We start from the raw sequence: 128,843 nt of genomic DNA on the forward strand, positions 1-128,843 counted from the left end.
TTTAAGGTTAGCTTAGCACCAATCAAAGCTAGATAGCACCCCTCATGAAATAGTGCTAGTGCTAATCAAATAAAATTGACTACTCTAGATGGGAACATGGTGAAGTGAAATGACTTTGAAAGAATGTAAAGTGGAGGAAATGAACAAGAGAAGATGGTGATTTTTTATAAAACTGATGATTGGGTCTGAATGCGATACCCTTCCAATTATACAAGTACCCCCACAATACCTGATTATGGGTAGGGCTTAACTAGAAACTTGTGTATTTTAGTATGGGTTCCCTCTAAACAAGCATCATAGGGGTTACGCCGAGGCTGCCTCCGTTAAGTGTGGAACGATGTTAATATGAGGTGAATGTACGGCCCAAGCCCTGTGCAGTTCCCGGGTTTACTGTGGTTTCCACCGGGAGGCCAAGCTCATGGGGAGAGGTGCTCATACTAGCATATATAAGTGAAAGGTTATGGTTGATGATCCGCGTACTGTGTTACGATGATTCGGGGTTATCCTTGACGGATGTAATCAAAAGTTGTGGCACAAGAGTACGACCTCTGCAGAGTGTTAAACCTATTCGAATAGCCGTGTCCACGGTTACAGACGATTGGAAAGGCCATACTATCTCCGTTATCATAAATTTGATCTTAAAAAGGAAAGATGAATTGAAAGGTGATATTGAGGTGAATCAATGTGAGTTGTGGGAATGACACTAATGTTCCCACTTGAGTTAGTCTAGTACATGATAAGGCTTTACTAAATGTTTATCAAACTAAAACTTGGCTTTATGCAAATAAACCTAGAGCTTAGCACCCCCTTACTACACTTCATAAGTAATTACTTTAGTGTTAGTTTGCGAGTACTTTAAAGTACTCATGGCTTTGCCCTGGCTATTCAAATGCCAGACTTTGAAGGAGAGCACCAGTATCAGGATGACGGACAACAGGACGTCTACGATAACTAGGATCGTCTTCTAACGTCAAGCATTGCCTGTGGAATAGATAGTCCACTACTACTTCGCTTCCGCTACTATTTGTGTTGTTGAACAATATATTCGTGTAATATTGGATCATGTGATCTACGGTTGTAAGACAATGTGTGTTGTAATAAATGATGACTCTATGCTACTTACTATTATGTCTCGCAAAAACATTATTCCTGGGATTGCGATGTACGGCATAATAGGCATCTGGACTTAAAAATCCAGGTGTTCACAGTTCTCATCGCTCTAACTCAGGCAAACGGGCGGTACCTCGTGACTTTGAAGCTGAAATCCCACCTTTGAAGAAGTCGTCTCGTTGGGAGAAGGATATGGCTCCGGCTGAACCTCGAGCTAACCTCATCCGGAGGCTGAGAGGCATGCCCATTGGGAAGTGGCCATATAATGAGTATGCTCGGCTGCGTCAGACTAACATCTACACCTCTCCCAAGGCCACCAATTGCTCTGAGCTGTTCTGGTCTAAGTATCAAGAGAAGATTTTCTATGATCTCTATGCCAATGCCACCTATAAAGTCGCTCCTATGCATCACATCAGCTTTACTCACATGGATAGACACGCCCAATACTTTGCAGAAGCTCGGGAGATTTGTCACCAGTTTGGTCTCTTTCCCCTGATGAAGTTTCATCATCCTTACTGTGTGGATGTGATTGGGCAATTCTTTGCCACAGTTTATGTTGACAATGATGATGCCAAGACTATGACTTGGATGACAGAGGGTCGCATGTTACATGGCACTTGGGACCAATTTGCAGCTTGTCTTGGTTATCCGGTGCTCCCTGATAATGCAGACGGATATTTTAGAGCTCACAACACTCCCAAGCCCACTGAGAAGGCTCTCCTTGTTGATCTTTATCTTGAAGGAGAAGTAGTATATGGATCTCAGAAATTCCTTCGCCCGGTGTATGACATCCTTCTCCGCATTTATCGAGAGGTCCTTAATCCCAAGGTTGGGTGCGTTGATCAGATCTATGGATATCTTGGGAACTTGTTATATCTCTCTCACCAGCACCGTGACACTGGACTTCAGCTTGATGTGATGGACTTTCTGTGGAATGAGTTTTGGGCATGCATTATAGCTCGCAAGGCTCCTGTATTTGCTCCCTACTTCATGTTCTTCATATGCACTCGTTGGGACAATGCTGGATATGGCAATCTCTCTAATGAGGTTACTCTTCTACCTCACAAGGCCAAGGATCTCAAGGTCAAGACTCATGCTAATCCTCCTCGTCTTCCCAATGATGAGGACTCTGCTGAAGAAGACTCTGACTTGGAGTTTGCTCCCCTGCTAACAATGGCTGGGTTGCTCGCATAGAGGCCAAGTTGGCCAAGATGTTATGTCTTAAGTCTGACATCAACAAGCGTCACTATCAGGCTCATAGGGAGCGGAAAATGGACAGGAGGAACCAAAGCTCATCATGCGCAAGCTGGATATTCCTGTTGAGAGTGGATCTGAGGAGGTCATCACTCCTGAAGAAGAATGGCTCTCTAAGCATGGCAATGTGACTGAGTTTGAACAGCCTGGGCTTCCCGGTCCTTCTCGCCGTCGGCGCCCTCCTAGTGATGATGTTGAGCCCACCGAGTCTGAAGATGATGAAGAGACGGAGGATGAGTGAGCTCTCATGGGACGTTGTAGCATCGCTTCTTTTCTCCTTTTTGGTGTCTTGATGCCAAAGGGGGAGACGAAGGTCTAGTAGGACTTGCACGGGATTTGCTAGGGTGGTTTGAGGGCACAAGCATTTGCTTTTTATCATTCCGTTAAAGCTTGTGTCCTCCGTTTATCTTCTATGTTATGTTGAACCTTATCTTGTGTTTTATGTGTCCTATGTGTGGTGGACAAGACTTTTTAGTGAGTGAACTATTGCTATGGTTTTCGGTATTCTATATGGTTGAGAGTATTGTCATGGATTGGTATGATCATCTTATATCTCATATTGTCTATGGATTTATCTCAAATTGATACTTGATGTGATTGTGGGATTCTTGTTCATGATATTGAGACTATTGTCTTGATTTGTTAAGGATGTCATTATGAAAGGGTATGATCTTAACTTGTCATCTTTTATCTTTTCCCTTACATTATATGTCTTATGTCTTATGAGCTTTGTGCTTACTATCTTGTAAGTTGAAGTTGCTCTATACCTAATGTGTGCATATATATATTCTTGCACTAAATTTCTCGCATGCACACATCTAGGGGGAGTTTCTCTCTTCTGTCAAACATATAGATGTTCTTGCTCTATTCTTTGCAAAATCCCGGTATTGTCATCAAACACCAAAAAGGGGGAGATTGAAAGAACATTTCATGATCTCTGAGTTTTGTGTGTTCGTTAACAACACCGGTGACAATTTAACCGTCTGCTAAGTGGTTTACAGTTTAGGAAAAGATATCACAGGAAAATCTCGACCCACTCAAAAAGGAAGAAAAGAAGAAGGAGGAACCTGGAGATCGCCCCCGCAAGACCGGCCGGCACTGCCGGCACTGCCGGTGTGTGTACCCCGGCACTGCCGGTGATTCCTGGCCGGCACTGCCGGTGAGTGCACCCCGGCACTGCCGGCCTGCCTGTCGGGCTGCTGTTTCAAAAATATGGCCGGCACTGCCGGCGTCTCAGGGCCGGCACTGCCGACGATTCGTCTCCAACGGGCAGAAAAGCTGGGGGGGTATAAATACCCCCCTTCACCTACCTTGGAAGGTTGCTCAAACCCTAAGACATTCATCCTCCATTGCTGAGCCACCAAGAACACCAAAATAGCCAGATCTCCTCCCTCAACCACCCAAATCACTTGTGCTTTGAAGAATCGAAGGAGAAGACCCCGATCTACATCCTCACCGAAGCGTTTCTCATTTCCCCCTCTTATGCTTGAGGGCCCCCTTGCTAGTGTTCCTCTTTGGATCCCTAGTTGATTTGTGTTGATGTGTTGTTGTTGATTGTTGTATTGTTACAGATTTGGGAGCCTCCAATTCAGTTGTGGATGTGTGCCCCAAGAACCTTGTAAAGGCCCGGTTTCCGCCTCGAGGAAATCCCTTAGTGGAAGTGGGCTAGGCCTTCGTGGCGTTGCTCACCGGAGATCTGAGTGAAGCCTTCGTGCCTGTTGGTTTGGCTTTCGTAGCAACCACACTCCTCCAAACGTAGACGTACCTTCTTGCAAAGGAAGGGAACTACGGGAATCATCTCCGTGTCATCGCGTGCTCCACTCTCGGTTACCTCTATCCTATTCTATCCCTTATATTGTGTAGCTATATCTTGCTTAGTTGCTTATCTTGTCATATAGGTAAATTCACGTAGTTGCATATCTAGAGAATTTACCTTTGTGTCAAGCCTAAATTGAAAAGGAACTAAAAATTGGTTAGCACCTATTCACTCCCCTCTAGGTGCGGCATACGATCCGTTCAGCAGGGCGGCGGTGTTGTAAGCTGTTGGCGGCGATGCAACGAGCAGCGGCCAGCGTGGCTACCAGTGGCGGGTGGTGGGTGGTGGCGCTGCAGTCGGTGGAACCGATGCTACGAGCGGTAGCCGACGCTGCTACCTACGGTGGGCGGCGGTGCTGCCTTCTCTTAGAAGAGGGAGGTGCTTCCCGGGGAGGGAGGTGGCGCTGCGCCGCCGGAGCTTCAAAGCTTTGCAGCCGGAGCTGCAAATGTGAGCCATGGGAGCTGCAAAAGTACCCCGTTGGTGCTGCAAGACTGCCGTCGAGCGCGGCCATGGTGCTGCAAGCCGCCGATGTCGGCGCCTCCGGAGCTGCAAATGTGCACCATGGGAGCTGCAAAAGTGCCCCGCCGGTGCTGCAAGCCCACTGTCGAGCGCCGCCGCGGTGCTGCAAGCCGCCAACGTCCGTGCCGCCGGAGCTGCAAACGCGCGCCATGGGAGCTGCAAAAGTGCCCCGCCGGTGCTGCAAGACCGCCGTCGAGCGCCACCGCAGTGCTGCAAGCCGCCGACGTCGGTGCCGCCGACGTGCTACAAGCCCCCCAGCCGAGCGCGGTGGCGGCGTTGCAAGCCCATCGATGTTGGCGCTGCCTCAGTGCTGCAAGTCGGCCGTTGGGACACCACCGGCGGTGCTAGAAGGTGTCAATGTTTCAAGACGGGTGGCGGTGCTACCAACCGGAGTCGACGCGTTCCGGCGAGGTCCCTCGTCAGCTTTTCTTCGTGTGCGGGCGAACGAAGGTGCTGTTGTAGTACGCGCGTCGACCATGTCTGTAGATTCATTTGTTTTCCATTTTCCCTATACGGGGGAGTTGAGTGCCGCACATGGGTATGGTCCCGGAGGACACATGTCGGGCAGGGGAGTCGGAGTCCGGGGGAAATATCCTCCGGAAGATCCTCAGCACTATCCATATTGTAAGAGCATCTCCAATCGTTTGGCCTCCCACGCCGAAATCCGGAGATAATTTCGTTCGGATTGGACGAAAAAAAGGCGTGGGGAGGGCCAGTTTCCCAGCCGCGATCCCAGTCGTAGCTGTTGATTTAAGTTTGAAAAACGTAAACTTGACGAAATACGGCAAAATGACTGAATTTAGACTAACTTTAATGATATTTACTATATAGAGGGCGAAGTTCATACATAGAGGCCAAATTCGACTATATTTCGAATTCGGCTAGGGGAATACAACTCAAAATTTCAAAACACGGCGCTCTACATGCCCAAATGGCGGTAGAACACCGTGTAGTCGCCGTCGTCGCCGCCATCATCATCGGAGCCGTCGTCGTCAAACTGCGGCGGCGCGGCCTGGCTGCTGCCCTGACCGGCGTCTCCCCACCGACCACTGGTGCGAGGCGGGGACGGTGATGGCTTGTACCAGTCGTCGTCGGAGGCGTCGTCGGAGGCTTCGAGGTTGATGACGGGGACGGCGACGCCGGATGGAGGAGTCGTAGGCCGGCGGTAGCGTGCGATGTCCTCGAGGAGCCTCGCCTGCCGCTCCGCCTCCTCCTTCTCCCACTGCTCCCTCGACCAGGCGCAGACCTGGTCGAGTGGCATGGAGTTCTCGGCGGGGATGAGGTCCTGGAGGGACCTCGCCATGATGGCCTCGAGGATGGCGGCATCCTGGGCGCTTTCGGCCTCCTCCACCTTCACCTTCGCTGGCTTGCGCTTCCGCTCACCGGAGGTGTCGGGTTCGCGCTTGTGGCGGCGCCGTCCTTGTGCCGTCGATGGCTCGCGGATGACGATCCCGCCGCCGCGCGCGCGGTTGCTCGGCGGGGAAGACGGCTCCTTTTTCACCGGCGCCAAGGATGGCGCCGACCTGGAGATCGACCTCGCCGCCGAACCGGACGACGAGGAACTGGCAGCCATGCGCCGTGGCTGCCAGCTTCCCCTGCGGCGGCTGGCCGATGCCCTCGACAGTGGGGGCATCGTCAGAATGGGGAAGTTGTCGCCCTCGATGTGCTCGAGGACGGCCTCGAGCGTCCGGCTCGGCACGCTCCACCATCGCTTGCGTCCGGCGGCGTTGTTGCGCGGAGGCGGAGGCGACGGGCCGTCGTAGGAGGCGAGCTCCTGCTCCAACCGGCAAAGGAAGAAGGAGTTCCACGCCGTCAGGTTGTCGGGGTGGTAGCGCGGCTCGGCGCGGTCTTGGTCCGACAACGTTAGTCGGACCTCCTCGATGGTGGCTTCGAGGTAGCGTCCCTGGGGTGGCGGCGGAATTGGCACGCCGCCCGCACTTAGCCGCCACCCGCCGCCGGGAGGCCTCGTGTCCGGCGGGCAGGGGTACCCCGCCTGGTGGAGGAGGTGCCCCTCCCACGCGTGGAGCGACCGGCGAGGGAAGCCGTTGTTGGCGGCGCCGTCTTCGTCGTTGTAGGCCATGGATCTCGTCGAGGTCGAGGGAAGGAAGAGGAAGAGGAAGAGTGGTGCGACGCGTCGTGGCGAGCGGGGTATTTAGGCGAGCCAGGAGCCGGCGATTTATTGCCGCGTGGATGCTACGCGTCCGCGGCGAGCTGACCGGCGGCAGCCTTTACTCAGCGCGGAAGACGATGGGTCTGTCGCTGACCGACCGGGTCCTTCTCTCGCGCGGAAGCCGAAGCGAAAGCGCGGAGAGAAATCTCGGCGTTTCGCGCGCTTTCGCTTCGTCCGGAGTCCCCGAGCGCGCCTCGGGGGACTGGGGATGGCGTGGGCTCGCCGGATGTATTTAGGCCCAAATCCGGAGAAAAACGAGGAATCGGGAGCGCGACTGGACCGAAATTCGCCGTCCGGATGAGAAAAACGGCGCTCGGGGCTAAGTCGGGGAGACGAGTGGGGATGCTCTAAGAGCATCTCCAACAGGCGCGCTATATAGGCCGTGCGGCATAAAAACGTCCGATATAGCGCGCGCGGAAGGGAACGTGGCGCTCCAGCAGGCGCGGTAAACGGCGCGGCGCGCTAAAAAATTTAGAGCGCGCGGCATTTTGCACAAACCGGAGCGGCATATCTGGCGCGTCGGCTACAGCGCGCGGCAACGCTCGTCCAAGCGCGAAAAATCCCCCGCGCTTCCTCTTCCGCGTCGCCGTCCCGAGCGCCCAATCCGTCGTCTCCGCGCGCCGCCGGTGATCCCGACGATGGACGACCCCTCCGGCAACCCGCCGACCCCTCCCTACTTTGTTCAACCCTCCGCCGCCGCCACCTCCGCCGCGCCACCGCCAAACCCTACCGGCGGCGCCGACGGCGGCAACCCAATGGCTGCTGCGCGCGCGCTCTTCGTCCCGCCGCGCGGGCTGCTGCACGCAGGCGCGCGGCCGCGGCGTAGATGGCGCAGGGCACCGCGCCGAGGGGGGGAGGGTGCCGTCGAACAAACGGCCGCACCTCGGTCCCGCCGCTGTCGCGCCGCCGAAGAAACCGAAGAAACCCATCCCTCGCCGGCAGCCTCCTCCTCCGGCGCCGAACCAGGCGCCTCCTCCTCCTCCTCCTCCGCCGACCCAGCCGACGCCTCCGTCCGGCAACCGCGCGGGCGCACATATGGTGGATGATGAAATGCCCGAGAGGTAAAAATCACTAGTTTTTGTCGAATTTTAGTTTACTAGATGCATACCTAGCCGTATAGTAATGAATTTCATTGCAATGTAGAGTGGATGATGCGGCATTCATGTACACAATGAATGTTGGATCCTCGTTCTTGCATGATGAAGCCGCCGATGGGGAGGAGGAATATGAGGATGTAGATGAGGAAGGAGAAGGATTGATTGAACCTCGCCCTCCCGGCCGGTCCGCCAACTACACCATAGCGGAGGACAAGTTGCTTTGCAAGACGTGGTTGACAATTGGAATGGATCCAACAACCGGTACCGATCAAACAAGAGAAACATATTGGATGAGGATGACGGATTACTTCAACACACACAACACAAGTGGGATCGAGCGAACCATGCGCTCACTTCGGTCCCGTTGGTCCGGGATCAACACCGATTGCCAAAAATGGGCGGGCGTGCAAGCCAACATCGATGTTCTCAATCCAAGTGGCACTAATGAGAATGATAGGGTAAGTCATTCTACTATGTTCACCGTATGGCTCTACTTCATATGGCTCTACTTCATATGGCTCATCTATTTTCTTTTCCGCATATGTGTAGAACTCCATGGCTCAAGGATTGTTTAGGGATGTGGGAAAGAAGAACAAGAAAGGCAACAAGATTCTTGGCAAGCCATTCACCTTGCATCATTGCTATGAAGTGCTAGGGAATGAAGAGAAGTGGAAGACGCGCAGCAAGATGGACGCGGCAACTATGGCGGCCAATGCTACCGGTGATGCAACAATCATTGATGATGATGATTCAAGTGATGAAGGGCAGATGAAGAGAAGCTCCACTCCTCACTCCGTCAACAATGGGCGGAGGAATGTGCATGGTAGGAAGACCGCCAAGGAAATGAAGGGAAAGAAGGCCGGAGATGATGACATTGCCATGGCTATGGAAAGGATTGCAAATGCAAGGTTGCAAGCAAATGAAGATAGAAAGATGCAACGAAACTTGGAAAAAGAGGCTATGGATGCTATTGAAGCTAGGAGAGCCGCTTTGGAGGAGAGGATTGCCGCCAACGAGGAGAGGAAGTTGGCTTTGGAGGAGAAGAGGCAAGCCACCGAGGAGCATGCACGCCTAGCGGAGGAGGAGAGGAAGCTTTTCTTGATGGATACTTCCCATATGGATGAGAGGCAAAAGGAGTACATCAACCTTCTTCGCGATGAAGTGTTGGCCAAAAAGAGATTGTTGGTAGCCAACATGAACACTTCCACTACCGGCATGTTTGGAGGAGGCATGTTTGGAGGAGGCATGCCGACGTTTGGAGGAGGCATGGGAGGCATGGCGGGCATGGGAAGCATGCCCATGCCCACCATGGGAGGCATCGCCGGCATGGGAAGCATACCCATGGCCGGCATGGGAGGCATGGCCGACATGGGAGGCTATTCCTCCTTCAACCCAAGAAGATGAGGAAGAAGAAGAAGCTGTTGACTTGGAGAATGCGGAAGTGTGATATGCTACTATTCCTCCTTCAACCCAAGAAGATGAGGAAGAAGAAGAAGCTATTGACTTGGAGAATGCGGAAGTGTGATATGCATTTGTGATATGCAAATTGTGTGTTCCACTTTGTCTATTTGAACCATATGTCGTGTGTCATTGTTGAACTACGTCATTTTGTGTGTCGTTCTTGAACTATGTGATGTATGTTGCACTTTGTATCCATTTAAATTATGGTACATCATTTGTTTCATGAATTATGTGTGATTATTTGATCTTTGTGAATGCAAAATAGTCTAGAAAATTGTTTTCCGCGCCCGCACGCGCTGTATTTTGCCGCGCCCGGCGGAGGACCATTTATTCCGCCCGCGCACGCGCTGCATTTTGCCGCGTCCGGCGGAGGAAAAACCGGCCCAGCGCGTGCTAGCTGTTTACCGCGCGCAGAATCTGAGGTATAGCGCGCCGCGATATAGCGCGCCTGTTGGAGATGCTCTAAGGGCATCTCCAACCGGCCGACCCATCCCGCGCCCGCGCGTCCGGATGGGTCGAGCCGGACAAAAACGCGGCCCAGCGCGGGGACGCACCGCAAAAGCGGACGGCCGCAGCGTCCGGAACGACGCAAACCCGGCCCAAATCTGGGCCTGGTTTGCGTGGCCGCGGACGCGGAAGGCTGGTCGCTCGCGTCCGCCCCTTGTCCGGCCCTGGCCCGCGTGTCATAGACATAAACATTTGTTTTCATTTAGAAGAACCTATTACATTTTTTTAACTACTACTTCTATCCTACTACGTACGGGGCGAGGGCATCTGGACGAGGTGACGGGCTGCTCGCATAGCGAGCAGCTGGTTCTTCTGCCCGAGGAGGTTGCCTAATCGGAGGCGGCCGGCCCGGCAGGTGGCCTCGTGCTCCTTCGTCACGCGCGTGAGGTCGGCGAGACGTTCCTCGATGGCGGCGTTGATGTTCGCCAGCGCGAGGTCCTCCTCGTCGACGGTCTCCTCCGTGGCGGCCGCCCCCTCCTCCGCGGCCTCGTACCAGCCGTCCGCGTTCTCGTGCCATCCGTCCATGGCCACCTCCACCATCTCCGCATCCCCTTCATTCGCCGCCGCCGCGACGCGGAGCGCCTCGTCGTCGGCGACCCACCGCGAGTCCGCGCGCTCCTCCTCCTCCGTCCGCGGGAACCTGGCCCGGGCGGCGAGGGAGAGCTTGGCCCACGTGGTCTGGAGGGTGCGCGGCATGGCGCCGAGAAGGTGGAGGAGAGAACGGTGATGCGATGCGTGTGAGAGACCGCTGCCGTCTTTATAGCCGGCGGTCTGGCGGGAAACTTGGGCGCGAGCGCGCGCCAATGGCGTTTCGCGCGCGCGGGAACCTTGGTGCGCGCGGGATCTTTCCGCGCGTTCCATCGCCACCATGGCCGTCCCGTCGAGGCACTGCCATGGCGCGGCGCGCGCGAAGACGAACCACGTGGCGTCTCTTTGGGTCGCCGCGTTGGGCGCCGCGTGCGACCCAAACGGACACGCGGACGCGGGGCGCTGTCCGCGTGTCCGGGCTGCCACGCAAACGGCCCAAAACGGACCGCCCAGCGCGTCCGTTTGGGTGGGCCGGTTGGAGATGCCCTAAGCACCCAACCACGTGTTCTCACCACGAGCTCAGTTGTTATTCACTGACTGACTGGGTCCACCTCTGTGCAACCTCGCCGTTTCGCGGAGATAAATACAACCGGCTGGATGGGCTGCTTCGACGGTAACAGGCCCAAAACATAGCCACCAGCGGGCTCATCCCAGCCCAGCCCGGCCCGCTCGGTCCCGCAGCCCCACCCGCGCCGCCTCGCATCGCGGCCCTCACTTGCCCCCGTCCCCTTCCCTCTCCCGACCCCTGCCGATCTCGCCCTCCCTCCTCGCCGACCTTCCTCACCGCCCCTACCCGCCGCCGCACTCCTCCCCAGACACCGGCCATCGCCCCGGCCGCCGCCGCGGAAGTCCCTCTCCCCGCGCCGCCGCCCTCGATCCTCGATTCTCGCGCCGTTGCCCGTGACCTAGCCGGTGGTGGGGGCCTAGGGTTCGCGCCCGCGCGCGGCAGCCATGAGCGACGGCGAGCGCCGCGACGACGAGGCCGCGACCACCAGCGCCGCAGGTGAGGAGCTCTGCTCGTCGCCCCCCTCCCAGTTGTCTAGGGCTTGATTGATCGAAGCTGGCTCAACTCGCCCTGCCACGCTCACTCCGCCTCACTTCCAGATGACGACGACGAAGAGGAGTACGAGGAGCCCGGCGGAGGGAACCACTTCCTCGGCTTCATGTTCGGCAACGTCGACGATGCTGGCGACTTGGACGCCGACTATCTCGACGAGGTAGGTTACTGCGTTCACTGTCCCCGTTTTCTTAGCAATCTCCTGTTTTCTTGTGTTGTATTTTTTCTACATAGAGCATCCGGCTGCATCTAGCAGATGACACGCAGCTAGGCCTTTCCTTAGCACTTCGGTGTGCAGTACTGTCATATGCCTCCTAAATGGTGCAAACAGATTGATGGAGAACTTTGCCCAGTGGGGTATGGCTGGCTTGTCGTAATCCGAGCGCACAAGTTTCATCTTGTCACCACCGTACAGCTTATTTATTCAACACTGTGACTCTTGTGAATAGTTTCCTCTCCCTAAGGCCTTGTTCGGCTAATACGCTTCTCAAGTGTGTTGGGAGGTGTCAGAGGAGAGTTTTGACTTAGGTGGGGTTTAATACCCCTGAAACCATGCCAATCCCCTCCGGAATTCTTGAAACCGAACAATCCCCTCCGGAGTTTTGACTTCAATTTTATTTGGTAGAAGTGCTTCATCATCATTTGGCATGTTTACCTGTATGATTTTTATGGCTTATAGTGATCTATTTATCTGTAGTAGCTAACAGTAACTCTTGAGCAATCTTACCTTTTCCGAAAAAAAAACGATACTTGAGCAATCACCAAACGAATAAAGTGGCAGTATCAATGTTCTTATCGTTGACAGAGTGGGTAGACTCTACAAGGTCAAACATGCAAGATATTTTTTTTTTTACTTTTCTTTAGTAGGTCTTCAGAATTTGACCAGAAACAAGTCAGTTGTGCAGCGTAGGGTCACTGTTGTTCAATTTTGGCTGGAACTTTTGAGAACAAAATATATTTATTTTTCTTGGTAATGAAATGCAGGTGCTTAGGCTCAGTTCTTTTTAGCTTCAGCTTGTGCATAAGCTGCTACAGCTCGTGCTGCCCAAATAAACGGCCGTGAAAATAAGCTGCACAGTAAACTACGTCCAGTTCTTTTCAGCTGTTGCTGTCTCAGCTTATTTTGGTAGTTGCAAGATGACAAATCTAAAATACCCCTTGATGGAAAATGAATCTCGTAGCTAGTATCTGAATCCACCAAGAAACTGAATGAACAAAGTCGTGACTGCAATCAGTTCGGCAGCGTCCTGCTAGCCATCAGATTGATGGACGCGTGCGCGGTAACAACTAGCTAGCCCAAGCATCTGCTGTTAGCGATTCCAGCCGTGCTGATTCTCGTCACGCGGAGGTCGGAGATGCGTACGCGCGACAGATCCCGGCCATCAGATCACGCGGAGGTCGGAGATGCGTACGTTGCAACCTGCTGTGCGCAGCGCCGGTCGATTGCCGCAGTAGAGGGAGGAGGTGCTCCGCCGAAGGGCCGGTCGCTCCGCTCGATCTGGCCGACGAGGTGCACAGAATCGCCGCGGCCTATCCTTCCTCCATGGAATAGAACGTGGTGGATGCTGGGAAAGATTTGGTGGGCGTAGGTGCCGGGCGGCGGCCGGAGTTGCCGGCGGCGGGGACGGCGGTGGCGGAAGTGTGGGAAGGAACCCTAGCGCCTGTGTGTGCCTGTCGATGGGGAAAACGTTTTGGTCTGGGGTTGGTCTGCTCGGTGGCATTTGCACGTAATTAGGCAAAGGAATAGGGGCATATCTTTGTACCGTTTCGGTGGGAGCTCGGGAAGCTGTGGAAAGCTGGGGTCTGGTGGCTTCCACAAATCGTGAAGGAATCGTCGAAGCTGGCTGTCCACAGAAACGGCTTAAAAACGAGATCTTTTGGGCTTAGCTTATTTTGACCACGAAGCTACCCAGAAGCTCCAAAAGAACTGACCCTTAATTTCTTATCATATCTTTTTTATTTTATTGACAGGCTGCGAAGGAACATCTTTTTTTTTTGCTTCATTTCTTATTACATCCTTTTTCTTGAATTGACAGGATGCGAAGGAACATCTTTTTGCTCTGGCAGACAAGCTTGGTACATCCTTGAAAGACATTGATGTATGGCATCCTACGATGAATGCTACTTCGATTAATATTTTTGTTTTCTTTTCAAACGCATTAATACAGTGTTGTTTGCTTATAGCTAACTAAGTCTTCTCCAGCACCTGCTGATCCTTCTGAGCAAGGTAGGTGGCATCTCTATAATTCTGTATAATCTGCATGAACTGGCTTTAATGTGTTCTTCGTTGACTCCAATTTGTATTCTGTTTTCCATCTAATCATACATATATGTATACAGTATACACACAGTAAGTTGATGCCTGATATTTTTTTCTGTTCTGTAGATTATGATGAGAAAGCGGAGGATGCTGTTGACTATGAAGATATTGATGAACAATATGATGGACCTGAAGTTGAAGCAGCTACAGAGGAAGACCATTTGCTATCCAAGAAAGATTACTTCTCCTCAAACACAATGCTTGCTTCGGTCAATAGTAAAGTTTCAGTGTTTGAGGACGAGAACTATGACGAGGATGAAGAACCACCCACTGATGTTGAGCTACCTGATGATAACGTTATACCAGGTTTGGCATATCTGTACTCATAGATGTGTATGTGTGCTTATTGAAAAATTTACAAAAAATCTGGACGAGTGTTGCTCATGGCGGTAAAGTTAATCTGAGAAAATGAATAGTGTTGTGTTTTTATGGATGGCAGTAAACCAGCAATATTATTGTTTTCATGAATGGTTTTCATTTGTAACTTCTCAAAATATTGTGCTGATGCATCTCGCTCCCAGTGATTCATTTATGAACAACAGGTTTGAAAGCAAAATAAGCCAATCTCATCCGCTGAAGTCAACAACTTATAAAGTTTATGTTTTAATGCTATTCATATGCTTTTCTTCTTTTTATTGTTTATTATGTTTGAACATTATTTACATGTATTTCATCTTGTTAGTTGACACAAGTCTCCTTTCTCTTTATCTATTTGGATGTCATTTCAGCTGAGCAGCTGGATGCGTTACCCTCTAACGAAACCCCTGCCATTGAAACGGTATCTAACTCGTTACCACAATCAGGGGAAAGTATGGACATTGAATATGAAGTTTGTCAGGTACGCATTATTTATATTGGACTATTTCCCACATGAATTCTGAATCACATGGCATCATTAGTTGAGTTTTTGTTCATTCAGAATTTGGTTTATTTTTAATTAAATAAAAAAATATGTCGGCTTGTCACATAATAATATGGTTGAGTTAGGGTTGAGGAATTTTGGATGACAGTGAAATTTACTTCTTAGGTTGGATGACGCTTATTTTGGTGAAATTAGCTAGGAGACCATAAAACACTTTTAATGGCTAAAAGACACTGGATCCTTGATGCCACGTGCGACCTGGTTCCAGGTTTAAATGATACAGCAGTTCCATGTAGAGAAGTACATATTTCTCATGCTCTGTAGTTAATTGCATCAACATATTTCTACTCATAAATATGCAGTTGCTTTCTAATGATATCCACCTGTCTCACTGAACTGCTTCTCTGTAATGTAGCAGGAAGAAGTTGACACCGAAGGAGGTCATCTCCAGTCTAAATCTGGGACTTCCCTCCCTGTTTTATGCATAGAGGATGGGAGTGTGATCTTGAAGTTCTCTGAAATTTTTGGCGCACAGGAGCCTCTAAGAAAAGCCAAGACAGATTGCCATCAACGGCCAGTGAATAAAGGTATACAACTGGCTGATTATAAGAAACAAATCTGAGAAGATCATCATTAATCCCTTGGCAGCATTGCATATATAGCTGGTTTGTTATTGGAGGGATATGAGCCTGAAAGTAATGGTTACATAGAATCTTATTTGGGTATTTAATCTGAATATAAATCAATGTAATTAGTACTACCTACTACCAACTATGTCGAGAGTATATGTTTATTACTGATTGTATGATCATTTTGTCCGAGACCAAGTCCTAATTTAGTAGGGAGAAAATATGTTCTGGTTTGGGTTGGCAGACAGGATTTTGGAAAGTCACATTTGTGCATCTGAATTTTTTCGGGAAAATCATAGATGTGTGGAATATGAACAATTTAATTTAATAGTGAACTAGTTTTAGAAAGTTTGTCACTTCTGACCGGCCATATGCCTTTGTCTGGTATTAATTGCTTCCAGAGCTCCGCATCACAAATGTCTGTGACATTGTTGAAGATGACGAGGAAGTATTTCTGCGGAGTACTATTCAAGATCTCCCATCTTTGAAGCATATCAAGATGAGTGAAGATTTTGTCGAGAGTGACAGTGATGAGTTAACTTCTAATGATACTTGTGGGTTTAAAGACTTGTGTCTTTCTGAACAACCGATGAAGGATGCACACAAGGATTTCCCTACTGCTCAACAAGCTCCAGTTTGTCCTGATTTTTATCCACTTGAGCATGATGACTGGGAAAATGGTATCATTTGGGGCAATTCACCGACAAATGAAAGCCAGGCTTCTTTAAAAAGCTGTGTAATATCTGAAGAGAGTGCTGATACTCAAAGTAAAGACACGGCTAAAGATTATGGTTATGTATCCAGGTGTTCTGATGTACAGAGTAAAAATAATGGTTCTCCAATGATAACAGAGCCAGTAACAACACAGCCTTTTGGCTGTACGGAAATACCTGCTTCAGCTAGTTACCATTACCCTGAGAACAGTTACCCTCTATTGAGAAAAGAGACTCCTCAGGAGAAGAATGACTTGGACAACACAGTACCAAATAACATAAATGGAACATTTAAAATTGATACCATGAAATGTTTAAACAATCTCTCAAGACTGAACAAGGAGCTGTTAGAAGGATCTTGGTTGGACAACATAATTTGGGATCCCAGTCAGGATATTCCAAAGCCTAAGCTAATCCTTGATCTTAAAGATGAGCAGATGCTTTTTGAGATTCTAGATGAAAAGAATGGGGATCATCTCCGCTCTCATTCTCGTGCGATGATTGTCACTCGGTCAATGAAGACTTCAACAGTGGGAAATTTTGACCATAACAACCAAGCAGTTACATTGGATAGCCAGTTTGACATTTCCAATGACAAATTTTATTCTAACAGGAAGATGTCACAGCAAGCTAAATCTCATACTAAAAAGCGTTCTTCAATGGGCATAAAGGTGGTACATTCTGTTCCTGCTCAGAAGCTGCAGTTCATGAAGCCGTTGAGCGAGTACGAGCCTGCCTACCCATTGCCATATTTATTTAAATTCTACATATGGATTTCTCATCTTGTGTTGGATTAGTAAACTTTTATTTTTTGAGTCTTGCAGTCTATGTACAGTTATTTCATCAAGGTGACAAGTATTGCACCTAGAATGTCATGAAACATAATTAAATCAGTAATCAGAATAATCATTAAAAATACTTTTCAACAGAAAGTGTGACCTATTATCTTGCCTTCATTGGTAATATATCCTCAAGTGAACAACCAGCAGTTCTGTTGTCCTGAGGAAATATTCCTGTAATGATGGATATGTGCACCTTTTGTACTTGTACCTATGCATATATTGTCACCCCTGCTCTGCTGGACTTTTCCTTTCTGTAACTTGGTTGCGTATGCTGCTGTTTTACAGCAGATTTTCAGATAATATAAGATGCATTATTTTGGAGATCAGTAATTGGGTGTAGTATGAACTTGTGACATCTCTCGGTGCGCTGTAGGGGCAAAACACTTATTTGGAACGCGAAACTTTAGATATTAATTTGTATTTCTGGTCAGATGCATTTCCTCTTCTAGTGGAGAATAACGGATTCTATATTTTGATTCTTTACTGCTTCTACTGCTTGCTCTGGATAATGATCATCAGTTTATGTTTCACATGTTTACGCTCTTGGTTCTTAGCTATGTTCAGCAAGTATGCTTCTGGGACTTTGTTGTCATGTGTACCTCACCTAATACCTACTGAACTCTGTTATTGTTGTTCTTTGCTGGCTTCGGTCCTAAAAGTTTGATTTCCTTTCATGCAGAAAGGAAATTGTGAACTTCCATAGACCAAAAGCTAAGTGGTTCCCCCGTGAAAATAAAATTGCTGCTGACTTGCAAGGACCTGCTTGTGGTCATGGACCAATGACTGTTATAGTGATGACATTGGCTGGAAAAGGAGTGAAGCTTGCCGTCAACACAGAGGAAACTCCACTCTCTGTCAAATCAAAAGCTTCCAAGAAATTAGGTTAGTACTCATCCGTTAATGTTTTGTCTTTTTCATTAGTCTGGAATATCCCTGCTCTATCTTAAGATTATTTATTAGTTAGGAGGTCATCAATAGTTGACGCCTTAACCTCCATGCAGAATTCAGACCATCTGAAAAGATCAAATTATTTTGTTCTGGAAAAGAACTTGAGGATGAGATCTCCTTGGCTATGCAAAATGTGCGGCCAAACTCTATTCTACATGTTGTTCGCACTGAAGTGCATCTATGGCCAAAAGCACAGAAGTTACCTGGTGAGGACAAGGCTCTACGTCCTCCTGGGGCATTCAGGAAAAAGGTCGACTTGTCCGTTAAGGATGGGCATGTATTTTTGATGGAGTAAGTCCAGTTTACTTACATTTCCCTTCATATCACAAGAGTAATAATCATATGAATAGAACTTTTCAGAAACGTGTACACATACAGATTCTTATGTGTGTATCCAAATTTACTGCTACTTTAGCTAAGTAGTGAACATGGTGTTACATTGTGTAAAAGTGCCATCGGTCATTTGAATGGGTTATATGCTGTACTATTTGTTGTTTTTGTCATGTATGTTCTTGTTCACTAATGTACCATGTGTTATTTTCGCTTTCAATGCAGATACTGTGAGGAGAGACCTTTACTACTTGCAAATGCAGGAATGGGTGCTCGACTCTGCACGTACTACCAGAAAACTTCACCCACTGATCAGACAGCTACATCCCTGCGAAGCAACAATGATGGACTGGGTACAGTGCTTGCTATTGAGCCTGCTGATAAATCTCCTTTTCTGGGAGATGTACGTTCTGGGTCTCATCAATCATGTCTTGAAACAAACATGTATAGAGCACCTACATTTCCTCATAAGGTAGCATCGACTGATTATCTTTTAGTTCGTTCGCCTAAAGGGATGCTTTCTCTTCGTCGCATTGACAAGCTATACGCTGTTGGCCAACAAGTAAGCCCTTGTGCTGGAATACTGTATTCTATATCTGCAGAATGTTCTATACTGTCAAACTTTCCTTTTGATTTGCTGGAAGGCATAGTTTTGAACATGTTTACTGGGGTAATTTGTTTATTTACTAGGCTGCAAATATGTAATGCCGGAAAACCTTCCTCATGTATTTTCCCTTTCTTTACTCGTAAAGATCTCCATATTACTTTCTAATGTTTCCTAGCTTCAATAAATCGGCAGAGCACCTGCCTTTCCCGTAAAAAAACGTGAAATGCTGGAAAATCTTCAGCAAAGAGTAGATATATATGTTTCTGCTCTGCATATAGTTAATTAAAAACACATGCTGTGATATCCACAAATAAACATTTTGCTGTTTCTTGCATGGCATCATTCTAGGAGATGATATATTTGCAACAAACTGTTGAATCCATAGAATGATAGATTTGTGCTTTCCTGGCAGGAACCACATATGGAAGTATTTTCACCAGGAACGAAAAATATGCTGAACTATCTTATGAATCGAGTTCTCGTATATGTATATCGTCAATTCCGTCTTAGGGAGAGGCCTGGTGCTCTATCTCAGATCCGAGCTGATGAATTACCTATTCAGTACCCTCTGACAGAAGCTATTGTGAGAAAACGAATGAAGCATTGTGCGGACTTGAAGGTAGATCTACCACCCATGTTAGCATCACTTCTGTAATTGTGTTTGTGCATGTCCTTTTTTGTCTTCCAGTTACAGCTTTGTGTTTTTTTTACCATAAATAACAGTCTCCTGCATCATTAAACAGAAAATACCCAATGGACATTTGTTCTGGACACAGAGACCTGACTTCCGGATTCCATCAGAAGAGGAAGTGAGAAGATTAGTGCCACCAGAGAGTGTGAGTTTCTCTAGAAATTACTTGTGCCAACCAATTTTTTTCCCGACGACAGTGGACAATTATCTAACATAACCATTAACTTCTATATGAGGATTGCCAGCTTGATCTACTACTCACTCCCTCTGTTTCAATGCCCCAAAGTTTTGTGCTTGCAGAAGTATAAAATCAAGAAAATCTAGATTCGTACTGTATTATTCCCATCTATAGGTATAGCAGTTAAATCTCTCCCTGTTGTCACCAATGCAAAGGGGTTAGAATTGCATACTGCATTAGCAACAATTCTTGCTTTTGTGAAAAGACAAAATGAAAAGTAAACGTTATATTTCATTGTATACTATATAAGATGACTGTCAGTTTCAGCACTCCTATAAGAATGGTTGGACATGTTTTCTTTTAGATTAACGGCTAGATTAGCAACCAACCTTTCTGGACTGTACTCTTTAGTAAGCAAAGATCTCCACAATTTGTTTCATCAGATCCAGGGGCTGGAATATGTGATGATGTGGTTGAGAAGCAAGCACATTTTGCTCTTAGAGTATCTCAGGTGCAAAAGCTTGTGCTCACAAAGGTGCTTAGAAGCATATCACTGGGCACCCATTTAACTACTTAAGCATCTAACCTTCCAATACAAACTGACAAGGACTAATACAAGAATCAGCTTTTAACCGAGCACCAGCACTTAGCTTTGAGGTAGTATGTCTAACGTGGTAAGAAATCTACCTCTGTGCACCTACCATCTTGGAGCACTGGAGATGCCCTTAGGCAAAATTGGATAGCCATGATATGTCCCTGATTACTTCTAAAGTTAGAACTGTTATCCTGACTCTGTCAATAGGGAATCAAGGTCTGTGATCAACTGAACTATCTAAGATGTCACTTTACATCCTTAAAATTGAATCTAATCTGTTGATTCCTTGAACTTCTTATTTTCTCACGACAGCTATCGTCGTTTGTCAGTTAAATGACTGACAAATAATAATGCAAGGGCCTATTGGCAGAATTAAGTTTGTGGACCAACTATGGCTGCCACAGTATCTTTCATTATAGAAATCGACTGATACACCTAATTGGCGCACTTATGCAAGTTCAGGGACCTGCTACACTAAAAACTCATGTTTGTGGAGAGTACAACTGAACCAGTTCAAGGAACTTTGGTTTATCATTATTCGCTACTTGCCGGTGATTACCACAGTACAAGCAAACATGCCTTTAGCAAACACTTTGCAAGACAAAATAATGGAGTTTTTTTGTACCTTAATTCTTCGATACACCAAAAGGTTGAGCTCATATCGGATGGTTGAAAGAACTTGCATGATTAGAAAGTTCACAACAAGTTGATACACTCCTGACAAATAGATGTTGAAGCTCTCGGTGTGCTGCTATTTTTTTATCTTGTGAATGTCAAATTGCCAACCTTTTTTTCTGTATTTTAAACGTTTAATAATGGTAATATTCATTCTGGAAGAAGTGCCATGTCTTGTATTGAGTTCATGGCAGCTGAAATTTTCCCTCCTTCAGGTGTGCTGTCATGAGAGTATGCAAGCTGGTCAGCATCGTCTCCATCGCTTGGGAATTAAAAAGCTTACTCAGCCTGTGGGACTTGCTTCCGCAATGAATCAGCTTCCTGATGAAGCAATTGAGCTCGCTGCGGCAGCACATATTGAGAGGGAATTGCAAATCACTAGCTGGAACCTTACCAGCAATTTTGTTGCTTGTACTAATCAGGTACTTCACTCAAAATATATTATCCATGTATTCAGTGTGCTAGAACAACTTCTTTCGCCATTTTAGTAATAGGTTTTGGAAGTAAAACCACTAGGCGCTAATGACATAATTGATAGTAATGTGTTCTAGAGAGACGATGTATAAACTTCGTCTATTGTTATTTGCTGAATTAACATTGAGTCATTGGGAGAGAATGAACACTACAACCATGTAAGAACATGAAAAGACTCGCAAGGTGGAAATTGTATGTGAAGAAGTGGCTGATTCTTGAATGGTACTCCGTTGTATATACTCCGGGGTGCTCTTTTTGGTCCTGTTTGGACTGATGCAACAGTTATGATCAAACCAAACACTGCAGATCTGCAGAGAGAGATGGTTGTGGGATGTATTATGTGTGCGTTGAGACAAACTAAATGTGTCTGCTTCAAGTGTCACATATGGTGATGGAGGGTAGAGAGAACAAGTGAAGCAAGGAGGGGTAGAGAATTGGGGTGCACATAAAGTAGAGAAATTAGTAGAGAGTGATGGAGGATTAGTCCTCTCCCAATGAGCTTGAGCACCACCCTCCACAGAAGTGCCTTCTCAAGCTTTTATCCTGCAAGTACATTTTTTTGGGGGGAGGGGGGTGGGGTGGGGTGGGGTGGGTGGGGCGTCGCAGCTTCATGCCGTGTTATGTTTTAAATGCCCTTTTAAATAATAAAGTAAAGTATGTTGGTAATGCTCCTTGTCTACTGCCCTAATCTGATTTTCTTGGGTGTATGCAGGACAGAGAGAATATAGAAAGACTAGAAATTACTGGTGTTGGTGATCCATCTGGCCGTGGTTTAGGATTTAGCTACGTGCGAGTAACTCCAAAAGCACCTGTCGCTAATTCAAGTCATAAGAAAAAGTCTGCTGCAGCCAAAGGTACCACCGTTACGGGAACAGATGCTGATCTCCGCAGGTTGAGCATGGATGCAGCCCGAGAGGTACCATCAAGCCTGATGATTTAGCAGTAGTATACTTTTATGTGGGTCAGTAACTGACAACCGACATGCTAGGCCCTGGCCAGCTCAACTTAAGGGATATAATCCCCCCGATACTGTGTTTTTACCTAGGAAATTATCTTTATAAGAAAGTTATCACTTAGCTTGGGCCTTAAGACAACTAGAGATGAGATTTTCCTTAGTTACAAGATTTCTTAGATTCGATCATTAAGGCCAGCTCTTTATAAAGAGGCTTCACACGTACATTTTCATGAAGAAAGAAGTATTGCAATCTTGACTGGTTTATGCCCTGGGGTTCCAAGCTTGACATGACATAGGATCATAGAACAGGCTTCACTGACAACACTTATGATATATATGTGCATTGATAGTCTTTCAAATGCTCATTTTATTGACTGGTTTATTAAGAAAGTTATATGCCATACCTGTAAAAATGGAATAATTTCCTTAATACATTTATATTTGCCAAAATGCCATTGGCTATAACAAATAAAGAGTGCGACCTACCCACGCGTGATTTAACTGGAAGGAAATTTGCCGCATTCATATCTTTTTAGACTTTGTATTTACTAATACTTGCCGTTGATATTGCTGTAAACAGTTGCTTCTCAAATTTGGCGTTCCAGACGAGCAAATTGATAAATTAACAAGGTGGCATCGGATTGCTATGGTGAGGAAGCTTTCAAGTGAGCAAGCAGCGTCAGGAATTACTATTGATGAAATTCCAGTTAGTAAGTTTGCACGTGGACAAAGGATGTCTTTTCTGCAGCTTCAACATCAAACTAAAGAGAAATGTCAGGAAATTTGGGACAGACAAGTTCAGTCACTCTCAGCTATGGACGGTGATGACAATGCCAGTGATACAGAAGCCAACAGTGATCTGGACTCATTTGCTGGGGATCTTGAAAACTTGCTAGATGCTGAAGAATTTGACGATGAGGATGTTGGTACTGCAGACCTGAGGAGTGATAAAGCAGATGGAACAAGAGGGCTTAAAATGAGAAGGTGCCCTACTCAAGCACTATCTAACGAAGAAATTCAAGATGATGAAGCAGAAGCTGCTTTAGTAAAAAAATTGCTTGAAGGTGGTTAATTCATAGTTGTTGCTTTCCAAAGACCAACTTTAGTAGTTATGATTAATGTACTTTTGTTTTGCAGAGAGTGGTAATGATACAAAGAGGAAGAAGCAACCTGCGGGAATGGCAAATTATGGCACCTCTATGTATAATCAGGGTGCAAATAAAACGAAGCAGGGTAAATCGTCTGGCTATGGTAGTGCATCAACTCCAAAGGAGAGCACGCCAAGAGGAGTGAAAGAGGTATCAGAAATTCATATCTAAGTTTATGAGCCTAATCTTGGTTGTTGCTGGTACATTATCTGTCACCATACAAGCAGAAACAAGCTCTAATAGAACTTATATTGCTGCATGCAGGTCGAATATTCTTTTACTGAAGGTGCTTTACCCTCAAAACTTAAAACTAAGCCGATGGGCGATGCAAATGATATCATTCTAGTTAAAAAGAAAAATGTTCCAGGAAAGGATGGGTTTAAGGTAAGTCCAGAGCATGATTGTGATGTATGTATTATTTCTTTGTATTCCGCTGGAGACCATTGATTATTTCATGTGTATTTTCTACTTGGGTTGCAGAAACTATATTTGAATGCATAAACTTTCATGTGTCTTTCTGAATTACCCACTCCAGGTCCATAATACTTGTCATTTTGGACATCGACAGTCTCCAAATTCTAATTATTTTTCACTAATTCACATTGGAATATTTTATGAAATCTAATAAATTCTGTATTGTAGTAATACTTCATGAGACAAATTTAACTCTAGCCCCATTGGATAATAAATTCTAATAAATTATGTATTGTAGAAGTACTTCACATTGGATAATTTCCGGAGAGAAAATCAGGTAATAATGATAAACAATGGGGCAGTCAGTTTCCCCATCCAACTCTAGCCCAACTCTAAGAAATGCCCTTAAATCCAAAAACTTCCACTTTACATCCCTCAACTCTCAAAGTTGAACCACCCTCATTCCCTACACTATCTGGTTTCTCAACTCTCAAAGGTGAATCACCCTCATTACCTACACTATCTGGTTTCGGCCGACGTGACACATACGTTGAACATAATACTGATGTTCTGTCCACTATGACAATAACTAGCTGAATTAGAGAGGTGCCAAAATTCATGTTTGTGCTCTTGTGGCAATTCACACTAATGCTGCTCTGAAGTGTTTCTTTGCTTTGCCAGATACCTGCAAGTTAGGTTTGAATGTTGCTGTGTAGACTAATTGACTTGTCTTGACAAATCTATGGTTCATGGGTTGAACTTGTCAACTTGTTTTAATAGGAGTAGCATTTAGTATAATGCTGATCTTATCTTCCGTTCTTGGTTCTTATGTGGCATGCCTTTTTTATTTTAAGGAGAAGAGGCAGGGAGCGAGGGGTGACAGTCTTGTATGTGGAGCTTGTGGTCAGGTAGGCATAGTAGATTGAATTACTTGTGCTCTGGAAATATTGTTTCCTAACTTTGTATGTCACATTGTTATTGCTTAGCTTGGACACATGCGGACCAACAAACTGTGCCCCAAGTATGGGGAGGATCCAGAAACCTCAGAAATGGATGCCATTTCCTTCAGACATAATCCTCTTGATGTCGTGAGTCATGTTCAAACAAAGGCACCAAGCAAGAGGTTGGTAGCCAAGGTTTCACCCGAAGTTCCTGAAACTGAGGGACCAGAAAGCATTGAAAAGATCAAACCAGTAAAATTCAGATGTGGGCCACCTGACAAGTTCTTGGAGAGGAGCATGTCAGTCGCAGGTTCTTCGGTTTCTGATAAACGTACAATGGATGCTACAGATTTGAAATCTACTGGAAAAGTGGGCAAGATTAAAATATTCAATAAGATTAAATCTGAAGATTATCCTCCTGATACTCCTAAGCCATCAGTTGTAATACGTCCTCCTGCTGAAGCAGAGAAGGATGCACCTCGTAAGAAGGTCATTATCAAGCAGCCTAAGGGGCATGTAGACCAGCAAAGAGCTATTGACATTAGGAGTGGCCAGGAGCCCAGAAAGATAAGGAAAATTGCTGAGTTATCAACCTTAGAGAAGGCTAACCGAGAGGAAGATCATTGGTTTGCTGGAGAGCCCAGCCAGATGAATTCCTCTGGTAGGTTGGGTTCGGAGGGTAATAGAAAAAACAAAGTAATGGGAAATGATGAATCCTGGAGAGCTTTTCAAGAGCAGCGAGAGAGACAGGAACAGAGGTTAATTGAAGCTAGGATGTATGAAGCAAGCAGGGAGGAAGAGCTCCAGAAGGCAAAGAAGAAAAACAAGAAAAAGAAAAAACATGAATTTCGAGATGACGACGTTCTGGATCACCGGCCATATAGAAATGACAGAAAGGTACCTGAAAGGAATCGAGCAGCAAAGAGACGTACTCCAGCTGATATGGCAGAATATGCTCCATCGGCCAAGCGGCGCCGAGGAGGAGAGGTACTTCTTTTCGCTCATGTTTGGTGGAAGTATGCGTTGTTTTATTAATGTTTACCTAAACCGTTTATGCTGATTCCCTTCCGATGAGAATTACTTGTAACAAAAAATTTGATTAATGCCAGGTATCCAGCTTTGTCTCTGTTTTTTTGTTCTGCCTCCTAGAATTATCCCTAATTTTTTTCTCAACTAAAGAGTCTCAGTCATTTATGCCATCTCAACAGAATAGTATTGCTTCTGTGAAGAGATGAAGGAACAGGACCGTAGAAAAAATCACTTTTATCATGTATTCCATCTGTTTTATTCTGTTCTTAGTTTTTCAGTTCCATCATTTTTCTTGAATATTTTTTATCATTTAGTTTTTCAACTAGTTTTTTTATGATACCTATTTGTGCTACTGTCTGAAAGAACAGACATAACCAATCGATGTTTGTTTATTTGCAAGACTAGGAATCTGAACTGAGTTGGTTGTTTGCATCCTAATGCAGGTTGAGCTCTCCAACATATTGGAAAAGATAGTTGATCACCTGAGGGACCAAACTTCTATATCCTTATTGTTCCTCAAACCAGTGACAAAGAAAATCGCTCCTGATTACTACGATGTAATCCTGCGCCCGATGGACCTTGGCACGATAAGGGACAAGGCGAGGAAGATGGAGTACAAAAACAGGGACGAGTTCAGGCATGACGTGGCGCAGATCAGATTGAACGCGCATTTGTACAATGACTCGCGGCACCCCCACATCCCTCCGCTAGCTGAGCAGCTCCTGGAGATATGCGACAGCCTTCTCTTGGAGAGCGCGGACTTGCTCGATGATGCGGAAAGCGCGATCGAGGGGTAGGACAATAACAAGATACAGCACCTTTGCGCCGTATCATCATCCTGACGTAGATTGCTGTACCTGCTGATCTTTAGCGAGCAAGGGGGGAAAGCACACCTGTAAATTCTTTTTTAGGTTGGTCCTCGACTGTTTCTTCTGCCTGGTGGCTGCTTCCGGGTGTTTGGAGTCGGAGTGTACACAAGCAAGCTTTAGGCTAGTCGTCTAGGCAGGGCCTGCTGTACCTATGGGGCCTCTTGCTGTAAAAAAGTGTAGCAATATTACAATGTCAATATTCAGATGTTGTAGCTGTACATCCTGTGCGCGGATGATCTTTTTTGAATCATATGGATATAGATGCAGAAAGGTCAAACAACTATTCTTATGGGCTCCTCTGTTGCTAATGTTATTTGTATCAATTCGATTCAAAGGGTAGTCACTGATGTTTGATCTGTTTGAACTGGCATTGTTTGGTGAATGTTTCTGTGTAATGAGAGGCAACTGTACAAAATGTCCATAGTCAAAGCGTGTGGAATTGTGGATTGAGTTATTATCATGTACAAGTTGCTTACCTGCTTGTGTATATAACATTATTTTGAGGTGCCAGATGATGTGTACAATGGAGACTTGTGGCTATGCCTTGGTGATGTAACACGGTATTAACCAAACCATCTTCTATACAATGTTTTTCCTCACCTGATGCTGTTTCTCGTAGTACTTGGTCGCAAAGGATGATGTGATCCATTTTTGATCAGGATCTTGACGTATTAACAGTGCACAATAGCTAGAGATTATCGTTACTACTTATTTGCCTTACCCGGGAGAAAATATAGGTTTACTAATCCATAAGTACAGACTTCCCCGGAGGGAGTACAAAATGTCTTTGGTTTTTTCTGCAGTGTCGGACTGACGACGCATACATTCAGACCGGACGAACAGCACAATCAGACTGAAAGCGTGTTCCGTTTGGCAGTGACGAAACCCGGGAAGCGGGCGACGTTTTTGTAATCCCAAAATTCAGTGTGGTGCTTCCGTCGGCCAGAGAAGAAGACCCGACTCATTCTTTGCTATGCCATGCCATGCATGCGTTCAAATCATGGGTGTCTTGCATTGCGATTTGGGATAGCTACAAGCTGCTAACCGCACCACCTAACCTACCATGAGTCCATGACCAGTTCCGAGTTGCAGTCACTTTCGCAAGCTTATCTTTCTCATTGCTGTGCACAAGTAATCTCCCAAGTGAAAGAGTAGTACTCTTGACCGTCGAGTAGTTTCAGACGTAGGCAGGCAGCTAGCCATGGCCGGGTCCTCTCACCACCGGCGTTGCCTGGTCGTGATCCTCCTCATCGTCGTTTTGCAGACGTCCTTGTACGTCAGCTCGGCTGCGGCGTCGACGCCTCTGGCGGCGGAGCGGACGCGGCGGAAGGACCCGCTGGACGGGCTCCGCTACTACGGCGGCGGATGGAACATCAGCGACAGGCACTACATCGCGGCAAGTTCCTCTCACTTAGCTTCTACCATGCTTGGTTTCACCCCGTACGTTGTGCTCACGCTCTCGCCGCTACGTGCAGTCGGTGGCTTTCAGCGCGGCGCCGGCGTTCGCGGCCGCAGCGGTTTGGTTCGTCGCCTTCGCCTTGGCGGGGCTCGTGGCCTGCTGCTGCCGGTGCTGCCGCGGCGGCACCATCAGCGACTACTCCTACTCACGCAAGAAATTCGCCGTCTCCCTCATCCTCGTCCTCGCCTTCACGGCGGCCGCCGTCATCGGGTGCGCGGTGCTGTACGACGGACAAGGGAAGCTGGACTGGACAGCACCACCTCCTCGGGCCCTTCCTAGCACGATAGATGAGCGTTCGCGGGTACGGTCTGGGTGCGGGTCGACGTTCCGGCCGGGCACGTTTTCTTCGGCGCGCCTTGTTTCGATGGGGACCACCAAACCATGGCAAATACGGAGTACTATGCACCACGATCGATCGAAGGTAGCGAGACGAGAATCGCACACGCACACGCACACGCACGCCCCCGCCCCCCTTCCCTCACGTGCGCGCGTGCCTACGCCAGCCTGGCTCCAGCAGGTTCGTTTCTTTTCCGCCCCCCTCCTTTCCTTTTCTTTTCTTGCTTAATTGCATGCGGGGTGGGTCAATTCAATTAATCCAGACTTGTCCTCTTATTTTCTTTTCTTTTGTTTTATCACAACAACCTAAGCTAAGCTAGCTAGCTACGACTAGGCTAATCTCGATCAGCTCCGCACTCCACAAGCTACGTGGATTCAGTCCTTTTCCTATTATCTTAATTTGCTCAATACCAAAAGGAATTCATCACGTTTAATTCTTTCTCTCTGCGCGCGCGCGGCCGGTACGCACGCAAGTAATCTCCCAATTTTTTTCTCAAAAAAAAGTAATCTCCCAATTCCACTTGCTCCTCTTGCCGGTGGAATTAATAATTTTTTTCGATAAAGGGAATATATTAATATCAAGAAGATACCAATTACACCCAAATTTCTCTGCAACAACGCACCACCCTAAAGACTACGGATGACACAGCCAAAAAACAAGAAAAGAAAACTAAGAAATAAAAGTCCCGCTAAAGATATCTCTACCAACAACAAAGAATACATCCACCGCCAAGACCGGTGCAATTAATAATACATGGAGCCACAGAGCTTAATTCATTTTGGGGCGCTCTATCTCCATGCATGTACCTATATGCTGTTTCATTTATCTCTCAGACGCGAACGCGCGTGGCCATGCACTATACCTCGTTTTTTTTCTCCCCTTGACATTTCTCTCGCGCACGCGCACCCAAGATTAATTTACTTTGCCTTTTTTCCATCCACCGGTTCAAATCACCAACATTCACGTCACAGTCTACGATTCAAATCACCTGTTTTATTACCCGCAAAGAAGAAATAGTACTCGGGTTGTCCGAGTCATCGCGGTTCCCGGATCAGGCCGTGGTCCTAATTTGCTTCAAATGTCGAACTACGTCGTCGTGGGTTGCCGGGAGAGTTTCTCTCGGTGGCGGCGGCAAAGATCCACGGCATCCCTAGCTGCCAACTCTTCATATCAGGTCATCTTAATCTAGTACGTGCCAAATAGTACATGCAAAGTCGTTTCCATGCCGCCCATCGAAACCATGCAAAATTAAGCACATAAACCAATCGTGTACCTGCCGCACAATTCCATGCAACACCACAAGGTATTAGCTAGTATAGCTGGATTCAGTTTTCTTCTTCTCGATCTTTATTTGCTCAACTCAAGGCCAAGGCTACATACACAACTCACGTGTTCCCAATCTTTTCGTTCTCTCTGCTAGCTGTACGCACGCAATTAATTGATGGAGCACTGGTTTAGGCGCTCAACTTTTCCGCGACATGCTCTTTCATTTTTCGAACGATCCAGTCCACTCAATATCCGTACTAGTACGTCTTTCTTTTTTCTTTGGCCTTTCTCTCGCGCGCGCAAGAGGGTGATTTATTTAATTAAGTTTGCATCCGTCTCCGATCGATCGATACCTGATCATCGATTTGGAGCACAAACAGTCACGTCACAGTCTCCCATCCATCGGTACCTCCCAATTGTGCGCTATTCAATTAGCTAGCTGTTTAAACTTGAATAACCTGCTGCCTGGCAGCACAGATCGAAAAGGTTCGCCTCCGCCTCGCGGGGCCATTCGCGCCTAGAAACGCCCCTAAATACCCACCACCTCCTCTTTCCTTCCTTCCTTTCTTTCTTTCTTTCTTTCTTTCTTTCTTTTTCTTTTTAGTAATATATTTCATATTGGCCTTATACTTATCCCAACATTTGGGCGCCCAAATCACTTTTCAAAATCTCACTCGACTTTTTTCTTCCTGGTCTTGAGTTTTCGGCTACTATTACATAACATAGTACTATAATACATCCACCCAATTTAAAGCTTCCACATTGAATCTCCAAAACCATTTTCTGCATATACACAAGGTCTAGAAAATTTTACTAATCTACTTGCAACGGCAGGGCTCGAAAACGCCAAACTACGTACCGGCTGCCGTATTCACCGTCATTGTCATCGTCGATGGTCATGATGTCCATTTCTCAACCGCCTCCATGGTGGGACGCTTCTCACCAACCTTTGGATGGCGGCGACGAGGCCTTGCCATTCACCGTCATCGGGATAGAGAACCTCACCCCCCCCAAAGCTCCGGCTTGCGCTCCACCTTGATCGGAGAGGGCTGTCGCGGCGGCATCAGCTCCGGCTTGGGCTCCTTCTTCGGCCGGTGAAAGGACATACTAACACACGTGGTGCCGCGCCTTGTCCACCTTGGGCGTCCAAAAAGAAATCCCAGGCGCGGGGGGTCGACAGCGCGCGACTGGGCGAAGACACCAAAGCCGTCACAGTGGGGTGGCCCGACGGGGATGATGAGGCGTCGAATCTGTGTGGCGCGTGATAGAGTGGACGGAAGACCCACACAACAATACGCCATGACCACCAGGGGTGGCGCCCAGCCTTGTAGTACTGGGCGGGGTGCACCAGCCCGTCAAACGCGCTGACATATTCCTTGCATTCTTCGTCAAGAACCAGCGGCCACATTTCGGATCTGGCTGCAAAGCTTGGGTTGCGTCGTTCCTTGATCAGCAACGCCAGTTTGCGGCCGGTAGGGCGGGGGAGGGGGGGGGGGGGGGGTTGATGGGATGGCGTACCCATCAGTGCTGATACTCCACTGCCTGGGGAGCTATCAGTCTGGCGAGGATCCCGTACTTGGCGAGCTCAAACGCCAGAGGGTGTGCATCCATGGCTAGTGCCACAGGGAGTCGCATCTGCCGCCCGCCTCGTCATTGTTCAGCATCGGATGCCGATGATGTTATTTTGAGGGAAAGGAGGTTCAGGCGGTGAGGGGGAGCGTGGCATTAACGCCAGCACGGGAAGACACACCTTCGCTGCGTTGGGAATCCTCATCGCCGCGTCTCGTCGCGGTTGGGGGAGTGACAGCGGAGCTAGTCCTCGAATAGTTGGGAAGTTTCCACTCCATTCACGATTAAATAATTAATGCTGGTCGGCGAGGGGCACTGACAAGGTGGGCCGCAAACTGTGCAATGGAGACATTAATGCGCGGTCGGCCACGCTCGTGGGGCCCAATTAACCTTGGTGATGAGGATGTCGCGGCATGCTGCCAACGTGCATGAAAAGGTGGCGTGGCAATTTGCGAAACGCCGACATCCTTTACAATGGCGTTGCACCAGTGCACTGCGCCACTAAATATACGACCCTGCTAAGCATATCCTACTAGTGATAGATCACGTTATTTTATGTGTCATCTTATTGATACATTTTGATGTGGTATTATAACTATCCATGTGATATCAGGACTATTTTTGAAAGCGTGCTATTATTTGTTTATTAGCATCAATTAATACTAATTAAGACTAGGTGGTCAAGTAAAGTAGTGGTTATCGTTAGCAAGTAGTAGAGGATCTATGCGCCCAAAGGACACAATGGTTAGAGCATCTCCACCGGCGCGCCCCAAATAGTCGCCGGCAGAGCCGCCGGCACATCCGTATGGGGGGGGGGCACTACATTCTCTATTTGGGATGATGTTCCCACACTGGCACCCCTAAACCGGAGGCCCCGATAGATGATTTGAATTAAAATGTCAAATAAAATCATAGAAATTCGAATAAAGAGGAGGAACTTTCCAAAAACTAATACATAATTCGGAACATGATTTACACAAAGTAAGACATAGTTTGGAACATGATTTCTACAAACTAATACATAGTTTGAACCATGGTTGACACAAATTAGTGTTGGCATCACAGGTTTCGTGTGTTCGGTACCAAGAAAGAACACTCCTAGGGACTCACAGTCACCCAAACTGGAAAATCCAGCTGGTGATGATAGCCCTGTTAGTCCTTTCGAGGGAGAACATCCAGAAACCTCCGTGCTATTTTTGTTGCGAAGAAACAACACTCAATCGTCCTTCTCATCGGTGTCGCCGTTGTAGTGTCGGCGGCAGCGCGTCTCATCGAACAACTTGGCGCTCATATCAGCGTCGCCGAGGTAGGAGAATGTGAGCACGCAGCCGGCTTCGAGGTCGTGGTAGCGCGCGAACTTTTCCCAACCGGTGTGGAGGTACATCTTGCCGCGCCCGTCGAAGAGCACGTCCACCGGCCACCGGCAGTAGTCGCAGCCAGTCTCCCGCAGATGCAGCGCGGTCGGCTCATTGCCGGCGACGAAGTCGGCGAACTTGTCCGCAGCCTTTGGATGCCGAGTGGGTCGCCCTTGAGGATGACGAAGAACTCGAACAACACTTCCTGATCTTCATGCAGGTCCGACGATGAAGACGACAGCGTCGCAGGCGACGACGAGCGTGCAGCTCTGCCGCGGTCACGGCCACGACCACGGCCGCGACCTCGGCCTCGGCCTCTGCCTCTACCAGCCATGGCGTCGTCTCTTGATATGGTGGCGACTAGGGTTGGGGAGAGAGGTGCTAGGGTTTGTGTGGGAGGGTCGATGCGAGAGCGCCCTTTTTATAGACTGGAGGGAGGCGGGGGAGCGGTGGCGCTCATTAACATCGGCACGGAGAGCTAGGCGCGATGAGACGGTTCGTTGCGCCTCTGCAGAAACTGCACCGCCGCTGCGCGCCAATAACTTCTGTCGCGAGGTAGGCGACGGTTAGGTTAAAACTGAATGTGCCGATGACGCGTCGGCCCCGCCACTCCCCATTGGCGTCGACTTTTGGGATGTGTGGCTGACAGGCGGCTCCTAGGCCGGCCGCCGTTGCGGTATACCTGCATGCCGCGCCAAAGCCCAACCAGGGTGGAGATACATGCATGTGATATCTAGCTAGCTTTAAACTTGGTTCAAGTTTGATATGCTAAGTGCATGTGATGTCTAGCTGACTAGCTGATAGGATTTTCTATAAGTCATGCGCGAGTTAGCGAGTTTCATGAAAATGGAACATCTCGATGGATTCAGTCATGCCGTTTTAGTTAGTCGCTTGCGGCTGCGGCCGGCATGACCATCCTGGTGATCGGTTACGATGGCCACTGCGTACTGTGCATCCTCTACCGCCAGATTACTAACAATCCCGTGCATGTTGGTGCCCCATGCGCGGCCACGGTTCCCGCCAAGTCCCATGCATGTGGAGCCCCGTGTTCCGGTGACAGTTCAACATCCATGCCATGGCCATGTTCCGCGACATGTCTGAGGACTGCTCGTCAAGGAACCCGAAGGTGCCAATGGCATGTTAATCGGATATCATGTAGGATTTTCTCCGAGAAAATTTATGACACATGTGTTTTTTTCCCACTCGCTTAAACATATGTTAATGTTTTTTGTGGGCCTTTTCTAAAGACAAAATCATGTTGCAATCGGAGATGTCTAAAAATCAGCCCAAGCCTACCGGCGACGGGCCTCGCTCCGCTCGTCAGAAGTCAGCCTCCCTTTAATATATGAATTTGGATCACAATATAACATAGCTAAATCGTGTTTCTCATGGGCCATTGAAAAAGGTTTAAAGATTCCAAAGCTATGTCACAATTTTAGTCCCACATTTATAAGGCAAGAAGCTTGGAACCAACTTATAAGGAGAGCTCTTGTAGTCATCTAAAACTGCTATAGACACACAATGCCTTGCACTGTACCCGCATAGCGCGTGAATATTCGCAACTTATGACTTTCATATATAAAGCTACATGACCAGGTTGATCGCTTTTGAAGCTGCCATATATCGGTGGTTAGGATATGAAATTAGTGGGCACGTCCACGGCGTGCCCGCCTTGGCCTACATAAGCTGCAGCGCCGTCACACACGATAACCAGGTGTCCACTTCTGCGAGACATGCTGGTCAACAATGTTTAGCAGGTTACTGGACTACGTATCATTTTGCAAAACATGGCACTTGACAGCATGCATTGTAGGATTCGTTGACACTACTAGAGTTTAGAACAGAACGCTGGCACTCGCAATACTGCCCCAGAAGCGGCGTGATGACGTCGTCTTGGTCGCATGCTTCGCGGACAGGAGCTTTGTGTGGGCCAGCGCAGAGGAACTCCTTCCGCTCCATGATGGCTTCCCGCACCTTGCCGACGTCGCGTCGGCGCCCAGAGGACATCGGATAGACGACGGCCTGCGGCGTGACCATGATAATGAAGCAGGTCTTCGTGAACGATTGGCTCTAGAGAGACGCGCACAACGCGGACGCGATGGACATGACTTTCGACATGGACGCGTCCCGTGTCATGGAATTCTTCTGGTACGTCCGCACACTGGCGTTGGCTCTAGAGCACATGGCTGATAGGCTCGACCTCTCCGCCGTCGCGGGAGCAGGCCCTAGGCGTGCAACACCTCTGAGGAGGGAAAGAGCAAGGTGACATATTTTTCGCGGCAACTCCACGATGGCCGTGATGACGCCGGCTGGAGCGGCGCACTTCGCCATCGCCAACATGCCGCACTGGAGCGGTGATTTGGCGATGGCAACGTTGCGTTCTTTAGATAAGTTGGATATCATGCAGAAATTTCTCCCGCGACAATTTATGATACATGTGCTTGTTTTTGGCCTTTTTAAGATAAAACTTGCTTCAATGGGAGATGTCTAAATCATGTGCATGCATGGAAAACACCACAGTACTTTAACCAACTTTATGGTCATCATTCTGCAACATGTAGTACATCATGCTACATGGCGCGGCTCTAGCTTTTTTTTTTTTTTTTTTTTTTTTTTTTTTTTTTTTGACCCCACGATCTGTGTTACAGCTGTAGTATCTGAACTTATGCACTAACTCAACACCACACTCACACCACACACACGCACACCACTAGTGCACAAGTTAGACTCTAGAACTATACACACAGCACACATAATTTAGGTGTCCCTAGGAGCTAGTAGTTGTGGCACATATGTGTGGAGGGGATTTTTATTTGGGACCAGAGCCCCGGTGGGACATCCCAAGAAATTCGGCCACAACGGGACTCGAACCTGGGATGGGTTGGATGGCCACTGCCAACACCAACCATCGAGCTAAACCACTGCCACAATTAATTGGTACGCGGCCGGACACATGACGGGGATAACAAGGCCTATAGCTACGGCCCAATGCATATGCATTGAAGGCCTTTGACATAACTAGCCAGAAATAGCACAACCCTGGGCAGGAAACAAACATAGAGAGGAGTTTAGTCCCACATCGCTTAGGGGTGAAAGTTTTGAGCAACTTATAAGGTGAGCTGTGGTAGTCATATAAATTGCTAGAAACACACAACTGGTTGCACTATACCCACATAGCGTGTGCTCTCGCGTGAATATTCGCGACTTAAGACTTTGGACACTTGGCGACGGCGCGGCTAGCAAATAAAATTTATCTTTTTTTTATTTTGGCAAGATTAAAATATTCAATAAGATTAAATCTGAAGATTATCCTCCTGATACTCCTAAGCCATCAGATGTAATACGTCCTCCTGCTGAAGCAGAGAAGGATGCACCTCGTAAGAAGGTCATTATCAAGCAGCCAAAGGGGCATGTAGACCAGCAAAGAGCTATTGAAATTAGGAGTGGCCAGGAGCCCAGAAAGATAAGGAAAATTGCTGAGTTATCAACCTTAGAGAAGGCTAACAGAGAGGAAGATCATTGGTATGCTGGAGAGCCCAGCCAGATGAATTCCTCTGGTAGGTTGGGTTCGGAGGGTAATAGAAAAAACAAAGTAATGGGAAATGATGAATCCTGGAGAGCTTTTCAAGAGCAGCGAGAGAGACAGGAACAGAGGTTAATTGAAGCTAGGATGTATGAAGCAAGCAGGGAGGAAGAGCTCCAGAAGGCAAAGAAGAAAAACAAGAAAAAGAAAAAACATGAATTTCGAGATGACGACGTTCTGGATCACCGGCCGTATAGAAATGACAGAAAGGTACCTGAAAGGAATCGAGCAGCAAAGAGACGTACTCCAGCTGATATGACAGAATATGCTCCATCGGCCAAGCGGCGCCGAGGAGGAGAGGTACTTCTTTTCGCTCATGTTTGGTGGAAGTATGCGTTGTTTTATTAATGTTTACCTAAACCGTTTATGCTGATTCCCTTCTCCGATGAGAATTACTTGTAACCAAAACTTTGATAATGCCAGGTATCCAGCTTTGTCTCCGTTTTTATGTTCTGTCTCCTAGAATTATCCCTAGCTTTTTTTTCTCAACTAAAGAGTCTCAGTCATTTATGTGGTCTCAACAGAATAGTATTGCTTCTGTGAAGAGATGAAGGAATAGTAAGGTTCATACTAGATTTGGATTACTGCGCAGAAACAGATTTCTTTGCTGTCACGAATCTGGGCAAAATTCTCTGTAGGTAACTAAGAAAATTATGCCAATTTACGTGAGTGATTCAATATTGTTTCCTTACAACTACGAGTGAGAGTCTTAATGATCTTTTATGCACATTCAATTTTTTTTACTCGATGTTAAGTGTAATTCCTGACGTATATGCATAACATGTGCAGCTTCCACTGGATTCTACTAGACATTCAACCTGATAAGGGAATAGTTGAAGTAAGAGACCCACTGAGTAGAGGCGTGGACGGGTTCCATGACTTGCAGAAGTTGCTCCAAGTGTAATTTCCTTCATCGCCGCGCTTTATCTTTCGTGAGATATCAATTAATTATCCACTCATTCAATCATTCTTTTGCCTGGCAGGACTTGGAAAGCTTTGAAGAATCATCATAAGGAGATTACCTGGGCAGAGAAGCTAACATTTACTCCTGTACCGTGCCCCAGCAGCCACAAGGGACGAATCTATGTGGATACTACGTTTGCGAGTCCATTCGCATGTTAACCACTTAGAAGCAGAACAAAAATAAATTTAAAGTAAGCAATAACATTCAGAACTTCATTTATTATCATCAATATTTCGTTATCAAGATTGATATAGTCATACTCATCTCATTTTCGTATATAGGTCGACTACATGCGAGACATACTCCAACCAAAGGAACACCTACTAGGAATCGCCGGGGAACTGGCGGGACTTTTGGTTAGAGAAGTATTAAACAACAAAGGCTTGTTTAGTCCAAGAAGATGCTCTACCTCCAAATAGACGGTCGTTAGTACCGCTTGTCTGTCGATCGTGAGCTCCATGTATATATATATATATATATATATATATATATATATATATATATATATATATATATATATATATATATATATATATATATATATATATATATATATATATATATATATATATATATATATATATATACCTAATAATAAAGAAAATAAGGTTTCTTGTTCGTCCGTTTTTTATTGCCACTGATTTTTATTAAAATTACACGGCGTGCCACCGGTAAGTAGAAAAACGATTCGAAACACCGCCTGCTATGACCGCATAAACGGAGCCCTCCGAGGTCCGAGCGCTGAGTCCTACGCGGCTACGCGCCACCTACCGTGTTACGGTCGAATTCATCCGTCGACCCTACCACGGCCCCCTCGACTCCCTCTTCCCACACGGAAATAAAACATCTTCCCCAGGTTCGGATTCTGCCACAGATCGACAGCTCCGTGAGATCCCCGACGTCCTTGGAGAAAACAAAGAATCCGTCCAACTTGACGCCGGTTAGGGCCTGGCGCCGCAGGGCTCAGCCGCCTAGCACCTCTGTCTTTGTGGAATCGGTGATCTTCACGCCGACACGGCCAACCTGGAGGTCGATCTGGCTGCCGCGGTGCTCGATTTGGATGCGTGACGGCGAAGACCTGGCGACAAGGGGTAGCCAGGTGGAGCTGAATGAGATGGATTTGGTTCACAAAATCGGGGGTCCATCCCTGGAAAAGTGGGCAAGATTAAAATATTCAATAAGATTAAATCTGAAGATTATCCTCCTGATACTCCTAAGCCATCTAAAGGTATAATAGCTGCCCCCCCATGGGGGCTTCACAGCGATCCTTGCACGTGAGTCGTTGGATCTTCCTTGCAACGAATCTCAGCCGTTGATTCCTGGCTCAGAATCTACTAGCTAACCCCATGCAACGGCCAACTGTTACCCGCCTCCGGCTGCCATGTGGGCCCCACCTTTGCCGGCCCCGCACGTCAGCGACCGTGGCTGGGATCTCCATCGGTGCGCACTGGCGGCGGGCAGAGATCTCCACCCCGCAGGGGTATTTTCGGAATTTCATCCTGACATGGTATAAAAGCGAGCCCCCAGGCAAAAAAAACCCTAGCCTCCTCCCGCACCTGCCCCGCGCCCGCCCATCGCCGCCGCCGCCTCCGGCCCGCTGCCTCGCGGCCCCGCCCGCCTCGACCCTGCCCCTGCCCCGTTGTCGTCGCCGGCCGCCGCCTCGAGGCGCCTCCGACGGTGCGGCTAAGGGGCGGCGCGACCGGTTCCCGTAGGGATGGCGGCGCGGGCGACCTCCACAGGCCATTGAGTGCCGGGGAGCAGGGCCGCCGGCGAGGCACGTCGCGAGCGCGCGGGAAGCCGCGCCGCCGGTAGAGGTCTACAGGCTCCGCTCCCCAATCCACGCGCAGCCAGCCGCTCTCCAATCCCCGCAGCCGCCGCCCCCGTCCCTTCTCCTCCCCTTCCCTCGGCCTCACCTTCTCCACCTGCAACCCCCGTCGCCGGGGCGCCGCTGCCGTGCACACACGCGTAGAGGATGCCGCCAGGCCCTCCACAAGTGCCGTGCGGCGGATCTAAGCGAGGAGGAGCGCCCACCTCCGATTTGTGGTCATAGGAGGCGTCCTCCATGGTGGTCGTGCGGGTGAGGCCGGAGCGTGGTCGTGGACGTCGTCCTCCTCTGCAGCAGCGATCCAGGCACAGGGACTTCCACCGAGGAGGCCGGGCCTCCGTGCTGACTCGTCGTCGTTCTCATCGTATGGTCATCCCGCCCTCCCCACTGCCCCATCCTCCTCCAGCTCTCTACCTTATTTTTTTCCTTGCATTTCTCTCTCTAATTGTTTCCTATTGTTTGTAGGAGGTAGATTTTTCACACGCTAATGTTTGGTTTAACCAAATGGATCTATATTGGTGCTCCACCGTTCATTTGGCTCCATTGATTGTTGGCTTGCTGCTCACTGGAATATAATCAATCCATCATTCAACGAAAAATATGCAGAGTTCACTTTATGGATGATTCACCAACATTAGTATTTTTCCTCTGAATGCGGAGTGTTTTTAAAGCTGCTTCATAGATCCACGGTGATGATTGGTTTCCTTGCCAAGTGTTCTTAACCTCCATGTTCTGATTGAGTTGTTCATACAAATTTTGTTAACAATATTGCCTTTGGATGTGTAATTATCTTTGTTTGATTGGTCACTCTCTATTTTTAGTTTTACTGCTCGCTTTCCCATAAGAAAACTATGCAAGTTCCTTTTAAGTATAATGCCAGCATCGAGTCATGGTCATACTGATAATAATTATCAGTGATACATTTGCATCGGGTTACCTCTGTGAAAGAGGATTGTCTGTTGTATCACACTACTAAGCTTTTGCTCCATGCTTTTGGCTCATCGTGATAATTAGTAGATTTAATTAACTAAAAGACTGTATCTGCAACATTACCAATAATTGTTTTTATTGCAGATTTGGGGAAGCAGATTGCATGTTTGTTATCTCCTGCAAGCATAATGGAATAACTGAGGTGAAGCCTAAATTAAGTATGCTTAGGTCAGTGCATGCTTTTCATTCCATTCTGTAGCCGCAACTAGCGAAAGAGAATTTCTTTTAGCACCTGCAATTTTAATCTTGATAGGTTTCATCAACGATAGATTTGTTTATGATTACAGAGAGACAAGGTTTAAATGTCACTTGCACTAAGTTATATGGTTTATTGACTTGCAGATCTCCTTCTACATTGATTTGCGGAGGGGTTTTCACAAATAAACAAATGAGGGATAAAGGTGCCATGCTTCGTGTTTGGTGACAGCTCTCTCAACACAAAGTATTCCTTTATTAGAGTTGGGTTTCCTTGCCGGCGACCTCGTCGTCTCTAACCTGTCTAAGGTATACCATATCATCCCTGTCTCTTCTTTGATTTCTGTTGTACAATTCATAATTTATGCTTGGCTGCTGCAATTCAGCTATGATCCAGAGGTAAAGAAAGTGACTGAACTGACTGCAGAAGTGTGTGCTGGACCTCAACTTGCTTGATTTACTTCGATTAATTTGATATTTTTTTATTCAGCTCTAATTGTGTGAAGTGGGATGAGGACAATCTGTATGAGTTTGAATCAAGCAAGCCAGTGAGACGAGAAGATACCTGAGCCCAAGACATAGTATCACCCTATTATGATAGATGGTGATGGCATATACCCTGTTACTTTTATCTCATCATATCTGACCACTGTTAGTGCAAAAACTGAATATTTTTATCAATTGCTTGTTGTCTAGGGTCAGTATCACCAAAGCACCCGTTTGACAAGTGCCTAGATGAGACTGTTAATGTTGAAGCTATTCTAACTGTTTTAAATGGCGTGGCTTCTTCAAGTAAAAATGATTCTAAGGATGATGATTGGGCAACCTCAGATGATGATGCGGATTCCATGGAACATGATGATGGTTGGTAGCTTCTTGCTCAATAGCTATTATAATGTGGTTATTCTGTTTGCAGTAATTTTCAATCATATATTGCTATATTGTGTTTGAATCTATTTAAATGAGGGAAATTAATGTGACTTGCTTTTTAGTGGAAAAACTAAGTTGGTTTTATAGTGACTGCATGGATGATTAGTCTTAAAAGGTTATGCTACATGTTGATTCAAGATTATGATGAAAAATCAAGATTATATATAGTTGTTAGCCTGTGAGGTGTTATCTGCTTGATGGTTAGTTTCTGGAGTAAACCACCAATTACCAGTGTGCACTGTTCTACAAGTTGAGCTATGCAAATCAATGTTATGCTATCAACTAATGACAACTCATATAGCTTTTCTTAATTTCCTACCTTACAAAAAGCTTTCACAGCTCTTTTCTAAGAAAATAAATTTTATCTTATAACATGATTTGTGTGTTTATATAACTGCTAAAAAAGGACATGAACTGAACCATAAGCTAGCAGGCTGAGCATTTTACATGACCTCCAAGCTATAGAGATCACAATGGTTTGGATCCTTGAGTTTCTACCTTTTCCTTGAATCTATATCTTTATTCCCTAGGTTGGACTCGATGTAGAGTATCATGGTCACCAACTATTGGATATGCTTGTTATGTGCGATTGCTGGCAGAGATGGACAAGAAATAAGGTGATGCTACACACTGAATTCTATCTTGGTTTTGCTGGAAATTCTATCCGGGTTTCGCTCTCTACCACGAAACAATTTCTTTTCCATTTAGGTACATTGTTTATTGTTCATTTCCATCTGATTTTATTCTTGGACAACTTTTCCAGGTGTATTTTGGAGGAAGAAGATGGAACTTCTTATTGTTTGGTCTCCAATGTATTTTGGTTCAGGTGCCCCGGTCTAATGATTTTTCTTGCTGGTTATAGTATTTCTGGATCATATGGTTCGACATCCATCCATACATAACCATTGAAAACGTACATATTTCATGCAACTTCATTGTACTTTGGGTACTTTTATCCAATCTGGTCTTATTGCTCATATCCAATATCCATGTGCTTGAATGCCTTTTTTATGTTTGGATGTGCCGCCGCGAGGAGGAGCGGCCGGTGGGGATCCACATGAGCTGGAATTTTGTCCTCCTCTGCCTGTGGAAGTAGCAGATGCCCGTTCAAGCTCAGGGCACTATGCTTAAAATATTAGTTCAGGCTATTACCCTTAAAAAGATTAGCGGATCCCACTCCATGCCGTTTCCTTTAAAAATTATTAGATGGCCTAATTCCACTTTCCATAATATATGCTCCTTTGTTTATGATTAGGCAATAACACTTGAATTATTAGGCATTCTTGATGTATCTTTTCTTTTGGCATGTACTGTGTCCTGTTGTTATGACTATTACTTATGCTATTTTACGAGTGGATATTAGCGCAGTGGGTAGCGGGATGCTGAACTTGCTAGCCAGAGGAATGAAGTAGACACTTACTTTTTATTGCACCATTATATTTACAGCATAGGTCCTTATTAGCTATTGTGTTTAAGACAGCAGCTTTCAGTAGTTTGTAGCTGACGGACAATGGAGCAAGGATGAAACAAAAGCTTTTGTGGTATTCCAAGTGCGTCTTTGCATTCCTCAAGTAGTTGTCGATGCTGCCCATGCTGACATATGAAGCCAGTTATTTGCAGAGGTGGTACATTTTATGGTGCTTTTCATTTAACATACTCTGCATAATTTAAGTTGTATTCCAGATATGCATTAGTTTAGCAAAGTTGATGGCCTATTCCGTGTAAGTGGTGTTCTTACCCTGTTTAGTACATCGCAGATTGTAAATGAAGAAATTGTATCCGTTGATGGATACGAGAGACAGTTAGGAAAGCAGCGCAAAGTCTAAATTTGAAAAAGAAAGCTGCTATGACCATCTTCAGTAAAGCAGTATACCTCTTCCTTAAAAAACTATGCAAGCTCAAATATTTGATTTTTCCTGCTGTTGCATTTGTTCTACTACCTACAAAAAAATCAAATAATCCAGAGAAATAAAGTAATCATTTTGTTTACAAACCGTACATCTATACTGACTTCTTTTATTTCAAAATGAGGCTTTTGTTTTCTACTCTATTTTCTGAATGGTACTGTAGTTTTTTACGAGTTTCCTGGATTTTCTTCGTAGTAGCACCATTTAAGGTGTTATGATGCATTCATACCCTTACATCATGCTTGCCGTTTCTTCATAACTCACATGGCAACAACAGGTTGATATCCGGAATTCTTATTTTCTTATATACAATGTATTTAACTTGGCTTGTCATTTGGTGGTGCTTACACAATGGTGGCATGCCTATTGATTCAAGAATTCATGTGATTAGAAAAAAAAAATTATGTAGATTGGAGACAAATTTCTATATCTCAATTGAATAATCCATGGTGAACAGATTTATAGTATATTAGATTAGCGATAAAATCTTCAGAATGATACCTTCTTCCTGCTGATGTTAACTTTCTGCATTACCAATTCAAGTGATAGGTACGGATTCTCAGAGAACAAAAGCAACTGGGGGAATCACATTGAGCATGCAAAAAAACTGAAAAGGTAAATTTCCTTCACCACAAATGTCTACCTCTTTCGTATTGCGGCACACACTTGTTTTCTAAGAATTTGTACTCCTTTTTCGTATAACCATTTACTTGCTATCACAAGTTGCTTTCTATTTTTCTTATGAACTATATCTTTCATATAATAATAAGGACGGATGAACACTCACGTGCATTACTTCTGTATAATCTAAAGGTTATGTTAGGCAGTGGTGATGAGATATTTGATTTAGGTGCAAGTTTTCATCTTTTATTAGGTAAATGCTCTCTCTGTCATATCACTGAGCTTCATAGAAGGGCAAGTGCGTCATAATTGGTTATTTTGTGCATATAAATCAAATGTTTCCTGTTTGCACACTGACCTACTGGGTTGTTTGTGTAAAGGGGGTCAACTACCTCGTGCTTGCCCCAATTCTTTGTTGCAAGAAACTAATCTGAGAAGTCATTTAGTTTGTAGTGTAGTTCATCTGTTTAGCTGGTGGCCTAAGGTACTACTTGGTCAGAAAAGCTAATTTCCAATCTTATTGGATGATTGCCCAGTTATATGAATCCAATTTGGAAACATGTATACTGTTCTGTAGTGTTTACGTAGTTGCTTAGCTCATGGTTCTTCTTTAGTATTGCTTCCTGCGTTTCTTTTCTATTATATGGCTGCGGGAAATAACATGCAAAGATCAGTGGTTTGAAGTTTGATCATGTATCCACCTAAAAACAGATTAAAACAAAGTCATGCAATAGTTACAATATATTTCTTTCTTTCTTATAATTATAGCTGAAATAATGTTCAGTGGCCATTGCCTATCTTTTTAGGTAGCTGAGGGAATCAATATCAGGTCTTCTTTATCGAACGAGCCGTGGACAAAGAACAACAATAGGCTGAACTGGAGGTTGGTTTCAGTGGGGTTTGATCGCCGATTTTTCTTCAGTGCAAGTACCTGCATATTGTGGTCAACAATAGGTCTATCTATACATTCGGCAATTCTGAGTGGTACAAGTTGAAGAAGTTCAATCTATATATACTGGACTTTAATACTTGTGTTTCATTCATCAGTATTCGCATCACCAATGAAGGCATCCTTTAATAATAGGTCAGGAGCGATGAGATTTCACAAATTCTTGTGTTTCTTTCATCAGTATTCGCATCACCAATGAAGGCATAAATTAATAATAAGTGTATACTTTGAATCTAGATGTATGATGTCCGTTTCTAATTGTTTGTTGTCTTTCTGTATATCTTATGTTCAGGTTTTTGGTGGCTGTATTGTCTTTAATCTACCTCTCTTGTTGTCTTCAGTGAGTATTGTCTAATTTGGCTCGGAATGTCTAATGTGTGATATGTATTGTCTTGCTTGTTTAGGATGGACAGACGTATAAAAAGATAGCTTTTTTGCTTCCTGTTTTTATGCTACTTTCCGTTGCTACTGAAACTATATGTGATGACATGCCTACGGTACAGCTCAGCTGAATGAAATAGTTTCTGACGGTTGTGGTCCGGGTTTTCAAACTACCAATTTGACCTGTTATGATAGCAATGAACAATTTGACCTGAATGAGCAAACTGACTGCAAGTTTCGAAGTGTTATAGCTGGTTGTGTCAAAGGGAGAACCCTCTGACTTTATCACTTTGATTTTTTCAGCACAACAATTTTCACCAAATCTTTGCAAGCGATCCAACAAATAGAATCATTGCTCTTGCTCAACCTCAAGGGGACGTAGTTCCGTGCTTCCCTATCTTCCTGCTGAAGAGCTGCTTCGCCCCAGCTCGGATACCGGCCTCGCCTGCAAAATGCATCGCGAGGTAGCTGCAGAGAATCTGATTTTGGCACCGTCGCAGTGGCGGCACCGGCGTCCATGAACGATCGAGTAGAGATGATGTTGCCTGGTGACCCGTAGCTGACCGCCACGAACAACTCGCACTATTTTTCTTTCCTCGATTACTCAAAAAAATTTGCTCGTCTTTACCTCGAATCATCTAGACAAGTTGTTGCTATAATTAGCTACCTACATGTGGCCATGTGGGCTGCACCTCGTGCCGTGGAACCTCTGAAAAGCCTCGACAAAGACCGAAGCATATGTATGTCAGAGTATTTTGTTTACTAATTCATCAGTGTGTATTGCAAGACATATCTATAATGTAGGCTACATATCATTGATTTAGATGGATACCTAACATAGTGTTTTATTATCCGTTTACCAATACAAAAGACAGCAGACAAGATGCGACCCAAAATCTTTTTGACATAAGAACACATATATTATAAGATGCAACAGGCCGCCTCATTAAAAACCTTCCAGTCCCCTCAGGTACCCTGGTAAGGAAAAGAGTGCGAAAGAAACCTGCTGCCCAAAGATTACAGAGTGTTCTTACAATCTAGAAAAACCAGGTCCCGAACGCAGTCGGGAACAGAGTCACATAAAATAGCACTAACACCTGATTTTCCTACTTGCGCCAAGACATGAGCAACGCCATTGCACACACGGTCCACCTTTGAGACGACGATGTCTCGAAAGATCTTCAGAAGTTCCCGTGCCTCTAGAATTAGTGCCCAGCTTGGAGATTGTTCCACGGACTCAGACGATATCGACATCACAAGACGGAGACAATCAGACTCCAAGATCGCTGGCCACCTCTGTAGATTGATCAAATGCCGAATTCCTTCAAGACAAGCCAGCACTTCCGCTTCCTCAGCGCTATTGCAAAAAGGAATAAATTTCCATTCCGTTAATATCACTTGCCCCAGCTGATCACGAATGATGATCCCAAGTCCAGCATGCTTCGACACCGAGTCCCAACCAGCATCAACATTGGCCTTTATTTTGCCGTCGCCCGGAGGAGTCCAAGAGGAGCATACATCCAAGGTGGTATTGTTCCCATTAGTCACTGCCGCATAGGATTGTTGATAGTTCACCAAGAATTGAACCGAGGACGAAATCGAAGCCTTCCCGTCACCATGGACTACATTGTTGCGGTGATGCCAGGATCTCCATAACAAATAAATAATCTTCGCTTGTACCTCGAAAGTGGTCGAGCCTAGAAGCTGAAAAAACCAGTCCTTGCAATTGTTCATGAAAATAGATTCTGTAGGAGGGACCGGTGTGCACGCAGCTCATCTCGCAAAGCACGCGCCAGGGTACAGCGGACAAGGGCATGGTGTGCATCCTCCTCCTCTTGCCCACATATAGAGCAGATTGGGCTAACCGAACTTATTCTACGGTGAAGTCCCGTGAGTACACCTAGAGAGTCTGTCGCAGTCCGCCAAGCAAAGACACGCATCTTCTGTGGGACCTTTGCCTTCCACACGAGACCCCAAATCCTCCGATCGCCGTCTGGTTCTGAACTAGATTGGCCCTGATTCAGTCGCTGCCACGACTCTTGCATGCCGATTCTATACGCTGAACGGACGCTAAAAGCTCCGTTACTTTCGCCACTCCAGGCAATAAAATCCTCCGTTGCACGAGATGGCAATTTAATATTTAAGATGGTATTTGCATCATGGGGCCACACACAATCACGAACAATAGCTTCATTCCACGTTCTGGATTCATGATCAATAAGATCAGCTACCCACTTCTTCCGCGAATGTCCTCTCCTTCCATCAACTTTCAGAGCACCGGGTCTAGGAAGCCAATTGTCACGAAAGATCTTCACATTATAGCCTGTACCAATCCTCCATATAATTCCTCTTTTCAGTAAATCCAGACCATGAACTATACCCTGCCACGTCTGAGACTGATTCTGGATAAAAGCTGTGTCAATAAGATGGCCCGAAGGATAGTAGCGAGCTTTCAGGAGTCGAGCACACAAACTATCAGGAAATTGTAAAAGTCGCCAGGCTTGACGTGCCAGAAGGGCCTGGTTAAAGACACGTAGATCTCGGAATCCTGTGCCTCCCTTCGCTTTAGGACGTGTGATTTTATCCCAAGCTAGCCAATGTAGCTTCTTTTTATTCTGTTCATCTCCCCACCAGAAGTTGCGTATGATTTGCTCAAGATCATCGACGAGTCCCAATGGGAATTTGAATACACCCATAGCATATGTCGAGATAGACTGAAGTATAGCCTTGATTAAAATTTCTTTTGCCCCCGAGGACATATATTTCTCAGACCAATCGCTCGCGTGTTTGGCAAATTTTCCTTTTGTTGAGACAAACTTTCCCTTCTTCAGTCTTCCTTCAGGTACCGGTAGGCCCAAGTACTTTTCCTCAAAACAATTAGTATCATATTGCAAGATATTCTTTAGTTCAGCTTGTACTGCCGCTGTACATTGATCGCCAAACATAATCGAACACTTCCCCAAGCTTACAAGTTGGCCAGTACCTTGCTCATAACGGTCCAATATGGATTTGATCACTGTAGCTTGTTCTACAGAACCCTCAAAGAAGAGGAGACTGTCATCCGCAAATAACAGGTGGGATATTCCGGGTGCCCTCCGACAAATATGCAACTCCCGAAGAGAATTGCTCTCAATCTCCTTCCGAATGAGACAGGATAAACCATCAGCAACAAATAGGAAAAGGTACGGTGAAAGAGGATCACCTTGACGTATACCACGAGTTGGGGTGAAGGAGTCCAACATATGTCCGTTAAAGCGAATAGTGTATCGCACGGTGGTAACACACTCCATTACCCACCGTATCCATTGACTATGAAAGCCCAATTTCGCTAAAACCCCTTCCAAAAACCTCCAGTCCACGCGATCATACGCTTTGGCCATATCCAATTTGTACGCACAGAAATTCCTACGGGCTGCCGAACCCGTCTGTATAGAGTGGATGCACTCAAACGCCATTAATGCATTGTCCGTAATAAGGCGCCCAGGGATAAAAGCACTCTGAGTTGGCGAGATAATATCTTGGAGTAGTGGCCTAAGCCGGTTAACAAGACACTTCGAAACTACCTTGAAAATGACGTTGCACAGACTAATAGGTCTAAAATCTCTTAGGGCCTCCGGGTCATTTTTCTTCGGAATTAGAACAATAACAGTATCATTTACTCCTTCGGGCATAGTTCCAGTTGCAAAGAAGCATTGAACCGCTAGTACAACCTCATCCTTGAGAAGGTCCCAATTCCTCTGCAAAAAGCGGGCCGGAAAACCGTCAGGTCCTGGGGCTTTTAGAGGCCCTATTTGGAAAAGGGCATCGCTGATTTCCTTTTCAGTAAACGGAGCACAGAGCTTGATGTTCATATCATCGTCCACGCACGTCTGCATACAGTCAGTGATGATACTTGGGTTGATGTTTTCCTCCTGCGAGTATAAAGACTGGAAAAACCCCGTGGCAAGGTTACCCATCTCGACCTCATCCGAGGTCCATGTGCCATCTTCCCGCTTCAGGCGTCTAACTCTATTCTTCCTTCTGCGCCATGAGGCCCGCCTGTGAAAGTACTTTGTGTTTCGGTCTCCCTCACGTAACCATGCAACTCTGGAACGCTGCATCCACATAATTTCCTCCCTATAAAGGAGTTCATCCATCTCTTTCTCTAATCCAATACGTGCAGCAACACTAGCATCATCTGTTAGTTGGCGAACACGCTCCAACTCCTCACGCTTCTTCTGAATTTCCTTAGGTACAGACTTAAAATGAGTTCGTTTCCACCTATGTAGATTGTCCATGACAGAGCGAAGAGCGGCAGCCACATCACCCAGATCCTGTCCCGGTATTCTCCGAGACCACGCTTCCTCGACCGCAGCGGAAAGAGATGGCTCCCGTTCCCAGACTACTTCATATCTCCGACATGGAATACTCGGCAGACAATTGGTGGAAGCATCAACGGCGAGAAGGATCGGGCAATGGTCTGACCGGGAGGACGTTAGGTGTCGAAGCCGGTGTTCCGGGAATAGGGAGGACCACGCCGGTGAGGCCACAGCTCGGTCTAGCCGGACTTTTACATTACGTTCCCCACGCTGCTTATTGTCGAAAGTCCAAGGCGTACCAATGAAGCCAATGTCATGAAGATCACAGTGTGATAAAACCTCCCTAAAGTCCATCATAAGCCTCTCCGATCGTGTTGTTTGGGAGAAATGCTCCTCCTGCCACATTGCTTCATTAAAATCACCCAACATAAGCCAAGGTTTGTCGGAGCGATCCTTTATTTGCCGCAGCTTTGTCCACATATGATGGCGATCACTAGCCTTCGGCTCTCCATAAATAAAAGTCCCTCTCCACATATGATCATAGGGGCCACCACTAATATGGACATCAATATGATGGTTACTAAAGGAAAGGAGATCAACAATAACGTCCTCCGTCCAGTAAAGTGCTATGCCGCCTCCTTTCCCAGTCCCCTTCACCTGAAAACATTCTTTCATTCCGATTCTGAAACGTAAATTCTCCACTCGCTCCTTACTTTGTCTGGTCTCGCAGAGAAAGACTAGACATGGCTTGTACGTCTGTACGAGACAGACGAGTTCTTGAACGGTCGCAGATGTGGGCCACCTGACAAGTTCTTGGAGAGGAGCATGTCAGTCGCAGGTTCTTCGGTTTCTGATAAACGTACAATGGATGCTACAGATTTGAAATCTACTGGAAAAGTGGGCAAGATTAAAATATTCAATAAGATTAAATCTGAAGATTATCCTCCTGATACTCCTAAGCCATCAGTTGTAATACGTCCTCCTGCTGAAGCAGAGAAGGATGCACCTCGTAAGAAGGTCATTATCAAGCAGCCTAAGGGGCATGTAGACCAGCAAAGAGCTATTGACATTAGGAGTGGCCAGGAGCCCAGAAAGATAAGGAAAATTGCTGAGTTATCAACCTTAGAGAAGGCTAACCGAGAGGAAGATCATTGGTTTGCTGGAGAGCCCAGCCAGATGAATTCCTCTGGTAGGTTGGGTTCGGAGGGTAATAGAAAAAACAAAGTAATGGGAAATGATGAATCCTGGAGAGCTTTTCAAGAGCAGCGAGAGAGACAGGAACAGAGGTTAATTGAAGCTAGGATGTATGAAGCAAGCAGGGAGGAAGAGCTCCAGAAGGCAAAGAAGAAAAACAAGAAAAAGAAAAAACATGAATTTCGAGATGACGACGTTCTGGATCACCGGCCATATAGAAATGACAGAAAGGTACCTGAAAGGAATCGAGCAGCAAAGAGACGTACTCCAGCTGATATGGCAGAATATGCTCCATCGGCCAAGCGGCGCCGAGGAGGAGAGGTACTTCTTTTCGCTCATGTTTGGTGGAAGTATGCGTTGTTTTATTAATGTTTACCTAAACCGTTTATGCTGATTCCCTTCCGATGAGAATTACTTGTAACAAAAAATTTGATTAATGCCAGGTATCCAGCTTTGTCTCTGTTTTTTTGTTCTGCCTCCTAGAATTATCCCTAATTTTTTTTTTCTCAACTAAAGAGTCTCAGTCATTTATGCCATCTCAACAGAATAGTATTGCTTCTGTGAAGAGATGAAGGAACAGGACCGTAGAAAAAATCACTTTTATCATGTATTCCATCTGTTTTATTCTGTTCTTAGTTTTTCAGTTCCATCATTTTTCTTGAATATTTTTTATCATTTAGTTTTTCAACTAGTTTTTTTATGATACCTATTTGTGCTACTGTCTGAAAGAACAGACATAACCAATCGATGTTTGTTTATTTGCAAGACTAGGAATCTGAACTGAGTTGGTTGTTTGCATCCTAATGCAGGTTGAGCTCTCCAACATATTGGAAAAGATAGTTGATCACCTGAGGGACCAAACTTCTATATCCTTATTGTTCCTCAAACCAGTGACAAAGAAAATCGCTCCTGATTACTACGATGTAATCCTGCGCCCGATGGACCTTGGCACGATAAGGGACAAGGCGAGGAAGATGGAGTACAAAAACAGGGACGAGTTCAGGCATGACGTGGCGCAGATCAGATTGAACGCGCATTTGTACAATGACTCGCGGCACCCCCACATCCCTCCGCTAGCTGAGCAGCTCCTGGAGATATGCGACAGCCTTCTCTTGGAGAGCGCGGACTTGCTCGATGATGCGGAAAGCGCGATCGAGGGGTAGGACAATAACAAGATACAGCACCTTTGCGCCGTATCATCATCCTGACGTAGATTGCTGTACCTGCTGATCTTTAGCGAGCAAGGGGGGAAAGCACACCTGTAAATTCTTTTTTAGGTTGGTCCTCGACTGTTTCTTCTGCCTGGTGGCTGCTTCCGGGTGTTTGGAGTCGGAGTGTACACAAGCAAGCTTTAGGCTAGTCGTCTAGGCAGGGCCTGCTGTACCTATGGGGCCTCTTGCTGTAAAAAAGTGTAGCAATATTACAATGTCAATATTCAGATGTTGTAGCTGTACATCCTGTGCGCGGATGATCTTTTTTGAATCATATGGATATAGATGCAGAAAGGTCAAACAACTATTCTTATGGGCTCCTCTGTTGCTAATGTTATTTGTATCAATTCGATTCAAAGGGTAGTCACTGATGTTTGATCTGTTTGAACTGGCATTGTTTGGTGAATGTTTCTGTGTAATGAGAGGCAACTGTACAAAATGTCCATAGTCAAAGCGTGTGGAATTGTGGATTGAGTTATTATCATGTACAAGTTGCTTACCTGCTTGTGTATATAACATTATTTTGAGGTGCCAGATGATGTGTACAATGGAGACTTGTGGCTATGCCTTGGTGATGTAACACGGTATTAACCAAACCATCTTCTATACAATGTTTTTCCTCACCTGATGCTGTTTCTCGTAGTACTTGGTCGCAAAGGATGATGTGATCCATTTTTGATCAGGATCTTGACGTATTAACAGTGCACAATAGCTAGAGATTATCGTTACTACTTATTTGCCTTACCCGGGAGAAAATATAGGTTTACTAATCCATAAGTACAGACTCCCCCGGAGGGAGTACAAAATGTCTTTGGTTTTTTCTGCAGTGTCGGACTGACGACGCATACATTCAGACCGGACGAACAGCACAATCAGACTGAAAGCGTGTTCCGTTTGGCAGTGACGAAACCCGGGAAGCGGGCGACGTTTTTGTAATCCCAAAATTCAGTGTGGTGCTTCCGTCGGCCAGAGAAGAAGACCCGACTCATTCTTTGCTATGCCATGCCATGCATGCGTTCAAATCATGGGTGTCTTGCATTGCGATTTGGGATAGCTACAAGCTGCTAACCGCACCACCTAACCTACCATGAGTCCATGACCAGTTCCGAGTTGCAGTCACTTTCGCAAGCTTATCTTTCTCATTGCTGTGCACAAGTAATCTCCCAAGTGAAAGAGTAGTACTCTTGACCGTCGAGTAGTTTCAGACGTAGGCAGGCAGCTAGCCATGGCCGGGTCCTCTCACCACCGGCGTTGCCTGGTCGTGATCCTCCTCATCGTCGTTTTGCAGACGTCCTTGTACGTCAGCTCGGCTGCGGCGTCGACGCCTCTGGCGGCGGAGCGGACGCGGCGGAAGGACCCGCTGGACGGGCTCCGCTACTACGGCGGCGGATGGAACATCAGCGACAGGCACTACATCGCGGCAAGTTCCTCTCACTTAGCTTCTACCATGCTTGGTTTCACCCCGTACGTTGTGCTCACGCTCTCGCCGCTACGTGCAGTCGGTGGCTTTCAGCGCGGCGCCGGCGTTCGCGGCCGCAGCGGTTTGGTTCGTCGCCTTCGCCTTGGCGGGGCTCGTGGCCTGCTGCTGCCGGTGCTGCCGCGGCGGCACCATCAGCGACTACTCCTACTCACGCAAGAAATTCGCCGTCTCCCTCATCCTCGTCCTCGCCTTCACGGCGGCCGCCGTCATCGGGTGCGCGGTGCTGTACGACGGACAAGGGAAGCTGGACTGGACAGCACCACCTCCTCGGGCCCTTCCTAGCACGATAGATGAGCGTTCGCGGGTACGGTCTGGGTGCGGGTCGACGTTCCGGCCGGGCACGTTTTCTTCGGCGCGCCTTGTTTCGATGGGGACCACCAAACCATGGCAAATACGGAGTACTATGCACCACGATCGATCGAAGGTAGCGAGACGAGAATCGCACACGCACACGCACACGCACGCCCCCGCCCCCCTTCCCTCACGTGCGCGCGTGCCTACGCCAGCCTGGCTCCAGCAGGTTCGTTTCTTTTCCGCCCCCCTCCTTTCCTTTTCTTTTCTTGCTTAATTGCATGCGGGGTGGGTCAATTCAATTAATCCAGACTTGTCCTCTTATTTTCTTTTCTTTTGTTTTATCACAACAACCTAAGCTAAGCTAGCTAGCTACGACTAGGCTAATCTCGATCAGCTCCGCACTCCACAAGCTACGTGGATTCAGTCCTTTTCCTATTATCTTAATTTGCTCAATACCAAAAGGAATTCATCACGTTTAATTCTTTCTCTCTGCGCGCGCGCGGCCGGTACGCACGCAAGTAATCTCCCAATTTTTTTCTCAAAAAAAAGTAATCTCCCAATTCCACTTGCTCCTCTTGCCGGTGGAATTAATAATTTTTTTCGATAAAGGGAATATATTAATATCAAGAAGATACCAATTACACCCAGCCTCTGCAACAACGCACCACCCTAATGGCACTACGGATGCACACAGCCAAAAACAAGAAAAGAAAACTAAGAAATAAAAGTCCCGCTACAGTATCTCGGGCCTAACAACAGCAATACATCCACCGCCAAGACCGGTGCAATTAATAATACATGGAGCCACAGAGCTTAATTCATTTTGGGGCGCTCTATCTCCATGCATGTACCTATATGCTGTTTCATTTATCTCTCAGACGCGAACGCGCGTGGCCATGCACTATACCTCGTTTTTTTTCTCCCCTTGACATTTCTCTCGCGCACGCGCACCCAAGATTAATTTACTTTGCCTTTTTTCCATCCACCGGTTCAAATCACCAACATTCACGTCACAGTCTACGATTCAAATCACCTGTTTTATTACCCGCAAAGAAGAAATAGTACTCGGGTTGTCCGAGTCATCGCGGTTCCCGGATCAGGCCGTGGTCCTAATTTGCTTCAAATGTCGAACTACGTCGTCGTGGGTTGCCGGGAGAGTTTCTCTCGGTGGCGGCGGCAAAGATCCACGGCATCCCTAGCTGCCAACTCTTCATATCAGGTCATCTTAATCTAGTACGTGCCAAATAGTACATGCAAAGTCGTTTCCATGCCGCCCATCGAAACCATGCAAAATTAAGCACATAAACCAATCGTGTACCTGCCGCACAATTCCATGCAACACCACAAGGTATTAGCTAGTATAGCTGGATTCAGTTTTCTTCTTCTCGATCTTTATTTGCTCAACTCAAGGCCAAGGCTACATACACAACTCACGTGTTCCCAATCTTTTCGTTTCTTGTTCGTCCGTTTTTTATTGCCACTGATTTTTATTAAAATTACACGGCGTGCCACCGGTAAGTAGAAAAACGATTCGAAACACCGCCTGCTATGACCGCATAAACGGAGCCCTCCGAGGTCCGAGCGCTGAGTCCTACGCGGCTACGCGCCACCTACCGTGTTACGGTCGAATTCATCCGTCGACCCTACCACGGCCCCCTCGACTCCCTCTTCCCACACGGAAATAAAACATCTTCCCCAGGTTCGGATTCTGCCACAGATCGACAGCTCCGTGAGATCCCCGACGTCCTTGGAGAAAACAAAGAATCCGTCCAACTTGACGCCGGTTAGGGCCTGGCGCCGCAGGGCTCAGCCGCCTAGCACCTCTGTGCTGTGGAATCAGCTGATCTTCACGCCGACACGGCCAACCTGGAGGTCGATCTGGCTGCCGCGGTGCTCGATTTGGATGCGTGACGGCGAAGACCTGGCGACAAGGGGTAGCCAGGTGGAGCTGAATGAGATGGATTTGGTTCACAAAATCGGGGGTCCATCCCTGGAAAAGTGGGCAAGATTAAAATATTCAATAAGATTAAATCTGAAGATTATCCTCCTGATACTCCTAAGCCATCTAAAGGTATAATAGCTGCCCCCCCATGGGGGCTTCACAGCGATCCTTGCACGTGAGTCGTTGGATCTTCCTTGCAACGAATCTCAGCCGTTGATTCCTGGCTCAGAATCTACTAGCTAACCCCATGCAACGGCCAACTGTTACCCGCCTCCGGCTGCCATGTGGGCCCCACCTTTGCCGGCCCCGCACGTCAGCGACCGTGGCTGGGATCTCCATCGGTGCGCACTGGCGGCGGGCAGAGATCTCCACCCCGCAGGGGTATTTTCGGAATTTCATCCTGACATGGTATAAAAGCGAGCCCCCAGGCAAAAAAAACCCTAGCCTCCTCCCGCACCTGCCCCGCGCCCGCCTGTCGCCCGCCGCCGCCTCCAGCCGCCGCTGCCTCGCGGCCCCGCCCCGCCCTCGACCCTGCCCCTGCCCCGTTGTCGTCGCCGGCCGCCGCCTCGAGGCGCCTCCGACGGTGCGGCTAAGGGGCGGCGCGACCGGTTCCCGTAGGGATGGCGGCGCGGGCGACCTCCACGAGCCATTGAGTGCCGGGGAGCAGGGCCGCCGGCGAGGCACGTCGCGAGCGCGCGGGAAGCCGCGCCGCCGGTAGAGGTCTACAGGCTCCGCTCCCCAATCCACGCGCAGCCAGCCGCTCTCAATCCCCGCAGCCGCCGCCCCCGTCCCTTCTCCTCCCCTTCCCTCGGCCTCACCTTCTCCACCTGCAACCCCCGTCGCCGGGGCGCCGCTGCCGTGCACACACGCGTAGAGGATGCCGCCAGGCCCTCCACAAGTGCCGTGCGGCGGATCTAAGCGAGGAGGAGCGCCCACCTCCGATTTGTGGTCATAGGAGGCGTCCTCCATGGTGGTCGTGCGGGTGAGGCCGGAGCGTGGTCGTGGACGTCGTCCTCCTCTGCAGCAGCGATCCAGGCACAGGGACTTCCACCGAGGAGGCCGGGCCTCCGTGCTGACTCGTCGTCGTTCTCATCGTATGGTCATCCCGCCCGCCCCACTGCCCCATCCTCCTCCAGCTCTCTACCTTATTTTTTTCCTTGCATTTCCCTCTCTAATTGTTTCCTATTGTTTGTAGGAGGTAGATTTTTCACACGCTAATGTTTGGTTTAACCAAATGGATCTATATTGGTGCTCCACCGTTCATTTGGCTCCATTGATTGTTGGCTTGCTGCTCACTGGAATATAATCAATCCATCATTCAACGAAAAATATGCAGAGTTCACTTTATGGATGATTCACCAACATTAGTATTTTTCCTCTGAATGCGGAGTGTTTTTAAAGCTGCTTCATAGATCCACGGTGATGATTGGTTTCCTTGCCAAGTGTTCTTAACCTCCATGTTCTGATTGAGTTGTTCATACAAATTTTGTTAACAATATTGCCTTTGGATGTGTAATTATCTTTGTTTGATTGGTCACTCTCTATTTTTAGTTTTACTGCTCGCTTTCCCATAAGAAAACTATGCAAGTTCCTTTTAAGTATAATGCCAGCATCGAGTCATGGTCATACTGATAATAATTATCAGTGATACATTTGCATCGGGTTACCTCTGTGAAAGAGGATTGTCTGTTGTATCACACTACTAAGCTTTTGCTCCATGCTTTTGGCTCATCGTGATAATTAGTAGATTTAATTAACTAAAAGACTGTATCTGCAACATTACCAATAATTGTTTTTATTGCAGATTTGGGGAAGCAGATTGCATGTTTGTTATCTCCTGCAAGCATAATGGAATAACTGAGGTGAAGCCTAAATTAAGTATGCTTAGGTCAGTGCATGCTTTTCATTCCATTCTGTAGCCGCAACTAGCGAAAGAGAATTTCTTTTAGCACCTGCAATTTTAATCTTGATAGGTTTCATCAACGATAGATTTGTTTATGATTACAGAGAGACAAGGTTTAAATGTCACTTGCACTAAGTTATATGGTTTATTGACTTGCAGATCTCCTTCTACATTGATTTGCGGAGGGGTTTTCACAAATAAACAAATGAGGGATAAAGGTGCCATGCTTCGTGTTTGGTGACAGCTCTCTCAACACAAAGTATTCCTTTATTAGAGTTGGGTTTCCTTGCCGGCGACCTCGTCGTCTCTAACCTGTCTAAGGTATACCATATCATCCCTGTCTCTTCTTTGATTTCTGTTGTACAATTCATAATTTATGCTTGGCTGCTGCAATTCAGCTATGATCCAGAGGTAAAGAAAGTGACTGAACTGACTGCAGAAGTGTGTGCTGGACCTCAACTTGCTTGATTTACTTCGATTAATTTGATATTTTTTTATTCAGCTCTAATTGTGTGAAGTGGGATGAGGACAATCTGTATGAGTTTGAATCAAGCAAGCCAGTGAGACAGAAGATACCTGAGCTCAAGACATAGTATCACCCTATTATGATAGATGGTGATGGCATATACCCTGTTACTTTTATCTCATCATATCTGACCACTGTTAGTGCAAAAACTGAATATTTTTATCAATTGCTTGTTGTCTAGGGTCAGTATCACCAAAGCACCCGTTTGACAAGTGCCTAGATGAGACTGTTAATGTTGAAGCTATTCTAACTGTTTTAAATGGCGTGGCTTCTTCAAGTAAAAATGATTCTAAGGATGATGATTGGGCAACCTCAGATGATGATGCGGATTCCATGGAACATGATGATGGTTGGTAGCTTCTTGCTCAATAGCTATTATAATGTGGTTATTCTGTTTGCAGTAATTTTCAATCATATATTGCTATATTGTGTTTGAATCTATTTAAATGAGGGAAATTAATGTGACTTGCTTTTTAGTGGAAAAACTAAGTTGGTTTTATAGTGACTGCATGGATGATTAGTCTTAAAAGGTTATGCTACATGTTGATTCAAGATTATGATGAAAAATCAAGATTATATATAGTTGTTAGCCTGTGAGGTGTTATCTGCTTGATGGTTAGTTTCTGGAGTAAACCACCAATTACCAGTGTGCACTGTTCTACAAGTTGAGCTATGCAAATCAATGTTATGCTATCAACTAATGACAACTCATATAGCTTTTCTTAATTTCCTACCTTACAAAAAGCTTTCACAGCTCTTTTCTAAGAAAATAAATTTTATCTTATAACATGATTTGTGTGTTTATATAACTGCTAAAAAAGGACATGAACTGAACCATAAGCTAGCAGGCTGAGCATTTTACATGACCTCCAAGCTATAGAGATCACAATGGTTTGGATCCTTGAGTTTCTACCTTTTCCTTGAATCTATATCTTTATTCCCTAGGTTGGACTCGATGTAGAGTATCATGGTCACCAACTATTGGATATGCTTGTTATGTGCGATTGCTGGCAGAGATGGACAAGAAATAAGGTGATGCTACACACTGAATTCTATCTTGGTTTTGCTGGAAATTCTATCCGGGTTTCGCTCTCTACCACGAAACAATTTCTTTTCCATTTAGGTACATTGTTTATTGTTCATTTCCATCTGATTTTATTCTTGGACAACTTTTCCAGGTGTATTTTGGAGGAAGAAGATGGAACTTCTTATTGTTTGGTCTCCAATGTATTTTGGTTCAGGTGCCCCGGTCTAATGATTTTTCTTGCTGGTTATAGTATTTCTGGATCATATGGTTCGACATCCATCCATACATAACCATTGAAAACGTACATATTTCATGCAACTTCATTGTACTTTGGGTACTTTTATCCAATCTGGTCTTATTGCTCATATCCAATATCCATGTGCTTGAATGCCTTTTTTATGTTTGGATGTGCCGCCGCGAGGAGGAGCGGCCGGTGGGGATCCACATGAGCTGGAATTTTGTCCTCCTCTGCCTGTGGAAGTAGCAGATGCCCGTTCAAGCTCAGGGCACTATGCTTAAAATATTAGTTCAGGCTATTACCCTTAAAAAGATTAGCGGATCCCACTCCATGCCGTTTCCTTTAAAAAATTATTAGATGGCCTAATTCCACTTTCCATAATATATGCTCCTTTGTTTATGATTAGGCAATAACACTTGAATTATTAGGCATTCTTGATGTATCTTTTCTTTTGGCATGTACTGTGTCCTGTTGTTATGACTATTACTTATGCTATTTTACGAGTGGATATTAGCGCAGTGGGTAGCGGGATGCTGAACTTGCTAGCCAGAGGAATGAAGTAGACACTTACTTTTTATTGCACCATTATATTTACAGCATAGGTCCTTATTAGCTATTGTGTTTAAGACAGCAGCTTTCAGTAGTTTGTAGCTGACGGACAATGGAGCAAGGATGAAACAAAAGCTTTTGTGGTATTCCAAGTGCGTCTTTGCATTCCTCAAGTAGTTGTCGATGCTGCCCATGCTGACATATGAAGCCAGTTATTTGCAGAGGTGGTACATTTTATGGTGCTTTTCATTTAACATACTCTGCATAATTTAAGTTGTATTCCAGATATGCATTAGTTTAGCAAAGTTGATGGCCTATTCCGTGTAAGTGGTGTTCTTACCCTGTTTAGTACATCGCAGATTGTAAATGAAGAAATTGTATCCGTTGATGGATACGAGAGACAGTTAGGAAAGCAGCGCAAAGTCTAAATTTGAAAAAGAAAGCTGCTATGACCATCTTCAGTAAAGCAGTATACCTCTTCCTTAAAAAACTATGCAAGCTCAAATATTTGATTTTTCCTGCTGTTGCATTTGTTCTACTACCTACAAAAAAATCAAATAATCCAGAGAAATAAAGTAATCATTTTGTTTACAAACCGTACATCTATACTGACTTCTTTTATTTCAAAATGAGGCTTTTGTTTTCTACTCTATTTTCTGAATGGTACTGTAGTTTTTTACGAGTTTCCTGGATTTTCTTCGTAGTAGCACCATTTAAGGTGTTATGATGCATTCATACCCTTACATCATGCTTGCCGTTTCTTCATAACTCACATGGCAACAACAGGTTGATATCCGGAATTCTTATTTTCTTATATACAATGTATTTAACTTGGCTTGTCATTTGGTGGTGCTTACACAATGGTGGCATGCCTATTGATTCAAGAATTCATGTGATTAGAAAAAAAAAATTATGTAGATTGGAGACAAATTTCTATATCTCAATTGAATAATCCATGGTGAACAGATTTATAGTATATTAGATTAGCGATAAAATCTTCAGAATGATACCTTCTTCCTGCTGATGTTAACTTTCTGCATTACCAATTCAAGTGATAGGTACGGATTCTCAGAGAACAAAAGCAACTGGGGGAATCACATTGAGCATGCAAAAACTGAAAAGGTAAATTTCCTTCACCACAAATGTCTACCTCTTTCGTATTGCGGCACACACTTGTTTTCTAAGAATTTGTACTCCTTTTTCGTATAACCATTTACTTGCTATCACAAGTTGCTTTCTATTTTTCTTATGAACTATATCTTTCATATAATAATAAGGACGGATGAACACTCACGTGCATTACTTCTGTATAATCTAAAGGTTATGTTAGGCAGTGGTGATGAGATATTTGATTTAGGTGCAAGTTTTCATCTTTTATTAGGTAAATGCTCTCTCTGTCATATCACTGAGCTTCATAGAAGGGCAAGTGCGTCATAATTGGTTATTTTGTGCATATAAATCAAATGTTTCCTGTTTGCACACTGACCTACTGGGTTGTTTGTGTAAAGGGGGTCAACTACCTCGTGCTTGCCCCAATTCTTTGTTGCAAGAAACTAATCTGAGAAGTCATTTAGTTTGTAGTGTAGTTCATCTGTTTAGCTGGTGGCCTAAGGTACTACTTGGTCAGAAAAGCTAATTTCCAATCTTATTGGATGATTGCCCAGTTATATGAATCCAATTTGGAAACATGTATACTGTTCTGTAGTGTTTACGTAGTTGCTTAGCTCATGGTTCTTCTTTAGTATTGCTTCCTGCGTTTCTTTTCTATTATATGGCTGCGGGAAATAACATGCAAAGATCAGTGGTTTGAAGTTTGATCATGTATCCACCTAAAAACAGATTAAAACAAAGTCATGCAATAGTTACAATATATTTCTTTCTTTCTTATAATTATAGCTGAAATAATGTTCAGTGGCCATTGCCTATCTTTTTAGGTAGCTGAGGGAATCAATATCAGGTCTTCTTTATCGAACGAGCCGTGGACAAAGAACAACAATAGGCTGAACTGGAGGTTGGTTTCAGTGGGGTTTGATCGCCGATTTTTCTTCAGTGCAAGTACCTGCATATTGTGGTCAACAATAGGTCTATCTATACATTCGGCAATTCTGAGTGGTACAAGTTGAAGAAGTTCAATCTATATATACTGGACTTTAATACTTGTGTTTCATTCATCAGTATTCGCATCACCAATGAAGGCATCCTTTAATAATAGGTCAGGAGCGATGAGATTTCACAAATTCTTGTGTTTCTTTCATCAGTATTCGCATCACCAATGAAGGCATAAATTAATAATAAGTGTATACTTTGAATCTAGATGTATGATGTCCGTTTCTAATTGTTTGTTGTCTTTCTGTATATCTTATGTTCAGGTTTTTGGTGGCTGTATTGTCTTTAATCTACCTCTCTTGTTGTCTTCAGTGAGTATTGTCTAATTTGGCTCGGAATGTCTAATGTGTGATATGTATTGTCTTGCTTGTTTAGGATGGACAGACGTATAAAAAGATAGCTTTTTTGCTTCCTGTTTTTATGCTACTTTCCGTTGCTACTGAAACTATATGTGATGACATGCCTACGGTACAGCTCAGCTGAATGAAATAGTTTCTGACGGTTGTGGTCCGGGTTTTCAAACTACCAATTTGACCTGTTATGATAGCAATGAACAATTTGACCTGAATGAGCAAACTGACTGCAAGTTTCGAAGTGTTATAGCTGGTTGTGTCAAAGGGAGAACCCTCTGACTTTATCACTTTGATTTTTTCAGCACAACAATTTTCACCAAATCTTTGCAAGCGATCCAACAAATAGAATCATTGCTCTTGCTCAACCTCAAGGGGACGTAGTTCCGTGCTTCCCTATCTTCCTGCTGAAGAGCTGCTTCGCCCCAGCTCGGATACCGGCCTCGCCTGCAAAATGCATCGCGAGGTAGCTGCAGAGAATCTGATTTTGGCACCGTCGCAGTGGCGGCACCGGCGTCCATGAACGATCGAGTAGAGATGATGTTGCCTGGTGACCCGTAGCTGACCGCCACGAACAACTCGCACTATTTTTCTTTCCTCGATTACTCAAAAAAAATTTGCTCGTCTTTACCTCGAATCATCTAGACAAGTTGTTGCTATAATTAGCTACCTACATGTGGCCATGTGGGCTGCACCTCGTGCCGTGGAACCTCTGAAAAGCCTCGACAAAGACCGAAGCATATGTATGTCAGAGTATTTTGTTTACTAATTCATCAGTGTGTATTGCAAGACATATCTATAATGTAGGCTACATATCATTGATTTAGATGGATACCTAACATAGTGTTTTATTATCCGTTTACCAATACAAAAGACAGCAGACAAGATGCGACCCAAAATCTTTTTTTTGACATAAGAACACATATATTATAAGATGCAGCAGGCCGCCTCATTAAAAACCTTCCAGTCCCCTCAGGTACCCTGGTAAGGAAAAGAGTGCGAAAGAAAACCTGCTGCCCAAGGATTACAGAGTGTTCTTACAATCTAGAAAAACCAGGTCCCGAACGCAGTCGGGAACAGAGTCACATAAAATAGCACTAACACCTGATTTTCCTACTTGCGCCAAGACATGAGCAACGCCATTGCACACACGGTCCACCTTTGAGACGACGATGTCTCGAAAGATCTTCAGAAGTTCCCGTGCCTCTAGAATTAGTGCCCAGCTTGGAGATTGTTCCACGGACTCAGACGATATCGACATCACAGCACGGAGACAATCAGACTCCAAGATCGCTGGCCACCTCTGTAGATTGATCAAATGCCGAATTCCTTCAAGACAAGCCAGCACTTCCGCTTCCTCAGCGCTATTGCAAAAAGGAATAAATTTCCATTCCGTTAATATCACTTGCCCCAGCTGATCACGAATGATGATCCCCAGTCCAGCGTGCTTCGACACTGAGTCCCAACCAGCATCAACATTGGCCTTTATTTTGCCGTCGCCCGGAGGAGTCCAAGAGGAGCATACATCCAAGGTGGTATTGTTCCCATTAGTCACTGCCGCATAGGATTGTTGATAGTTCACCAAGAATTGAACCGAGGACGAAATCGAAGCCTTCCCGTCACCATGGACTACATTGTTGCGGTGATGCCAGGATCTCCATAACAAATAAATAATCTTCGCTTGTACCTCGAAAGTGGTCGAGCCTAGAAGCTGAAAAAACCAGTCCTTGCAATTGTTCATGAAAATAGATTCTGTAGGGAGGGACCAGTGTGCACGCAGCTCATCTCGCAAAGCACGCGCCAGGGTACAGCGGACAAGGGCATGGTGTGCATCCTCCTCCTCTTGCCCACATATAGAGCAGATTGGGCTAACCGAACTTATTCTACGGTGAAGTCCCGTGAGTACACCTAGAGAGTCTGTCGCAGTCCGCCAAGCAAAGACACGCATCTTCTGTGGGACCTTTGCCTTCCACACGAGACCCCAAATCCTCCGATCGCCGTCTGGTTCTGAACTAGATTGGCCCTGATTCAGTCGCTGCCACGACTCTTGCATGCCGATTCTATACGCTGAACGGACGCTAAAAGCTCCGTTACTTTCGCCACTCCAGGCAATAAAATCCTCCGTTGCACGAGATGGCAATTTAATATTTAAGATGGTATTTGCATCATGGGGCCACACACAATCACGAACAATAGCTTCATTCCACGTTCTGGATTCATGATCAATAAGATCAGCTACCCACTTCTTCCGCGAATGTCCTCTCCTTCCATCAACTTTCAGAGCACCGGGTCTAGGAAGCCAATTGTCACGAAAGATCTTCACATTATAGCCTGTACCAATCCTCCATATAATTCCTCTTTTCAGTAAATCCAGACCATGAACTATACCCTGCCACGTCTGAGACTGATTCTGGATAAAAGCTGTGTCAATAAGATGGCCCGAAGGATAGTAGCGAGCTTTCAGGAGTCGAGCACACAAACTATCAGGAAATTGTAAAAGTCGCCAGGCTTGACGTGCCAGAAGGGCCTGGTTAAAGACACGTAGATCTCGGAATCCTGTGCCTCCCTTCGCTTTAGGACGTGTGATTTTATCCCAAGCTAGCCAATGTAGCTTCTTTTTATTCTGTTCATCTCCCCACCAGAAGTTGCGTATGATTTGCTCAAGATCATCGACGAGTCCCAATGGGAATTTGAATACACCCATAGCATATGTCGAGATAGACTGAAGTATAGCCTTGATTAAAATTTCTTTTGCCCCCGAGGACATATATTTCTCAGACCAATCGCTCGCGTGTTTGGCAAATTTTCCTTTTGTTGAGACAAACTTTCCCTTCTTCAGTCTTCCTTCAGGTACCGGTAGGCCCAAGTACTTTTCCTCAAAACAATTAGTATCATATTGCAAGATATTCTTTAGTTCAGCTTGTACTGCCGCTGTACATTGATCGCCAAACATAATCGAACACTTCCCCAAGCTTACAAGTTGGCCAGTACCTTGCTCATAACGGTCCAATATGGATTTGATCACTGTAGCTTGTTCTACAGAACCCTCAAAGAAGAGGAGACTGTCATCCGCAAATAACAGGTGGGATATTCCGGGTGCCCTCCGACAAATATGCAACTCCCGAAGAGAATTGCTCTCAATCTCCTTCCGAATGAGACAGGATAAACCATCAGCAACAAATAGGAAAAGGTACGGTGAAAGAGGATCACCTTGACGTATACCACGAGTTGGGGTGAAGGAGTCCAACATATGTCCGTTAAAGCGAATAGTGTATCGCACGGTGGTAACACACTCCATTACCCACCGTATCCATTGACTATGAAAGCCCAATTTCGCTAAAACCCCTTCCAAAAACCTCCAGTCCACGCGATCATACGCTTTGGCCATATCCAATTTGTACGCACAGAAATTCCTACGGGCTGCCGAACCCGTCTGTATAGAGTGGATGCACTCAAACGCCATTAATGCATTGTCCGTAATAAGGCGCCCAGGGATAAAAGCACTCTGAGTTGGCGAGATAATATCTTGGAGTAGTGGCCTAAGCCGGTTAACAAGACACTTCGAAACTACCTTGAAAATGACGTTGCCTGAGACTAATAGGTCTAAAATCTCTTAGGGCCTCCGGGTCATTTTTCTTCGGAATTAGAACAATAACAGTATCATTTACTCCTTCGGGCATAGTTCCAGTTGCAAAGAAGCATTGAACCGCTAGTACAACCTCATCCTTGAGAAGGTCCCAATTCCTCTGCAAAAAGCGGGCCGGAAAACCGTCAGGTCCTGGGGCTTTTAGAGGCCCTATTTGGAAAAGGGCATCGCTGATTTCCTTTTCAGTAAACGGAGCACCGAGCTTGATGTTCATATCATCGTCCACGCACGTCTGCATACAGTCAGTGATGATACTTGGGTTGATGTTTTCCTCCTGCGAGTATAAAGACTGGAAAAACCCCGTGGCAAGGTTACCCATCTCGACCTCATCCGAGGTCCATGTGCCATCTTCCCGCTTCAGGCGTCTAACTCTATTCTTCCTTCTGCGCCATGAGGCCCGCCTGTGAAAGTACTTTGTGTTTCGGTCTCCCTCACGTAACCATGCAACTCTGGAACGCTGCATCCACATAATTTCCTCCCTATAAAGGAGTTCATCCATCTCTTTCTCTAATCCAATACGTGCAGCAACACTAGCATCATCTGTTAGTTGGCGAACACGCTCCAACTCCTCACGCTTCTTCTGAATTTCCTTAGGTACAGACTTAAAATGAGTTCGTTTCCACCTATGTAGATTGTCCATGACAGAGCGAAGAGCGGCAGCCACATCACCCAGATCCTGTCCCGGTATTCTCCGAGACCACGCTTCCTCGACCGCAGCGGAAAGAGATGGCTCCCGTTCCCAGACTACTTCATATCTCCGACATGGAATACTCGGCAGACAATTGGTGGAAGCATCAACGGCGAGAAGGATCGGGCAATGGTCTGACCGGGAGGACGTTAGGTGTCGAAGCCGGTGTTCCGGGAATAGGGAGGACCACGCCGGTGAGGCCACAGCTCGGTCTAGCCGGACTTTTACATTACGTTCCCCACGCTGCTTATTGTCGAAAGTCCAAGGCGTACCAATGAAGCCAATGTCATGAAGATCACAGTGTGATAAAACCTCCCTAAAGTCCATCATAAGCCTCTCCGATCGTGTTGTTTGGGAGAAATGCTCCTCCTGCCACATTGCTTCATTAAAATCACCCAACATAAGCCAAGGTTTGTCGGAGCGATCCTTTATTTGCCGCAGCTTTGTCCACATATGATGGCGATCACTAGCCTTCGGCTCTCCATAAATAAAAGTCCCTCTCCACATATGATCATAGGGGCCACCACTAATATGGACATCAATATGATGGTTACTAAAGGAAAGGAGATCAACAATAACGTCCTCCGTCCAGTAAAGTGCTATGCCGCCTCCTTTCCCAGTCCCCTTCACCTGAAAACATTCTTTCATTCCGATTCTGAAACGTAAATTCTCCACTCGCTCCTTACTTTGTCTGGTCTCGCAGAGAAAGACTAGACATGGCTTGTACGTCTGTACGAGACAGACGAGTTCTTGAACGGTCGCAGGTTGCCCCACTCCGCGACCGTTCCAGCATAATGTCGTCATTGGGCCCGGCGGTCCTCCTCCACGGAGGCCGCCGATGTTGCCAAATTATTTGTGAGTTCTCCCGTCTTCCTCATCTTCGCTCGATCACGAGGGTCGACATATACAGGGGGTGGTGGAGGCGCTGTCTCGGGCTGTAGCGTGTCTGTATTTCGCGTACCAGACTCCTTAGTTCCATCTTCCATAGTGATTTCAACTGAATTCATATCCAGCTTCCTACTAATACCGGCAGTGGCTTCCTTCCCTACTGTCTTTTCCTCGGTTTCCAAATCAGAAGGTATGGTCTTCATAGGACTGGAACCTGTATCAGTCAGATCAGTAGTATCATCAAGAGAGGCCTCTTCAGAAGACCGTTTCCTGGCAAAGCCAGTAGTCGCTCCTCCCCTACCAGAAAAACCTCCACGAGATGGAGCGTTCGGTGTAAAACGACGAGGATCTGGGTTCGGCTGGTTTGCACGTCGAGTAGCCAACATCCAAGAGCCCCACTGCAGCTGTTTTTCTTCCCATACGCCATCACCACACTCCTCATGATCATGCCCAAGGAGTCCACACCGTTTGCAGAAAAATGGTAGCTTCTCGTATTTCACCATTAGCCTCTTCTTTCCCTCCGGGATTGTAAGAGAGACAAACCTCATCAGAGCCTTTTCAATGTTAATTCGAACCCGAACACGCACATAGTTGCCTTCAAAGAACAGTTTTGGGGCTAGCTGAACTTCCTTTACCTTCCCAATTTTGCGGGCAAGATCATCAACGATTTCAAGCTTCCGGTATAGCTCCGGTATACCGTGAATCTGAGCCCAAACGTACATGCCGTTGAACACAAACTTTTCAGGGGCGCTCAGCCCATCGTAATCCTCCACGAGTAGTCCAAAGCCACGAAAAATCCATGGTCCCTGATGAACAACCTTTTTCCAATCACCGAGACAATGCATCTGGAAAATAAACAGGTTCTCTCCCGCCTCACGGCAATCTGGTTCTCGCGAGAGATTCCAAATCCCCTTCATCTTCTCGAACAGAGATTCAGCACTGAAAGTGCGGTTTGTAAGGACCTTCCCAATGGCAAGCCAGCGGGCTGCATCTTGGTACACCTTGGCCTTCTCAGCTCCGATCACCACGTCGTCGAGCTCGTCGTCGTTGAGTTCTAGGTGGCTGAGCATGTCGTCAATCTCCCCGTCTCCTCCAGCCGCCATACCAGGCGAACCAGCAAGTTCTTTGCCCGCCATCACGAAACAGCTTCGCAAGTCACAATCTGAACTCCTCTTGACGGCAAGAAAACCAGACAGGAAACGAACAGCAGAGATGACTAGGATCAGGGAATAAAAAAGTGGAACCAGCGATGGTGGAAACCGATCAGGACTCAGAAAAAACGTGATCTCACGGGGCAGCGAAAAGGATCGCCGCCGCCGGAGCCAGAAACCCTAAACGAGAGGGTAACGCTACAGTTATGACTTTGCATAGATGCGACCCAAAATCTAAGAGTTTTGGTAGAAGGACTTGGTTGTTCTCTTAGCCTGCTATATAACATTATCTACAATAATGTTCACCGCCGCTAAACATGTTGTGGTTCAATTCGAATTTCACGGGATCATGCGCCAAGGCGCACGTTTAAATCTAGTCAGTTGTAATACGTCCTCCTGCTGAAGCAGAGAAGGATGCACCTCGTAAGAAGGTCATTATCAAGCAGCCAAAGGGGCATGTAGACCAGCAAAGAGCTATTGAAATTAGGAGTGGCCAGGAGCCCAGAAAGATAAGGAAAATTGCTGAGTTATCAACCTTAGAGAAGGCTAACAGAGAGGAAGATCATTGGTATGCTGGAGAGCCCAGCCAGATGAATTCCTCTGGTAGGTTGGGTTCGGAGGGTAATAGAAAAAACAAAGTAATGGGAAATGATGAATCCTGGAGAGCTTTTCAAGAGCAGCGAGAGAGACAGGAACAGAGGTTAATTGAAGCTAGGATGTATGAAGCAAGCAGGGAGGAAGAGCTCCAGAAGGCAAAGAAGAAAAACAAGAAAAAGAAAAAAACATGAATTTCGAGATGACGACGTTCTGGATCACCGGCCGTATAGAAATGACAGAAAGGTACCTGAAAGGAATCGAGCAGCAAAGAGACGGATATGACAGAATATGCTCCATCGGCCAAGCGGCGCCGAGGAGGAGAGGTACTTCTTTTCGCTCATGTTTGGTGGAAGTATGCGTTGTTTTATTAATGTTTACCTAAACCGTTTATGCTGATTCCCTTCTCCGATGAGAATTACTTGTAACCAAAACTTTGATAATGCCAGGTATCCAGCTTTGTCTCCGTTTTTATGTTGTGTCTCCTAGAATTAGCCCTAGCTTTTTTTTCTCAACTAAAGAGTCTCATTCATTTATGGGATCTCAACAGAATAGTATTGCTTCTCTGAAGAGATGAAGGAACAGGACCGTAGAAAAAATCACTCTTATTATGTATTTCATCTGGTTGGACATGTTTTCTTCTAGATTAACGGCTAGATTAGCAACCAACCTTTCCGGACTGTACTCTTTAGTAGGCAAAGATCTCCACAATTTGTTTCATCAGATCCAGGGGCTGGAATATGTGATGATGTGGTTGAGAAGCCAGCACATTTTGCTCTTAGAGTATCTCAGGTGCAAAAGCTTGTGCTCACAAAGGTGCTTAGAAGCACATCACTGGTCACCCATTTAACTACTTAAGCATCTAACCTTCTAATACAAACTGACAAGGACTCGTGCAAGAATCAGCTTTTAACCGAGCACCGGCACTTAGCTTTGAGGTAGTATGTCTAACGTGGTAAGAAATCTACCTATGTGCACCGACCATCTTGGAGCACTGGAGATGCCCTTAGGCAAAATTGGATAGCCATGATATATCCCTGATTACTTCTAAAGTTAGAACTGTTATCCTGAATCTGTCAATAGGGAATCAAGGCCTGTGATCAACTGAACTATCTAAGATGTCACTTTACATCTTTAAAATTGAATCTAATCTGTTGATTCCTTGAACTTCCTTATTTTCTCACGACAGCTATCGCCGTTTCAGTTAAATGACTGACAAATAATAATGCTAGGGCCTATTGGCAGAATTAAGTTTGTGGACCAACTATGGCTGCCACAGTATTTTTCATTATAGCAATCGACTGATACACCTAATTGGCGCACTTATGTAAATTCAGGGACCTGCCACACTAAAACTCATGTTTGCTGAGAGTACAACTGAACCAGTTCAAGGAACTTTGGTTTATCATTATTCGCTACTTGCCGGTGATTACCACAGTACAAGCAAACATGCCTTTAGCAAACACTTTGCAACACAAAATAGTGGAGTTTTTTTGTACCTTAATTCTTCGATACACCAAAAGCTTGAGCTCATATCGGATGGTTGAAAGAACTTGCATGATTAGAAAGTTCACAACAAGTTGATACACTCCTGACAAATAGATGTTGAAGCTCTCGGTGTGCTGCTATTTTTTTTTATCTTGTGAATGTCAAATTGCCAACCTTTATTTCTGTAGTTTAAACGTTTAATAATGGTAAATATTCATTCTGGAAGAAGTGCCATGTCTTGTATTGAGTTCATGGCAGCTGAAATTTTCCCTCCTTCAGGTGTGCTGTCATGAGAGTATGCAAGCTGGTCAGCATCGTCTCCATCGCTTGGGAATTAAAAAGCTTACTCAGCCTGCGGGACTTGCTTCCGCAATGAATCAGCTTCCTGATGAAGCAATTGAGCTTGCTGCGGCAGCACATATTGAGAGGGAATTGCAAATCACTAGCTGGAACCTTACCAGCAATTTTGTTGCTTGTACTAATCAGGTACTTCACTCAATGTATATTATCCATGTATTTAGTGTGCCAGAACAACTTCTTTTGCCATTTTAGTAATAGGTTTTGGAAGTAAAACCACTAGGTGCTAACGACAGAATTGATAGTAATGTGTTCTAGAAAGACGATGTATAAACTTCGTCTATTATTATTTGCTGAATTAACATTGAGTCATTGGGAGAGAATGAACTCTACAACCATGTAAGAACATGAAAAGACTCGCAAGGTGGAAATTGTATGTGAAGAAGTGGCTGATTCTTGAATGGTACTCCATTGTATATACTTCGGGGTGCTCTTTTTGGTCCTGTTTGGACTGATGCAACAGTTATGATCAAACACTGCAGATCTGCAGAGAGAGGTGGTTGTGGAATGTATTTTGTGTGCGTCGAGACAAACTAAATGTGTCTGCTTCAAGTGTCACATATGGTGATGGAGGGAAGAGAGAACCAGTGAAGCAAGGAGGGGTAGAGAATTGAGGTGACACATAAAGTAGAGAAATTAGTAGAGAGTGTGATGGAGGATTAGTCCTCTCCCAGTGAGGTTGAGCGTCAGGGGGGGGGGGGGGGGGGCGTCGCAGCTTCATGCTGTGTTATGTTTTAAATGCCCTTTTAAATAATAAAGTAAAGTATGTTGTTAATGCTCCTTGTCTATTGTCCTAATCTGATTTTCTTGGGTGTATGCAGGACAGAGAAAATATAGAAAGACTAGAAATTACTGGTGTTGGTGATCCATCTGGCCGTGGTTTAGGATTTAGCTACGTGCGAGTAACTCCAAAAGCACCTGTTGCTAATTCAAGTCATAAGAAAAAGTCTGCTGCAGCCAAAGGTACCACCGTTACGGGAACAGATGCTGATCTCCGCAGGTTGAGCATGGATGCAGCCCGAGAGGTACCATCAAGCCTGATGATTTAGCAGTACTATACTTTCATGTGGGTCAGTAACTGACAACCGACATGCTAGGCCCTGGCCAGCTCAACTTAAGGGATATAATCCCCCCGATACTTTTTTTTTACCTAGGAAATTATCTTTATAAGAAAGCTATCACTTAGCTTGGGCCTTAAGACAACTAGAGATGAGATATTCCTTAGTTACAAGATTTCTTAGATTCGATCATTAAGGCCAGCTATTTATAAAGAGGCTTCACACGTACATTTTCATGAAGAAAGCAGTATTGCAATCTTGACTGGTTTATGCCCTGGGGTTCCAAGCTTGACATGACATAGGATCATAGAACAGGCTTCACTGAGAACACTTATGATATATATGTGCATTGATAGTCTTTCAGATGCTCATTTTATTGACTGGTTTATTAAGAAAGTTATATGCCATACCTGTAAAAAATGGAATAATTTCCTTCATATATTTTTATTTTCCAAAATTCCATTGGCTATAACAAATAAAGAATACAACCTACCCACGTTGTGATTTGACTGGAAGGAAATTTGCCGTATTCATATCTTTTTAGACTTTGTATTTACTAATACTTGCCATTGATATTGCTGTAAACAGTTGCTTCTCAAATTTGGCGTTCCAGACGAACAAATTGATAAATTAACAAGGTGGCATCGTATTGCTATGGTGAGGAAGCTTTCAAGTGAGCAAGCAGCGTCAGGAATTACTATTGATGAAATTCCAGTTAGTAAGTTTGCACGTGGACAAAGGATGTCTTTTCTGCAGCTTCAACAGCAAACTAAAGAGAAATGTCAGGAAATTTGGGACAGACAAGTTCAGTCACTCTCAGCTATGGACGGTGATGACAATGCCAGTGATACAGAAGCCAACAGTGATCTGGACTCATTTGCTGGGGATCTTGAAAACTTGCTAGATGCTGAAGAATTTGACGATGAGGATGTTGGTACTGCAGACCTGAGGAGTGATAAAGCAGATGGAACAAGAGGGCTTAAAATGAGAAGGTGCCCTACTCAAGCACTATCTAACGAAGAAATTCAAGATGATCAAGCAGAAGCTGCTTTAGTAAAAAAATTGCTTGAAGGTGGTTAATTCATAGTTGTTGCTTTCCAAAGACCAACTTTAGTAGTTATGATTAATGTACTTTTGTTTTGCAGAGAGTGGTAATGACACAAAGAGGAAGAAGCAACCTGCGGGAATGGCAAATTATGGCACCTCTATGTATAATAATCAGGGTGCAAATAAAACGAAGCAGGGTAAATCGTCTGGCTATGGTAGTGCATCAACTCCAAAGGAGAGCACGCCAAGAGGAGCGAAAGAGGTCTCAGAAATTCATATCTAAGTTTATGAGCCTAATCTTGGTTGCTGTATACTTGGTTGTTGCTGGTACATTATCTGTCACCATACAAGCAGAAACAAGCTCTAATAGAACTTATATGGCTGCATGCAGGTTGAATATTCTTTTACTGAAGGTGCTTTACCCTCAAAACTTAAAACTAAGCCGATGGGTGATGCAAATGATATCATTTTAGTTAAAAAGAAAATTGTTCCAGGAAAGGATGGGTTTAAGGTAAGTCCAGAGCATGATTGTGATGTATGTATTGTTTCTTTGTATTCCGCTGGAGACCATTGATTATTTCATGTGTATTTTCTAATTGGGTTGCTAGAAACTACTCCCTCCGTTCTTTTTTAATTGACTCGGATTTAGTACAAGTTTGTACTAAATTTGAGTTAATTAAAAAGGAACGGAGGGAGTATATTTGAATGCATAAACTGTCATGTGTCTTTCTGAATTACCCACTCCAGTTCCATAATACTTGTCATTTTGGACATCGACAGTCTCCAAATTCTAATTATTTTTCACTAATTCACATTGGAATATTTTATGAAATCTAATAAATTATGTATTGTAGAAGTACTTCATGAGACAAATTTAAGCATATGATTTCAAAATATTCAATCTAATTCTTGAAGTCGCGTCAATTTTGTTCTAGGTCTGCCCTGGAGATTATTACCATCTTCTGAAATATATAAATGCAATAATATTTATCTTACCCTACAACCTGCCCAACCTTTGTCATCTTGACTATTCAAGGTCAGGATAATTTCCTGAGAGAAAAACAGCTAATAATGATAAACAATGGGGAAGTCAGTTTCCCCATTCAACTCTAGCCCAAGTCTAAGAAATGCCCTTAAATCCAAAAAAAAATCACTTTACGTCCCTCAACTATCAAAGGTGAACCACCCTCATTTCCTACACTATCTGGTTTCTCAACTCTCAAAGGTGTGAATCACCCTCATTACCTACACTATCTGGTTTCGGCCGACGCGACACATACGTTGGACATAATACTGATGTTCTGTCCACTATCACAATAACTAGCTGAATTAGAGAGGTGCCAAAATTCATGTTTGTGCTCTTGTGGCAATTCACGCTAATGCTGCTCTGAAGTGTTTCTTTGCTTTGCCAGATACCTGCAAGTTAGGTTTGAATGTTGCTGTGTAGACTAATTGACTTGTCTTGACAAATCTATGGTTCATGGGTTGAACTTGTCAACTTGTTTTAATAGGAGTAGCATTTAGTATAATGCTGATCTTATCTTCCATTCTTGGTTCTTATGTGGCATGCCTTTTTTATTTTAAGGAGAAGAGGCAGGGAGCGAGGGGTGACAGTCTTGTATGCGGAGCTTGTGGTCAGGTAGGCTTAGTAGATTGAATTACTCGTGCTCTGGAAATATTGTTTCCTAACTTTGTATGTCACATTGTCATTGCTTAGCTTGGACACATGCGGACCAACAAACTGTGCCCCAAGTATGGGGAGGATCCAGAAACCTCAGAAATGGATGCCATTTCCTTCAGACATAATCCTCTTGATGTCGTGAGTCATGTTCAAACAAAGGCACCAGGCAAGAGGTTGCTAGCCAAGGTTTCACCCGAAGTTCCTGAAACTGAGGGACCAGAAAGCATTGAAAAGATCAAACCAGTAAAATTCAGATGTGGGCCACCTGATAAGTTCTTGGAGAGGAGCATGTCAGTCGCAGGTTCTTCGGTTTCTGATAAACGTACAATGGATGGTACAAATTTGAAATCTACTGGAAAAGTGGGCAAGATTAAAATATTCAATAAGATTAAATCTGAAGATTATCCTCCTGATACTCCTAAGCCATCAGTTGTAATACGTCCTCCTGCTGAAGCAGAGAAGGATGCACCTCGTAAGAAGGTCATTATCAAGCAGCCAAAGGGGCATGTAGACCAGCAAAGAGCTATTGAAATTAGGAGTGGCCAGGAGCCCAGAAAGATAAGGAAAATTGCTGAGTTATCAACCTTAGAGAAGGCTAACAGAGAGGAAGATCATTGGTATGCTGGAGAGCCCAGCCAGATGAATTCCTCTGGTAGGTTGGGTTCGGAGGGTAATAGAAAAAACAAAGTAATGGGAAATGATGAATCCTGGAGAGCTTTTCAAGAGCAGCGAGAGAGACAGGAACAAAGGTTAATTGAAGCTAGGATGTATGAAGCAAGCAGGGAGGAAGAGCTCCAGAAGGCAAAGAAGAAAAACAAGAAAAAGAAAAAACATGAATTTCGAGATGACGACGTTCTGGATCACCGGCCGTATAGAAATGACAGAAAGGTACCTGAAAGGAATCGAGCAGCAAAGAGACGTACTCCAGCTGATATGACAGAATATGCTCCATCGGCCAAGCGGCGCCGAGGAGGAGAGGTACTTCTTTTCGCTCATGTTTGGTGGAAGTATGCGTTGTTTTATTAATGTTTACCTAAACCGTTTATGCTGATTCCCTTCTCCGATGAGAATTACTTGTAACCAAAACTTTGATAATGCCAGGTATCCAGCTTTGTCTCCGTTTTTATGTTCTGTCTCCTAGAATTATCCCTAGCTTTTTTTTTTTCTCAACTAAAGAGTCTCAGTCATTTATGTGGTCTCAACAGAATAGTATTGCTTCTGTGAAGAGATGAAGGAATAGTAAGGTTCATACTAGATTTGGATTACTGCGCAGAAACAGATTTCTTTGCTGTCACGAATCTGGGCAAAATTCTCTGTAGGTAACTAAGAAAATTATGCCAATTTACGTGAGTGATTCAATATTGTTTCCTTACAACTACGAGTGAGAGTCTTAATGATCTTTTATGCACATTCAATTTTTCTTACTCGATGTTAACTGTAATTCCTGACGTATATGCATAACATGTGCAGCTTCCACTGGATTCTACTAGACATTCAACCTGATAAGGGAATAGTTGAAGTAAGAGACCCACTGAGTAGAGGCGTGGACGGATTCCATGACTTGCAGAAGTTGCTCCAAGTGTAATTTCCTTCATCGCCGCGCTTTATCTTTCGTGAGATATCAATTAATTATCCACTCATTCAATCATTCTTTTGCCTGGCAGGACTTGGAAAGCTTTGAAGAATCATCATAAGGAGATTACCTGGGCAGAGAAGCTAACATTTACTCCTGTACCGTGCCCCAGCAGCCACAAGGGACGAATCTATGTGGATACTACGTTTGCGAGTCCATTCGCATGTTAACCACTTAGAAGCAGAACAAAAATAAATTTAAAGTAAGCAATAACATTCACAACTTCATTTATTATCATCAATATTTCGTTATCAAGATTGATATAGTCATACTCATCTCATTTTCGTATATAGGTCGACTACATGCGGGACATACTCCAACCAAAGGAACACCTACTAGGAATCGCCGGGGAACTGGCGGGACTTTTGGTTAGAGAAGTATTAAACAACAAAGGCTTGTTTAGTCCAAGAAGATGTATACCTAATAATAAAGAAAATAAGGTTTCTTGTTCGTCCGTTTTTTATTGCCACTGATTTTTATTAAAATTACACGGCGTGCCACCGGTAAGTAGAAAAACGATTCGAAACACCGCCTGCTATGACCGCATAAACGGAGCCCTCCGAGGTCCGAGCGCTGAGTCCTACGCGGCTACGCGCCACCTACCGTGTTACGGTCGAATTCATCCGTCGACCCTACCACGGCCCCCTCGACTCCCTCTTCCCACACGGAAATAAAACATCTTCCCCAGGTTCGGATTCTGCCACAGATCGACAGCTCCGTGAGATCCCCGACGTCCTTGGAGAAAACAAAGAATCCGTCCAACTTGACGCCGGTTAGGGCCTGGCGCCGCAGGGCTCAGCCGCCTAGCACCTCTGTGCTGTGGAATCAGCTGATCTTCACGCCGACACGGCCACCCTGGAGGTCGATCTGGCTGCCGCGGCGCTCGATTTGGATGCGTGACGGCGAAGACCTGGCGACAAGGGGTAGCCAGGTGGAGCTGAATGAGATGGATTTGGTTCACAAAATCGGGGGTCCATCCCTAGAGCAAATCCACAGCTTCTTCCCTACATCGCTCTCCTCCCAAGTCCCGACCAGAACCGCCGCCACCACCCTTCACCTCGTCAATCTCTGGCCACTGGAAACCTCCGCCTCCAACGGCCGGTGGAACCGGACGATCGAGGCCCAAATCACCTCGCCGACGAGAAGGACATGGAGGTGGAGGGAGGGTCCGGGTCCTTGCTCTTCTCAGCAACGGCGTGCACAATAGGGACAGACTATCGTGATGTCGTTCCTTCCTTCCAGATACAGTGCCTATATTTTGGTCTTTCGCCTATCTCTGCAACGTCAAAATTACACCACATCCTGTTGGTCTCAAGTAGCGGCCTTCTACTTGACCATGCTGCTTCATAGCCTGCTTTGAGGACTCGCCATTAGGTACTGCTGCGGCTTTCTTCTCTGCCCATCGATCTCATACAGTTCCCTGCTCCCAAAGAAGTAACAGATGATATGTAAGACAACTGAAGACAACTCCCGTCGTATGTTTAGGAAGAGATTGATAATGCAGGTTGTTCCAGCCCAGACCCAGACGTTTGAAAAAAATGATACATGCATTGGCATCAGGTGCCGGTGTATTGTTCGAAATTCCCAGAAACTAGGTGTATTAACTGATTTTGAAGTGCATAAGTAATAAGATATAGCTGATTAAGCAAATGATGCACTATTTTTTCACCGAAAGGAGGTTTGAGACTAAATGATGCACTATGGCTTACCTCCTATAGATTGTACATAAGGATTCACAGCTGATTGCGCATGAAGAGGGTTTGGATCGAGGGAATTCGGCGCTGCTGCTGCTGCTGCACTTTTGCTGCAACTTTGGGCAGAAAGTTTAGACACACTGGGTTAGCTAATTGTTAGGTGTACTTTTAGAGCAGGTGCTTGGTGAGCACCCGTATCCACACCGTTTATGTTGCATCAAGATCCGTGCAAGTTTTTTTGTTCCCCTCTCAAACAATTTCTCATTTTTGTATCTCTCACACCACACATTATTTGAACTCGAAAATTTGCAGATCACTTAAAAATAACAATTGGAATGTGGGAAAAATATTTTGGATTTTCTATGTCATTATCTATATATGTATTTCAAGAATTTATTTTGAAATTTAAATAATTTAAAATTTTAATTTGCACAAAAAAATTCGGATCTATTTTTCCTCCATTCTATTTGTTATTTTTGAATGACCTGAAAAAAAATCAAATCGAAATGTTACATAATTTGGAAGATACAAAAAAGACAAAGTGAAAAAAAGTGAAGGTGCGCAGGACGCACCTGCTCCATTGAAGTTTTCCCAATTGTTAGAGAAGACATGTAAAATGAGATTTGTTGATATTGCTAGAGATTTCTGATATACTAGAGGGTGTTGGTACTGACTAAGGCACACAATACTGAATTGTTGATTGATGTGGATGCATTTAGTTGTTAATTTCATTGGAGTCTACTTAAGTAATGCTGAATATTTGCCCATTGTCACTCTGCACAATTGTATTGTTCGCGTGCAATATATCTGGTAATGACTCGGATGACTCTCACTGGATTTAAGTGAGCCCACACTAATGATTCTCCTTTGATTCAAGTCCATACAAAACAAAATTTATATTTACAGCCTGTCGGTAGCCAACGACGAGGGCCATGGGGAACGACCAGAACAGCATCCGCGGCACCGCCATCACCAGCCATGAGCAACATCGCGTGCAGTCGCACTCAGGTGAGCAGACTGTTATTTTTTTCGACAAAGAGGTGAGCAGAATGTTAAGTTGCGGTCTGTCGTGGTATCAGGTGGCGGCCAGTATCAGCACTGGTTGCTGGTCAAGTCTGGTACCGCTTCATCTAGCTTCGTCTTGGTGTCCATTGGAACGTCTTTCATCTGAGTTCCAATGACGTGTTTCGCAACTGAATGTAATATGTAGCAGAGTACAAGGGGAATACGCAGCAGCTGGGCACGAGCATGCCGGCTGCAAAAGCAACACGTTCGTCCTTGACATCGCCGTCCTGCCGCGTGCTAACTTCGTCGGAAGTCTGAATTGCTTCTCCATTATAGTTAGCCGTTTTAATATTTATTTCTTGGGTGCAACGCACGGGTCTTTTTCCTAGTGTGTGTGTGTGTGTGTGTGTGTGTGTGTGTATATATATATATATATATATATATATATATATATATATATATATATATATATATATATATATATATATATATATATATATATATATATATAGGTCTTTATTCTCGAACCGGTTCGAGAATAACTATTCTCGAACCCTTTCTGAACTTCCCGGTACATGGATGTGAACTTCTTTTTCCCTTAATCTGAACTTCCCGACGGACTTCAATATTGTGCAGGGCGAACTTCAGAAACTTTAGTCTAGTTTGAAGTGAACTTCAGAAAATATAGCAAACTTCCGTCGCATCTGAACTTCCCGCTGCATAGCAGTGTGAACTTCTACACGGAGCAGCAGAATTCCATGTTTTGGCGGACAGTGTTTTGAGGTTTATTTTTCAACCATTTATCGGAATCGTACATATGATATACCATTGAAAAGATATGAAAATTTCGCAACTTTTTCGTGCTGAAAGTTTTTTAAAATTCCGAACAATTTGAAAGTAATTTCAAATATACAAAACAACGTTTTCGCGGATTTCTCCTGTTTCGGACAGTTGTTTGCCCTTAATTTTTACACCACTTGTCGGATTAATACATATGATATACCATTGGAAAGATATAGAAATTGCGCACCATTTTTGTTTTGGAAGTTTTTCCAAATTTTGTACGCTTTAAAACTAATTTCGAATATACAAAAAAGTTTTCGCGGATTTCTATATATTCGTAAGGTTATTTTGGATCCATTGTTTCAACCGTCTATCGGATTGATACAAATGATACCCCGTTGGAAAGCTGTTGACTAGGCACAAACTTTTGGTTTTGAACATTTTACCAAATTATTTAGGATTTAAGAGCAGATTTCAAAATGCTTGAATTGGTTTCCGCTCAGAAAAACCGAGTACCTAAACATCCCCTGTATATGAAAGTGAACTTCCAGGTTTCTATTAGTGAACTTCGTGGCTCTGTATAAGTGTTTTTAATGTTGGTTTTGTCGTAGTTTTCAAACTTTTTATCCGGATGCAAATAATCCGGGTGCAAATAATATACCATTAAAAAGATATCAATTTTGTGCAACGTTTTCATGTTGATTATTTTCCAAAATTTCTTGCGATTTAGTAGCAATTTCAATTATAAAAAACTCTTGACATATTTTCTTGATAGTGGACTTCCATGCTTTACATAGTAGTAACGTTGGAATTTTTCACTATATTTGAAGCTAGACTGAGGATTTTATAATAAACTTCTGGAGTTCCACGAGTGAATTACCTGGTATTTATAGTTTGTTTTTCCATACGAATAAGACAACATTTGTGTACAAGAATGAACTTTTATACAATAGAAATGTGAACTTTCTGCATGGATCTTTTTCTCAACCACTACCCAATAAAGAAAAGTCAAATTTTCTACACAGAACTTCTCTCAAAAAAATGAACTTATGGATTAATAAAAATGACGTCCTGCTAAAAAAAGGGCAAACTTTTTAGAGGCATTCAGAGCGAACTTCCCGCCAAAAACTTCACCTAGATTAGAAGCAAACTTCTTTTGGTAGATGAAGTGAACTTCCAAACACACATTTTATATGTCAACATCTTTTTACGAGACATCACACATACCACAATTTCAAAGACGATCTGTAAAATAGGAGGTAACACACAACGCACATAGAAAAACATCAACTCGGCCAGAGCCCAATGACTGAACTACTCATGGACTTAAAACGAACTTACACTGAAAAAGCTAGCTAACTGAACTTCACATCAACTCAGGGCAGCACACAGAGTCATGACAACAAAGAATTTCCTGATGCCCTAGGAGACAAAGCCATTGATGGCTAGACCACCACCAGGGCTCATCGTAGTCCACCAGTCCTGCCTTTTGCATGGAGCTGACTTCCAACTACTGCTACCTTGTCTTGGAAGTCCAGCCCCCTGATTCACATAAATGGCTCAATTATAAGACATCAAATTTGTTAGGCCAAAATTAGACCACTTCAAACAAATAGAAAGATGAACCATAAAAAAATGAACTGATTTGAGACCAGAAACTTGAGCGCATATCCATGGTGTTAGAAAGTCGAAAAGCATCAGTACAAAATGAAATGTAAACGTTCTTTTATAAGCAGACTGAACTTCTACCTTTTTACGGTCTAAAACGCATCAGCACGTACATACTAGCAAGACTGAATCCCCAGTCCAGGCATAGTAAACTACCCAGCAATGGTTCTTTTTTTTCAAGGTGAACTGTTTTTAGTATCTTATGGTATGTTTAGTAATAAAAGTTGACATCACAGCAAGGAAATACTGAACTTCATATCACGCATTTAGTACACATCATTTTTCATTTACACCAAAATATTAAACTTCATATTTCTTGCATTTTCTAATCCTGCTTTAGATGTCGTTGCAAATATGTAATGAATAAATTCAAAAGAGTCAATGCAAATTTAACAATTTTTGCCAAATCTGAACTCATTCACATATAGAATTATAGTTATTAACAAAGGTCATATGATTGAATCTACCTGCTATATGTCACAATCTTATGGATGAAATCAACTTGGAATGAACTTTGCAAACAATAAAACAGAAGTTCGATTAAAAATTGAATTGTAAGATGGAAATAAATAACAAGTGCACTGTCTAAACTGAAACGAATGAACTTCCTAAAACTATCAATTTTACCGAGGACATTTTTCTTCTATCTTAATTTAAAAGGAATGTGAACTCCATATTTTTGGCCTAAACGAACTGCTCACAATTTAGAAGTGAATTGCTTAGCGATGTAAGGCACACAAGCAAGTACGACCAAGAATAAAATCACATGCAGCAGTAGCATTTTGCATAGCAGCAACCAGCATAGCGACAACCGTGCGAGGAGCAGGCTGACCTGGGCATTAACGACCCGCCGAAGCCATGGACTCCCAGGACAGCGCAGGGTGAACTCCCGTGTTGGTTACATCACGTGCTAGCTTATTCCGCATGTTGCGCCACCGTGATGAACAGGTGGCCGCCCGCCATCAAGTCCAGCCTGTGTGACGACAACGAAACTAGACTTCCCAGAAAAGGGTGCCGGAGTTCACTGCCACCACACGTGGTGAAAATCTACAAAATGAAAAGTGAACTTTCTCTGTAAAAATTGAGATTCTACTTTTTATAGTCAGACACGCAACGACACAAATAAACAGTATATAAACCAGACTGGGGAGCTAAAACAAGAACTTACCCTGCAAAAAATGCTACCAGGGTATTAACAATAGTTTAAGGCCACTGCGCCTTATGCACTTACTCAAAAAAGGAAAACTTCCTGGTAATATAGAACTGAATTGTCCACGGAAAAGGTCCCAACTTTAGGCATGATTAAAAAATACACATCAATAAAATTCCCATTCATTCACTTGAAGACCAAGACCAGATGGACAAAACAAGAGAACTCGTGTAACTACAGTAGTCAACAAAAATAGATTGACTTGTCATATTGTAAATAGTGAACTTCCTCATAGGCAAGTGAGCCTAACGGATAAAATAGTGAACTTCATAACCACACTGTTTGCGGCTGCTCGCAATAACCTTAGAATAAGATCAGATAAACCATGAGTGCACCTTATTGGGATTAAGAAACAAAGCACTTGAACAATATATCAATCCAGTACTAAAAAATGGTGCTAGATCTGACAACTTAGTATAGGAAACTAAAAGAAATGAATAATTTGGAGGTCGCTTGCTAGATTGTAATCCTATCAGTCCTGGAGCATACCTTAAGTTTATTGTTGAAATCCCCACGGAGTATTACCAGATCATCATTCCACATATTAGATATAACATAGGAGGCTCGATCAAGTAATGCTCCTTACCTTTCTGAGAAAAAAAGCACCATAAGGACACTAGTGGACAGGTAGATGGTCAAGAGCAAAAGAAACGCTAGATAATGCTTTTATACAACAAAAACAAGATTGCTCTTTCAATAACATGCATTTTATACAAATGAAATTTATTTTATTGCAGAGTGAACTTCACTTTTACACGAAATGAACTCACTATGATCATTTAGTTTGTTTTCATAGAAGAATTGCACTGGACAGCCAAGGCACGGCTGTAATCCGGGCGGTAAACTCTACGGCACGTAGTGGACCGCCGAGGGAGCAGAAGGTGGACTCGCCGGCTGCATGCTTCTGGGCTTGTGTTTTGGAGCAGAAGGTGCAGTTGTTAATTTTTTTCGTGAAATTTTCACTTTTCTGCACATTGACCAGTAGCAATGAACTGATGTTATTTTTGGCAAAAGAATATAAACCAACCTGTAATAAACTGAAACTTTTGTAGGAAAATAAAAAGGTAAAATCCCATGCATTGTTGATTGAACTGAACTTCCTATCTAATGAAATTAAACTTAACATCCAGACCACACTTTTTATATGAAAAAATGAACTTTTGTGCAAATACGAAGTGAGCTTCACGAGAATTTTCAATGAACTTCACATTTTTGCGCTTATTTGGACAAGCGAACTTGCATTTTAAATAAAATCGAACTTCACATTTTTGTGTTTATATGGACAAGCGAACTTGCATTTTAAATAAAAGCGAACTTCACCTTTTTGTGCGTATGTGGATAAGCGAACTTGCATTTTAAATAAAAGCGAACTTCACATTTTTGTGCTTATGTAGACAAGCGAGCGTGCATTTTAAATAAAAACAAACTTGCATTTTAAATAAAAGAGAACTTCACATTTTTGTGCTTATGTGGACAAGCAAGCTTGCATTTTTTTTTAAAAGCGAACTTGCATTTTCAATAAAAGTGAACTTCACTTTATTGTGCTTATGTGGACAAGCTAGCTTGCATTTTAAATAAAAGCGGACTTGCATTTTAAATAAAAGTGAACTTCACATTTTTCTGCTTATGTGACGAGCTTGCATTTTAAATAAAAGCTAACTTGCATTTTTTATAAAAGTGAACTTCACTTTTTTATGCTTATGTGGACAAGCGGGTTTGCAATTTTAAACAAAAGCTAACTTGCATTTTTGCTAACTGTTGGGGGCAAAATATATTTGTTCTTTCCCTCTATATCCAAGCCATGCTATGTCTGGGTTCAGGTTAGTCAGAACAACCATGCAACTATGACCAGATAAAAATACTCCACCATTATGTCACTGCCATGGAGTATATTTTGTACCAATTATTGTCTTCTCACGGATCAGGCGGTACTAAATTTTGCTTCTCCAGACATAGGTGTCTTCTCGTGGATCAGGGGAAGGCAGCTTTATAAAATTTCTATAAAACAGTACAACTTGAAGTTGTTTATCACTACCATGCATATCTCCCTGAAAGGTGACATTACGTCAAATTGATATTGCCTCGTTAAGACTCGGATTCAATTCTTGGCAGAGCAGGTGAGGTGAGTGATACACAGTGGAGACTGCAGCTAATTAATTTTCCCCCAAGTTGTACTGTTGTAGATACATGATATGGACCTTGGAACTGCAGTACCCACCCTTCTGAAACTAGTAATGGCTATCTCCAATAGGCAGGCTAGTCAAAAAAAGCTAGCAATTTTCTGGCCTTGCGGCCCAAGATTTTCCGATGGTAAGAACAGTTTCAACAAAAGCATGGAAGGCACCAGTAACTCAACTCTGGTTTTAAGCCTGAATCGGCTGGACCCTGGTACCAATCTACATTAGCTGTGTGTCGTTCTCAAGATGGTGCGAACTGAATTGATAGACAGACCTGTTTCCCCCCCCGCACATTAGACAGAAAACAAAATCAAGACATAGCCAGAATCAATCAACAGATGTCTAGATCGGTGAGGTTCTGGCCCGATTGAACCGTAAAAGATTAACATCTAATCTTAATCATATCGCAGAGATTTACATAGAGGGGGAGGAGGTTGCAAACCGTACCAGGAAGTCCAGGATACGACGGAAGCGGGGAACGAGGGTTCGGAGAGCCGCCGTGGTGGCGCTTCGTGTGCCATCGCCGATTGCGGCCCCCCATGGCTGGGAGGATGGGCGCCGCCTACCAGGACGGCTATCCAGGCCGGGGCGGTGCGGCGCGCAGGGGAGGATCCAGGCCGGGGCGGCGCTCAGGGTAGGAGCCATGCCGGGGCGGCGCGCAGGGGAGGATCCAGGCTGGGGCGGCGCACGCTGAGTAGCGTGTAACGCAGTGGAGGCACGGCCCCTCCCGGCGGCGCGGTTGAGATGGGGATCCGGCTGTGCGTGGGAGGAAGACTTGGCCTATCGCCGGGATGAAGGCGCGCGGTGACGCCGGCTGCCTCCGGGAAGAAGGTGAGCGGGAGTTGGGAACGGCGGCGACGCCAGCTGCCGCCGGGAAGAAGGTGAGGCGGGAGTTGGGACTGGTCTGCGACGCGGCTGCCGCCGGGAAGAAGGTGGGGCGGGAGTTGGGGACGGCCACCGGGAAGAAGCTGGGGAAGTTCACAGGGAGGAGAAGTGGGGAGGCGTCGGTGGGTTTTCTCACACGGGGTTGGTTCGAGAGCTTGTCGGTGGTTCGGCTCGGCCTGGACCAGGGGGTTCGAGAATAGGTATTCTAGAACCCTCTTAAGGGGGGTTCGAGAATAGTTCAGCCCTATATATATATATATATATATATATATATATATATATATATATATATATATATATATAAGGGGAATCGACTTTTGCTTCCAATATTTGTTTGATCGATCTATATATATATATATAATGAATGAACGTGTACAACTTCTAGTAGCGTACAAATATATGCAACTTTTATTTTCGAATGAAAAAAATGAAATAACAGGCGTGCTGCACCCCTCAAACCCTAAAGCAGCAACGTTGTGCGCGCGCCACGTAGAGGGCCTTTTGTCGCCCGCGACAAAAGGGCCTGTGCCCTGCGCGCCCCGCGGCTGCCACGTGGTGGACCTTATGTCGCGGGTCGTAAGTGACCCGCGACAAAAGGGTCGCGCCTCCCTTGTCGCGGCTGGCCGCCCGCGACAAAAGGGTCATACGACCCGCGACATTAGGCCTGTTTTCCACTAGTGGAAGCACACAAACAGACCGAAAGCGTGTTTCGTTTGGCAATGACGAAACCCGGGAAACGGGCGACGTTTTTTAATCCCAAAATTCAGTGTGGTACTTCCGTCGGCCAGAGACGAAGACCCGGCTCATTCCATGCCATGCGTACGTCCAAATCATCAGTGTATAGTCATTTGGGGTTGCTAATTGCACCACCTAACCTGCCATGACCAGTTCCGAGTGCAAGTCACTTTCGCAAGCTTATCTTTCTCATTGCTGTACGCAAGTAATCTCCCAAGTGAAACGGTAATACACTTGAGCATCGTCTGCTGCTCGGAGTTTCAGTTCAGCTAGCCATGGCCGGGTCCTCTCACCGCCGTTGCCTGGTCGTCATGCTCCTCGTCGCAGTCTTGGCGTCCTTGTACGTCAGCTCGGTCTCGTCGGCGCCGCTAGCGGCGGAGCGGACGCGGCGGAAGGACCCGCTCGACGGGCTCCGCTACTACGTCGGCGGATGGAACATCAGCGACAGGCACTACATCGCGGTATGTTCATCCACTTCAGCTTCTACTGTGCTTCTTGCGTAGCAACCTAGCACGCCTTGCTCACGCCTTCGAGTAAATCGTCGGTGCAGTCGGTGGGTTTCAGCGCGGCGCCGGTGTTCGCGGCCGCGGCGGTCTGGTTCGTCGTCTTCGCCTTGGCGGGGCTCGTGGCCTGCTGCTGCCGGTGCTGCCGCGGCAAAACCATCAGCGACTACTCCTACTCGCGCAAGAAATTCGCCGTCTCCCTTATCCTCGTCCTCGCCTTCACGGCGGCCGCAGTCGTCGGGTGCGCGGTGCTGTACGATTGGCAGGGGAAGCTGGACGGCAGCACCTCCTCGACGCTGCGTTACGTGGTGAACCAGTCGGATAACGCGGCGGCGAGTTTGAGAGGGTTCGCCGGGTTCATCGAGACGGCCAAGGCGGTCGGCGGCGCGTCCGCGGTGCTCCCGCCCGACCTCGGGCGGAAGGTCGACGAGGTCGCGGCCAGAGTGGACGCGGCGGCGGACGAGCTCAACGCGCGCACCGCCAGCAACGCGCGCAAGATCCGGACCGCGCTGGACACCATGTACGTGTATATCATCATATATACTATCATATGGCTCGTAGTGACAATAGATGACGATGATCTTTCTTTTATTGGTTCAATTTGTTTGATTGCAGGAGGAAGATTCTGATCGGTGTGGCAGCGGTGATGCTGGTCTTGGCGTTTTTGGGGCTTGGTGAGCACTTTTTTAAGATATAAAGAACACATGATTTTCTCTCAAAAAAAAGAAGACATGAATTATTTAGAAACTTTCTTTTTAAGATGCTTTGGATTGTTTGTTTGAAACTTGCTCAAATGTTTTAGAATTCTGTAGCATTTAAGCTATGGATCCGATTATACCCTACTCATAAACTTTAATTCTGTAGCATTTAAGCTAAAGGTGCACTTGTTGACTCAGTAATGTTAAGTGACCCGGTCAACTGAAAAATCTGAAAAACCACCTTTTTGTATTTTCTGTAGTAATCGAACAGTTCCAAGAAAAATTAGCGAAACCATTTACAAAAAAGTTGCTCTTCTTAAGTTTGGAATATTATGTGACTCGGTCAGCTAAAAACTAGGAATGCCAACTTTGCAACTTACTCTCGTTTCAGCTGTTTGGAGTAGCATCTATGATGCTAAAGTTGCACTTCTGCACGTACGTTACAATTTTGAGTGACTGCGCGAAAAAATTAGAGAAATCAACTTTGCAATTGTTGTAAAATCAAACAGTTCCATGTCAAATTACTATGAATCCGATTATCCACAGCGGCCGGCACGCCTTCTTGCTGCACTCAGACTGTAATTTACAGTTTGCGACTTGTTCATGTTTCATCTGCTTGTGATTACCATACCAATTTTTAGTTTCCTCTTGTCACCACTGTCAATTTGTTTCCTCTTGTCAATTTGTTGCAGTGTTTTCGTTGGCTGGGCTGGAGTCAGTCGTTCGCTTGTAAGCACAACATCCTCCTCAACATCACATATTCTTCTTACTTTTCCACCACAACCTTCTCATATTAGAGTACCACTAACAGATATCCAAATGTTGACTTTGCAGCTTAGTATTTCTAGGATGGATCCTTGTTGCGGCAACATTTATATTGTCGGGTGTTTTCCTCCTCTTGCACAAGTAAGAGTTGCAAATTAGCACAACGTTCTTTACGCATCTTTGTTTTCATACAACTAGACATCACTCCAGTTTACTTTATTTAGAGAGTGAATTCTACTTTATACACCTAATTTCACATTTTTTACACTAGTTACCCCAAATTTAGCACTACCTCTGATCCCAAATTCTATAAAAACATGCAAAACACACAATACAAGTAATCATCTTAGATATTGCATAGGCGCTTATGGTGATGAAGGGCCAATCGGTAGATTACATTATCATCCATATTGGTAAAAATATCCCCTGCCGTGTTTTCCAACCGTGTAGGCACCTTCATAAACAGGTTGCGGTTCTCCACACACTATAAAAACCGCCATGAATGAAATGTAGTTGTGCACCGGTAGATAATCTGCATGAGAGAATATTTTTTATCATTGAAAACCTTGCCGTTTATACTTAACCATAGCGACCAGATATCGGCAAGTACTCCCACCCTAATAAGTATTTTAAACATATGATCCACATATTTTAGCCAACTGCCGAATATATTAGCAGCACTACGTAACGGCTATAAAGTAGAACCTATGCGAATGACTGATGAGGCTCACAGAGGGGGTCATCATTTTGGTGGGACTCCAAGAGCAGAGTGTCGTAGTAAGCGTATTTTTCTCATAAGGGTGACTCGAGGGTTTATATCAAACTCTCGGGGAATTGGCTCAAGTTATCTTTTCTCCTCTTCCAGCAATTCTGCAAAGCAAAGTTTCGCCTTGTATCTCCAACTCTACCGTGTGTTGTCAAACACAACATTTCGTATTACTAATAGTAGATAAAAGAGAAATTTAAAGTAAAGTAAAGAAAATAAACTAAGCGAACTAAATAAAAACAGTAAAGTGATAATGGCTTTTGGGTTTTGTGTGTGTTTAAGTGGAGAAAGTATTTTTGTATTTTCGGATTAATAAATTGCAGCAAATAGAAAGTATGATAAAAGTGTTGGAAAGATATTTCTTATGATTAAAAATAGACCGGGGTTTATGGGTTCACTTTTCTACTCTCTTTTTACGATGTAGTGAGTACTAATAATTTACCAATGACATAATATTGGTGGAACTTTAATATATATTTGATAAGCACTTATATGGGCATCACATCATAACATAGAGATGATCAATAAATCTCTCTTAAACTCTTCAAGAATGGGAAAACTTAAAGCAATCTTAAATTAAGAATCAACAGAGTATAACCTTAAATATTTTAACATGATGTTTGAATATCAAATATTCTACCTTGAACAAACAAGATTATCACAATTGTCACATGATAAACATACCACATGAATTTACTTTATCCCTAGTGAGGCAGCAAAAGAAAGGTAAAAACCATAATAGATCATGAATTTATTGTCACTATTCAATCACTACAACCATTCTACTCCATCTAATACACACATCTTCCCATACATGTTCTTGCATAAAGGTTTGATCAGAACAAGCACTTAAGAATGAGGTACATGTAAATCAATACATATTACACAAAATATATTCCAGTCTCATATATATCATAGAATAAAGATCCACCACATAGGAATTACATAAGATCATAATCATGTTGGGAAGCTCATATAATACTACAATCTATAAAGAATGAGAGAGAAACATTGAGAGGAGGGAATTACTTTTATATTCCCTCCGTTCCTTTCTATAATGCCTATTGTTTTTTCGCATTTGTTTCAGAATATAAGAGTAAAACTATGTTTTATTGCAAAGAATCCTTCCACCGATCAGGTCAAGTCCAGAAAATCTGGAAACTGATCTGATCATGTATTTCTTAGATCTATTTTAAATTTCCTATTTTGTCGGTGATACCGCTAGGGGGTTTTGTGTGAAAAAATGGCTCGCGCTAATTTCCGTGCCAAAAAACAATAGGTACTATAGAAAGGAACGGAGGGAGTATGTTCTTTCTTCTAAAAATCTGAATTATGCATTGGAAGCTGACGGTGCCTCTGCTCTTTTTCAGCGTGGTAGGGGACACCTGCATGGCCATGGAAGAATGGGTTCTGCGCCCGCAGAATAACACTGCACTAGACGACATCCTGCCCTGCGCCGACGCGGCGGTGACCACCGACGCCGTGCGAAGAAGCAAGGAGGTGAACCAGCAGCTCGTCGCCACACTCAACGGTCTGCTATCGAATGTCTCCAACGCCAACAATGTCCCGCCCCAGGTCGGCCCGCCTGTCTACTACAACCAGTCCGGCCCTCCGGTGCCCTTGCTCTGCAACCCCTACCGCGCGGACCTCACCGACCGCCCCTGCGCTGCCGGTGAGGTCCCCGCCATCAATGCACCGCAAGCGTGGCAGGGCTTCGTGTGCCGCACCACGGGCGCGTCGGGATCAGAGGTGTGCGCGACGGTGGGGCGCCTCACGCCGGCGATGTACACCCAGGCGCTGGCCGTCGCCAACGCGAGCGACGGGCTGGTTGGCTACGGGCCGGTGCTGGCCGGCCTGGCGGACTGCACGTTCGTGCGCCGGACGTTCGAGACGGTCGTGGCGGACAGCTGCCCCGGGCTGAGGCGGTACAGCGCCAGGGTGTACCAGGCTTTGCTTGCCGTGGCGGCGGGCGTGATGGCGGCAGTGGTGGCGTGGCTGGTTCACTCCAGGGAGAGGCGGCGGCGGCGCGAGGCTGTGAGGTTCAGGGTGTCACCGTACAGGCTCCCCATCGACGAGAAGTCGCTGCTCAAGAGCCCGCGGCGGCCGTACAGGAGAGCCGAAAGCAACGGAGGCCTCATGACTAGGTAGATGCATGACGGTGGCATGTAGTTGTGGGTAGAGCTTGACGATGTCGGGAACATGAGAATTTCACATACTCCCTCCATCCTAAAATAAGTGACTTAATTTTAACTAGATTTGGTTATATAGACACGTTTTTAGTTTTTAGTGTGTAGATACATCGTTATCTACAAAAAGTTGGGTCACTTAATTTTGGGCGGGATTAGGACAAATTTCCACTCGAGGGAATATGTGTACTCTTTCCGATTCAAATTAATTAACCCAACTTTATTTAGATAAGCATGCATCTAGAGTTAAAACATGTCTAGATACATGTATATCTAGATAAAGTTGAGTCAATTAATTTGAATTGGAGGAAGTACCAAATCAGGCCTCAATTATGTATGTACATGTATTTAGTTTTGTATAAAATGAGGTAACCCTCCGCGCCACACGATCTATAAAGAGTCACACACTTTGACCATCAACTTATGTGCAAATATACTGAAATAAATATAAATATTATATCATGATACTATAACTTTATATTAAATTATCGACACTTATTACAGATCAGAGAAAATAGTAGATTTCATTATTGATGGACTATTATTAGTTGAGTGAATTGCACAATGGTACATGGAACAACCAATTTCATTTTTCTTTTCTGCATAAGAACATAACTTTTGGCGCCTTAACTTGTTGTGAGTGGAAGAGTTTAAATAGTTTTATAAGGGCTATAGAAGCAAAGATGTTATAAATTTGTAGAACCTCTTCCTACAAAATACTGAAGGTGGATGAGGTATCTCTTCATTCACATTGTTCAGAAGGTGGATGTTCATGATGCTTTACTTGAAGATCGAGGAAGCCAAATGTAGTAGGCCTTCTTCCTGCAACTTCAGTTTAGAAGGTGGTTGGCGCATTTCCTATGCTTGCCTATGGTGTTATGATAATTGATAGTGTGGACGAAATTGTTAGCCTTGTTGAGAGCACCATGACATAAGTTTCAAGAGATTTTTCAAGCTTGTTGCTGAGGTGTTTGGGGAGGAATACTCGAGGACACCCACAGTTGAGGACACTATAAGGATGATGTCTATGAACATGGGAAGACGGTTTCTACAGAAGGTTTGTCGTTTTGACTATATTCACTGCAAGAGAAATAGTTGCAAAGCTCCGAAAGGACAATTTAGATGGCATGCGGATGGTCCAACCATATTCATGAAGCTCTAGAATCTCAAGATTTCTAGGTTGGCATTCCTTCAAACTTGGTCAAGGAGCTAGACCGCTCAAATATGCTCAATATATTCCACAAGCTCGGCATTTCGAAAGCTTTGACTCAGTCAACTCGAATTTCCTTCTCAAATTTTTGTAGCGTCTTGGTTTTGGCCAATGCTCGCTAGTTGGGCTTGTCTTTTATTGGCTTCCACATTCTCGATGGTCCTTCTAAGTGAAAATCTGGGTCGATCAAGATGGGCATGCGGTCCTGCACGGGGTTGCCCCGGGTCATGCTGGCTCGCCCTGTGGTTGCCGGGGCTAAGGAGGTGTCCTCCTTCCTGGCTTTCACCGGCGAGGCTGCAGGGGCGGGAGCGGTGCTGGACGGCGGGGCGGCGGCCCTGTGTGCAATGGGTGGATTGGCGGCTGATGTGGCTGCGAGGGCGGCATGGCTGGACCGGGGAGCTCGCGATGCTGCGGCCGACTGCTCGGCCTCCCTCTGTGTGGCGGTTGGCGGCGCCCGCGGAGCTCTTCTCTGTGAGCTTGGTCGGCGGTAGTGGTGCGACTCGGCTCTTCAACCCCGCGCGGTGCGGGTGGTGGCAGCGGAGCTCGCCAAGCTCCTTGGTCTGGTTATGGTGGCGGCGGTGGTTTGTGTGCGGCGATTGTTGGAGATATACCCAAGAGGCAATAATAAAAGTGGTTATTATATATCTTTGTGTTTATGATAAATGTTTATATACCATGCTATAATTGTATTAACCGAAATATTGATACATGTGTGTTATGTAAACAACAATGAGTCCCTAGTAAGCCTCTTAACTAGCTTGTTGATTAATAGATGATTATAGTTTCATAATCATGAACATTGGATGTTATTAATAACAAGGTTATATCATTATATGAATGAGGTAATGGACACACCCAATTAAGCGTAGCATAAGATCACGTCATTAAGTTATTTGCTATAAGCTTTCGATACATAGTTACCTAGTCCTTTCGACCATGAGATCATATAAATCACTTATACCGAAAAGGTACTTTGATTACATCAAACGCCACTGCGTAAATGGGTGGTTATAAAGGTGGGATTAAGTATCCGGAAAGTATAAGTTGAGGCATATGGATCAACAGTGGGATTTGTCCATCCCGATGACGGATAGATATACTCTGGGCCCTCTCGGTGGAATGTCGTCTAAATAGCTTGCAAGCATATGAATAGTTCATAAGAGACCACATACCACGGTACGAGTAAAGAGTACTTGTCAGGAGACGAGGTTGAACAAGGTATAGAGAGATACCGATGATCAAACCTCGGATAAGTAAAATATCACGTGACAAAGGGAATCGGTATCGTATGTGAATGGTTCATTCGATCACTAAGTCATCGTTGAATATGTGGGAGCCATTATGGAACTCCAGATCCCGCTATTGGTTATTGGTCGGAAAGGGTTCTCAACTATGTCTACATAGTTCGCGAACCGTAGGGTGACACACGTAAGGTTTGATGTCGTATTAGTAGAACTTGAATATGGAATGGAGTTCGAAGTTTTGTTCGGAGTCTCGGATGGGATCCCAAACATCACGAGGAGTTCCGGAATGGTCCGGAGAATAAGATTCATATATAGGAAGTCATTTTATAAGTTTGAAAATGATCCGGTGCATTTATGGAAGGTTCTAGAAGGTTCTAGAAATGTCCGGAAGAAATCACTTTGGAAGGCGGAGTCCCGAATGGACTCCACCTCCCATGGCCGGCCAACCCTAGAGGGGTGGAGTCCCAGGTGGACTCCACCAAAGGTGGCCGGTGATACGTCCCAAACGTATCTATAATTTCTTATGTTCCATGCTTGTTTTATGATGATACACACATGTTTTATACACACTTTATGTCATTATTATGCGTTTTCCGGAACTAACCTATTAACGAGTTGCCGAAGTGTCAGTTCCTGTTTTTTGCTGTTTTTGGTTTCAGAAATCCTAGTAAGGAAATATTCTCGGAATTGGACGAAATCAATGCCCAACATCTTATAATTGCACGAAGCTTCCAGAACACCGGAGAGGCCTGGTGGCCCCACACGTGTGGGCGGCGCGGCCAAGGAGCCAGGCGCGCCCCCCTATTGTGTGGCACCCCCGTAACCCTTCTGACTCCGCCTCTTCGCCTATAAGAAGCCCCCTAACCTAAATCTTCGATACGGAAAAGCCACGGTACGAGAAACCTTCCAGAGCCGCCGCCATCGCGAAGCCAAGATCTGGGGGACAGAAGTCTCTGTTCTGGCACGCCACCGGGACTGGGAAGTGCCCCCGGAAGGCTTCTCCATCGACACCACCGCCATCTTCATCACCGCTGCTGTCTCCCATGAGGAGGGAGTAGTTCTCCCTCGAGGCTAAGGGCTATACCGGTACCTATGTGGTTAATCTCTCTCCTATGTACTTCAATACAATGATCTCATGAGCTGCCTTACATGATTGAGATTCATATGAGTTTTGTATCACTATTCATCTATGTGTTACTCTAGTGATGTTATTAAAGTACTCTATTCCTCCTTCATGATGTAATGGTGACAGTGTGTGCATCATGTAGTACTTGGCGTAGGTTATGATTGTAATCTCTTGTAGGTTATGGAGTTAACTATTACTTTGATAGTATTGATGTGATCTATTCCTCCTTCATAGTGTGATGGTGACAGTGTGCATGCTATGTTAGTACTTGGTATAATTGCAATGATCTATTATGCACTCTAAGGTTATTTAAATATGAACATCGAATGTTGTGGAGCTTGTTAACTCCGACATTGAGGTGCTCTTGTAGCCCTACACAATTAATGGTGTTCATCATCCAACAAGAGAGTGTAGAGTGGTTTTATTATATGATCAATGTTGAGAGTGTCCACTAGTGAAAGTATGATCCCTAGGCCTTGTTTCCAAACATCGAATTTCCGTTTATTTACTATTCTGTTGCATGTTTACTCGCTGCCATATTTTATTCAGATTGCTATTACCACTCATATACATCCATACTACTTGTATTTCACTATCTCTTCGCCGAACTAGTGCACCTATACATCTGACAAGTGTATTAGGTGTGTTGGGGACACAAGAGACTTCTTGTATCGTGATTGCAGGGTTGCTTGAGAGGGATATCTTTGACCTCTTCCTCCCTGAGTTCGATAAACCTTGAGTGATCCAATTAAGGGAAACTTGCTGCTGTTCTACAAACCTCTGCTCTTGGAGGCCCAACACTGTCTACAAGAATAGAAGCACCCGTAGACATCAAGCACTTTTCTGGCGCCGTTGCCGGGGAGGAAAGGTAAAAGGCACTCATACTCCGGTCCCAGGTAACTAAGTACTTTTCTGTTGCCGTTGTGTGTGAGTGCTCGAAGCTATTTCCTTTAGATCCTGCAATTGCATCTTTTTGTTTCTTGTTTTACACTAGTAAGGCATAATGGAAAACATCTGTGAGCTCTTTAAACTATTTCCCGAGTCAAGACATGAATGGTTTAATGCAAATATTAAAAAACCTATGGAACCTTATTTGCATGCTAGTAGTAATATTAGTATGAACGCTTTGAACATCATTGTTGATAATGATATAGAAAATTCTAAGCTTGGGGAGGTCGGTTTTTGATGAAAATGATCTCTTTAGCCCTCCGGGTATTGAGGAGAAAGTTTATGTTGATTATGATATGCCTCCCATATATGATGATTATAATGATAGTGGTCTTATGGTGCCGCCTACTATGGAGGATAAAGTTTATTATGATGATACTATACCTCCTATATTTGATGATGAGAATAATAATGATAGCTACTTTGTTGAATTTGCTCCCACTACAACTAATAAAATTGATTATGCTTATGTTGGGAGTAGTAATAATTTTATGCATGAGACTCATGATAAGAATGTTTCATTTGATAGTTATATTGTTGAGTTTGTTCATGATGCTACTTAAAATCATTATGAGAGAGGAAAATATGGTTGTAGAAGTTTTCATGTTACTAAAACACCTCTCTATATGCTGAAAATCTTGAAGTTGCGCTCGTCTAGTTTTCCTATGCTTGTTGCATTATGCCTACATGACTTGTTTATTTACAAGATTCCTTTTCATAGGAAGTGGGTTAGGCTTAAATTTGTTTTGAATTTTCTTCTTGATGCTCTCTTTTGCTTCAACTCTTATTTCTTGCGAGCATCATTAAAATTGCTGAGCCCATCTTAATGGCTATAAAGAAAGCACTTCTTGGGAGATAACCCATGTTTTATTTTGTTACTGTTTTGTTGAGTCTTGGAAGTTGTTACTACTGTAGCAATCTCTCCTTATCTTATTTTATTACATTGTTGTGCCAAGTAAAGTCTTTGATAGTAATGTTGATACTAGATTTGGATTACTGCGCAGAAACAGATTTCTTGCTGTCACGAATTTGGGCAGGGTTCTCTGTAGGTAACTCAGAAAAATCTGCCAATTTACGTGCGTGATCCTCATATATGTACGCAACTTTCATTCAATTTGAGCATTTTCATCTGAGCAAGTTCATTGCCTCTAAAAAATTCGTCTTTACGGAGTGTTCTGTTTTGACAGATTCTGCCTTTTATTTCACATTGCCTCTTTTGCTGTGTTGGATGGATTTCTTTGTTCCATTGACTTCCAGTAGCTTTGTGCAATGTCCAGAAGTGTTAAGAATGATTGTGTCACCTCTGAACATGTGAAATTTTCAATTATGCACTAACCCTCTAATGAGTTTGTTTTAAGTTTGGTGTGGAGGAAGTTTTCAAGGGTCAAGAGAGGAGGATGATATACTATGATCAAGAAGAGTGAAAAGTCTAAGCTTGGGGATGCCCCCGTGGTTCATCCCTGCATATTTCAAGAAGACTCAAGCATCTAAGCTTGGGGATGCCCAAGGCATCCCCTTCTTCATCGACAACTTATCAGGTCACTTCTCTTGAAACTATATTTTTATTCGGTCACATCTTATGTACTTTACTTGGAGCGTCTGTTTGTTTTTGTTTTGTTTGAATAAATTCATGTTTGGTGGGAGAGAGACACGCTCCGCTTTTTCATATGAACACTAGTGTTCCTCGCTTTACTTTTAATGTTCATGGCGAAGGTTGAAACTGCTTCGTTCATTGTTATATGATTGGAAACAGAAAATGCTGCATGTGGTAATTGGTATAATGTCTTGAATAATTTGATACTTGGCAATTGTTGTGCTCATACAGATCATGTTTAAGCTCTTGCATCATGTACTTTGCACCTATTAATGAAGAACTACATAGAGCTTGTTAAAATTTGGTTTGCATGATTGGTCTCTAGAGTCTAGATATTTTCTGGTTAAGGTGTTTGAACAACAAGGAAGACGATGTAAAGTCTTATAATGCTTACAATATGTTCATATGTGAGTCTTGCTGCACCGTTTTATACTTGAGTTTGCTTCAAACAACCTTGCTAGCCTAGCCTTGTATTGAGAGGAATTCTTCTCGTGCATCCAAATCCTTGAGCCAAAAACTATGCCATTTGTGTCCACCATACCTACCTACTACATGGTATTTCTCTGCCATTCCAAGCAAATACTTCATGTGCTACCTTTAAACAATTCAAAAGCTATTATCTCTTATTTGTGTCAATGTTTTATAGCTCATGAGGAAGTATGTGGTGTTTTATCTTTCGATCTTGTCATTTACTTTTGACAGACTTTCACAATGGACTAGTGGCATATCGGCTTATCTAATAATTTTGCAAAAAGAGCTGGCAATGGGGTGCCCAGCCCCAATTAATTAACTTGCATTAATAATTCTCTTCACATGCTTTGCCCTGATCTATCAGTAAGCAACTTAATTTTGCAAATAGACACTCCTCCATGGTATGTGAATGTTGGAAGGCACCCGAGGATTCGGTTAGCCATGGCTTGTGTAAGCAAAAGGTTGGGAGGAGTGTCATCAATAATGAAACTAAAATACATGTGTAAACAAAAGAGAAGAGGGATGATCTACCTTGCTGGTAGAGATAACGTCCTTCATGGGAGCCGCTCTTGAAAGTCTGGTTGATAAGGTAGTTAGAGTACCCATTACCATTCGTTGACAATAACAAACACCTCTCAAAACTTTATTTGTATGCTCTCTATATGATTTCAAAACTTAAAAAGCTCTAGCACATGATTTAATCCCTGCTTCCCTCTGCGAAGGGCCATTATTTTACTTTATGTTGAGTCAGTTTACCTACTTCTTTCTATCTTAGAAGCAAACACTTGTGTCAACTGTGTGCATTGATTCTTACATGTTTACCTATTGCACTTGTTATATTGCTTTATGTTGACAACTATCCATGAGATATACATGTTACAAGTTGAAAGCAATTGCTGAAACTTAATCATCCTTTGTGTTGCTTCAATGCCTTTTACTTTGAATCTATTGCTTTATGAGTTAACTCTTATGCAAGTCTTATTGATGCTTGTCTTGAAAGTAATATTCATGAAAAGTCTTTGCTATATGATTCAGTTGTTTAGTCATTATCTTTACTATCACTTCATTCACTTCATATGCTTTACAATAATGTTGATCAAGATTATGTTGGTAGCATGTCACTTAAGAAATTATCATTGTTATCGTTTACCTACTCGAGGGCGAGTAGGAACTAAGCTTGGGGATGCTTGATACGTCCCAAACGTATCTATAATTTCTTATGTTCCATGCTTGTTTTATGATGATACCCACATGTTTTATACACACTTTATGTCATTATTATGCGTTTTCCGGAACTAACCTATTAACGAGATGCCGAAGTGCCAGTTCCTGTTTTCTGCTGTTTTTGGTTTCAAAAATCCTAGTAAGGAAATATTCTCGGAATTGGACGAAATCAACGCCCAGCATCTTATAATTGCACGAAGCTTCCAGAACACCGGAGAGGCACCAGAGGGGAGCCCTGGTAGCCCCACACATGTGGGCGGTGCGGCCAAGGAGCCAGGCGCGCCCCCCTATTGTGTGGCGCCCCCGTAACCCTTCCGACTCCGCCTCTTCGCCTATAAGAAGCCCCCTGACCTAAATCTTCGATACGGAAAAGCCACGGTACGAGAAACCTTCCAGAGCCGCCGCCATCGCGAAGCCAAGATCTGGGGGACAGAAGTCTCTGTTCTGGCACGCCGCCGGGACGGGGAAGTTCCCCCGGAAGGCTTCTCCATCGACACCACCGCCATCTTCATCACCGCTGCTGTCTCCCATGAGGAGGGAGTAGTTCTCCCTCGAGGCTAAGGGCTGTACCGGTAGCTATGTGGTTAATCTCTCTCCTACGTACTTCAATACAATGATCTAATGAGCTGCCTTACATGATTGAGATTGTGTTATCACCAGAATTTGACCGAGTCAGAGGTGGGCCGCGATCAAGATGGGCTTGAAGAATATACATGGAAGAAATACGTGAATCGGCCTGTTATGCAAAGTTTGGGCTAGTTTGCCCGTGTATCTGTAATATAGTAGGATACGTGTCGGTTAGTTAGAGTTTGTCTCGTGCACGGTGGGGATTATTCCCACGTTAGAAAGTCTACGGACTATAAATATGTATCTAGGGTTTATGAAATAAACAACAATCACGTTCACCATAAATCAATCTAGGCGCATCGCCAACTCCCTTGTCTCGAAGGGTTTCTTCCGGGTAAGCATCATGCTGCCGAGATCGCATCTTGCGATCTAGGCAGTACAAGTTTATTCGTTATCCATGCGTTGCTCGTACTGAAGCCCTTTTGATGGCGAGCAACGTAGTTATCTTAGATGTGTTAGGGTTAGCATTGTTCTTCGTATCACATGCTATCGTCGTGCAACCCTTAGACATCTAGCCGCCCTTACGCCTATCTCAGGCGTAGGGGCGGCACCCCGCTTGATCTTTATTTAGTAGATCCGATCCGTTATGGTTGCTCCTTGTTCTTCAAGGATTAGTTTAATATCTGCATAGTTAGGCCTTACAAAGGGTTGGAGGATCCAGCGGCGCGTAGGGTGTAGTTTGCTAGCCCTAGACAGGATGTTCCGGGGATCAACCTCGTGTTGGTTTTTAGGCCCTGTCTAGGATCGGCTTACGATCACCGTGCGCGGCCGCGAGGCCCAATCACGAGTAGGACGTTCCGATTATGCGGTGAAAACCCTAAATCGTCGTAGATCGTTTTAGCTTTATCTTGATCAAGCAGGACCACCATATATTCGTACACCTCGTGCGAATCATGGGTGGATCGGCTCTGTGAGCCGATTCACAGGACAACCTGAGAGCCGATCGAGGCTCGTATTTAATGTTTACGTGTATGCCATGCAGGAAACAAAGCTAGGCATCTCGATCACCTTCCCGACCAGGTATAGGTCGGAGTGGCACGCCTTGCACCAGCATCGGACGTGCGTGCCGGAGTCTTTGCGGGCCGTCGCTCGGAGGGACCAGGGCCAGCCGCAGCCCTAAGTTGCTCCCGGCTCTCTGTGTTGCCCGTCGCTGCTCGCCGGTGGGTTTCGACCGCAACACATTCTGGCACGCCCGGTGGGACAATCTTCGACATCAACCACATCGCCATCTACATCTGAGATGGCGGACGGCACTCCAGTCACGTACGAGGATCTGACCGAGGAGCTCAAGAAGAAGTATGACGATGTCAAAGCTGTCCTCGAAGCCGACCTCATCGGCTCTTTTCACAGGACCCGCTCACACGGCATCAGGTGGAGAGGGTTCACACCTGAAGGCGCGCTCGATGGAGTGGACCTGTCCACCCCGTTAGAAGAATGCACTGCGTCCTTGCGTCAGGAGATCAATTTCATGGTAGCTCATTCACTACACCGCCATTCTGAGAGCCTGGTGAACACTTTGGAGCGCGTCGCTCTTCGGGTGATCCAGGAAATCATGAGGCATCAGTACTCTCCGTCAGGACCAGCTCTCGGGACTTACCAGGGAGAGACACCACTCCAGTCCCGTCCACCGTTGCCATTCGCGTTGGCAGCACCAGAGGTGCCGAATACACCGGCATTCGTCGTCTACAAGATCGGTGGTGACCCTAGTGACTACCAGTTCTTGCACGAGGCGCCTAAGGAGATCCCTCACAGATACACGTGCACATACGTGCCAGACTGCGGCAACCGGGCGCTCACAAACCAGGCCGCAACAGCAGGGACTTCTGGAAAAGCAGGAGGAACTTCAGCAGCAGATCTTGAGAAGCAGACGTGGCTAGCTAAGTATGCCACTCCAACAAACCTCCAGAGCTCAGCTCCTGCAGTTGGCTCAGAGCTGGAAAAGCAAGCATGGCTGGCTAAGTATGCCACTCCGGCAAATCTTCAGAGTTCGACTCCTGCAGCCAGCACCGCGGATCAAATCAGTACCATACTGAGAGACCAGTTCGGCATGGTGCCGAAAAGGAGGACAATCGGCTATTCCAAGCCGTACCCCAACGAGTACGAGTTGATCCCGCTACCACCCAAATATCGGCTCCCTGATTTCTCCAAGTTCAATGGATCAGATGGTTCCAGCTCCATCGAGCATGTGAGCCGATATTTGGCACAGCTGGGCACGATCTCAGCAGCAGATGAGCTACGTGTGAGGTTCTTCGCACAGTCCCTCACAGGATCGGCTTTCGGGTGGTACACTTCGTTGCCACCAGACTCGATCCGGACTTGGAAGCAGTTGGAAGAACAGTTCCACATGCAGTATCACTCAGAGGCTTCCGAGTCTGGCCTTGCCGATCTAGCACAAATACGTCAGAAGCGTGGAGAAACTGTGGCAGAATACGTCCAGCGCTTCAGAAATCTTAGGAACCGATGTTATTCGGCTCGTGTGACTGAAAAGGAAGCAGTCGAGTTGGCAGTGGTGGGCCTTGCATCACCAATCAAGGACATGGCCTCCCAAGCAGACTACCCTTCACTGGCGCACATGGTTCAGAAACTGTCGTTATATGAACAGCGCCACCCGGACTTGTACCAGGACAAATTCAAGCGTGCGGTAGTCCTGGTTGAGGCAGATGAAGACGAAGGCTCTGCGGGAGATCAAGAAGTAGCAGTGGCTGAATGGACTCGGGGGGCAACCCCCGTGTCCTGCAAATGGGTTAAGCCACCAGGTCCGCCCAGAGGGTTTGATTTTGACGTAACTAAAACTGAGCAAATCTTCGACCTCTTACTCAAGGAGAAGCAGTTGAAGTTACCCGAAGGCCTCAAAATCCCCACGGTACAGGAGCTGAACGGAAAGCCATACTGCAAATGGCATAACTCGTTCTCCCATGCCACCAACGACTGCAGGGTGTGGCGTCAGCAGATCCAAATGGCGATAGAACAAGGACGTCTGATTTTCAACCAGTACGCCATGAAGGTCGACACCCACCCCTTCCCCGCCGTTAACATGGTGGAGTGCACTTACCCTGAAGGTTGCCAGCCAGGATTCTCGTTCAACATCAACATGGTAGGACCTGGACACCACTCTGGCAAGGATGGAGACGAGGGCAGCTGCTCTCGTAGCAAGGACACAGAGGAGGCCGCTCCACGCGATCGGCTCCGGCACGATGGCAAGCGCTATATCACAGAGGGAGAAGTAAGGAACGTAAGATATCAGCGACCTCTCTCCGATCACCTCCTCAACAAGTACGTGAGTCAATATAGCCAACGCCGACGATCCAGCGACGATGATGATAGAGACCGTCTGGCTAGGGACGCCTGGAGACATCGTCGGCATGATCGCGACGAGGAGGAATACGAGCGCCGTGCCAAGGAAAAATCGAGGGAGCAAGACGACGAGGATAGGCACTGGGACTGCCCCTTCTTCAGACACTGCTGGGATTCAGGAATGAGCCGATTGCCTACAATCGGCAATTGCCCAGAATGTAAACAAACGAGGAAGGATGCAGCTAACGTGTCCGTGTTCAAACGTCTAGGGCCTCTCCCACTTCGGAACAAGCACGCTGAGTCCCCTCGGGTGGAAGATCTCGAGGATTTGGAAGACGATGAAGAAGAAGAAGACAGGTACCACCGGCCAAGGTGGTGCCCTGATGGACTCAGCCGTTCCCAAAAGCGTAGGGTTCAGCGACTGCGCGGCTTGGAGGAAGCCGAAAGGTTATATCTGCACACGCTAAGGAAGGCGCGGCCTAATCTGGCCGCGAAGATCCAGCGAACCCTGGATGAAGAGGGTCGACCACAAAAAATGGAGTGGCGCCCCAAGCAAAGGAAAGCCGATGATGAAACATCGGCTGGCACAAACATGGTGTTCATCCTTCCTACGGAGTTCAGCGCTCCAGGATTAGACGAGGCACCTGTAGCACAACTTGATTGCGGCCCACGGCCGGTTATCTTTGAGAAGCCACGAGAAAGAAGCTACAGACATCTGAAGGCCCTGTACTTGCGAGGTTATATCGATGGGAGGCCTGTCAACAAGATGCTGGTGGACACCGGAGCGGCAGTCAACATTATGCCATACTCTATGCTACGTCGGTTGGGACGCTCTAGCTCGGATCTGATCAAGACCAACGTGACATTGAGCGATTTCAACGGCCAAGCGTCTGACGCACAAGGTGTTCTGAACGTGGATCTGACCGTAGGAAGGAAAACCATCCCTACGACGTTCTTCATCGTCGATAGCAAGAGCACCTATGCTGTTACGCTAGGAAGAGATTGGATCCACGCCAAGCTGTTGCATTCCCTCCACGATGCACCAATGCGTAATACAAATGGGATGGAGATGAGGTAGAGGTCGTCCAGGCCGATGACTCAGCCGAGATTTCAACGGCTGGCATGAACGCTTGGGAAACAGCAGGTCAAGAGCCACTCTCAGGTATCAATTTGGACGACTGCGAGCGCATCGACGTGACAAAGGGCAGGGTTAGGCTGGTCTTATCCACCGGCCTGACCGTGTAGCAAGAACAAACCGATGAGCAAACGTGGCGAGGCCGATCCTTGGGATCGGCCCCAAAGATATATGGAGGGACATTGCAAAACCTTCATTGAGCGCTTCGATCAATATGGAGGCCGATTCCAGCAATCGGCCAAAATTATCCTCACCACATGTTCTGCTTGTGTTCAACATCGATCTACTTGGCAGCGGTTCTACGTCGGCTGATGAGTTAGGAAAAATCAACATTGGTCCTACCGGAGCCGACGTGCAAATACAGTGCCTTGGCTAACTACAGAGCCGATATCTGCAGTTACCTGACAGATTCGGCTCGGGGGGCACCTAATCAGATGAACATGTGTGCAGCGAAGTGTTGGGGGCCGATAGAAAAATCGGCTAGTAAAAAAAAATCAGCATCACGATATATAGCCGATGCACGGACATCGACTTTAGAACTAAGAAACAAAGCCGATGCACAGCCATCGACTCTAGTACAATTACACAGGATCTACCTGCTGCGTGTTCAAGACGCGGATTTTCACCAAGTCCAGTTCATCTGTGAGGCCCTCTACTTCCTCGAGGGGGCAAACAATGAGAGCTTCCTCAGCTGCAATGAGCCGATTGCAGCAGTACTGTCAGAAGTCAGCCTGGGCGTGCTAGGCGGCCTGTTGCTCGTTAAGCCGTTGGTGACAGTATCAGCTTTCAACGGAGGAAGAGGCAATCGATGGGGGCAAGTTCGGCTGGTTTGGCATGGTGGCTGTCTCAGAGTTACCTGAGTTCAAAGCCCTTGGTCTGATCTGTGCATCCTCACCAATATTCTCGCCATGACTGAGGCTCGGGGGGCAGCTAGCTTGGTAGATGCTCTGCTTTTTAGAAGCCGATTGGAGTATCATCGGCTGATCCTTCGTCGCAACCTTCTTCACAAAATGATGAGTGCTCGCAGAAGAGGATTGCTGGAGCTGGTGGGAGAAATTTAAGGGCTCCCTTGAAAACTCTACATTATCCACCAGATCTCAAGGACATCAGCTGAAGAACTGAAGGATGGTTTGTGAAGGACCGATGCGTTGCTATCGGCTCATTGAGCATTGGCTAAGGGGACAAATCGGTAAAATCAGTATGAGGGGAAATCGGCTAAATTAGCTCAAGGGAAATCGGCAAGATCAAATTGGGGAAAGTTCTTCATTGATAAGCAGGATTTCTTACATGAAGAGCTGATTGCTCTCAAAAGGAAGTACTAGGGGATACATTGCCCCATCTACTACTACTGATCCTATGCTAAAAGGTCCTATCTACGGGCCGTCGCTGCCCTCGTCGTCGCGGCTATCGGCGCTACTCCCGGCGAGCTCGTCGTCGCTGCTCCAGCGGCCGCCGGCCGGGCCTTCATTGTCCTCATCCTCCTCGTCAGCATCGTCGTCGTCGCTGTCGAAGTCGCTGAGGTTCCCCGGCCAGGGACATAAGCGCTTGGCCGGCGGCTCGGCGGAGGAGGTGTCATCCTCCTCCTCCTCCTTCTCCTCCTCCTCCTCCTCGGGGGAGGTGAAGTCATCGCAGGAGAAGCGATCGTCATCGCTCTCCTCCTCCGTTTCCCCATCGGCGAGGAAGCGGAGGTCACTTTCCCCGTCGGTCGAGGACTTGTCGTCCTCAGACCAGACGGAGAAATCATGGCTGGATTCCTCCCCGGCTTCGATGGCGCGGCAGATGTTGGCCGCATGGGCCTCCTCCGGGTTCCACTCCGGCGTCGGCTCGCGGGAAGAGGAGGACTGGGTGGAAATATCCGATGAAGTAGAGGAGGAAGAAGACATGGTGGCGCAGGAGGGCTTTTGGAGTGCTAATGCGAAGGGGATGCGGAAGCGAACTGTTTGGAGCGGTTAAATAAAAGGGGATATAGTGGAAATTCAATGCCACGGCAGTTTCCGAGGAAGTGATGCTTAACAAAAAAAAATTTGCCAGGTCATGCGGAGAAGTTGAGAAGGCAAGGCATCATGATGAAGGATACTGCGACGGTTCTGCCACGACATGACCCGACGAAGAAAAGCAGAGTGATTTTGGAATTATCAATTCCAAAACCGGGGGGCATGTGTTATCACCAGAATTTGACCGAGTCAGAGGTGGGCCGCGATCAAGATGGGCTTGAAGAATATACATGGAAGAAATACGTGAATCGGCCTGTTATGCAAAGTTTGGGCTAGTTTGCCCGTGTATCTGTAATATAGTAGGATACGTGTCGGTTAGTTAGAGTTTGTCTCGTGCACGGTGGGGATTATTCCCACGTTAGAAAGTCTACGGACTATAAATATGTATCTAGGGTTTATGAAATAAACAACAATCACGTTCACCACAAATCAATCTAGGCGCATCGCCAACTCCCTTGTCTCGAAGGGTTTCTTCCGGGTAAGCATCATGCTGCCGAGATCGCATCTTGCGATCTAGGCAGTACAAGTTTATTCGTTATCCATGCGTTGCTCGTACTGAAGCCCTTTTGATGGCGAGCAACGTAGTTATCTTAGATGTGTTAGGGTTAGCATTGTTCTTCGTATCACATGCTATCGTCGTGCAACCCTTAGACATCTAGCCTCCCTTACGCCTATCTTAGGCGTAGGGGCGGCACCCCGCTTGATCTTTATTTAGTAGATCCGATCCGTTATGGTTGCTCCTTGTTCTTCAAGGATTAGTTTAATATCTGCATAGTTAGGCCTTACAAAGGGTTGGAGGATCCAGCAGCGCGTAGGGTGTAGTTTGCTAGCCCTAGACAGGATGTTCCGGGGATCAACCTCGTGTTGGTTTTTAGGCCCTGTCTAGGATCGGCTTACGATCACCGTGCGCGGCCGCGAGGCCCAATCACGAGTAGAACGTTCCAATTATGCGGTGAAAACCCTAAATCGTCGTAGATCGTTTTAGCTTTATCTTGATCAAGCAGGACCACCATATATTCGTACACCTCGTGCGAATCATGGGTGGATCGGCTCTGTGAGCCGATTCACAGGACAACCTGAGAGCCGATCGAGGCTCGTATTTAATGTTTACGTGTATGCCATGCAGGAAACTAAGCGAGGCATCTCCATCACCTTCCTGACCAGGTATAGGTCAGGTGGCACGCCCTTGCACCAGCATCGGACGTGCGTGCCGGAGTCTTTGCGGGCCGTCGCTCGGAGGGACCACGGCCAGCCGCAGCCCTAAGTTGCTCCCGGCTCTCCTGTGTTGCCCGTCGCTGCTCGCCGGTGGGTTTCTGACCGCAACAGATTCATATGAGTTTTGTATCACTATTCATCTATGTGTTACTCTAGTGATGTTATTAAAGTACTCTATTCCTCCTTCATGATGTAATGGTGACAGTGTGTGCATCATGTAGTACTTGGCGTAGGTTATGATTGTAATCTCTTGTAGGTTATGGAGTTAACTATTACTATGATAGTATTGATGTGATCTATTCCTCCTTCATAGTGTGATGGTGACAGTGTGCATGCTATGTTAGTACTTGGTATAATTGCAATGATCTATTATGCACTCTAAGGTTATATAAATATGAACATCGAATGTTGTGGAGCTTGTTAACTCCGGCATTGAGGTGCTCTTGTAGCCCTACACAATTAATGGTGTTCATCATCCAACAAGAGAGTGTAGAGTGGTTTTATTATGTGATCAATGTTGAGAGTGTCCACTAGTGAAAGTATGATCCCTAGGCCTTGTTTCCAAACATTGAATCTCCGTTTATTTACTGTTCTGTTGCATGTTTACTCGCTGCCATATTTTATTCAGATTGCTATTACCACTCATATACATCCATACTACTTGTATTTCACTATCTCTTCGCCGAACTAGTGCACCTATACATCTGACAAGTGTATTAGGTGTGTTGGGGACACAAGAGACTTCTTGTATCGTGATTGCAGGGTTGCTTGAGAGGGATATCTTTGACCTCTTCCTCCCTGAGTTCGATAAACCTTGGGTGATCCACTTAAGGGAAACTTGCTGCTGTTCTACAAACCTCTGCTCTTGGAGGCCCAACACTGTCTACAAGAATAGAAGCACCCATAGACATCAGCCGGCCACCCCCCTCATGGAAGGGTGGGAGTCCCACTTGAGGTGGGAATCCCACCTTGGGTAGGTTTTGTTGGGATACGTTGCATACAAAACAAAAAATTTCCTACCGCGAGAACGCAATTCAAGCCAAGATGCAATCTAGAAGACGGGAGCAACGAGGGGATGATCAAGACTCACCCTTGAAGATTTCCAAAGCCTATAAGAGTAGGCTCTTATTGCTGCGGTAGACGATCACTTGCCGCTTGCAAAAGCGCGTAGAAGATCTTGATCACGGTGCCACGATCGGCAGCACCTCCGTACTCGGTCACACGTTCGGTGTTGATGACGACGTCCTTCTCCCCGTTCCAGTGGGCAGCGGAAGTAGTAGATCCTCCTCGGAATCCCGGCAGCACGACGGCGTGGTGGCGGTGGTGGTGGAGAACTCCGGCAGGGCTTCGCCTATGCGCTGCGGGAGTTTGTATGTGGAGGAGGGGAGGCTAGGGTTTGGGGAGAGGGGGTGCCATGGGCGCCGGCCTCAAGGGGGCAGGGGTGGTGCGGCCAAGCCATGGGCTGCCCCCTCCCTCTCCTCCTCATTATATAGGTGGAACCCCAAGTGTTTGCCCAAAGTCTTCGAATAAGACCCCAACAGAAAAACTGCCTTATGGACGAAACCTAGAGGGACAGGGACTCTCCCCTTTCCCCTTTTCTTGGCCGGCCAAGGAGGTGGAGTCCACCATGGACTCCACCCTCCCACTTGGTTGGCTGGTTAGGGTTTGTGGAGTCCCTCCGGGACTCCTCCTTCCATAGTGATTTATTTCCGGATAATTCTAGAAACCACCTTCCATAAATTCACCGGATCATTTCCAAACTTGGAAAGTGACTTCCTATATATGAATCTTATTCTCCGGACCATTCCGGAACTCCTCGTGATGTCCTGGATCCCATCCGAGACTCCGAACAAAACTTCGAACTCCATTCCATATTCCATATCTACTTAAACGACATCAAACCTTAAGTGTGTCACCCTACGGTTCGCGAACTATGTAGACATGGTTGAGACTTCTCTCCGACCAATAACCAATAGCGGGATCTGGAGATCCATAATGGCTCCCACATATTCAACGATGACTTTAGTGATCGAATGAACCATTCACATACGATACCAATTCCCTTTGTCACGCGATATTTTACTTGTCCGAGGTTTGATCATCGGTATCTCTATACCTCGTTCAACCTCGTCTCATGACAAGTACTCTTTACTCGTACCATGGTATGTGGTCTCTTATGAACCATTCATATGCTTGCAAGCTATTAGACGACATTCCACCGAGAGGGCCCAGAGTATATCTATCCGTCATCGGGATGGACAAATCCCACTGTTGATCCATATGCCTCAACTCATACTTTCCGGATACTTAATCCCACCTTTATAATCACCCATTTACGCAGTGGCGTTTGATGTAATCAAAGTACCTTTCCGGTATAAGTGATTTACATGATCTCATGGTCATAAGGACTAGGTAACTATGTATCGAAAGCTTATAGCAAATAACTTAATGACGTGATCTTATGCTACGCTTATTTGGGTGTGTCCATTATATCATTCACATAATGACATAACCTTGTTATTAATAACATCCAATGTTCATGATCATGAAACGATGATCATCTATTAATCAACAAGCTAGTTATACAAGAGGCTTACTAGGGACTCATTGTTGTTTACATAACACACATGTATCAATGTTTCGGTTAATACAATTATAGCATGATATATAAACTTTTATCATAAACATAAAGATATATAATAACCACTTTTATTATTGCCTCTTGGGCATATCTCCAACAGGTTTCCCTACACATGGAAGGTTTTGGGTTGGGGTCTTATTCGAAGATTTGTAGTCCAACACTTGGGGGTTCCACCTTTATAATGAGGGGCAAGGGGAGGGGGCCGGCCACCACAAGCCCATAGCTTGGCCGCACCCCTAAGTGGCCGGCCACCCCCTCTCCCCAAACCCTAGCCGCCCCATGATGTCTAAGGGTGCTTCTATTATTGTAGACAGTGTTGGGCCTCCAAGAGCAGAGGTTTGTAGAACAACAGCAAGTTTCCCTTAAGTGGATCACCCAAGGTTTATCGAACTCAGGGAGGAAGAGGTCAAAGATATCCCTCTCATGCAACCCTGCAACCACAAAGCAAGAAGTCTCTTGTGTCCCCAACACACCTAATAGGTGCACTAGTTCGGCGAAGAGATAGTGAAATACAAGTGGTATGAATGAATATGAGCAGTAGTAACGGCGCCAGAAAAGTGCTTGCCGGCGTGCAGTTGATGGTAGTAATATTGCAGGAAGTAAACAAGCAGTAAAACAGTAAACAAGCAGTGATAGCAGTATTTAGGAACAAGGCCTAGGGATCATACTTTCACTAGTGGACACTCTCAACATTGATCACATAACAGAATAAATAAATAGATGCTAGACTCTACACCCTCTTGTTGGATGATGAACACCACTAACTGTGTAGGATTACACGAACCCTCAATGCCGGAGTTAACAAGCTCCACAATATTCAATGTTCATATTTAAATAACCTTAGAGTGCATGATAGATCAACATAACCAAACCAAGTACTAACATAGCATGCACACTGTCACCTTCACACTACGAAAGGAGGAATAGATCACATCAATACTATCATAGCAATAGTTAACTTCATAATCTACAAGAGATCACAATCATAGCCTACGCCAAGTACTACACGATGCACACACTGTCACCAGTACACCGTGCAGGAGGAATAAACTACTTTAATAACATCACTAGAGTAGCACACATATAAATTGTGATACAAAACACATTGCAATCATAAAGAGATATAAATAAGCACTTCACTATGCCATTCATAACAGCGAATAAGTATTCTGTGAAATATAGCCTAAGAGACCCACACGGTGCACACACTATCACCTTTACACACGTGGGACAAGGAGTCTCCGGAGATCACATAAGTAAAATCCACTTGACTAGCATAATGACATCTAGATTACAAGCATCATCATATGAATCTCAATCATGTAAGGCAGCTCATGAGATTATTGTATTGAAGTACATAGGAGAGAGATGAACCACATAGCTACCGGTACAGCCCCGAGCCTCGATGGAGAACTACTCCCTCCTCATGGGAGACACCAGCGTTGATGAAGATGGCGGTGGTGTCGATGGAGAAGCCTTCCGGGGGCACTTCCCCGTCCCGGCGGCGTGCCGGAACAGAGACTCCTGTCCCCCAGATCTTGGCTTCGCGATGGCGGCGGCTCTGGAAGGTTTTCTCTGGTTTCGTCGAACGTGGTAGGGTTTTCGCAACGGAGACTTTAAGTAGGCGGAAGGGCAAGGTTGGTGGAGTCCTGGTGGGGCCACACACTAGGCCGGCGCGGCCAGGGCTTGGGCCGCGCCGCCCTACTGTGTCCCCACCTCGTGGCCCCACTTCGTTTCCCCTTCGGACTTCTGGAAGCTTCGTGGAAAAATAGGACCCTGGGCGTTGATTTCGTCCAATTCCGAGAATATTTCCTTACTAGGATTTCTGAAACCAAAAACAGCAGAAAACAGCAACTAGCCCTTCGGCATCTCGTCAATAGGTTAGTTCCGGAAAAGGCATAATAATGACATAAAGTATGCATAAAACATGTAGATATCATCAATAATGTGGCATGGAACATAAGAAATTATCGATACGTCGGAGACGTATCAGCATCCCCAAGCTTAGTTCCTGCTCGTCCCGAGCAGGTAAACGATAACAAAGATAATTTCTGGAGTGACATGCCATCATAACCTTGATCATACTATTGTAAGCATATGTAATGAATGCAGCGATCAAAACAATGGTAATGACATGAGTAAACAAATGAATCATAAAGCAAAGACTTTTCATGAATAGTACTTCAAGACAAGCATCAATAAGTCTTGCATAGGAGTTAACTCATAAAGCAATAATTCAAAGTAAAAGGTATTGAAGCAACATAAAAGAAGATTAAGTTTCAGCGGTTGCTTTCAACTTATAACATGTATATCTCATGGATAATTGTCAACATAGAGTAATATAACAAATGCAATATGCAAGTATGTAGGAATCAATGCACAGTTCACACAAGTGTTTGCTTCTTGAGGTGGAGAGATAGGTGAACTGACTCAACATAAAAGTAAAAGAAAGGCCCTATAAAGAGGAAAGCATCGATTGCTATATTTGTGCTAGAGCTTTGGTTTTGAAAACATGAAACAATTTTGTCAACGGTAGTAATAAAGCATATGTATCATGTAAATTATATCTTACAAGTTACAAGCCTCATGCATAGTGTACTAATAGTGCTCGCACCTTGTCCTAATTAGCTTGGATTAACAATGATTATCATTGCATAACATATGTTTCAACCAAGTGTCACAAAGGGGTACCTCTATGCCGCCTGTACAAGGGTCTAAGGAGAAAGTTCGCATTGGATTTCTCGCTTTTGATCATTCTTCAACTTAGACACCCATACCGGGACAACATAGACAACAGATAATGGACTCCTCTTTTAATGCTTAAGCATTCAACAACGATTAATATTCTCATAAGAGATTGAGGTTTTATGTCCAAACTGAAACTTCCACCATGATTCATGGCTTTAGTTAGCGGCCCAATGTTCTTCTCTAACAGTATGCATACTCAAACCATTTGATTGTGAAAACCGCCCTTACTTCAGACAAGACGAACATGCATAGCAACTCACATGATATTCAACAAAGAGTAGTTGATGGCGTCCCCAGGAGCATGGTTATCGCACAACAAGCAACTTAATAAGAGATAAAGTGCATAAGTACATATTCAATACCACAATAGTTTTTAAGGCTATTTTGTCCCATGAGCTATATATTGCAAAGGCGAATGATGGAAATTTAAAGGTAGCACTCAAGCAATTTACTTTGGAATGGCGGAGAAATACCATGTAGTAGGTAGGTATGGTGGACACAAATGGCATAGTGGTTGGCTCAAGGATTTTGGATGCATGAGAAGTATTCCCTCTCGATACAAGGTTTAGGCTAGCAAGGTTATTTGAAACAAACAAAAGGATGAACCGGTGCAGCAAAACTCACATAAAAGACATATTGTAAACATTATAAGACTCTACACCGTCTTCCTTGTTGTTCAAACTCTTTACTAGAAATTATCTAGACCTTAGAGAGACCAAATATGCAAACCAAATTTTAGCAAGCTCTATGTATTTCTTCATTAATAGGTGCAAAGTATATGATGCAAGAGCTTAAACATGAGCACAACAATTGCCAATTATCACATCATCCAAGACATTTTACCAATTACTACATGTAACATTTCCCGTTTCCAACCATATAACAATTAACGAAGCAGTTTTAACCTTCGCCATGAACATTAAAAGCTAAGAACACATGTGTTCATATGAACCAGCGGAGCGTGTCTCTCTCCCACACAAGGATTTATTCAAACAAAAACACAAACAAAAGCACACAGACGCTCCAAGTAAAGTACATAAGATGTGACCGAATAAAAATATAGTTTCAAGAGAAGAAACCTGATAAGTTGTCGATGAAGAAGGGGATGCCTTGGGCATCCCCAAGCTTAGACGCTTGAGTATTCTTGAAATATGCAGGGATGAACCACCGGGGCATCCCCAAGCTTAGACTCTTCACTCTTCTTGATCATAGTATATCATCCTCCTCTCTTGACCCTTGAAAACTTCCTCCACACCAAACTCAAAGCAAACTCATTAGAGGGTTAGTGCATAATCAAAAACTCACATGTTCAGAGGTGACACAATCATTCTTAACACTTCTGGACATTGCCCAAAGCTGCTGGAAGGTAATGGAACAAAGAAATCCACCCAACACAGCGAAAGAAGCAATGCGAAATAAAAGGCAGAATCTGTCAAAACAGAACAGTCCGTAAAGACGAATTTTAAAATGGCACCAGACTTGCTCAGATGAAAATGCCCAAATTGAATGAAAGTTGCGTACATATCTGAGGATCACTCACGTAAATTGGAATAATTTTCTGAGTTACCTACAGAGAATTAGGCCCAGATTCGTGACAGCAAGAAATCTGTTTCTGCACAGTAATCCAAATCTAGTATGAACCTTGCTATCAAAGACTTTACTTGGCACAACAATGCAACAAAACTAAGATAAGGATAGGTTGCTACAGTAACAACTTCCAAGACAGAAATATAAAACAAAGGTACTGTAGCAAAATAAACACATGGGTTATCTCCCAAGAAGTTCTTTCTTTATAGCCATTAAGATGGGCTCAACAGTTTTAATGATGTACTCGCAAGAAATAGTATTTGAAGCAAAAAGGAGCATCAAGAGGCAAATTCAAAACAAATTTAAGCCTAGCATGCTTCCTATGCATAGGAATCTTGTACACAAATGAATTCTTGAAGAACAAGGTGACAAGCATAAGAGGATAAAACACGAGTAACTTCAAAATTCTCAACATAAAGAGGGGAAACTTAATATTATTAAGATGCATATAACCATGTTTCCCTCTCTCATAATAACTTTCAGTAGCATCATTGATGAAATCCACAATATACCCATCACTTAAAACATTCTTATCATGGTTCATATGCATAGGAGTATCATTAATTTTGGCATAAGAAGAGTTCTTCTCATTAATAGTAATTGGAGCAAGATTATTATCAAGAATTTGAACATGGTAAATAAGTTGCATATTAAGGGAATTGTTTTTGGCAATCCAATCATAACTATGACAAGTTTCATAAGGATAGTTGTAACCTATATCATAGCATTCTTTATAATAATCATTAAAGGTCGGAGGCACAGTGTCATCATAAGAAATAGAATAGTTATCTTTCACAGTCGGTTTATCTGTGACCATACCATCATTGTTATTAGAAGGAGATGTATCAAACACATAATGATCAGTAGCAAAAGGATTTTCAAACACCTCTTCCCCAAGCTTAGAGCTTTCTATATCATTATGGGTGGAAGCATGGATAGTACTGATACTATGGTAATTATTAACATCATCATTTTCAGAATTAGTTTCCCAGAGATTTGCAATATCAAAAGTAGTGTGCTCTTTCAAATCATGATCACTAATGTAGGTAAAGGGCATAGGAAGATTGCTGTACTCAGATTCATTATCATAATAATCATCAGGAGCAACATACTTACGGTTACCTATCGTTATCTCATACACGCGGGGATATGTTGTTACCTCTTTCTTTTTATTCCCCTTCTTCTTCTTCTTCTTCTTCTTCTTCTTCTTCATTCCCTTCTTCTTCTTCTTCTTCTCCTTTTCCTCGTTCCCTTCTTTAGGAGGGAGAGGCTTGATGAGAGGCTTCTCCACATAACCTGCTTTATTTCCAGAAACAATAGAAGAAACTTGGGAGGATTCCTCCTTTTCATTAATAAGTTCAAAACTCACAGCGGTCCTATCATATTTTGGCAAGGTGTCATCTTCTAAAATATTTTGTATGTAAGTATTTGTATGGCAATTATCAATGCAATAAGAAAAACACCCATGCAGGACATCATCAACATCAAGATCATTAATATCTAACAAAGAAATTTTTCTTGATAACTCTTCACACCTCAAAAATAAAGTGAGTTCATCATGCTGATTAGGAGTAATTTCATCATCACAATACAAATTTGCAGCACTCATTGGGTTCAAATTATCATTGGTGGAGCATTGAAAATTAAAATGACCCACTTCATGGCAAACTTCACAAATAAAAGGATAGAGGGCACAAACTTTTTTACCAAGATCATCTAGAGCCCTAGCCAACTTTCTAGTTTTTTCATTAATATGATGGATACAATATTCATCTTTGATTTGATTAATTCCACAAGGTCTATGCATTCCACAAAAATTAACATGCTTATAGGAAATAGCATTCTTAGGAGTTTGAGCATGCTTATTGCAATCATTAACAACAATTTCATCCTTCATGCAAGCCTCTTTAAAAGGTTCATGATACTTATCAAAATTCTTTTTAGGCAATTCAAAATGAGAAGCAAAGGCTTTATATAGATTTGCAGCAACTTGAGAGTCAAGACCATAAGTAGCACTCATATCTCGAAATTTATCAGTATCCATAAAAGCTTCAATGCATTCATAATCATAGTTTATACCTGACTCTTCACCTTTGTTGTTCTCCCATCCTTCAGCATTCTCCTCAATCCGATCAAGAAGATCCCACCTAGCTTCAACCTCCTTGCTTGTGAAAGATCCCTCTGAACAGGCATCCAGATAGTCCTTGTGTTGTCCTGAAAGCCTCGCATAAAAATTGTTAACAATAACATTACGGGGGAGCTCATGAATGGGACATTTGAGTATTAGTGACTTCAATCTCCCCCATGCTTGAGAAATACTCTCTCCATCACGAGGATAAAAGTTATAAATATAATTCCTATCAATATGCACTTCATGAGGAGGATAAAATTTAGAATAAAAGAGAAGTACAATTTCCTCCCAACCAAGAGAATGACTATTCTTCAACAATTTATACCAATGCACCGCTTTACTGCACAGCGAAAAAGAGAATAGCTTCTTCCTCACTTCATCCATAGAGATACCTGCACACTTGAATAACCCGCATAATCCATGCAAAAATAGTAAATGATCTCCAGGATGGACAGTTCCATCCCCTTTATAGCGGTTATCAATAACACGTTCAATAATTTTCATGGGTATCTTGAAAGCAGTACTTGCAGTTGGTGAACAAGCATCATTAGAGTTATCGCATATGGGAGATAAAGCATTATCAGAACAAATTTTCTCCCCTAAAGATGGGAAACTAAAAAGATCACAAAAACTAGCTTCCCCAAGCTTAGACTTATCCATAGCATTAGCAGTGATTGCGTTCATACTAATAACATTGCTACTAGCATGCAATTGAGGCTCCATAGGTTCTTTAATTTTCGCATCACACAATTCATGTCTTAACTTAGGAAATAAATTAAAAAGCTCATAGTTGTATTCCATTATGCCTTACTAGTGTAAAACAAGAAACAAAAAGATGCAATTGCAGGATCTAAAGGAAAATAGCTTCGAGCGCACACACAACGGCAACAGAAAAGTACTTTACCTGGGACCGGAGTATGAGTGCCTTTTACCTTTCCTCCCCGGCAACGGCGCCAGAAAATAGCTTAGTTGCCGGGGTCCGATGTGTGTGTGCCGTTTACCTTTCCTCCCCGGCAACGGCGCCAGAAAATAGCTTGATGTCTACGGGTGCTTCTATTCTTGTAGACAGTGTTGGGCCTCCAAGAGCAGAGGTTTGTAGAACAGCAGCAAGTTTCCCTTAAGTGGATCACCCAAGGTTTATCGAACTCAGGGAGGAAGAGGTCAAAGATATCCCTCTCATGCAACCCTGCAACCACAAAGCAAGAAGTCTCTTGTGTCCCCAACACACCTAATAGGTGCATGATACGTCTCCGACGTATCGATAATTTCTTATGTTCCATGCCACATTATTGATGTTATCTACATGTTTTATGCACACTTTATGTCATATTCGTGCATTTTCTGGAACTAACCTATTAACAAGATGCCGAAGTGCCGATTCTGTTTTCTATTGTTTTTGGTTTCAGAAATCCTAGTAACGAAATATTCTCGGAATTGGACGAAATCAACGCCCAGGGTCCTATTTTGCCACGAAGCTTCCAGAAGACCGAAGAGGAGACGAAGTGGGGCCACGAGGTGGCGACACCATAGGGCGGCGCGGCCCAAGCCCTGGCCGTGCCGACCTAGGGTGTGGGCCCCTCGTGCCCCATCCTGACCTGCCCTTCCGCCTACTTAAAGCCTCCGTCGCGAAACCCCCAGTACCGAGAGCCACGATACGGAAAACCTTACTGAGACGCCGCCGCCGCCAATCCCATCTCGGGGGATTCAGGAGATCGCCTCCGGCACCCTGCCGGAGAGGGGATTCATCTCCCGGAGGACTCTACGCCGCCATGGTCGCCTCCGGAGTGATGTGTGAGTAGTCTACCCCTGGACTATGGGTCCATAGCAGTAGCTAGATGGTTGTCTTCTCCCCATTGTGCTTCATTGTCGGATCTTGTGAGCTGCCTAACATGATCAAGATCATCTATCTGTAATTCTATATGTTGCGTTTGTTGGGATCTGATGAATAGAGAATACTTGTTATGTTGATTATCAAAGTTATGTCTATGTGTTGTTTATGATCTTGCATGCTCTCCGTTACTAGTAGATGCTCTGGCCAAGTAGATGCTTGTAACTCCAAGAGGGAGTATTTATGCTCGATAGTGGGTTCATGTCTCCGTGAATCTGGGGGAGTGACAGAAACCTCTAAGATTATGGATGTGCTGTTGCCACTAGGGATAAAACATTGGTGCTATGTTCAAGGATGTAGTTACTGATTACATTACGCGCAATACTTAATGCAATTGTCTGTTGTTAGCAACTTAATACTGGAGGGGGTTCGGATGATAACCTGAAGGTGGACTTTTTAGGCATAGATGCATGCTGGATAGCGGTCTATGTACTTTGTCGTAATGCCCAATTAAATCTCACTATACTCATCATAATATGTATGTGCATGGTCATGCCCTCTTTATTTGTTAATTGCCCAACTGTAATTTGTTCACCCAACATGCTATTTATCTTATGGGAGAGACACCTCTAGTGAACTGTGGACCCCGGTCCAATTCTCTATACTGAAATACAATCTACTGCAATACTTGTTCTACTGTTTTCTGCAAACAATCATCTTCCACACAATACGGTTAATCCTTTGTTACAGCAAGCCGGTGAGATTGACAACTGATACGTCTCCGACGTATCGATAATTTCTTATGTTCCATGCCACATTATTGATGTTATCTACATGTTTTATGCACACTTTATGTCATATTCGTGCATTTTCTGGAACTAACCTATTAACAAGATGCCGAAGTGCCAGTTCCTGTTTTCTGCTGTTTTTGGTTTCAGAAATCCTAGTAACGAAATATTCTCGGAATCGGACGAAATCAACGCCCATGTTCCTATTTTGCCCGGAAGCATCCAGAACACCCGAGAGCCGTCAGAGAGGGGGCACTGGGCCCCCAGACCATAGGCCGGCGCGGCCAGGGGGGGGCCCGCGCCACCCTATGGTGTGGGCACCCCTTCGACCGTCCTGCGCCGCCTCTTCGCCTATTTAAAGCCTCCGTCGCGAAAACCCTGATGCGTTCGACGAAACCCACAGAAACCTTCCAGAGCCGCCGCCATCGCGAAGCCAAGATCTGGGGGACAGGAGTCTCTGTTCCGGCACACCGCCGGAACGGGGAAGTGCCCCCGGAAGGCTTCTCCATCGACACCGCTGCCATCTCCACCGCCATCTTCATCACCGCTGCTGCTCCCATGAGGAGGGAGTAGTTATCCATCGAGGCTCGGGGCCGTACCGGTAGCTATGTGGTTCATCTCTCTCCTATGTGCTTCAATACAATAATCTCATGAGCTGCCTTACATGATTGAGATTCATATGATGATGCTTGTAATCTAGATGTCGTTATGCTAGTCAAGTGAATTTTACTTATGTGATCTCCGGAGACTCCTTGTCCCACGTGTGTAAAGGTGACAGTGTGTGCACCGTGTGGGTCTCTTAGGCTATATTTCACAGAATACTTATTCACTGATGAATGACATAGTGAGGTGCTTATTTATATCTCTTTATGTTTGCAATGTATTTTGTATCACAATTTATCTATGTGCTACTCTAGCAATGTTATTAAAGTAGTTTTATTCCTCCTACACGGTGTAATGGTGACAGTGTGTGCATCCGTGTTAGTACTTGGTTTATGCTATGATCATGATCTCTTGTAGATTGCGAAGTTAACTATTGCTATGACAGTATTGATGTGATCTATTCCTCCTACATATGCATGAAGGTGACAGTGTGCATGCTATGTTAGTACTTGGTTTAGTCGAATTGATCTTTCATGCACTCTAAGGTTACTTAAATATGAACATTGAATTGTGGAGCTTGTTAACTCCGGCATTGAGGGTTCGTGTAATCCTACGCAATGTGTTCATCATCCAACAAGAGTGTAGAGTATGCATTTATCTATTCTGTTATGTGATCAATGTTGAGAGTGTCCACTAGTGAAAGTGTAATCCCTAGGCCTTGTTCCTAAATACTGCTATCGCTGCTTGTTTACTGTTTTACTGCGTTACTACTGCTGCAATACTACCACCATCAACTACACGCCAGCAAGCTATTTTTTGGCACCGTTGCTACTGCTCATATATATTCATACCACCTGTATTTCACTACCTCTTCGCCAAACTAGTGCACCTATTAGGTGTGTTGGGGACACAAGAGACTTCTTGCTTTGTGGTTGCAGGGTTGCATGAGAGGGATATCTTTGACCTCTTCCTCCCTGAGTTCGATAAACCTTGGGTGATCCACTTAAGGGAAAACTTGCTGCTGTTCTACAAACCTCTGCTCTTGGAGGCCCAACACTGTCTACAGGAAAAGGAGGGGGGCGTAGACATCAACAACCTCACTGTTTCGTTGGGGCAAAGTATTTTGGTTGTGTTGTGCAGGTTCCACGTTGGCGCCGGAATCTCTGGTGTTGCGCCGCACTACATCCCGCCGCCATCAACCTTCAACGTGCTTCTTGACTCCTACTGGTTCGATTAAACCTTGGTTTCTTACTGAGGGAAACTTGCCGCTGTGCGCATCACACCTTCCTCTTGGGGTTCCCAACGGACGTGTCAACCACACGCATCAAGCAAATTTCTGGCGCCGTTGCCGGGGAGATCAAGACACGCTGCAAGGGGAGTCTCCACTTCCCAATCTCTTTACTTTGTTTTTGTCTTGCTTAGTTTTATTTATTACTTTATTTGCTATCTTGTTTGCTATATCAAAAACACAAAAAAATTAGTTACTTGCATTTACTTTACTTATTTCATCATGTTTCCTCCTAAGTTTGTTCTTAAAGATGTACCGGTAGGCCGAGGGTCTATCCTTGGGAAAGACAATATAGAAGATTTTTTCACTCATCTTAGTACGGTCGAAGATTTTGAAGATAGACACTTGGTAGAACTTGCTCCCACTTATGAAATTGCTGTTGCTTCTTTAGTACACGCGTTAGAAGCTAGATTTGTTAATCTTAATCCTGTGATTCAACATATGTTTCTTACACTCAGTGATATGGAAGAAGGAGAAAAGAAAGATTTTGTTTTAGAAACCCTTCTTAAAGAATTTGGGGGAATAGCGAGAGAAGCTAGAAAAGTCTTCACTAAATATAATATGCTAGGCTCTTATACCAACTTTGCCAGTACCCTTGAGAGGATGGAAGAGGATAGACAAAAGTACACTAATGAAGTTAATTATGAGGGGGATATTAAAACATCAATACCTTGCAAACTCTTGGGAATGTGTGAGGCACTAGAAAAGAATTTTGATTGGATTGTTCCTGAAGATTTGTTTGATGAGAGTAGCAAGCCCAAGACTAATGAAAAGGGAGCCTCTGAAACTCACATAGAAAAGATAAGATGCATAGTTGAGAAAAATCCACACCCCGCTGTAGAAGTACCACCCTTTGATAATACTTGATACACACTTTCTGCGCCTAGCTGAAAGGCGTTAAAGAAAAGCGCTTATGGGAGACAACCCATGTTTTTACCTACAGTACTTTGTTTTTATTTTGTGTCTTGGAAGTTGTTTACTACTGTAGCAACCTCTCCTTATCTTAGTTTAGTGTTTTGTTGTGCCAAGTAAAGTCGTTGATAGTAAAGTTTCATACTAGATTTGGATTACTGCACAGAAACAGATTTCTTTGCTGTCACGAATCTGGGCTGTTTTCTCTGTAGGTAACTCAGAAAATTATGCCAATTTACGTGAGTGATCCTCAGATATGTACGCAACTTTCATTCAATTTGAGCATTTTCATTTGAGCAAGTCTGGTGCCTCGATAAAATTCGTCAATACGAACTGTTCTGTTTTGACAGATTCTGCCTTTTATTTCGCATTGCCTCTTTTGCTATGTTGGATGAATTTCTTTGATCCATTAATGTCCAGTAGCTTTATGCAATGTCCAGAAATGTTAAGAATGATTGTGTCACCTCTGAACATGTTAATTTTTATTGTCGCTAACCCTCTAATGAGTTGTTCTAAGTTTGGTGTGGAGGAAGTTTTCAAGGATCAAGAGAGGAGTATGATGCAACATGATCAAGGAGAGTGAAAGCTCTAAGCTTGGGGATGCCCCGGTGGTTCACCCCTGCATATTTTAAGAAGACTCAAGCGTCTAAGCTTGGGGATGCCCAAGGCATCCCCTTCTTCATCGACAACATTATCAGGTTCCTCCCCTGAAACTATATTTTTATTCCATCACATCTTATGTGCTTTTCTTGGAGCGTCGGTTTGTTTTTGTTTTTGTTTTGTTTGAATAAAATGGATCCTAGCATTCACTTTATGGGAGAGAGACACGCTCCGCTGTAGCATATGGACAAGTATGTCCTTAGCTTCTACTCATAGTATTCATGGCGAAGTTTCTTCTTCGTTAAATTGTTATATGGTTGGAATTGGAAAATGATACATGTAGTAATTGCTATAAATGTCTTGGGTAATGTGATACTTGGCAATTGTTGTGCTCATGTTTAAGCTCTTGCATCATATGCTTTGCACCCACTAATGAAGAAATACATAGAGCATGCTAAAATTTGGTTTGCATATTTGGTCTCTCTAAGGTCTAGATAATTTCTAGTATTGAGTTTGAACAACAAGGAAGACGGTGTAGAGTCTTATAATGTTTACAATATGTCTTTTATGTGAGTTTTGCTGCACCGGTTCATCCTTGTGTTTGTTTCAAATAGCCTTGCTAGCCCAAACCTTGTATCGAGAGGGAATACTTCTCATGCATCCAAAATCCTTGAGCCAACCACTATGCCATTTGTGTCCACCATACCTACCTACTACATGGTATTTCTCCGCCATTCCAAAGTAAATTGCTTGAGTGCTACCTTTAAAATTCCATCATTCACCTTTGCAATATATAGCTCATGGGACAAATAGCTTAAAAACTATTGTGGTATTGAATATGTACTTATGCACTTTATCTCTTATTAAGTTGCTTGTTGTGCGATAACCATGTTTCTGGGGACGCCATCAACTATTCTTTGTTGAATATCATGTGAGTTGCTATGCATGTCCGTCTTGTCTGAAGTAAGAGAGATCTACCACCTTAATGGTTGGAGCATACATATTGTTAGAGAAGAACATTGGGCCGCTAACTAAAGCCATGATTCATGGTGGAAGTTTCAATTTTGGACATATATCCTCAATCTCATATGAGAAAATTATTAATTGTTGTTACATGCTTATGCATAAAAGAGGAGTCCATTATCTATTGTCTATGTTGTCCCGGTATGGATGTCTAAGTTGAGAATAATCAATAGCGAGAAATCCAATGCGAGCTTTCTCCTTAGACCTTTGTACAGGCGGCATAGAGGTACCCCTTTGTGACACTTGGTTAAAACATGTGCATTGTGATGATCCGGTAGTCCAAGCTAATTAGGACAAGGTGCGGGCACTATTAGTATACTATGCACGAGGCTTGCAACTTGTAAGATATAATTTACATGATACATATGCTTTATTACTACCGTTGACAAAATTGTTTCATGTTTTCAAAATCAAAGCTCTAGCACAAATATAGCAATCGATGCTTTTCCTCTATGGAGGACCATTCTTTTACTTTCATTGTTGAGTCAGTTCACCTATTTCTCTCCACCTCAAGAAGCAAACACTTGTGTGAACTGTGCATCGATTCCTACATACTTGCATATTGCACTTATTATATTACTCTATGTTGACAATATCCATGAGATATACATGTTATAAGTTGAAAGCAACCGCTGAAACTTAATCTTCCTTTGTGTTGCTTCAATACCTTTACTTTGATTTATTGCTTTATGAGTTAACTCTTATGCAAGACTTATTGATGCTTGTCTTGAAGTACTATTCATGAAAAGTCTTTGCTATATGATTCACGTGTTTACTCATGTCATATACATTGTTTTGATCGCTGCATTCACTACATATGCTTTACAAATAGTATGATCAAGGTTATGATGGCATGTCACTCCAGAAATTATCTGTGTTATCGTTTTACCTGCTCGGGACGAGCAGAACTAAGCTTGGGGATGCTGATACGTCTCCGACGTATCGATAATTTCTTATGTTCCATGCCACATTATTGATGTTATCTACATGTTTTATGCACACTTTATGTCATATTCGTGCATTTTCTGGAACTAACCTATTAACAAGATGCCGAAGTGCCGATTCTTTGTTTTCTGCTGTTTTGGTTTCAGAAATCCTAGTAACGAAATATTCTCGGAATTGGACGAAATCAACGCCCGGGGTCCTATTTTGCCACGAAGCTTCCAAGACCGAAGAGGAGACGAAGTGGGGCCACGAGGTGGCGACACCATAGGCGGCGCGGCCCAAGCCCGGCCGCGCCGACCTAGGGTGTGGGCCCTCGTGCCCCATCCTGACCTGCCCTTCCGCCTACTTAAAGCCTCCGTCGCGAAACCCCCGGTACGAGAGCCACGATACGGAAAACCTGCGAGACGCCGCCGCCGCCAATCCCATCTCGGGGGATTCAGGAGATCGCCTCCGGCACCCTGCCGGAGAGGGGATTCATCTCCCGGAGGACTCTACGCCGCCATGGTCGCCTCCGGAGTGATGTGTGAGTAGTCTACCCCTGGACTATGGGTCCATAGCAGTAGCTAGATGGTTGTCTTCTCCCCATTGTGCTTCATTGTCGGATCTTGTGAGCTGCCTAACATGATCAAGATCATCTATCTGTAATTATATATGTTGCGTTTGTTGGGATCCGATGAATAGAGAATACTTGTATGTTGATTATCAAAGTTATGTCTATGTGTTGTTTATGATCTTGCATGCTCTCCGTTACTAGTAGATGCTCTGGCCAAGTAGATGCTTGTAACTCCAAGAGGGAGTATTTATGCTCGATAGTGGGTTCATGTCTCCGTGAATCTGGGAGTGACAGAAACCTCTAAGATTATGGATGTCTTGTTGCCACTAGGGATAAAACATTGGTGCTATGTTCAAGGATGTAGTTACTGATTACATTACGCGCAATACTTAATGCAATTGTCTGTTGTTAGCAACTTAATACTGGAGGGGGTTCGGATGATAACCTGAAGGTGGACTTTTTAGGCATAGATGCATGCTGGATAGCGGTCTATGTACTTTGTCGTAATGCCCAATTAAATCTCACTATACTCATCATAATATGTATGTGCATGGTCATGCCCTCTTTATTTGTCAATTGCCCAACTGTAATTTGTTCACCCAACATGCTATTTATCTTATGGGAGAGACACCTCTAGTGAACTGTGGACCCCGGTCCAATTCTCTATACTGAAATACAATCTACTGCAATACTTGTTCTACTGTTTTCTGCAAACAATCATCTTCCACACAATACGGTTAATCCTTTGTTACAGCAAGCCGGTGAGATTGACAACCTCACTGTTTCGTTGGGGCAAAGTACTTTGGTTGTGTTGTGCAGGTTCCACGTTGGCGCCGGAATCTCTGGTGTTGCGCCGCACTACATCCCGCCGCTATCAACCTTCAACGTGCTTCTTGACTCCTACTGGTTCGATTAAACCTTGGTTTCTTACTGAGGGAAACTTGCCGCTGTGCGCATCACACCTTCCTCTTGGGGTTCCCAACGGACGTGTCAACCACACGCATCAGTGCACTAGTTCGGCGAAGACATAGTGAAATACAAGTGGTATGAATGAATATGAGCAGTAGTAACGGCGCCAGAAAAGTGCTTGCCGGCGTGCAGTTGATGGTAGTAATATTGCAGGAAGTAAACAAGCAGTAAAACAGTAAACAAGCAGTGATAGCAGTATTTAGGAACAAGGCCTAGGGATCATACTTTCACTAGTGGACACTCTCAACATTGATCACATAACAGAATAAATAAATAGATGCTAGACTCTACACCCTCTTGTTGGATGATGAACACCACTAACTGTGTAGGATTACACGAACCCTCAATGCCGGAGTTAACAAGCTCCACAATATTCAATGCTCATATTTAAATAACCTTAGAGTGCATGACAGATCAACATAACCAAACCAAGTACTAACATAGCATGCACACTGTCACCTTCACACTACGAAAGGAGGAATAGATCACATCAATACTATCATAGCAATAGTTAACTTCATAATCTACAAGAGATCACAATCATAGTCTACGCCAAGTACTACACGATGCACACACTGTCACCATTACACCGTGCAGGAGGAATAAACTACTTTAATAACATCACTAGAGTAGCACACAGATAAATTATGATACAAAACACATTGCAATCATAAAGAGATATAAATAAGCACTTCACTATGCCATTCATAACAGCGAATAAGTATTCTGTGAAATATAGCCTAAGAGACCCACACGGTGCACACACTGTCACCTTTACACACGTGGGACAAGGAGTCTCCGGAGATCACATAAGTAAAATCCACTTGACTAGCATAATGACATCTAGATTACAAGCATCATCATATGAATCTCAATCATGTAAGGCAGCTCATGAGATTATTGTATTGAAGTACATAGGAGAGAGATGAACCACATAGCTATCGGTACAGCCCCGAGCCTCGATGGAGAACTACTCCCTCCTCATGGGAGACAGCAGCGTTGATGAAGATGGCGGTGGTGTCGATGGAGAAGCCTGCCGGGGGCACTTCCCCGTCCCGGCGGCGTGCCAGAACAGAGACTCATGTCCCCCAGATCTTGGCTTCGCGATGGCGGCGGCTCTGGAAGGTTTTCTCTGGTTTCGTCGAACGTGGTAGGGTTTTCGCAACGAAGACTTTAAGTGGGCGAAAGGGCAAGGTCGGTGGAGTCCTGGTGGGGCCACACACTAGGCCGGGGCGGCCAGGGCTTGGGCCGCGCCGCCCTACTGTGTCCCCACCTCGTGGCCCCACTTCGTTTCCCCTTCGGACTTCTGGAAGCTTCGTGGAAAAATAGGACCCTGGGCGTTGATTTCGTCCAATTCCGAGAATATTTCCTTACTAGGATTTCTGAAACCAAAAACAGCAGAAACAAAGAATCGGCCCTTCGGCATCTCGTCAATAGGTTAGTTCCGTAAAACGCATAATAATGACATAAAGTATGCATAAAACATGTAGATATCATCAATAATGTGGCATGGAACATAAGAAATTATCGATACGTCGGAGACGTATCACCCCACTCCTCCACCTCTCCCGCAACACTTAGCGAAGCTCCGCCGGAGATCTCCATCGCCACCGCCATCACGCCGTCGTGCTGCCGGATTCAAGGAGGAGCTACTACTTCCGCTGCCCGCTGGAACGGGGAGAAGGACGTCGTCTTCATCAACACCGAACGTGTGACCGAGTACGGAGGTGCTGCCCGATTGTGGCACCGTCAAGATCTTCTACGCGCTTTTGAAAGCGGCAAGTGATCGTCTACCGCACCAACAAGAGCCTCATCTTGTAGGCTTTGGAAATCTTCAAGGGTGAGTCTCGTTCATCCCCTCGTTGCTCCCGTCTTCTAGATTGCATCTTGGCTTGGATTGCGTTCTCGCGGTAGGAAATTGTTTGTTTTCTATGCAACGAATCCCTACAGTGGTATCAGAGCCGTGTCTATGCATAGATGGTTGCACGAGTAGAACACAATTGTTTTGTGGGCGTTGATGCTTATGTTGTCTTTAGTTTGAGTACTTTGCATCTTTGTGACATAGTGGGATGAAGCGGCTCGGGCTAACTTTACATGACCGCGTTCATGAGATTTGCTCCACGCTCGACATGCAACTTGTATTGCATAAGTGGCTTTGCGGGTGTCTATCTCTCCTACTATAGGGAAGATTCAATTTACTCTTCTATTGACAACACTAGTATCACCGTTGTGGTTCATGTTCGTAGGTAGATTAGATCTCACTCGAAAACCCTAAACCACGTAAAATATGCAAACCAAATTAGAGACGTCTAACTTGTTTTTGCAGGGTTTGGTGATGTGATATGGCCATAATGTGATGATGAATATGTATGAGATGATCATTATTGTATTGTGGCAACCGGCAGGAGCCTTATGGTTGTTTTTAAATTTCATGTTGAGTAGTATTTAAAAGTAGTTGTAATAGTTGCTACATGAGGTGAACAATGAAGACGGCGCCATGGACCTTGACGCTATGCCGACGATGATGGAGATCATGCCCGTTGATGATGGAGATCATGTCCGTGCTTTGGAGATGAAGATCGAAGGCGCAA

At 44.9% G+C, this 128,843-nt stretch overlaps 4 protein-coding genes and 2 long non-coding RNA genes across 13 annotated transcripts; all 6 read left to right on the top strand.

Annotated features, from left to right (window-relative positions):
- The first annotated feature begins 11,251 nt into the window (after positions 1-11,251).
- On the top strand, positions 11,252-27,155 carry LOC127317084 (transcription initiation factor TFIID subunit 1). Of its 4 annotated transcripts, none has more exons than XM_051347601.2 (21): positions 11,252-11,525; positions 11,627-11,739; positions 13,616-13,678; positions 13,764-13,806; positions 13,966-14,205; positions 14,628-14,737; positions 15,177-15,348; positions 15,792-16,827; positions 17,625-17,827; positions 17,947-18,184; positions 18,449-18,785; positions 19,243-19,449; positions 19,574-19,666; positions 21,185-21,391; positions 22,156-22,359; positions 22,979-23,462; positions 23,536-23,696; positions 23,811-23,930; positions 24,815-24,868; positions 24,947-25,888; positions 26,374-27,155. In XM_051347601.2, exons 1-21 carry the CDS (start codon positions 11,474-11,476, stop codon positions 26,725-26,727), a joined length of 5,433 nt encoding a protein of 1,810 aa, XP_051203561.1. In that variant the 5' UTR covers positions 11,252-11,473; the 3' UTR covers positions 26,728-27,155. The 4 variants fall into 4 exon arrangements, with proteins under 4 accessions (XP_051203561.1, XP_051203567.1, XP_051203569.1 ...); XM_051347607.2 differs by having other exon boundaries at positions 24,818-24,868; XM_051347609.2 differs by having other exon boundaries at positions 24,821-24,868.
- A 9,519-nt stretch (positions 27,156-36,674) lies between these two features.
- LOC139833006 (uncharacterized) lies at positions 36,675-37,781 on the top strand. Its single transcript, XR_011747972.1, has 3 exons — positions 36,675-37,268; positions 37,352-37,522; positions 37,614-37,781. It is a non-coding gene; the product is annotated as an uncharacterized lncRNA (long non-coding RNA).
- A 4,607-nt stretch (positions 37,782-42,388) lies between these two features.
- LOC127317089 (uncharacterized) lies at positions 42,389-44,985 on the top strand. Of its 3 annotated transcripts, none has more exons than XR_011749445.1 (3): positions 42,389-42,894; positions 43,729-43,794; positions 44,607-44,985. It is a non-coding gene; the product is annotated as an uncharacterized lncRNA (long non-coding RNA). The 3 variants fall into 3 exon arrangements; XR_011749444.1 differs by lacking the exon at positions 42,389-42,894 and adding an exon at positions 42,903-43,139 and having other exon boundaries at positions 43,723-43,794; XR_011749443.1 differs by lacking the exon at positions 42,389-42,894 and having other exon boundaries at positions 43,209-43,794.
- Positions 44,986-50,216: 5,231 nt separating this feature from the next.
- Positions 50,217-52,213, top strand: LOC139833005 (transcription initiation factor TFIID subunit 1-like). Its single transcript, XM_071823035.1, has 2 exons — positions 50,217-50,943; positions 51,432-52,213. Exons 1-2 carry the CDS (start codon positions 50,254-50,256, stop codon positions 51,783-51,785), a joined length of 1,044 nt encoding a protein of 347 aa, XP_071679136.1. The 5' UTR covers positions 50,217-50,253; the 3' UTR covers positions 51,786-52,213.
- An 18,775-nt stretch (positions 52,214-70,988) lies between these two features.
- Positions 70,989-75,991, top strand: LOC139833007 (transcription initiation factor TFIID subunit 1-like). Of its 3 annotated transcripts, none has more exons than XM_071823036.1 (7): positions 70,989-71,189; positions 71,882-72,085; positions 72,707-73,190; positions 73,264-73,427; positions 73,557-73,676; positions 74,751-74,804; positions 74,883-75,991. In XM_071823036.1, the coding sequence occupies exons 1-7, from the start codon at positions 71,001-71,003 to the stop codon at positions 75,870-75,872; spliced, it is 2,205 nt and encodes a 734-aa protein (XP_071679137.1). In that variant the 5' UTR covers positions 70,989-71,000; the 3' UTR covers positions 75,873-75,991. The 3 variants fall into 3 exon arrangements, with proteins under 3 accessions (XP_071679137.1, XP_071679138.1, XP_071679139.1); XM_071823037.1 differs by having other exon boundaries at positions 74,754-74,804; XM_071823038.1 differs by having other exon boundaries at positions 74,757-74,804.
- A 10,806-nt stretch (positions 75,992-86,797) lies between these two features.
- Positions 86,798-91,938, top strand: LOC127317085 (uncharacterized). The gene is made up of 6 exons (XM_051347612.1): positions 86,798-87,097; positions 87,187-87,659; positions 87,755-87,813; positions 88,530-88,566; positions 88,672-88,743; positions 90,739-91,938. The coding sequence occupies exons 1-6, from the start codon at positions 86,912-86,914 to the stop codon at positions 91,514-91,516; spliced, it is 1,605 nt and encodes a 534-aa protein (XP_051203572.1). The 5' UTR covers positions 86,798-86,911; the 3' UTR covers positions 91,517-91,938.
- The last annotated feature ends 36,905 nt before the right edge of the window (positions 91,939-128,843 follow it).

This window comes from Lolium perenne, chromosome 7 (genome assembly GCF_019359855.2).
Source record: "Lolium perenne isolate Kyuss_39 chromosome 7, Kyuss_2.0, whole genome shotgun sequence".
NCBI classification, from domain to species: Eukaryota; Viridiplantae; Streptophyta; class Magnoliopsida; order Poales; family Poaceae; genus Lolium; species Lolium perenne.

Coding starts and splice junctions, on each gene's coding strand:
- LOC127317084 (XM_051347601.2), top strand. CDS start 11,474: ATGAGCGACGGCGAGCGCCGCGACGACGAGGCCGCGACCACCAGCGCC. Junction 17,828..17,946: donor AAAAGCTTCCAAGAAATTAG/GTTAGTACTCAT, acceptor ACCTCCATGCAG/AATTCAGACCATCTGAAAAG. Junction 19,667..21,184: donor GATTAGTGCCACCAGAGAGT/GTGAGTTTCTCT, acceptor TCCCTCCTTCAG/GTGTGCTGTCATGAGAGTAT.
- LOC139833005 (XM_071823035.1), top strand. CDS start 50,254: ATGTCAGTCGCAGGTTCTTCGGTTTCTGATAAACGTACAATGGATGCT. Junction 50,944..51,431: donor AGCGGCGCCGAGGAGGAGAG/GTACTTCTTTTC, acceptor ATCCTAATGCAG/GTTGAGCTCTCCAACATATT.
- LOC139833007 (XM_071823036.1), top strand. CDS start 71,001: ATGCAAGCTGGTCAGCATCGTCTCCATCGCTTGGGAATTAAAAAGCTT. Junction 73,428..73,556: donor CGCCAAGAGGAGCGAAAGAG/GTCTCAGAAATT, acceptor GGCTGCATGCAG/GTTGAATATTCTTTTACTGA. Junction 73,677..74,750: donor CAGGAAAGGATGGGTTTAAG/GTAAGTCCAGAG, acceptor TTTTATTTTAAG/GAGAAGAGGCAGGGAGCGAG.
- LOC127317085 (XM_051347612.1), top strand. CDS start 86,912: ATGGCCGGGTCCTCTCACCGCCGTTGCCTGGTCGTCATGCTCCTCGTC. Junction 87,660..87,754: donor CGGACCGCGCTGGACACCAT/GTACGTGTATAT, acceptor GTTTGATTGCAG/GAGGAAGATTCTGATCGGTG. Junction 88,567..88,671: donor CTGGAGTCAGTCGTTCGCTT/GTAAGCACAACA, acceptor TTGACTTTGCAG/CTTAGTATTTCTAGGATGGA.